Here is a 144,179-nt window from a genome sequence, read left to right on the forward strand (position 1 = left end):
AGAGGATGGTTTTGTTTAGCCCTAGGGTTTGGCCATTATTGAAAATACAAGTTAGTGATATGGAGCTGTGCTGCCCAATGGACCATTCTGCTTCTTTGTTTTGTTTTTGTGACACTGGAGATGGAACCCAGGCTTTCCACATGCTAGCTAAGCACTCTACCACTGAGCTGCATCCTAGCCCTAAATTAAATACCATTTGATGATGGAAATGCGCTGTGCTTGTGCTACCCAGTATGTAGCCCCTAGACATAGGTGGCTGTAGAGCAGTTGAAATGGGGCTGGTGCTGCTGAGAAATTGAACTTTTTGTTTAGTAGCATTTAATATAGTTTAGCCACAGTAGCTAGTGACTGCATTGGTCAGTACAGCTACACAACTGTGACCTAGAGCTACCTACCATGAACTAGGCTCACTGGATTATTCTGCTAAGCCTCAAAACAACACCTCAGTTATTATAATCACCTGACCTGTGAGAGAACCAAGGATCTTGTGTCCAAATTGGCAGCAATGCCTTGAGTGGAATGGGTTTACTGCCTAGGCTGACTACAATGGAACCCAGGTCCACCACATAGAGTGTCTCATCCCCATAAATCCAAACGGAAATTGCAACAAAACCTCAGAGATGGTCTGAGTATTAACATACTGAGATGACCCATTCCTGTTATCTCAACCTAACTGAGGAAGCTTTTTCTCATCTCCTTCTCTTCTAGCTTCAAGGACAAAGTCAGGAAAAGCTGTACAACAGGGCTAGGGAGGCTGAGGCAGGAGGATCACAAGTTGTAAGTCAGCCTCAGCAATTTAGCAAGGCCTAAGCAACTTAGTGAGACCCTGACTCTAAATAAAATATTAAAAAGGGCTGTGGTTGTGGCTCAGTGTTTAAGCGCCCCTGGGTTCAATCCTTAGTACAAAAAAAAAAAAGCTGCACCACAGGGAGGGGCTGCCCAGAGTCAGCCCAGCCAGTGTGGCAATTTCACTGTGACCTGTAGTGGAAATTTCCTAGAAGAGCTCACTTAACTACCCCACCCTGAAAAAAATGCAGACTGAATGAAGTTAACTGGGGAAAGAAAAGTCAATACCTACAGAGATAGAGATTGTAACAAAGTATTTTATTTGCATCAAAGCCAGGTAGGGGACACAGAAATGTGATTCAGCAATATTTTAGCCACTCTTAGCAAAAGGATCATGTCTCATTTGCTTTTTATTGAGCCAAGTACATGACTAGGATCAAAGACAACAAAATACTAAGTTTTAGTGTAATTCCTTTGAGAAGGAAATATCTTCCCCCTTTGAATTATGATTTTTTTCAATTTGTTATCTCATATGTTTTGAAACAGCAAGAGAAATCCTTTCTAGGAAATGCAGAGAAGCAAAAAGAAGAAAGTTAAAAACACTTGTAACTCTACCAGCATCAATGACCAAGGCTAATGTTTTCTAAATACTTAGAACCTATGTTTTCAGCCTTGTTTTTTCCTTTGTATGAATGTGTATAAACGCAGATTTTTTGGAATACTGAAGATTGATCCCAGGAGCACTTTACCACTGAGCTAAATCCTCAGCCCTTCATTTTTTTGAGTTAGGGTCTCCCTAAATAGCCAAGACTGACTTTGACGTTGTAATCCTCCTGCCTTAGTCTCCCTAGTTGCTGGGATTATAGGCATGCACCACAATGCTCAGCTATAGATACATTTCTTCTTCTTCTTTTTAAAATTATGCTTATATCTTTTTAAGTATCTTTATTTTATTTATTTTTATGTGGTGCTGAGGATCGAACCCAGGGCCTCGCATGTGCTAGGCAAGTGCTCTACCACTGAGCCACAACCCCAACCCCTAGATACATTTCTTCTTAAAAACAAAACTGAGATCATACTATTATACTGTTCTGTCCTCTTCTTTATTGAACTTAATGGTGTATTTTGGATGAATTTCCAGATCCTTAAATATTCTTCCATAATATAGTTTTAATGGTTGTCTAATACTGCATTCATTTACAGATCTTTCAATTTTGGGGGGTGGGGGTTACTGGGGACTGAACTCAGGGACACTAAGCCACTGAGCCACATCCCCAGGCCTATTTTGTATTTTATTTAGAGACAGGGTCTCACTGAGTTGCTCAGAGCCTCGCCATTCCTGAGGCTGGCTTTGAACTCACGATTCTCTTGTCTCAGCTTCCCAAACCGCTGGGATTACAGGCTTATGTCACAGCACCTGACAGATCTCTCAAATTTTTAAAATCTAATTTGTTATTTTGGGTTTTTTTTTCATTAAAATAAATAGTGCTATTGTAAATATTCTGCAGCCTAACCATTTTTTTCACATGTCTATTAATAAAATATATAAATTTTATAAATTTTAATTTGGAGGTCCAACAATATGCAAAAATGTAAGGTTTTATACATGTCTTTTTTTCAGAAGAGTTATGTCATTGTGCATAATTTTTGCACTATAGGAGTGTCCCTTTTCCAGTATGCTTCATTGGTCCTCAAAATTCATATTTTGGCAAAACAAATGGCACAGAAGTATAAATCCTGCTCAGATTTGCAATTCTGCGTTACATAGTAAAGCTGAACATTTTTACATGTTGAATGGCCATATGTATTTCCTTCTTTATAAATTGTATATTTTATCTTTTACTCTTTTTTTCTGCTGAAGTATTTATTGTTCTCAATTTTTTTTGCACAAATTTGTACGTGCACACTTTTTGCCGATGTTGAGTTCACTTTTCAATTTGATTTGTGATCATTCTCTTTCATTTTCCCAGAAAGCAGCCCTGCATTTCATGTCGTCTACACATACTTTTAAGTTTCTCCCCTACTACTTTCCAACAGTAATATCTAATACTTGTTTTCATTGTATTGTAGTGGAACTAATAGAACAGGGTGAGGTCTTCTATCCTAATGGGAATGTTTCTCCTCCACAGAATCTGGTGAGTCACTGTTAAATTATGATGTGTCTTACGATTAAAATATCCTTTTACCCCCGAGTTTACTAAAATTATTTTTATCAGTAGTTGAAATTTAACTGTCTTTTCAGCATCTGTTAGTATGACCAATGGGTTTTTAGCATTTGGTGCAATGTACTAATAAATTTCTTTACATTGTTGGAACCCTTAAATAAACCATTTTATTTGATTATTTTAAAATTTTTATTTGTATTGTTTTAAATATGCTAGTGGACTTATTTTGCTATTCCCCTTCCCCAGGATTTTTAGATCTGGTTTCATAAGAAGACTTGCATGTAGGTTTCTTTACATGTGGTCATTCTTAAACTTTTCTATTGTTATATACCACATAGAATATGGTACAGGTATATTTCCAGCATTTTGTCCTTAGAAATACTTTAAAAAGCATAAGAAATAAAAACCTTTAGGGGCTGGGGTTGTGGCTCAGTGGTAGAGTGTTCACCTAGCACGTGAGAGTGTGCAACTAGAACTAAAAAAATTAAATATTTTTTTAGAAAATGAAAACTTTTAGGTAAATCATCTGCAAAAAGCATATTTGGGGTGAGTTCTCTGAAAACTTTCCATTTCTTCTATTGTTATTTTATATTTCATACTTCTTTCTAAATCTATTTAGATTTTTTCAGTTTCTAATAATTTAATTCATTCAGATTTCCCAGTATTCTCATGATCATTTTAGAATATTTCCCATAAAATACCTATATTTGTTGCTATGTCCTCTCCATATTTACTGCTGAATATGTTAATTTCTTCATTTTCCACTAGACTTGCCAGAATTTTTGCTGCTTTTTGTAGTTATTTTTCTTGTTTTAAAATTGGCAAAATATAATTATCTTATTTAAAGTATAATTCAAATACAATATTTTTATAAATACAGATCTTAAATGGGAAGAATAAAATTATTTTTTAGACAAATAACATTTTGTGTTATTAGTTTTTCAAAGAACATGCTTTGGGATTAATTTTCATTTCTATTATCTCTTTTTTAAATTCATCCATTTTATTTGTATTTATTAAGTCCTTTTTCTAATTGTTGTACTTGTTTTGATGTTCTTTTTATAACTCTGTGTTGACTAATGAATTCATTTATTTTTTAAATTTTTTATTTGTTGTTTGAAGTTTTACATGACAGTAGAGTGTATTTTGACATATCATACATATATGGAATATAACTTCCCATTCTTGTGGTTGTACATGATGTGGAGTTAACACTGATTGTGTATTCATGTAAAAACATACGAAAGTTATGTCTGATTCATTCTACTGTCTTTCCTATTCCCATACACCCTCCGTCCCCCCCCAACCCCCCTCCAATCTGGTGAACTTCCACTTTCCCCCCTCCGTTGTATGTTAGCATCTACTTATCAGAGAAAACATTCAGCTTTTGTTTTGGGGAGATCGGCTTATTTCACTTAGCACGAGAGTCTCCAGTTCCATCCCCTTACTGGCAAATGCCATAATTTCATTCTTCTCTATGGCTGAGTGATATTCCATTGTGTATATGTACCACATTTTCTTTAGCCATTCATCTGTTGAAGGGCACCTAGGTTAGTTCCATAGCTTAGCTATTGTGTATTGACATGCTATAAACATTGATGTGGCTACATCACTATAGTATGTTGATTTTAAGACCTTTGCATATATGTGGGAATTAATTGGGTCAAATGGTTGTTCCATTCAGGTTTTCTGAGGAATCTCCACATTGCTTTCCTGAGTGATCGCAACAATTTTCATACCCATCAGCAATGTATGAGTGTACCTGTTCCCCCACATCCTCTACAACATTTATTTTTACTTGTATTATTGATAATTGCCATTCTAACTGGAGTGAGATGAAATCTCAGTTTGAGGGTTTTGGTTTGATTTGGTTTGGTTTGGTGATGCTAGAGATTGAACCCAGGGCCTTGTGTATATGAGGCAAGCACCTTACCGACTGAGCTGTATCCCCAGCCCTCTCAATGTAGTTTTAATTTGCATTTCTCTAATTGCTAGAGATGTTGAACATTTTTTCATGTTTGTTGACCATTCATATTTCTTCTTCTGTGAAGTGCCTGTTCAGTTCCTTTGCCCATTTATTGATTAGGTTTTTTTTTTTGTTTGTTTTTGTTTTTGTTTTTGTTTTTTTTTTTGGTGTTAACTTTTTCAGTTCTTTGTATATCCTGGAGATATACACAATGATTGAAACTGCTTTGTTTGTCATTGTTATCATAGTTACTAATAAGTTATGAAGCCCTTATATGTGAACTTGCTGAAATGAGTTTATGAAGCAAGATATACAGACATGAATACTCTGAAGTTTACTACTTTTTGTACATCAAAACAAACACTAAATTTGTACAAGGTTTTGAAAAGTGTGAGATAAGATAATTTGTTGAGAACTCCACTATCTAGTTCCGTTTTCCATCTATTTATTGAGACTCTGTGTGTGTGTGTGTGTGTGTGTGTGTGTGTGTGTGTGTGTGTATGTTGGGGATTGAACCCAAGGCTTCATGCATGCCAAGCATGTGCTCTATCAGTGAGCTACACCCCCAGTCTTCCATCAAGCTACTTAACAATGAATTTGTTTTTAGTACCTTCCATGTAACAACTTGTGTCATCTTCATATTTGAAATCAAGTTATTGGCAGCATCTCATTATTTGTCATTTGAACTTTTATTTTTCTATCCACTTAACAGGATCTATGAAATTTCTATTTTGAATTATGCCAGTTTGGGCCACTGATTTGACAATTTTTTTCCTTGTTGTTAAATCTAAATATATGAGCACATTGGCACATGGGTAGAAGTTTGCTTTATCCTGATATAAAACTTTTATTACTTTAAATTTCCATTTCATACCCATTGTATATATCTGCTTTAAAGTAATATGAAAATCATAGATAATATTTTTGTTGTAAAAATAAAAATTTACTCTAATAGTGCAGCATTCATTCATAATTTCTTTACAAAGAATATTGACAGATGCTTATTTGAAGTTATTTATAAAATATATTTGGAGATCAAAAGGTAAACTCTAAGACTTCCTCTTATAAATTCTAAGATTAAAATTCATTAAAATGCTTGATATTAATAAGAATAGTATTTAAAATATGATATATACATGTATTTATAGTTAAATCTGAAAAGTATTAAAGATTTAGAAAATAATTTTCTAAATAAATATTGGGTTATAGAAAAATAAAACTGTAATTATAGACCATCTTGAAAATTAATACTCATGAGATCATTATAGCTATACTTATGCCATGTAGTCAGAGCAGTACTCAGAGGAAAATTCATAGTCACAAATATTCTCTTTATTAACTTAGACTAAAAATAAATGAGTTTATCCAAGTGGATCAAGGACCTAGGCATTAGACCAGAGACCCTGCTCCTACTAGAAGAAAAAGTAGGCCCAACTCTCTATCATGTCAGCTTAGAAACTGACTTCCTCAACAAGACTCCTAAAGTGCAAAAAGTAAAATCAAGAATCAATGAATGGGATGGCATCAAACTAAAAAGCTTCTTCACAGCAAAGGAAACAATCAAGAATGTGAACAGAGAGCCTACAGAATGGGAGAAAATATTTGCCACCCGCACTGCAGATAGAGGTGCGGGTGGCAAACATTAGAACTAGATAGCAGAGTTCTCAACAAACTGTCTTAATTTTCTTACACTTTTCAAAACTTGCACAAATTTAGTGTTTGGTTTGATGTCCAAAAAGTAGTAAACTTCAGAGGATTTATGTCTGTATATCTTGCTTCATAAACTCATTTCAGGAAGTTCACATATAAGGGCTTCATAACTTATTAGTAACTATGATAATGATGACAAACAAAGCAGTTTCAATTATTGTGAATATGTTACTATTTGCTTCCAAACATTCAGAGTTTAGAGAGCATAAATAAAAAGTTTAGATTACTGTTGCCATGAGCAACCCAAAAGGTCACTCAGTCTCCTGAGACAGGAAAAAGAAATTGATTTCTCTCTTTTTTATACTCCACAGCACAAGGCAGTTTCTGGGTACATAACTATTGATCTACTGCTCTGGGGGTAAATAAAATATAAGATCACATGAAATAAAAACATGGGTGTTGTTCTTTTGATTCATGCAAGATGCATTTTAAAGTTTCTGAAAGTTGTAAAAGCACACAGGTATATGTAGGCTCCATTTACCAGCCATAAAGCAAGAGTCAGGGAGGACTGCTGTCCCTTTTAAATTTGACCCTATTTATACTGTTTCATTGTCACAAACAGAAATTTATTATACTTATAGCATCTAAAACTAGTAGAGAAAACTATTAAAACCATTTCAAGTGTGATATTACTCCATTAATTTTTATGGAGTTTTAGGAACTGTATCTGGCTGTTACACATTAAAAGAAATCAAATAAAACATTTAATCACTGAATATGAAAATCTTTTAAAGGATTGGAAATCTTATACTTTTAAAACTGGCATCTAAATTTTTTTTTCTTGTGGTACTAGGGATTGAACCCAGGGCCTTATGAATGCTGAGCAAGCACTCTACCATTGAGCTACATCCCAGTCAACATCTAAATTACTTAGTACCACTTGGCAGCTCTCTAGATTCGAAATTGTAGATTTTTTTTTTTTTAATCAAAAGTGATTTGTCAGGGCTGGGGTTGTAGCTCAGTGGTAGAGCACTTACCTAGCACATGTGAGGCACTGGGTTCGATCCTCAACACCACATAAAAATAAATAAATAAAGGTATTCTGTTCATCCATAACTAAAAAAAAAAAAATTTTTTAAAGTGATTTGTCACAGTTTAATTGAAATGATATTGATGTGTACAGAATAAACAACTTCAAAAGTTTTATAATAATTATCCCAATTATTATGAATAATAAAGAGGTAACAAAATGATTCTACAATCTTTAAGCTATCATCCATATGTTAACAATTATACATACAATATAGATACAATTTTTAATATGAAATTTGTACTTAGATTTTACCCCCTTTAACTATCCCCCCCTGCCAAGTTTCTGTTCATGACTAAAAGGCTCAGGGGTCACTCCAGGTAAACTGGGCTAACTGGGCTGTGCAAAATAACCACATAAGAGACACAAATACCTTTTTCTTCTGGGTTGCTGTGACGGCTCCTCTGACCTTAAGGGTCCAAGGGAAGAGAGAGAGCGAGAGCACACGCTGACCCCTTTTATTGAGGAGAAGCTATTCAAATGAGGCAAGGGGTCAGGTTTCAGGGGGCTGAGTCTATCTTCATGATGTCCACTGTCAGCAGGTTGACTGACACCTGGGTAGACCACACCCAAGGGCAAGTAAGAGGAGGGGACACACACAAGGCACTTCCATGGAAGATTCTATCTTAAACCTGGCAAGGGGTTATATTACAAAGGAACAGGTGAGCATAGCTCCACCCATGGGGCTGTAGCAAGACACACCCATACACAGACACCAGCCCTGAAACCCAAGAAGGGTAGGGAAAGCTCTGCCACATTTCTGTGACTGAGTGCCTCAGCACCCAGCCGGAGAGTGTGACTCAGTCATGTGCAAGGTTGGTCTCCCACACCCCCCCCCCTTTTTTTGAATACCAAGGATTGAACCCAGGGGCTTTACCACTGAGCCACATTTCCAGCTCTTTTTAAATTTTTTTATTTTGAGACAAGATCTTCCTAAGTTGCTCCAGGCCACACAATGTGAATGGCCACGCCCTGTCAAAATGTTCCTTTCCTTTTTTTTTTCTTTTTCTTTTGCGGGTGGGTACTAGGAATTTGAACTCAGGGGCACTCAACCACTGTGTCACATCCCCAGCCCTATAGTATTTTATTTAGAGATAGAGTCTCAGTGAGTATCTTAGGATGTCGCCATTGCTGAGGCTGGCTTTGAACTTGCGATCCTCCTGCCTTAGCCTCCCAAGCCGCTGGGATTACTGGTTGGCACAACAGGGCTAGCTGTCCCTTTTTAAGTAAACATTTCACTGCTAGATTTCCAATGCTCCTTTATAAGATGAGTCTATATGTTTGCAGTACTTTCCTCCTGGGAGCAATGGGTTGATTTCCACAAATATTTCTTGAGGAGGTAGTCACCTCTCCCTTCTTTTTGTCCTCAGGGAGGTCCTGCCAGCCCTCAGTTTCCATGACATCTTCCAGTTTATTACAATGGGACTGTTTGAAAACTCCTTTAACTAATGTACCTGGCCATTGCCATATCACCATGCATTCCATTCACTATTTTGCATTAACACCTAAATAGTTAATCCTTGCATGGAATAAGTGCTCAAAGATTGTTTATAATAATAATAGGAAATTACAGATTTTTGATGGTAAAATGGAGTTTGTGTGGCTTTCAATGTATCGTGCAGTTCCAAAAGATTTAGTTGGAAAATAAGAATAATTGACAATAGGATCAAGAAAATTCTTGCTTAGGAGATGGGGTCTTCATAATAACTTTATATTTTAAATAAGATTGGAACAATAGCAAATAGCAAATTAAAGACTAGGTGACATATATTCTAATTATGGGCATGAACTGGCTATGTAAGAACTGTCACAGCAACTTTAAGGATTAGTAGCATCTAGGAACAGGATTGCTCATCTTGGCTTCATCTGAGTGAGGTGAGAACTAGCTCTTGTTGCAAAATCTTGCTTAGTATTACTTTACCTGTAATATGGGTATTTTTATTTTGAGACAAGATCTTTCTAAGTTGCTAGATTTTGTGAGCATCAAGTAAGGTCTGTATGCTATGTACTTATATATTTCCTGGAACATGATAGGCACTCAATAAAAGCTAAGTATAACAATACTAGTAATAAACTATATAACATGTTCACAGTTTGAGGGGAAAAGATGAGAATAAAAGTTTGATTGGGTTGTTTCCTCTCTTTTTCCCAGCTGCTTCAATTTCAATCTCTTCAGTACATGTAGGAAGTTATTCATAATGCAAGAACTACTTTGATTTATGGGGGAAGGGAGCCCAGAGTTACAAAGTACAGTAAATACAGTCTTCTTATTTAAACTATCATGATGAAGCTTGACTTGCTCACTACATCCTTAAGCTTATATCATTTTAGGGTTCACTCTAAAACTAATAGTTTCACACTGAGCCTTTGTGATTAATTATCTGGTGTATTCTGTTACTAACTGGGCACTTTACACAAGTTAACTGAATTTGATCTTAGACAAATCTTCACTAAGCATCTGCTTCCTGGGTAGCACCATTTCAGTGAGCTGGGATGAGTATCTTTGAGGAGTATAATTATGAAAGTCCACAAATAAGTAAGGACAATACTAATTTTTATTTAAAAAATCTGCTGAGTGTCAAAGGAACACTGACTACATTGGATTTTGAAGCATTGTTGAGAATTTCTGGAGGAGGGGACAGTCAGACTAGGTCTTACAAGACAGGCCAACATGAGAGAAGAGGGGAAAGATGACTTGAAAAAGAACCCGTATCAACACATAAAGAACCTGTATCAACACATAAAGCACAACATTTGTATGTTGCTTGGGGATGGCCATAGAATGCGATTGGAATGGAGGGATTGGGAGAAGCTGGAGAATCAGGGTGGGACCAGATGACAAGGGCTTTTACAGGCTCTGCTAAGGAGTTTGGACTTCATCAGGAGACCAATGACAGGCTAGCTAAGGTTTTTTTGTGGGTTTATTTTTTGGCTTTTTTTTTTTTGGTACTGGGGACTGAACCCAGGGGCACTTAACCACTGAGCCACATCTCCAACCTTTTTTTGTATTTTATTTAGAGACAGTCTCACTAAATTGCTTAGGGCCTCACTAAGTTGCTGAGAATGGCTGTGAACTCGCGATCCTTCTGCCTTGACCTCCCAAGCTGCTGGGATTACAGGTGTGCACCACTGCATTGGGCCCAGCTAAGGTTTTAAGGAAAGAGATGCACACTGAGATTTGCTTATAGGAACCAGCGCAGTGCATGAGTATAAAAGGGCCTGGGGCTGAGGCTCCAGCCATAACCAGTGATGAGTCAGGGAGAGGACAGAGGTGCCTCAATAATGGCCACAGCAAATACAGAAGTGAGGACAAGCTTGAGGAAACCTTCAGGAAGTGAAGCCACAGAGGTTTCTAGCCATTGACTATAGGGTGTGAAGAAGAGAAAGCGGTATTGGACCATTGAGCTTTGAAGTCCAGGAAAACAGAATAGATGGAAGCAATTCTGCTCAGTTTATGGAACACAGAAGAAGCAGCAGAAGGGAAGGGAATGCCATGATGTCAGCAGATATAAAGGGTAGAAGACTCCAGAATAGGGAGGTGGGAGGGAGCAGCCCAGAGGCTCAACTCTGCTTTGTGGCCCTTGAGCCTGCTCATCTATTATTCCAACTCAAAATTTGTTCCAAAGATCCCTGTATTAAGATCTAATCTTCTGCCACTTCCACTGCCTCCTTTTCACCCCTATCATATCCTAAGAAAGTTTTCCTTCTTTGTGTGCTTTTCTGTCCCTGAGTCTTGAGGTTTTGTTTTTTTTCTCCCAATTCTGGCATCTGTTAGTTCAGGAACTTATTTTCAGATGACCTAGCACCCACCTCAAGCCCCTTGCATTCTTTTATCACATTTGTTCATAATTTGAAACACCACAGAGAGGTGTAGAATTAGCAATCTTGAGAGAAATTTCACATATCCTTTAGTCCAGGGCGTCTGTTTACAATGGAAATGACCAGGGTCCAGAAAGGGTGGCACAAAGTTTATACCAGCTGACTCTGATTTCTAAACTCCCCTTCTCTTGCTTTCCCCTTTCATTCACTCCTTTTGTAAATTATGTTTCCTTTCCCTTCCTGCTGCCATAGCCACAGTAACCCTCCCCTGGGTGTTTGAAGCAGTATGTCCCACCTGTCCAAGATCCCTTGATTAGAAGGGCTCACTGTCATTGAGTGCTCTCTAACTTCCATTGTCCTTCTCCTTGGCATTTATGCCAAAGCCATTCTCACATTGCTATCTTTCTCTTTTTTAAAAAATATTTTTTTAGTTGTTGATAGGCCTTTATTTTATTCATTTACTTATATGTGGTGCTGAGAATCAAATCCAGTGGCTCACACATGTGAAGCAAGTGCTCTACCACAGAGCCACAACCCCAGCTATCTTTCTTTTCCTTTTTTTAATATCTGTTTTTTAGTTTTAGGTAGACACAATATCTTTATTTTATTTCTATGTGGTGCTGAGGATCGAACCCAGTTTTTCATGCATGCCACACGAGCACTCTACCACTGAGCCACAATCCCAGCCCCTACATTGCTATCTTTCTTAGCACCCTAGAGCCAATGTCAGTGAATCCTGAAACTTTGTCCCCTAAATCTGGACCCAACTTGGCTTTTTTTTTTGGTACTGGGGATTGTACCTAGGGGCACTTAACCACTGAGTCACATATATCCCCAGCCCTTTTTATTTTTCAGGTTTCAGAGAGGGTATCACTAAGTTGCTAAAGGCCTTGCTAAATTGCTGAGGCTGGTTTATGAACTGATGATACTCCTCCTTAGCCTCTCAAGTCACTGGGATTACAGGCTTGTGCCACTTCTTCTGTTCCAACTTGGCTTTTCAGATGCATCTACACTAATGCTGCCTCCCCTATCCTCTTCTGAGCCATTGAATCTGCAAGTTGGTCCCATCCTACTTTTGTCCTTTGTATGTGTTTTCACAGGATTTCTTTAACTTACATCCTGCAAGCTTTTACTTTTTACCTTTAAACATCATGGCTGTTGTTTTAGATCTAACTTGACTATCACCTCCTTTCTTTTTCTTTTGTTCAACAATTTTATAATTGATTTGTGAACCCACTTTTTATTCTCTCCTCTTGTGTTCCCAGAGCATTTTGTTCACATTTGTACATGCATCTATTTCCAACATGATTTATTTTTATGCCCTGTAAAACTGTGAGTTCCCGGAGGGCAGAGACTATATTTGGTTCATTTTTGTTTTTCTCATAGTTGAAGAATATTTGTTGAATATAATTGAATCAACTAATCCTAACGACAAACTGGAGTTCTAAGAAGCCCAAAACTATTGGGAATGAAGTGTCTTGATCTATATTACACTTTTTTTTCTCATTCATGGCCAGGCAAAAAAGGAGAACCAACTTCCAGAATTTATTAAACAAAGAAATTTGGATTTTGGAATCTTTTTGTCTCCATTCTTATATTTTATTCCTATTTTGAGGTGAGACAATCTTATGAAATTAGCATATTCAAAAGGCTCATCAAAATTTTGTAGGTTAATTAATAGCATAGCTAATGTGAACTTTGATTTTTTTCCCCCTGCAGGCTAACATTATTTTTTAGTTCATGGAAAGTTAATCACTACTGCTTGGAAATAAAAATTAACTCAGACAAACTGAGTGTGTGTAGTTTTGCCACCTTTATATTCCTAATATGAGAACTGACAGGATAGTTTTCTAAACTTTGGCGCTTAAGTGCTTGTATGTGTCTCATTATGTGAATGAACACCAAAAAAGTGAGTTACATACAGTAAAAACAAGACTGGACTGAATCTTCTGATATATTTCTTCTTAGGTCTTCAATTGTTTTTTTTTTTTTTTCCTTTAGATTTTCAATTGTTTACATTGTTTTGTTTTGTTTTGTTTTGTTTTTTGTTGTTGTTGTTGGTGGTGGTGGTGGTGGTGGTGCTGGGGATTGAACCCAGGGCCTTGTGCATACGAGGCAAGCACTTTACCCACCAAGATATATCCCCAGCCCTGTTTACACTGCTTTTGTGTGTTATGTTAAAATTTTTCCATGGTCTTGGTGTATAATGCCTGTTTTTCTAGGCTAAAATTCTTACAGCCATGCATGGAAATAGGAGGTAGGAGTTCTGATCTTTAATCACTTATTTGGCCACCTGTTAGAATTTGCTCAATATTGTTTAGCCCTGTCCTTACATACTTTCTTTGCTAGCTTTTATAAAGAGGTGTAAGTGGCATTGGGCCATATGCCACTTTTGTTAGATGCTCTCATTTTCATAACAGAAGTTTCTTTCATGGAACATGGGAGCTTGCTTGAAATGCAGAACTCAGGTTGTATGTCAGAATCACTGAGTCAGATCTACTTTAAAATGTGATCTCTAGGTGGTCCCTATGCACAGTACAGATTGAGGGGTTCTGGATAAACCTTCAGATATAGTTGTCAGGAAAGATGTCTCTAAAGAAGTACAAGTTAGCTGAGAATAGAATGATGTAAACAATTGAAAATTTAAAGAAAAAAAAAACAATTGAATATCTAAGCCTTGTAAAGATCTGGACAAAGAGTGGTCCAAACAATGAGAGTAACTAAGGGAAATGTTCTGGGACCAGTGTGGGTGGCACAACTTGAGAAAGAGGTCTGAAGCCTTATACTGTCTGATATTTATCCCAGGGAGACATCATCTAATTGCTATCCTGAATTCAGCAGACCACTGAGGGCCTATGTATTCAAGTGAACAGAAAAGTTTTGATGGTTTGTAGAATCAATTTAATGCACTTTGCTTTGTCATTGTGCCAGCAGTTTCCATTGAGGGAATCTGGGTACAAGTCTTTATAACACTGAATTTCCAGTTAGCTTACTGCATCAATTTTAAGAGGAAACAGGATTTCCCTCAGGACTAAAATTCAAGAAAAACTGCGCATCTATAAAAATAAAACAAAAACAAATAACCCAGTTGATTTTTATCTTATGAACACCGGAAACCCTTAAAATGATTGCTGTCTCTTCTTTTCTGTGACTAAAAAGCTTAGGTTCAAATTTCTGTCCTGCCTTTGACAACCGTTCTGGATCTGATAGAATACAAGCTTAAATATTAATTTAAAAAATTTTTTTTAGTTGTAGTTGGACACAATACCTTTATTTTATTTATTTTTATGTGGTGCTGAGGATCAAACCTAGTGCCTCACACGTGCTAGCTGAGCACTCTATCGCTGAGCCACGACCCCACCCCCTTAAATATTAGTCTTATTAGCCACATTGTTCTCCTTCCACTAAACTCTCCTCTCCCTGGTTCTGTCAAATATTTCTTTCACCTAGTAATGTCTATATCTTAGTAATGTGCTTCAAGTAATTTATGGAAGAAGATGAGGTAGAATTATGTATATAAAAACCAACTCAGTAATGTATACAGGATTTATATGTACCAATTTTTTGTGAGTTCATTTTTCAGACAAAAAAAATGACTGACAGCTGAAACATTTTATAAATGAGGCAGAGTTCTTAAGGTCAGAGTGAGCTTAATAAAAGTGTTCTCTTGAAACTTGTTCTTTTCCTTGTGGCCCTTCTAGGGCAACACTTCAAATATTCTCATTGTCTTCAAGCCAGAAATGGAATGGAGGGTGAGAAGAGAAGAAAAACGAACTAGTATGTGACCACAAAATCTTTATTGTTGGCATATGAAGAAATGTAAGTAGCAAAGCTTACAAAGAGAAAATTCTGATTATGTAAAAAGTAAAGATATTCAATAAAAATTTTATTGTATAAAACAGTGTACTAAGTATTATAGAAATTGCTTCCTATGGCCAAGTGGAGCATGCCTGTAATCCCAGCGACTCTGGAAGCTGAGGCAGGAAAATTACAAGTTCAAAACGAGCCTCAGCAACTAAGCAAAGCCCTAGCAACTTAGTGAAGTCCTAAGCAACTTAGTGAGGCTCTAAAACTTAGTGAGACCTTGCTCCAAAATAAAAATTTAAAATGGGGGGGCTGGGGATGTGGTTCAGTGGTTAAGTGGCCCTATTCAATCCCCAGTGCTTCCCTCCCCCCAATTGCTTCTGTCAAAAATGTTCCTCACAATGGGATCAAGAAGACTTGTCATAACCAAGTCCTTTTTCACCTATCAACTCCTTGCTACAACTTCCCTCCCTTTCTCATCATTTCTTTCTTTCTTTTTTTTTTTTGGTCACATCCAAATTTAAGTTGGGGCAACTTCAGACTGAAAGGTCCTTGAAGCTTGTCTTGCTTGTCAGGAGAGCATATGCTTCATAAACATGGCTTGAGTGAATGAGTCAGAGATTTAAGAAAGCTGGTTATAACTTCTTCAATGTAAATGGAGGCAGCAAGAAGGTACTGAATGCCTAGGAAAAGTCATCAGAAGGAGACACCGGAAAATACAGCGTTTACTCTGTGCATTTTCCTAGCATTTAAGGTCGACAAAAGTCAAGGGGCTGGAAGGAACACGATTCCACAGTTCTGGTTTAGAGGATATGAAAATTAGTTGGAAGCAAAACGGATCCACAGTTCAAGTTTAGAGGATATTAAGAAACTCGAGTAAATTGGACATGAAATCTAAACGGAAAGTACACGTCCAGTGTTTGTTTCCCTATTGAGTCATCTATTCCCAGCACATTAAGTCACGGTGTTTGGAGATGGGAGAAACCTGAGGAATGTCAGTTTTTAGATGAGACTCACTCTACAAATGCCGCCAGCCGTAGGCAGAGGGAAAGAGGTGGGGTTGATCCTGTGGGAAAGGTAGAGGTGGGACGTCAGAGCGGAGCTCAGAGGCAAGGCTCCAGGCTCAGAGCGGAGGGGCTTTGGCGAGGTGGAAGGGGTGTGGCCAGGGCGGAGGGCAGGGGCTGGCACAGTCTGATGGGGCGTGGCCAGAGCGGTACGTAGGGAAGTAGCGGGACGCTAAAGTTTGAAGGAGGTGTGGCCTCGATGAAGGGGCGTGGCCCGAGCGTCTGGGGCGTGGCAAGCTACAAGTGGGCGAGGCTATGACACCCCAGTTTGTGGGTCCTGGGTCCTGAGAGGCGAGCGAGCTAAGAGCTTAGTGCTGTAAGGAACCGTTCAGGTAAGGATGGGCGGCCGAGTCGAGGAGGGGCCAGAGCGGGGACAGGCAGACGCAGAGAAGGCCGTGACGCTCCCCACGACCCTCCGCCCTGCTGCTAGATGTCTCCGGGCTGGGACAGCTGTTGGTCCTGCGAGTATTTTCTGCGTTACCCTGGGATGCGCGGGACCAGGAGGGCCTAACTGGGCAGTCTTCTCCACCCCAGCCCTCTTCCTTCACCATGGGTCACTAGACGGCCAAACCTCCCTTAGGGTTTTTTTGCACTTGACGAGTGAACACCTGTCCCAGAGCATTTGTTGGGGACGGAGGGCAATTCCTTAAGGAGGGCAAGTTGCCAGAATTGGTTGAATCTGAATAACTCAAGAAAGTACAGCCTATTATAAAATAGCCGGAGACGAGGATAAAGGCTACAAATCTGAGGTTGCAGTTCCAGAAACCGAGGCGCCGTAAGCTAGAACTCATTTGGCTCTTCATTGTATTTCTTCCCCACCCCCACCCCCACTCTGCCAAGAGCTGTGAACAGAATTGCAGCCGCCCCCAGAGCAGGAGATCAGCATCATAGCTGTGTCAATGGAGAAACCGGAGCCTTCTACACTCGCAATTCTTTCTTCTGGACTTGTGTGTGTGTGTGTATGAGTGTGTGTGTGCGCGCTCCCTACCCTAGACCTGGAGGAGAGGAACCTCCAAAATGCAAACCTTGTTGGTGGCTGAGATATTGTTTTTTAAACTGCATTTGTTGTTAAATGCTTCTGCACTGAGGCTGGTGGCAACTTGTTAATATTAATGCCAATGCCCTCCCCTCTTGTGAATTCTCTCTGGGAAAGTTTGAGAAATGTGGTGAGTTAGTGAATACACCTTAGTTTGGATAAAACTTATTCTTTCTCAGCAACTGAAAACCACATTGCTTTCTGCTTCTCTTCCTTTCTGATAATCTGGCCATCTCTACCCTGCTGTTTAAAAAGTTTGCTGGGAAATAGAGAGAAGCTGCCCTGTTTCTCCAGTGAGAGAAGAGGGGTCCAGCCCCCTGAGTTGTCCCGGAACATTCCTCAGAGTGGCCACTATTTGCGGATCTGTTGGAAATGGAAAAACCTTTCAGCTCTTTGTAGAACTTTCCTTCTGTACTCAGATAATTTTTAATAAGTACCTGGACTGGAAAGCACTGGAAGGCCAAAAGCAGCAAGGGTACAGTTCTCTGCACACTTCTGCCCTGTTCTCCCTGAAGCCAGGCAAGAGGCTGTGACCACTCACAGTTGGAACACAATAAAATTTGAGTGAATTGTGAGTAAATGAGTGAACATGAGGGTTTTGGAAATCTAATAGAAAAGGAAAACGTATTTCATCTCATTGGCCACAGTTAGTTGTAACATACAGAGCAATTATTAGACATGTATTTTGAAACCTTTGACTATCTCAGATTGGGATCATGCTCCAAGGAAAGAAGTGGGTGAGAGGAGGAAGCTAAGCTATCTCAGTCAAGACATGGCAAATTCATCTCAACTTTAGATTTCAGGGAATTGCAAAAGGCCTGCTTCCTTTTGATATTGGGAGGTGAGAAAACAAAGGGTCAATCTGATGAGGATCAAGTAATTTCTTTTAGTGTTATTGTGACCTTTAGGGAGAGTACATGTCTCTTTTTTTGCTGCCCATTTTGCATAGATATAAGTAGTTTAATCAGGAAGAGTTCAAAACACTTGTCATATAACAAACACACAATTTATGAATGATTCTTTAAGGACTTTCAGAATCTCTGATTTTTCCATATATTTCTAAGTCTGTAAAACATTGTAGAAGGAACACATTGATCAAATCCAAAGATAGAAATAAATAATCAGTGATAGCAAAGGGTACAGAAAGCTTGGCTTCTCTGAGCTCTATTGAGCCCATGTATAAACTTAAGCACAGATTTTTCATGAACTATGGTAATGTATGATAGCAGTTCGTTGTTATGTGCTATGTCTAGTAAACATTATTTATGATTCCACAAGCTTGAACATTATGACTTCAGTGAGTAAGTTTTGAATAATTGACTCTCAATAAATTCTTACTTTTAATTTAACAGAAGGGATTGGTCTTGGACCTGAACATTAATACACCTTGTGTATTGTCATAGGTGTTGGAACCTAGCATTAGCTAAATTGAGTTTCTGTTTATTTGGATTTTCCAAGAACCTTATTCACCCCTGACCTCCAATGCCCTGTTCCTTTCTTGGATATCTTTGTTCCTTCTTAGTCTATTGACATGCTTAATTGCTTCTTTTTGTCTGTCTCTCTCAGAACATCTCTAACTCTGGGAGGGAGGAGTTATTCCTTTTGTTTCTTTCTAGCCTTGTAATCATTCCTGGGTACCAGAGTTATGTTCATCAACTCCCAGACCTTTCGTCTTGCCTGGACCATTGGGCATCTCAAATCCAGTAGGATAAGTGGTGCAACTACTGTCTTTTCCTTTCCTCTTTCTCATGCTAGGTTCTGTCTCTTTCTTCAGGAATTCATCCTCATTCTATCAGCATTGCTCCAGTCATAAAATCACAAGATTTTCTTCCACTTCTTTGTTGGGTGCCAAGCCCTACTTTTTTTTTTTTAATCAAACTGGCTTTTTTCTCTTTTCCTTTTTTGGGCGGCGGGGGCGGGGGGCGGGGCATACCAGGGATTGAACTCAAGGGCACTCCACCACTGAGCCACATCCCCAGCCCTATTTTGTATTTTATTTAGAGACAGGGTCTCACTGAGTTGCTTAGCACTTCACTGTTGCTGGGGCTGGCTTTGAACTCGAGATCCTCCTGTCTCAGCCTCCCCAGCAGCTGGGATTACAGGCGTGCACCACTACTCAAACTGGCTTTCTCTTGAGCACAATGTATCTTGCCCATCTCTACCATAGCTGCCCACTTCAGTGCTTCATATTCTGTCACTTGAATTATTGGGATTTCACTTCAAACTCTGGATGACCAAACCTGGTCTCCTGGTTTCTCATTGAAAACCTGTTCCACTCACAGTCTTCCCTATCTCAGTTCATGGAAACTCTATCCTTCCAGTTGCTTAGGCCAAGAATCCCACCATAATCCTTAACTACTTTCTTTCATATCTTATAGGCTATATCTATAAGATATATCCAAAATCTAACTACTTCTTACCACCTCCACTTAGTTCAAGTTTCTGAGTTATCCTAAACACTCTTTCTGCTTTTTTCTTTCTGTCGCCACCCCACTACCCAAGGTGATGTTTTTGTTTTATTTTGTTTTGCATACTCAGGTCAAACCTAGGGTCCCCGAACATACTAGGCAAGTGCTCCACCCCAAGCGCCCCCAAGGCGATTTTTAATAGGTCATACTGAGTTGATCTTTTTAAAAATGTAAATCAGAGTGTTACTCTTCTGTTCAAAAATCTCTAAATTATCCCCATTTCACTTCAAGCAGTAGTTCTCAACCCAGGGCAACCTCTCTCACCAAATTCTCAGGAGACTTTTTTCTCTTCAGCAGTCCTTTTTATTTTTTACTTTGAGATAGGATCTTGCTAAATTGCCAAGGATGCCCTCGAATTTGCGATTCTCCTGCTTCAGCCTCCCTGGTAACTGAGATTACTGACATGTACCACTGCTTTTTTAATATTTATTTTTTTAGTTGTAGTTGGACACAATACCTTTATTCCATTCATTTATTTTTATGTGATGCTGAGGATCGAACCCAGGACCCCATGCATGCTAAGTGAGCGCTCTACGCCTGAGCCACAATCCCAGCCCCAAATTTTACTTTTTTGATGGGGCCAAATACAATGCCTCTCTCCCCAATGGTACTCCAGATTCTGCTACTTTTCTTTAAATATGTTCTAATTGTCTCTACAAGTGGCTTGTTTATTACATTTGTTGTTAATTGCTGTATCTCCTGACTAGAAGATAAGTTTCATAGTGTAGAGATTTTCTTTTTTTCCCAAGGAGCCTAGACCAGTGTCCAACATTTAGTAGATGTTCAATTAATATCTTGAAGAAAGAAAGAATAAAAGAGTGATAGCCGGGCTTGGTAGTACACAACTGGCAGCTCAAGAAGCTGAGTCAGGAGGATCTTGAGTTCAAAGCCAGCTTCAGCAACTTAGCAAAGCCTTACGCAACTTAGTGAAACCCTGTCTCTAGATAAAAAATAAAAAGGGCTGGAGATGTGGCTCACTGGTTGAATGCCCTTGTATATGTATAACAAAAAAAAAAGTGATGGATTGATGGAGGATGATTCAAAGAATCCCCTGCTTCTTGACTTGTAGCTCTACTCTTTCCCTCTCCTATCTGTTCAGCGCTCTGCTGTCAGTCATCAGAAATGATCAGTTCTTCCTCCTACACACATGGAATAATATTTGAAAGCCTTTCAGCCTCTTGGAAACTCGTATTCCCCAAATTTATCTCAAATCCTCACTTTCCAATGCATCCTTTGGGCATCTACTCAGCTAACGCATTGACAAATATTAACAGCAGACTTGGAATGGTGATAGCAGACAGGTTTGGGAATTTGTTTTTCTTTTGTTTGGTCAACAGGGTGTAAAAGCAAATCTGCAGAAGTAGGGTCCCCTGCAGTGAGGTCAGCGGACAGAGGTCCAGACTTCCAGACCATTACATGCAGGTCACCACTTGGTGATGGGCTTTGTAGAGAATGACTGAGCGAGGGAAAGTGATGTCAAGCACTCAGGAGCCTTTTCCTCCTATCCGTAAAGAGCCAATACACTTCTAGGCCACATGTCATCAGCCACCAGCCTTGGCATTGTTTGCAGACAGCATGAGTGCTGAATGGAGGTCAGTCCCCAAGGCATGAGCACAACCCCTGTGTTCATCCCAGCTTGTGGGGCCAGCTCAGCCTTCCCTCAATGCTTTCTTGATGACTGTCTGTCGGGCGGAGCCGAAGGTCATTTACTCACACTTCCTCTGAGAGTCAGGCTAACAGGCCTAAAACTTCCAAACAGCTTCTAGTGGAGCACCCTGTGCTCTGGCCACATGTGTGCCCACTCATCTGTTTGATCAGCTTTCATGGCCAGTTAGCATGCCCTTGGCCTTGCTTATCACAACCTTTCCTCTGAAGACTGAGCTGGTACCTCCCTTCTGTTGAGTGTACATTGTACCTGCCATTAGTTCCTGAAAATTACTAGATTATAAATAAAGAGTCTTTTTCACTTGTTTGCCCAGATCCCTCTGACTCTGGAATTGTTCCTTTAATAATCCTAAATTCTGCTTAGTTCAACCTCCATTGTCCTCTTCAGGCTTGATGTCTAATCACCCTACCATGTCCTCATCATTCCTGAAGTATCTCATCTATCCCTCTGCCTTTGCCCCTTGAAAGTGTCTCAGATGCCACCCCTACTTCAAGCCTCTACTCTTTTTAAAAATTGTTCTAATTAGTTATACATTAGAGTAGAATGCATTTTGACATGTCATACATAAACAAAGTGTAACTTCTCATTCTTCTGGTTGTACATGACATAGAGTAATACCAGTTGTAGAATCATATATGTATGTAGGGTAATAACATCTGATTCATTCTACTATCCTTCCTACCCACAAAGCCTCTACTCTTTATGTCCTCACTGCACTAAATTGAGACTGTCATCACATCCAGCTTTGATTAAGAAATATCTGTTTAATTTTGCTAACTAAAATAAGCCAGTCATAGACAAATATTATATCATTCCACTTATGTGAGAAACCTATAATCAGCAACACAAAGACATATAATAGAATAGAGGACCCAAGGAAGGAGAGGAGACATTATTATTTAATGAGGACAGAGTTTATGTTGGGGGTAATGAAAACATTCTAAGTATAGATGGTGGCGACATTAATTAAATACATTGTGAATGTATTTAAGACTGATGAACATGTCTAATTACAATTGATTAAAATGATAAGTATTATGTACATTTTACCACAGTTTTAAAGAAAGTAACAAAAAAGAGCAGTTATTTGCTTAAATAGTTTTTGCATGTAGATTACAAGCTTTGGAGAGAGGGGAAGGGCATGGCTTATTTCATATTTATTTACACCAGTACAGTGCTGTACATAAGATAATCATTGATTATTGCTTTGATTCAGTATTGAACATCAATGAAAGAGAAGCACAAAGCTGAGGCACCTCTTCCCCATATCTCTTGTCAGGTTTTGAATTTTCATTTTAGTGTCAAATCAACTAAATTCTGATTAGTGGCAGTTGTTTGAAGTTATTGGCTTAAAATGATATTCAAAGTCATTCAAAACTGCTTTCTATTTTCTTAGTTTTGGCATTTATATCATGGTGGCATTTTGGCATTGAGTAATAATAACTTGCATTTATCTAACCCTTCACTGCTTTTTCCAAGAACTTTCTGATAGCTTGCATTATTTGAAGTCACAGAGTCAACTTCTTACCATGTTACTAAATAAATATTTTTCTGTTCTTCTGGTTGTAGATTCTTGCATAAGTTCAAGGGTGTGTATTATGCTTTAATCTTAAACACTTCAGTTCATATGATCCTTTTATTCTGCCATACTGCAGTTATAAATTATGCACTTTCATCTAAACATAGACTTCCAAGTTAGAACCTAAAGTTCATCATTTGAACTCTTATCTGAGATGAAGATAGTAATCCCAAGAAAGAAGTGAAGACTTTAAGGGTCAGGTTGATGCCAAGAAATTCTATAGTGTTACTGGGCTTTGGCTATTTTTGAATTTTGAAAAAAAAATGAAAGTTTTCATATTCTGTAATAAATTACTACCAGAGGCTGTTTTATAAGATAATTTTTATGGAGAAGAAATTGTGCATTAGGGGGATATTTTCCTATGAGAAATATAATCATGGATAAGTTAATACAGATATGCTGAGACTTGCTTCAAAATAACCCAGGGAGGGAAAGCAAAGAGGAAGTACAAATAAAACATGATTGTCTATGAACAGGTAATTGTTGAAAAGGAATAATGGGTGCATGGATGGTTTTAGTATAGTATTCTCACTCTACTGTTGTCTCTCAATGTCCATGGAAGATTGATTCTAGAACCCCTTCAGATACCAAAATCCTCAGATGCTCAAGATATTCATATAAAATGGCATAGTCACAATGGAACCTCATAAATATGTCCAATTTTTATGTTTTTATGTATCAGTAAAAAATAAATTTAGATGGCCTCTAGATTACTTATAACACCTAATACAATATAAATGCTATGTCAACAGCTATTGTACTATATTTTTAGGGAGAAATAATAAGGAAAAAGGTATGTATGTGTTCAATATAAATACAAATTTTTTCAAATATTTTCAATCTGCAGTCGGCCAAATCCATAAGTATGGAAGGCCAATAGTATTTGTATTAGTTTGAAATTTTCCATAAGAGAAAATTAAGAGAAAGAAAGCAGAATCATATTCTGAATTGAGGTAATCAATAAACTATTGTTCTGTAAGGCTACTCAGTTAATTCAGTTAAGGGAGGTATTTGAAAACAAGGTGCCGTTATTTGTCTCAAGATACTATCAAGACATAGTGGCACATGCCTGTAATCCCAGCGACTCCGGAGGTGAGTCAGAAGGATCTTGAGTTCAAAGCCAGCCTCAGCAATTTAGTAAGGCCTTAAGCAACTTTGTGAGATCCCATCTCAAAATAAAAAATGGGTTAGGGATGCGACTCAATGGTTAAGCACCTGTGTGTTCAATTCCTGGTACCAAAAAGCAAGAAGAAAAATGATACTATCAAGATAATCTCATGAATGTTTATTATGAGATGTATTTGAAGTCCCAAGTCAAACTTTTGCATATCTTGAATATGGTACATTTTGACATACATACTTCCTCCCAAAGTGTATATCCACAAACACACAAATAAAACTATAGGCAAAACTGATCTTAATGGGTAGTGAAGTTCAAACACCTTTTAGGCAATGTACACACTTTAGATGTCACAGGTCTGCAGACTCCAGGCAGAGTTCGTCCTGGAGGAGAAGAACCTCCAAGAGATTCACAGATGTCCTTCCAATCTTCTTGTGAAGGCTGCAAATCTCCACCTCTGAGTCCAGCATGTTCATTGGCAAACTGATGCATACTCAAATGTGTAGGACCAGGCCAAAAGATTGGTCCAATTCTTGTTTGGGAAGATGGCTTGACAGTACCCAGTTTGAGTTCTGCCTGGAGCCCTCAATTGTTCCTTGTAGTCTAGTGATAGGAAGTAATTCTCCTTTCTGTTTTCATTGGATGTGGCTTATGGGGTAATTTTCTCTTCTTTCATTCAGGTGGAGTCTTTTCCTTTCTAGTTCAGAAGGAGCAGGGTCAAACAGCAATACAGAAAAGAGTCAGGTCACAGGCAATTAAAAATAGGGATGTGCATAAAGAGAGAGGAAGATGGAATCACACTGTTTGACTCCTTGCTCAGCATTGATGGGGATCGTGATGTGGGGTTTTGTTTTGTTTTTTAATTTTACACTCAGAAAGAAAAATTCAAGTCTGTATACCAACTGTGTCTTTAGTGTCCCCTGAGTTTCTCTTGTGCCTTGGCTCCCCATCCCCCAAGTTCAAGCCAAACTTCTGAGAGTCCTCCTTTTGACAGGAGAAGGCAGAATCTATGAACTCATTTACTGTGTTTTCCTTATTCATCTTCTTTAAAAATAAGGACATTATTGATGGAAATTTAATGTAAAATGAACCTCTCTTGCCGGGCGTGGTCGTACACAACAATAATCCTAGCGGCTCGGGAAGCTGAGGCAAGAGAATCACGAGTTAAAAGCCAGCTTCAGCAACTTTGTGAGGCCCTAAGCAACTCGGCAATACCCTGTCTCTAAATAAAATTTAAAAAGGGCTGAGGATGTGCTCAGTGGTTAAGTGCCCCTGGGTTCAATCCCTGGTACCAAAAAAAAAAAAAAAAAAGCCTCACTTAAGTGAAGAATTCAGTGGCATTTAGTAATTATAAGTGTTGTGCAACCACCTCTTCTATCTAGTTCCAAAACATTTTCATCACCCCAAAAATAAACCTGGAGCCCTCTCAGCAGTCACTGCCCGTTTCCCCTTTCACTCTCCCCCTAGCAACCTCCAGTCTGTCTTCTATCTGTGCAGATTTCCCCTAAGCATTTCATGTGCTTTTTTTTCCCCAAGACAATGCATTTAACTTTACAACACATGGAAAACTCCCTGATTGGTCTCAGTTGTGACGCACAGATGGTTTTAGATTGCCTTTTGGTGGACACCCATGCTGAGCAAGTTTTTTCAATCTTCAAAACACTCAAGACTCAACAGAGGTTCTGCATTTTGTGTTGGTTTATAGTTCCAAGTGTCTTCCATTTTGGCACAGATTCCCTTTGAGGTACAGGGACACAGACAAAGCCATCTCTTTTAAAAATGAGTTTGTTCGCTTTAATTTCTTTATGAGACAAAAGCAGATGATGATAGCATAGTCTTTAATTCTTATTTAGTCAGTAGCAGTAGTGGTGCCAGAAATTAATAACATCCCTTGTATGTGACTTCTTTTACTTTGGCATCATGTTTTTTAGATTCATCACATTATAGTGTGTCCTTTTTATGACTTTCGTCATTTTAGACTCATAGCATCCAACACAGTGCTAGAACAAATGAAATGATAATAAATGTTGAAGTGAAAATGTGCACTGAGAGAATTCCCATCCTTGAGAGACTAGGATAGGTTTATACACAGGTAGGTTCTTCTTTTAGATCAAACAGGACTTTGTGAGTCCTTCAGGTCCTATAAGTAGAAATATGAGACTCTCCTCTTAAAGAACAGTATTTAAAAGCATATAAAAAATCCAAGCCGGGCCAGGTGTGGTGGTGCAAACCTATAATCCCAGCGGCTCAGGAGGTTGAAACAGGAGATCTGGGTTCAAAGCCAGCCTCAGCAACGTCGAGGTGCTAAACAACTCAGTGAGACCCTGTCTCTAAATAAAATACAAAATAGGGCTGGGGATGTGGCTCAGTGATTGAGTGTCCCTGATTGTTCAATCCCAAGTAACTTCCTCAAAAAAAAAAAAAAAAATACAAGTGGTATGTGGTGGCACACACCTATGATCCCAGAGACTCTGCGGGAGGATCGCAAGTTTGAGGCCAGCTTCAGCAACTTAGTGAGACTCTGTCTCAAAATAAAAAAAATAAAATGTGTTGTGGGTGTCAGTCACTCAGTGGTAGAGTGTCCCTGGGTTCAGTCCCCAGAACCTAATAATAATAATGATAATGATTACAATAATGATGCAAGCAACTCATGTGGGCTGAGCGTATAACTCAGCGGTAGAGCATTTGCCATGTTAGAGGCCCTGGGATCCCCAGTATTGCAATAAAGTAAAATACAAGGTAAAGCAAAACAAAATAAAAACAACCCTACAAATGGGTAATGGTACCATTTGAAAAAAGGAAAGACCTTTAGTACTGTTCCCAAACATGCCGGTAGTCACTTCACCGTTCTGTATTTTTGAAATTAGAATCAACATCTTCCCCATCACCAAAGGAGCCTGCTCAGGCCCCTCATCTTGCACTCCCTGAACACCTTTTGTGTATCAGGAGCTGTGTCCCTAAGAAATGAAACTATGATGCTATGTCTCTAAGAGACACCACCCCTCTCACTATGGAGCTTAGGTGCTGGGGAGGATGGGTCGCAGTTTGCCTTCCCAATCAGGTACTTAATTGAACTGCAGTAAACACTCTGCTGAAGAAGAGTGCCCGTGCCGGGTTAACCTGGGGAGCACATGGTTGGGGAAAAGTTTAAAGCAAGTGGCTCTGGAGTCGGTCATCTGAAGGAATCAACCAGACACAGAGGTAGGGAGAGTGGCCCAGGGAAAGAAGAACATCTTCACCTGCTGCAGAGGGCCTAAGGAGCTGGAGAAACTGAAGTCCACCTGGCTGGTGGGCAAGCAGGAGAACAAATGGAATCAAAGGGGCTAGGAGCTCAATGGGGCCAGGTCTATGCAGCCGCATCAGTCATGGTCACTCAACATCAGTCATGTCCCCAAGAGCTGTCTGGAGGCATCCCAAGTAATCACACAAAACACTCGAAAAATCTATGGTGGAATGAATAGGGAACCAAGAGAAGTGTTTGTTTTCAATTTCAGAACTTGTTTATTCACTTGGGACAGGATTTTGCAGGAAAAGTGGATGAAGCAATAATGGAGCATGGGTACAGGGCTGGTAGGGGAAAAGTGTTCAAAGTTAATATTACCATAATTTCAGAACCCCATGTTGGATACCTTGCAAAGCATCATCTTCTGAGATTTTTACTGCGAGAGGTGCAGAGAGTGACAGTTCAAGAGTAACATTGTCTGTTTTTCCCATGTTCTGGAGCCATAACATTACAAGAATGGGCAAAGAGTCACAGATTGTATTTAAGCTTAGATTTCAAAACCATCCATGATTATTTTGGCAGGATATATTATTTTTAAATTTTTTTCTTTTCTTTCTTTCTTTCTTTCTTTCTTTTCTTTGTTGTTGTTGTTTTTAAGCAATCCAAAGCAGATGATTGTTTTTATTCAGCCTGGAGGGAATTTAATCATTGAATTCTTCCTATATGGAAATATCATGCTGGGTAATGAATTGGGATTTCAGGGAGTAATTTTTTGTTTGTTTGTTTAAGAAACCAGCCAGGAACAGTGGTGCATGCCTGTAATCCCTGCAGTTTGGGAGGCTGAAGCAGGAGGATCACAAGTTTGAGGCCAGCCTCAGTAACTTAGTGAGACCCTAAGAAACTTATTAAGACCCTATCTCAAAAAAATAAAATAAAAAGGGCTGGAGATGTTGCTCAGTGGTTAAGCACTCCTGGGTTTAATCCCCAGTACCAACAGTTTTTTTATTCATGTAGATAAGGAGAATGTTTTCTCTGTGCCTCAAGTATTTGCCAGCCTGAAAGGCAGGGCATATGAGTCAGTCATCTGGACACAGCCTAGTGAGGAACCAATGAGTTTGAAACACAAAAGTGAATAAAACTATTGACTGTCCCTCGCCCTCCCCCCCCCCCCACCTCAGGGTGTGAACTTAGATGTTTCCACATGATTTTCTTTCTCTATTGGTCATAGCTTTTCCTCTTCTGCCCTCCTCCTCTAGGTTTTGAGGTTCCTACAAACTATTTGGCAACTGACAGAGATTTCCAGCTAGAGATGGTGGTGATGAATAGCTTGAGGGTCATTCTTCAAGCTTCTCCATGCAAATCACCATGGAGAAGTTTCCAGGTTCTGTGGTCCACGCCAGTGAGGCCCTGCAGTCTTTACACCTGCACTTATAAAAGCCGGAACCGAGCCTGTGAGTACATTTTCCTAAAGAGAACAAAATCGCTTGTTTGGTTTTTATAACGATCATTTGTGTTAAGCATTTGTAGGTATGGCGTCATTGGCAGTCTGGTGTGATCATATGTTGGAAGTTTGAGACAGGGTCTTGCCAGGTTGCTTAGGGCCTTGCTAAATTGCTGAGGCTGGAGTTGAACTTGTGATTCTCCTGCCTCAGCCTTCCAAGTTGCTGGGATTACAGGTGTATACTACTATGCCAGCTTTTCTATTGATCCTTTAAAGTAAATGTGGAAAGTTCTTTCTTGGCCAGGTTTAGTATACAAAAATGGTGCAGAAACTGGACAAATAAGATGTCCAGTTTCAAATATCTTGGAATCTGATTATCTTGGGAGGCTGAGGCAAGAAGATCAGAAGTTCAAGGCCAGCCTCAGCAACTTAGTGAAACCCTAAGCAACTTTTTTTTTTTTTTTTTTTTTTTTTTTTAGAGAGAGAGGTATAGAGAGGTACAGAGAGAGAGCAACTTTTTTTTTTTTTTTTAATGGTACTGACAATTGAATTCAGGGGTGCTCTACCACTGAGCTACGTCCCTGACTCTTTATTTTTATTTCAAAACAGTTGAGGTACTTCTTGCTAAGTTACTGGGCTGGCCTCCAATTTGTGATCTTTCTGCCTCTGCCTCCCAAGTCACTGGGCTTAAAGCTGTGTTCCGCCAGGCCTGGCTCAGAACCTGCTGTTTTTATTGTTTCTTGTTAGTAATGATCTTTTTACTAAGGGCAATCCACAGAGTGCAAATTATTTCAGTAAATCTTAAGTTTCTGGAAGTTGCTTTAATTTTTGCAAGCAAGTCAGTGGCTTCACACTAAGGGATATTCTAACCGGAGTTACAAATCCTGGAGTTAATTCTAGCTGACTAACTTGATAGTATGTGTTCTGCTGTAAACACAGAAAATCAAGTGAGCCAGAAGGTGGTCTCTCAAACCTCTGATTCTTGCCCTAGGAATACAAATTAATGTCCACATCAGGATGTTGTAGGGATTCTCAACCATGACCTTGACATGGTAGCTGTGTCATTGTTATTGGGAACTCTCCTGAGAATGGCAGGGTGTTGAGCAGCATCCCTGGCCTCTACCCACTAGATGCCAGTAGGACTCCCACCCAGTTATAAGAACCACAAATTTCTGCAGGGAACTGAGGATGTAGCTCAGTGATAGAGCACTTGCCAAGCATGTTTGAGGCCCTGAGTTCAATCCCTGCCACCAGGAAAAAAAAAAAAAAGTCAGCAGACATTGTCAAACAAGCTCTTAGGGACAAAATTGCCCCCACCATTAAGAACAGTCAAGGTGCTGGGAGAGGATGTGGGTATTTGTGGAAAGATGAGTTTGAGTTTATGGAGAGATGAAGTGGCTAAGCATAGCATTCAAAAGAAATTTTTCATGTTTTCCATTATTAAAAGAAATTGACACAAAATTTTCAAATGTGGGCTTGCATCCAGGTTGGTCTGGATTTCTGTTTGTTGTTGTTGTTGTTGTTGATCCTCTTTGACCCCAAATATATACAATACAAAGAATGGGTAAAAATTGAATGCTTATAAATTAGTAATGCTAATCTAGCTAAATTCAAAGGCTTGAAACTGTTTCATAAATATAATTTTATTGTATGTTTATTTCTTTCCTTCCTCATTGACTGTATTCTCATTAAATTAAACTGGCCTGAGTCATAATAAATTTCTGGTTGTTAGGTGTGGCTTCCTACCAGCATGCCCACATCCTACTCAGACTGGCGCTCTATGGCCTAAGGCTTAAAATGGAAAAAATTAGTCATCTTTAGTGAGTTACCAAAGATTTCCTTTTTTTTTTTTTTTTTAACAGAAAGATGAAAGTTAAACATCTAAAGTTCTGCATGCTTCTTTCTTTAGGACAGTTGAGGTATTTCTTTTATTTCTGACAAAAAAAAAACTGCAGTGGTTTGGGGAGGTGGGGTTTCACTAGATTAATTTACCACATCATAGGACACATTCTTGTTTCCAAGTTGGTAGGACAAATGACATGGTCACCATTTATTTGGCTTTTGGTATACTGCACTGTCCTGACTTGCTTTCACTCAGGAGAACATTATAGTCTTTGCTTTCTCACTGACCATTTCCTCTTCAGTTATCCTGACCCCTCACCTGCTTACCTGTGTAGACAGCACTCATTGTTTTTGGAAGGCTGAGAGTACACTAGACCAAGAACCATCTAAGATTGTTAAGGGTTAGAAACTCAGTGCTAGGACTTGATTAGTATAGGTGAGGCCCTGATTTCAATTTCTAGCACCAAACAACAACAACAACCCCCCCCCCCCAAAAAAAAAACCCTTTAGTATTACTAAATTCTACTAGTACTACTATTGTGGTTACTAATTCGACTAGTACTGCAATTGTTATGATTAACTTTATTATCATTATCTTTATTTTCATCATAGGCTCAGTGCCTGCCTCAGGTGTTTAAATCTGACCATTTTAAGATGAAATGAAGCAGAGTAAGGATTAAATCCAGTGGGAGGTTGTGACAAATTCAGAAAACAACATTTTAGGTCAGCCTTAAGATCTGTGCCTTTACCTTAGCTCCCTGCCCTCCTACCAAGTAATCACTGGCTGTCAACTCAAATTGCTGTTTGCTGTTATCTCAAGAAGCAGGCAGCCCTGTTGGGGACTTACGGATTGTAAACCTGTTACCCATGATGAAAATCAAATCAATTTCACCTAGGGTATCATCTAATGACATTTAGCCTACTCATTATATTAAAAAATTCAGGCACAAGATCTTGGACCATAGAAAAATGAATTTGATAATTTAGTACATTTTAATTTAATTAGATATATCAAGAATACAGTCTAGGATGGAAATGGTATATATTCGTTATTATTACAATGATTTTTTTTTTTTTTTTTTTTTTTTTTTTTTTTTTGCTGAACCCAGGGCATTTACCACTGAGCTACATCCCTAGCTATATCCCCAGCCTTCCCCACCATTTTTTTTTTTTTTTTTTGGTCCCGGGGATTAAACTCAGGGGCACTCGACCACTGAGCCATATTCCCAGCCCGATTTTGCATTTTATTACAGACAGGATCTCACTGAGTTGCTTAGGGCCTCCCTGTTGCTGAGGCTGGCTTTGAACCCGAGATCCTCTGCCTCAGTCTCCCCCGCTGCTGGGATTCCAGGTGTGTGGCACTGCACCTGGCTAAGACAATTTTATTAAGTGAAAGTAAAGTAAGGCTAAAGCAGAGAGAAAGAGAGAGAGAGAGAGAGAGAGAGAGAGAGAGAGAGAGGCATCTTTGGCCAGAGAATAACAAAGCTGCTTCCAAATTTACTTCTGTTTGATGGTTGCCAGGGTTCATCTTCTGTACCCTCCACAATCAGGAGACTGACTCCTCCTTCACGTAAGGTGGGAGAGTTTTTAACCCTTCTTGGTCCTCTCCAGAACTGTCATGGCAACCATCCCATTCAGGGGGCTGTCGTCTACAAGTCAATCCTATATTAATTCAGGTGCTGGGGTCAATGACTGGACTGACTTCATCTTAGTTTGCCTGTGCTATTAATGAAATTTCCCTTCTGAAACACATTGAGAAACCTGTGGCCATAAATCCTAACTTTACAATGAGTCAATAAATGATCTTCCTTTCTTGACATATTTATTAATTGTTTTCCCTTGTTTCCACCTGCTTATTCTCAAGATTATCATACCTGTTGTTGTTCTACAAGTTACTTGATTGTTCACTAAGGCTATTCAGAGAAGCCCCATGACCCTCCTGTGTTATTGGTTTACATTTCATGGCTCATCACTAACTACTATCTAACATCCCTGCTTCAGATAATTCTGCCCCTTTAATCTGTAGCCAGTGTAGGTTTGATGTAAATAATTTATGCCTTCCTTTCTCAAATTTTCATTTTAAAGTACTGTGTATGTGTGTGTATTGTGTTGTGTTGTTTTGTTGGATCCAGTGACATTTTTCCAAGTGCTTTCTAGTCTTGGTTTTGGGAGCTTCAGAAACTTGTCCCAGGACTGCTACTTTATTTCTGACTAACACCTAACCTGCATTGGTGTGGTGGACCTTTTTGCTTCAGAGATCCTTTGGTCTCTTCCAGGTTTGGTTTAACAAGGGAATGGGTGTTGAGAAGTCAGAGCAGCTAAAGGGATGATTAAACTTAGGATAGAATTGGCAGGGAAGGGGAGAGAACTGACTTTGAGAACCTGCAAGTATTTTTTAATATTTTGAGAAACAGGTAGATCTAATCATGAGATCCCAGGAGCTATTTGGGTAAACCAGTTTGCCTGGTAGAAAGATGATGGGTGTGAGGTAAGAGTGGACAACCTGGCATTGACTCTAGTTTTTCTCTATCAGTAAAATAACCATTTAGGGGCTGGGGCTGTAACTCAGTGTTAGAGCACTTGCCTAGCATGTGTGAGGCACTGGGTTTGATCCTTAGTACTGCATATAAATAAATAAATATCCATTGACAACTTAAAATTTTTTTTTAAAAATATCATTTTAAAAAAGTTGTAAAATATGACTATTTAGTGCCTCCTCTGTGCCTAGTACCAGGTTTAGCCCTGGAAGCTACAGAAAAAGTGCAGAACATGGGCCCCATAGGCTCGGGGTTGACACAGGCCCTTTGAGCAGATAAAGCAAACACACATTACATGAGGGATTCTGGGTGCTAAATGGTGTGAATGAATGCACTGTGAGTTTAAAAAATCAAAGATGAGAGTGGCTGGAAAAAGTGTCATCCCAAGGAAAAGATGTGCAGTGGAAGATCTCCTAAGTGGTAAGGAGAATGAAGGTATCTAAGCACAGTCTGTGCAGGTGGCAGTTGTAATACAAGTGGCACAGTCAAGGGTGGTGGCATGATAAGAAAAGCAGCAGGGGAGACAAGAGCTTGGGAAGGAGGAGGAGGAGGAGGAATGGGATAAGTGAGAGAAGCTTGAATAGGAGCACCGGGGCCCTTGGACACAAGTTACAGGTTGATGTACAGTTGTTAGCATGAATGAAAGCTGATGATTTAGGGAAACTGCTGAGTGTCAGAACACAGGATCCAGGGGTGTGAGGGAGGAGAGAGATACCCCCAAGAGGCTTCATATGAAGTCTGGGGTTTAGGGGCCTCAACTTGGGTAGTGGTTATGGGCAAGGCAAGGAAGAAATGACCTGAAAGATTCTTCAAAAAGAAATAATATGGTGATCAGTGGGGTAAGAGGAAATAAAGCAAGAAGGAGAATCAAACTGCCTTAGTGTGTTCAAGCGCTATACAAAAATATCTTAGCCTGGGTGACTGATTGAAACGGTGGATTGAACCTGGGGTGCTTTCCCACTGAGCTACATCCTTAACCCTTTTTATTTTTTATTTTGAGATAGGGTCTTGCTAAGTTGCTGAAGCTGGCCTTCAACTTGTGATCCTCCTGATTCAATCTTCCAAATCACTGGAATTATAGGCATAGGCTACCATGCCATCTCAGCTATGAGATTTTTTTTTTTTTTGGTACTGAGAATTGAATCCAGGGGTGCTTAATCACTGAGTCACATCCCCAGACCTTTTTAATATTTTATTTAGAGACAGGGTCTCAGAGAGTTGCTTAATACCTCGCTGTTGCTAAGGCTGGCTTTGAACTTGTGATCCTCCCACATCCCTCGGCCTTCTAAACTGCTGGGATTATAGGCCTGCACCACTGTGCCTGGCTATGAGATTCTTAATGACAGTGTTATTTTGCTCACTTAAGCCATGGTTGATACAATCACTATCTTTGTTTATTTCATTTTTTTCTACATAAGAAAAACTTGAAAATAAAGCCTGTGTTGGACTACAAAACAGCTTCCTATTTTGAGGGAAAATATGAGCAACTACCAGGAAATTATTTCAATCTGCTTTTTGTTTAAATGGAGGAAGAGAAAGGGGAGGGAAGAACAAAAATGTGAGTTTATCTTTAGAAAAACAAACCCTTGGCAATGCTGGCTTCAATAAGGGGACAGTGACTAAGTCCCTCCACTTCCAATGGGGCTGGTCTAGGGTAATAAAAGAAGAGGTGGTCACAGGAAGGAAATTCCGCTGGGAGTTGAACTTGTAAACCAAAGGGCATAAATTGATGGCATTATGGTCATAAAAGGGCAGTGAAGGAATGAACCCAGTTTTCTTGTGTTAGTTAGTTTTCTGGGGTGTAAGAGTTGATGATTTCCATTTCCTGGATGAAGTGGCCAACAATTAAGGATGACCGAGGGCATCATTTTAGGGACCTGATCACTATTCCAGTTCTTCCGTAGTCTTCAGAGGAGACCCTCATGAACTGGCTTTAAAGAGTTTGAATTCTCTAATTCTCATAGTCTGAGCATCTTAGAGATGAAGATCTGTGGTCTGTTTGTTTCAGGAATCTTTGAAACTGAATCAGGGCTGTTAAGATTTTCCAGAAGATTAAAAAGGTAGGGCAGAGGGGTGAGAGGGGAAAGGAGGGAGTATGGGATTATTAATGATGGTGGAATGTGGAGGACATTATTCCAAAGTACATGTATAAAGACACGAATTGGTGTGAATATATTTTGTATACAACCAGAGATATGAAAAATTGTGTCCTATATGTGTAAAAGAGTTGTAATGCATTCTGCTGTCATATATAAATAAAAATATTAATAAAAAATTTATTTGCATGTAAAAAAACATGCAAAGTATTATTATATGTTTTGCATGCTGAAGCATGATCCTATGGTGATTACTCTTTTAAAAGAGAAGAAAATTTAGCCTAAAGGAATTAAATGATTAGTTCATCAGTAAAAGCCCTTTAGTGTTTTCATATCAAAGACATCAAATGGACCATAGATACATGGAGGGTTAATCAGGAAGGACTTGAGTCTGATGTCCTTAAGTGACAACAGACGTTTGCCTGTGTAAGAACTAGAGTAATAGCAATGACCATTGTCCTTTTAAAATTACACAAGCAGACAGGATTGCTTCATTTGAAAATAATAACACAGGACAAACATGTCCTCCTGCATAGTTAGAACAGAATAATACCAAATATTTCCAAAATAATTCAGAAGAGATGTATTAGTGTTATTGTAGCCATTTTTCCTTAAAAAGCTGAAGTTTAAAGTAAGTTCTAGAAGAAAAGATTATTGACAATGTTGTTTCAGACACTTAAAATAATAAACCACGGTAAAACAACTACCTTAGCTCCTGCCAAAACATTCTCACTTCTTTGTGGTCAAACTTATCTAACCTGACCGCTTCAACCAACAGTTTTAAAACATAATTATGAGTTAAATTAATATTTTTCAAACAATTGATATGAGAAATTTATCAAATTGAATATTTTTTTCTAATAGAACACATTGTATGATAAAAGAGCCAAACCAGAATCTCCTCCATTCTGTGTGGTATAGAGCCATTGCATGCCCATGTCCTTTGCAAAATTATCTTGGCAGTTAGTAATCATTTACTCTCCATGTGATTTAGCAGACAGCTTGTCAACTTTCATGAAAAATCCTGTTGAGAGTTTAACTACAGTTCCATTTAGTTCATAGTCAATTTTGGAGGAGAATTTCTGTCTATAATACTAAGTCTTATTTTATATAAAAATTACATTTTATTTTCATTTATTTATGAGTTCTTTAATGATCTTTAGTAATATTCAGTAATTTTCTAAGGAGTAAGTTTGTTGTAGTCCATATTTTATGCATTATTTAGAAAAGTATATGATTTTTATTTCAATTTCACTTTTAATCATGTTGTATGGAAATTTTCATTTTACATAATAATATTTTATGTAGTAACTTTAATGAACTTTTATTTCTAAAAAAAGACACAAGTTGGTGTGAATATACTTTGTGTATAAGAGATATGAAAAATTATGCTCTATATGCATAATAAGAATTGTAAAGCATTCTGCTGTCATATATAAATTAAAAATTAATAAAAAACACAAAAGAATAATTAAATAAAATACATAAAATTTTTTTAAAAATCAGCATGAGCCAGGAATGGTGGTGCACACCTGTAATCCCAGCTGCTCTGGAAGCTGAGGTAGGAGGATCACAAGTTCAGCCTCAGCAACTCAGTAAGGCCCTAAGCAAGTTAACAAGGTCTTGTCACTAAATAAAAAATAAAAAGGGCTAAAGGAGGCTGGGGTTGTGGCTCAGGGGTAAAGCACTTGTCTAGCATGTGTGAGGCACTGGGTTCGATTCTCAGCACCACATATACAAATGAATAAAATAAAGGTCCATTGACAACTAAAAAATATATTTAAAAAAATCAGTGTAATTTGAAGCAAATGTAGCTCCCCCCACCCAACAATAGCAGTTGGATAATTAATAACAAAATTAAAGGATATATATATTTAATTAGGCAGTATAGGGTGACAATGAAAAGAGTAAGGTTTCACTCCTGCCCCCAACATTGCAGTCTCATCAGATTAGAAGATGATGCATTGTATCAGTTCATATGCATTTTCTCTTTTACAGTTCTGAAACAGATCTTCTCTAAAGGAAATTCTTGTTCTTCACAAGTTCTTTTAGACTAAGGTGGAAAAAAATTCAAAGTTGGGTTTGGACCTCTCCAGAGATAAGAGTATTATATTTTATGGGGAAAAAAAAGGAAAGAAAAAAATACTGTGAATCCTTACTCAAATTCGAGTAATCCTTACCCGAATCGTTCCCCACCACTCCAATCCTTACTTATTCTTAGTGGTGGGGCAAGATGCAGGGGCCATTGGCAATGACTTCTGTCCATTCACATTTCCAGTTGGTTTTGATTCTACCTATCCACGATGCTTCTACAGGGCTGGGAACTGGACCACCCCAAACCACTAGATGAGGGTTCCATTCATCACATGTGGGTGTCTCAACAGGTCTCTGTTAGCAGGAAGTCCACTGATATTTATTGCTGCAAAGCCCTGGGGCTTGATTCTGTGGGAAAGAGTCAGCATCGGTCACAGAGTCAGTGGCTGTGGGGGACAAACCATGTGTACACACCATAATAGATGACGTCCACATTTGAGTGACAGGCCGGGAACTTGAGGGACCTGGGCAATGTTGATATTCGCCCTGGCTTTGCAGGGCGGCTGCCTGATGGCTGGCTCAGGGGTGAGCTCAGCGTGCACACTGCGCATGTCAGCAGTTTACCCTAGCCACCCAGCTGAAGACGCTGCACTCGGTGAAAGTTTGCTTTCCAAAATTCTTCCCCCATTCCCTTGGCTCAAAATGAAATCTGTCACTGGAAATTAAATTGACTTGACTTTGTGTTTAAAGCCAGTTGGGGGCTTGGGACATTAGCCGTGAAACAAAGAAATTCACTTGTGAAAACCCCATTTGCACCTGGCACTAATCATTTTGCTGTTGTGACAGGACTTGACAGCACTGAGTTCAGGGGACATCAGTAGGCAGACTGGGACACGTTGGCTTTTCAAGATGGCAGACATGAGCCCATGCAAGGTGCTCTCTGATTTGCCTTTATCCTCTGCTTTAGGCAGTTGAGGCTCTGAGTCGCTAATTCCGAATACTTCCAGTTGCCATTGGCCTGTGCTGGTTCTCCCCAAGTGGGACTGCCTCCTGCTCTTGCTAATGGTCCCACCCTGCTGTCTCCTAGTGCATCCACTCTGGGAGAGTGTGGACCTGCTTCCTGGGGGTGATCGACAGTCACCCATCAATATCCGGTGGAAGGACAGTGTTTATGATCCTGGCTTAAAACCCCTCACCATCTCTTATGACCCGGCCACCTGCCTCCACATCTGGAATAATGGGTACTCTTTCCTTGTGGAATTTGAAGATTCTTCAGACAAATCAGGTAAGAACAAGATCTGGTGGTTCTATTTGCAGATAAAACAACAGTGTGGTATCAACATCAGACACATCACACTTTTCTGTGACAGTGTTGACTTCTTTGTTAGCAAAGGAACTCATTGATATTATTTTTTATATGTATAAAAAACTTCCTTCTAGTTTTTGTTCAAATTTTCTTTGATTAGTATAAGTAACATTTTTATTACTAAATATATATGTAATTGCTATAGAAAAGAGGATGTGAAAATGAAACTCTATCAGAAGTTTATTTGGTTTGTGCATATTGAATATGTACTTTTTTTCCTGCTTGCTGACTTTACATGAACTATTACACGAAATAGTGATATTATTAATAATATTTAAATTGTCAGATTGTGGTGCTGGTGATCAAACCCAGGGCCTTGTGCATGCTAGACAAGAATTCTACCTCTGAGCTACATCCCTAGTCTGTCCTTAAAGACTTAGGTGTCTCCACATCCCCATTTTCTACTTTCTCTCCATGGTATGATATGGTACCAAAACTCTGAGTACCTTACTTACATATCTCAAACTAAGAAGAATTGCTCATTTTTTCCCCTAGATTCATGGGCTTCTTTCTTAATTTTTCCAAAACACTGGAGTGTGCCCCCATCTTAACTAGAAACCTATAATATTATCCTGTGTATAAGAATTCCAGAAATCCTCAAAACAGTAAGCTAAATTTCCATGTTCCAGATGACTATTCTATACTCTGGCAAGCATGACTTGTTTCCCTTGGAACTCTTAACATTACCCCTGCCAGACCTAAACTAATTGTGTTGTAGTTTGGATGTGAGGTATCCTCCAAAAGCCCATGTGTGAGGCAATGCAAGAAGGTTCAGAGGAGAAATGATTGGGTTGGGAGAGCCTTATCCCAATCAGTAAATTAATCCCCTGATGGGATTAACTGAGTGATAACGGAAGGAGGGTAGAGTGTGGCTGGAGGAGGTGGGTCATTGGGGGCATGGCTCTGTATATTTGTATCTGGAGAGTGGAGTCTCTCTCTCTCTCTCTGCATACTGATCATCATGTGAGCTGCTTCCTCTACCACACTCTTCAGCCATGATGTTTTGCCTCACTTTGAGCCCTGAGGAATGGAGCCAGCCTTTTATGGACTAAAAACTGTGGGCCCTCAAATAAACTTTTCCTCCTCTACAATTGTGCTGCTCAGGTCTTTTAGTCACAGCAGCAAAATAGCTGACTAAAACAAATGGATAGACCCAACTATGGAGCACCAACTCTCATACATTCATTCTGTATGCATAGTAGTTCCTTTAAGTCTCAGACCTGTCTAGGTCCGTGATAATCTTCTTTCTTTTCTTCTGAGGATCCTAGGTGTTCTTCAGCTTTTAAAGCCCTTGATAGTTTAGGGACCTTGTATTGCCAATATAACATTGCTACACCGAGTTAGAAATCTTAGGAAGTTGTTTAAATCTTAGGAAGAGCTTTCTAGGTAAACAGCTGTTTGTTTTATTTTTCAGTCTCTTTTTCTTTTGAATAATAGATTTAAGATTATTTTCTGTGTGTGTGGTATATGGATCAAACCCAGGGCTTCATGCATGCAAGACAAGCACTCTAGCACTGAACTACAGCACTTTTTATTTTATTTTGAGACAGGATCTCACTAAGTTTCTCAGGCTGGTCTTGAATTTGGGATCCTCCTGTCTCCGTCTTCTGAGTAGCTGGAGTTATAGGTATGCTGCACCCAATTGATTTAAGGATTCTTATCCATCCATTTGCATGAAAAATTTCTGATGAATAACAAATGTTTTCATCATAATAGATCTTTTAAAAACCTTAGTCTTCTCTTGATCCTACCTTCCCTACGTGAAATCAATTTCATTAAATTTTTTTTTTTTACAAAATGTGTAAGAAAAATTGTAGAGAGTTTGATAATTTTTCACTTGTTTGGTCTGAGTGAACTAAAACTGATAGCCCCATTTTATTATGCTTTAATAATTATTTTCTATAGAACACCAGTAAGTGCCTTTCTCCATCTCTTTTTTCCTTTCAGTGACTGCCTCTTATTTCCTGCTTTTTCTTCACTACTATTTTTCCATGCAGTTGCAAAACAATCAATATTGGGGGGGGGTGGGGAGAACAAGAAAAATACAAAAATTAAAAAAGAAAGCAAAGACATCCTAGAAATGAAGACAAGGAAGGAACAATTCTAGAAAAGGAAGAATCTAACAAATATCAATGTCTATGAGCTTCAAAAAACCAACAAAAACCAACAAACCAACCCTAAGAAATGTGCTACTACCATGTGCTTTATAAAGATCTGGAATAAAGTGAAGGAAAAGGAGTCAGGAAAGGTAACAGAAGCATTATAACAAACCTTATGGAATGCGGCTAAAGCAGTGCTTCGAGGGAATTTTATAGATGAAAATGCATGTAACAGAGAAGAAGAAATTTCTCAAATCAGTAACCTAGCTTTCCACCTTAAGAAACTATAAAGAGAAGAGAAAACTAAATCCAAAGCAATGAAGAAGGACATAATAATTAAGAACAGAGCAGAAATCGATAAAATTAAAAGTTGGTTCTTTGGAAAGATCTACAGAGTTGACAAACCTTTAGTTAGGTGGACCAAAGAAAAAACAGGAGAGAGAGAGAAAGAAAGAAGACTCGAATAACTAAAATCTGGAATGAAAGTGGGAACAACACAATCTCTCTTAGAGATATTAACAGATTTCTAAGAAGGTATGTGCATGTCTCATGTCACTCTCTTCTGATTATTGTTTTGTTATCTAGTTCCCCAGGATAGGACACAATTACTGATTTTAATAAGTGCATGTGAGAAATAAGAAAATATTATAGGGAAGGGCAATAAACTATCCCTGGGCTAACATGGTCAACCCTGTAAATTATCACTTTTCCTGAAATTCCTTTTATTGACAGTCAAAAGGCATTAAATACAAGGAAAGGAGAGGAGAGTCCCTTTGTTCTCCTCCCAAGGGTGTTTCCTGTTTCAACCTGCTTCACTCCATGCTTTTATAGGGGATCATAGGCAAGCAGTGAACGCAGTAAGAATGCTTTCATAAAAATTTTAAGTTCTCCTGCCCCATTTTTGGTTCTATATTTACTTAAAAATATAATTTTTTTGGTAAATTTACAGAGTTGAGCAAACATCACTACAATCCAATTTTAGAATGTTTTCATCACCCCTTAAGAGTTTTCATGCCCACTTTCTGCACTTACTCATTTTTGTTGTTGTTTGTTTGTCTTTTTTTTTTTTTTTTAGTACCAGGGATTGAACCCAAGGGCATTTAACCACTGAGTCACATCCACAGTCCTTTTTATTTTTTATTTTTTTATTTTGAGACAGAGTCTCACTAGATTGCTTATAGCCTCACTAATTTCTGAGGCTGACTTTGAACCTGCAATCCTCCTGCCTCAGCCTCTGGAGCTGTTAGGATTCCAAGGGTAAATGCCCAGCCTTTTGCTTTTATTTGTATGGGTTCTGTGTGTTCCCTTTCTCTTGATCATGTCTCTGCTAGCTCCTTGACTTGCATGTTGAAATGCAAAAGAAGGGAGTGAATATTACAGACATTGCTTGCTGGGAGCTAGACTCCATGTTATTTTTTTCCCCGTACTTTTTATTGATGTATTATAATTTTACATAATATGCTCCATGTTATATATTTTACTTTATTATTTTTTTAAATATCTATTTTTTAGTTGTAGTTGGACACAATACCTTTTTATTTTATTTATTTACATTTTTATGTAGTGCTGAGGATCGAACTTGGGTCCTAAGCGAGCACTCTACCGCTGAGCCACAACCCCAGACCCCAGATGTTTTATTTTTGTTACCTAAAATTCTTTATAAGTTTAATTGTTTCTCATCCTAGAGCACAGAAATAACAAAATATCAATGTCAAATACACATTTGCTACATTGTTTGACTGTTCTCCTCTTTTTTCTTTCTCTCTCTTTTTTTTTTTTTTTTTTTTTTTTTTGGTACTGGGGATTGAACCCAGGGGTGCTCTACCACATACCCAGCCTTTTCTTTTCTTTTTAATTTTGAGACAGGGCCCCGATAAGTTGCCTGGACTGGCCTCTAACTTGCAATCCTCCTGTCTCAGCCTCCTAGGTTGCTGGTATTACAGGTGTACACCACCACACCTGTCTTGTTTTCCTCTCTGATTTACTATCTTCTTTCTTCTCTGTCCTATTCCAGGTGACAATACTTTCCCTCCTCCACTCATCTGCTCTACCCAACCCCACCCTTTCCCTTCCCATTTGTTGATGTTACCAGTGATATCCCAGTTACCAGTGACAGCCACTTGACAGTCTATTTCTTTAGTTCCTGGTTTTATTGTGAATCTACTAAGTGCCAGACACTGTACTATACACTGACTGAATAGAAAGAGGAAGAGGTGATGGACCCTGCCTTTAAGGAGCTTATAAGTGTGATGAGGAGACAGACCCTAGGAGAGATGATGTCATTGCAAAGTGCTAAGTGCTATGGTGGAGGTGTACACACAAGTCTGGGGAGAAAGGTTCTTGATAGAGGTGACATCTGGGTGATCTACATGGAGGTAGAAGTGTCAGGTGATGTGATCCTTGTGTTAGGTGTTACTGTGATTTAATGTGTAAGAAGGAGGTGACTGAGAGCAAGGCCAGAGGCAGGCAAGAGCTGATTCATGGTGAATTTTGTAGACCATGCTCATAGAGTGGGAATCTGGGCACAATTTATCTGGGTGCTCTGGCTCTGAGTTTCTCATAGGACTGTGATTGAGTTATCAATTTTGGTTGGGGTCTCATCTCAAGACTTCTCCGGCAAAGGATCATCTTGCAAACTTACTTAGGTGTCTGTTGGCTTAATTTGGTTTCTTTCAGAATCTCCATTCCTGGGTGGCTGATGGCTGAAGGCCACCCTCATTTCCTTACTGTATAGGATTCTCCATAGACAAGCAAGCAAATTGGGAAGGTCAGAGAGGGCAAGCAGAACAGAAGCCAGTCTTTTTTGGAAGCTCATCCCCAAAGAGACAACCTCTTACTTTTGCCCATAGGAAGCAAGTCATGAGGTCCAGGTCACATCCAGGGGAGGGGATTATATAAGGTTGTGAATACCAGGGAATGGGGATCACTGGGCATTGAGTTAGAAGCTGCTGGCACATGTGGCAAATGACACATAGCCAATTCACTGAAATAGGGTTTTTTTCCTAAAAAGTATGTGCTCTTAACCACATTCCACAGAAGAATACCACACTGTCTCATCTTTCCCCTAGTAGAATTTATATAGGTATGGTACCCAGCACATGGTAGGGACTTAGTAACTTTTCCAGGTAGCAAGTGCCAGAGTCAGATGCTGAACCACTAACCTTTTATCTCCCAGGGATCACAAATGCAGTTGTACCTACAGTCCAGGGAGGGTATGAGAATGAGTGAGACTGGGAATGAGGGAAATGGCAGAGGTGACCATGGTGAACAACTGGTGGCCTACTTAAGGGGGTATCCATTTCCTCTGCCAACCATGTAGCCCCGGGGGATTGTGTTCCCACCATGGCCATGGCATTTAATTCTCATAAATGAAGTTGGAAACCTAGATTGGCCAGCATTAAATGTTGGCAACTAATTTTACAATTTGTTTAGTAGCTTGTGCACCACCAACACTATGTAGGTGAATCAAAACTCACCTGAAGACCAATTCTGTCCCTCAGTCGCCTGTTTGTGACAGCTTCTCTTTGCCTTGTTTATCATCTTTGGAGGAGACACACAGTAAGGATCTAGAAGATGTTGCCAGGATTGTTCTAGGGACAGGAGAGGAGAGCTGGCCCTTAACCTGAGACCAGAACTTCAATTTTGTTCAACAGATTGGATTCAGTATTTGCCAAAATCATTCTCACTATTTGGAGTTTGTGTAGAAAAGTAAGATTTTTTTGAAAGATATTTTATTTTGACTTCATTTCATTTTAGCACTAATCTTCTATTACCTAGTGAATCATGTGGTATTATTCTCTGCATCTTTCCTGCCCCCTAAAAAGAAGAAGTCATTGGTGTCTTCACTCGCCTCTTACAAAACTGATTTTTAGAGGAAATTATGTAAGAATTTTCCAAAGTCAGTAAGATACATAGCAGACCATTTCATTTCAGTGTTATTTAGGCTTTGGGATTTCTGTACTTGATCATTTGTGTACATAAAATTCAACTGAGGATCATTAAGATGAATAGGATGGATGATTTTAATGATGCTATATTGGTTTGACTGTGTACAGATATTGCCAGGGTCTGGTCAGATAGAGGAAATGAGGAACTAATATGCATTAGCAAATTCAGGGGGGAAAAATCAGCACGACTCAAAGTCTAAGGTGACTTTATCAGCTTACTTTTTCTGAATATTTATTTTCTCTATACTGTATTGATTTTACCAGTTCCAGAAAAGTAGTCTTGTTTGACATATTAATTATTCAACCCCATAAAGGCCGCAGTAAAGTGTATAAATGGTTCACATTGTTCACTCTCTTCAAAGGAAGATGAATGATAATTTTTGTGTTTTTTAATTGACAATAGTTATGTGTATTTATGAGGTACAGTGTGATGCTATTTGTGTGTGTGTGTGTTGCTGGGGATTGAACCCAGAGCCTTGCACATGACATGCTAAGCAAGCTCTCTACCACTGAGCTACATTCCCAGCCTTTTATTATTTTAAGATAGGGTATAGCTAACTTGCCCAGGCTGGTCTCCAACTTGTGATCCTCCTACCTCAGCCTCCCATGTACCCAGGATTATAGGCATGTACCACTATAGGCCACATGTGATGTTTTGATATATGTATACATTTTGTGATGTTATATCAAGCTAATTAACATATCCATCACTTCACATACTTACTCCTTTTTTTTTTTTTCTAGTTGTAGATGGACATAGTACCTTTATTTTATTTATTTATTTTTTTAATGTGGTACTGAGGATTGAACCCTGTACTTCACATGTACTGGGCAAGTGCTCTACCCCCAGCTCCACTTACTCTTTTTTTTTTTTTTTTTTTTGTAGTGAGAACATTTTAAAATTTATTTTTAGAAATTTTGAAATACACAATACATTATTATTAACTCTGGTAACCATGCTGTGAAATAGATCTTGAGAACTTGTTCCTCCTGTTTCACTGAAACTATGTACTCTTTGGCCAACATCTCCTAGGCAATCACTTTTTTAAAATATTTTTTAGTTGTAGATGGACACAATACCTTTATTTATTTTTATGGGGTGCTGAGGATTGAACCCAGTGCCTCACACATGCTAGGCAAGCACTCTACCACTGAGCCATAGCCCTGGCCGGCCCCCTAGGCAATCATTTTTGACTTGTAAATTTCCTATTTCATTTCTGTGAAAGGAAAAGAAATATTAATATCTCCAAAAGTTAAAAAGCAAATTGTTATTGCATAAAAAAGAGAGTATCTTTTATCACTGTATTTGTTTTATCAGATTGGCTAAGAGAAACTTGCATTTTATTGTGCATCACAGAAACTATAGTATATAGAAGTAAGTCAAAAATTGGCCTTAACAGTTGCATGTAGCGTTGCTGGTTAAATCTTAATGCCATTTGATCTTGCCCTTATACATGTATTGACTGCATGGAAATCAAGTTATAAATACTTGTATATAATATGGTGTACTCCATTTCAGACAGTTCACAAAGATGGTCCACCTGCAGGTTCAGCCTTTTTCCCACAGTGTAAATAACTATCCCCTGAATTGTTGGATGTTCCATTTCAGTGATTGAAGGAGGACCCCTGGAACACATCTACAGACTGAAGCAGTTCCATTTTCACTGGGGGGCAATTGATGCCTGGGGCTCTGAGCATACTGTGGACAGCAAATGCTACCCAGCAGAGGTATGTTGGGAAGGTCAGGAACTGAGACAACTGTGGAGAAGTGGGGATAGTTCTAACGTTTCTAGTTCTAAGAAGTTAGCGGAAAGAATGAGGTTGTTCCTATACATGCAACACAACTCAATCAGGGGCATATTTGATTATTTCTAGCCTAGACATGTAAAAATTACATACATCTGAAATAAAATGGTTGAAATGAACCTTAATATTCTGAAACTGTCTGACATGGGTATCACACACCTGTAATCCCAGCTACTTGGTAGGCTGAGGCAGGAGGATTGTGAGTTCAAGGCCAGCCTGGGCAATTTAGCAATACCCTAAGCAATTAATTGAGATCCTATTTAAAAATAAACAATAAAAAGATGAGCCGGGCACACTGGTGCATGCCTGTTATTCCAGTGAGTTGGGAGTCTGAGGCAGGGGAATCACAAGTATGAGGTCAGCCTCAGCAATTTAGTGAGACCGTGTCTCAAAATAAAAAATAAAAAGGGTTGGGAATGTAGCTCAGTGGTAAAGAGGCACTGGGTTCAATCTCCAGCACCAAAATAAATAAATAGGACTGAGGATTAGCTCAGTGGTAGAGTGCCTCTGGGTTCAATTTCCTGTACCACAAACCAAAATAAACAAACAAATCCTGAAACTGAATTCTTCCAGAATTCTAAACTAGGCTCAAACTATTGCATAAAGTACTAATCCAGGAAACAATGCACAGCCACAGGTTGAATTAATCCAAATGAGAAATGTGGGGCCTAAATGAAGTCTATCACAATAGAAATAGAAAGAAAAAAAGTTATCGAACATTTCTGAAATAAAAGCACTAGGACCTGGATGTTTATGGGATCCTCTTCAGGAGAAAAGATGACAAAGTTAAATGTGACCTTGAGGTGTCTCATTTGGAGGCTGGGAGATAATGCAGTCATATTCATGAATGATAGATGAGGAATGATTTATAAGAAAATATAAAGAGAGCATAAGGAAATTGAATTTCTTCTTACAACTTTCCCCCTAATTCTGTTTGAAATGTTATGCTAAAAATGAAAACATGGGCTGGGGATATAGCTCAGTTGGTAGAGTGCTTGCCTCGCATGCACAAGGCCCTGGGGGTTCAATCCTCAGTATCGCCCCCCACACCCCCACCCCAAAGAAAAAAGAAAACACATTGCAAATGGTTATCCTGCCAAGAAGAAATCTGTCTTCAACTCCTGTCTAATTTCCATAGGGAGGATCTCTTTCTGTTAGTATATAAACATCTTCTCTCCCTTAGATGCAAATAGATTTTAGATATTAGTATTTCATGCAAATCAAGATGGGAATGAACACATGTTGATTCCTTACTAAAATGTTACTTTGCTATGTGAATCTATTTTTCTCCATTAATAAATCTTTCTCTTCCAAAGTGATATTAATTGTTCTTGCCTAAATTTTCCCTGTTTTCAATATCTCATTTTATACACAATTGTCATATGCTTTTCTCAGTAGCTTTATTTGGGATGAAGAAACATGATTAAATGTGTATGTTGAAAGAGGCTCTCAGTTTATTTGGGAATGATCCTGTAGGGTTATATGTTAAACTCACTTTTAACGATGTTCCAGCTGCACTTAGTACATTGGAATGCAGTCAAGTTTGAAACCTTCGAGGATGCTGCGCTGGAAGAAAATGGTTTGGCTGTGATAGGAGTATTTTTAAAGGTAATAAAAAAAAAAAACCTTATTAACTTTAAATGATGTCTTGTACTCAAGAAATGCAAAGATAGCTGGGCACTGTAGTGCATGCCTATAATCCCAATAGCTCTGGAGGCTGAGGAAAGAGGATAACAATTTCAAAGCCAGCCTCAGCAACTTAGCAAGGCCTTAAGCAATTTAGGAATACCCTGTTTCTAAATAAAAAATATTAAAAAAGGGCTGGCAATGTGGCTCAGTGGTTAAGTGGCCAGTACTAAAATAATAATAATAATAAGAATAAGAATAATAAAATTTAAAAATAACTGGGCACTGTGGTGCATGCCTATAATCCCAAGAACTCTGGAGGCTGAGGCAAGAGGATCACAAGTTTAAAGACAGCCTCAGCAAAAAATTGAGGTGCTAAGCAACTCACCGAGACCCTGTCTCTAAATAAAATACAAAATAAGGCTGCGGATGTGGCTCAGTGGTCGAGTGCCCCTGAGCTCAATCCCTAGTACCCCCCACCAAAAAATAAAATAATATAAAAGGGCTTTGGTGCGGCTCAGTGGTTAAGCACTTCTGGGTTCAATCCCAGTAACCAAAAATAAAAAAGAGGGCTGGGGTTGTGCTCAGCGGTAGAGCTCTTGCCTAGTATGTGTGAGGCACTGGGTTTGAGACTCAGTAACACATAAAAATAAATAAATAACATCTACAACTCAAAATATTTTAAAAATTAAAAAAAATTAAAAAGTTAGAACATTATGATATAGGTTATTTATTTTAAGAGTATTAGGGTCAATAGTCTGGTAAAATAAACAATGCTTAAAACACAAGGTTATTATGAATATATTTCAAATGATATAAAAGTGCACAGTACTATAATCACAAGCCATCTGTGTCAATTGAACCCTTGAAATGTAGTTAGTGCAAGTGCAGAATAATTTCTAATTTTAATTAATTTAAATTTCATTGTAAGATCTGATACTTAATAGGGCCTGGAGGCACCTTTCCCTGCAGGCACCTGGCCTTTCAGCAAACAGCCTACTCATTTGTTTTGTATCTAATTGAATTCAGTGATGTTTATAACATTCTCAATTATCAGCTTAAGTCTAGTTTCAGTCCTGTGGTTTATTTATATGTAATCATCAGGTGGTTAATTTTAATTCCCATTCTATTACAGTTTCTACAGCGAAATGTCTGTTGTTATTAATATTTTTGTCTTTGTTCTTTAGCTAGGCAAACATCATAAAGAGCTACAGAAGTTGGTGGATACTTTGCCATCAATTAAGCATAAGGTAATATTTTTTTCTGGCTCACTTGAAATATACTTTATTTTCCAATCTTAGAGTGGAGACATTAATAGGCCCTTTGTACCAGAAAGTGTAATTAGGTGTCCTGTGTTCAGGTTCTCCTTCAACACTGCCGAGGTGGGGAACTTGGCATTTATGATGCTTGTGTTAAGAGAGCCCCCAGCCCTGGGTCCCACTGCAGGGCACAGACGTGACTGCATTGATGGACACTGAGCTCTCTAGTTTTGCTGCCATGCCACTTGGGACTCCAGACTCAGGAACATACTACTTTCCCCTCCTTTGTTCCTGACACCAGCTCCTTGCAAGTCCTTGTAAAAACACCCAGAGCAGTCTTCTTTTCTATAGTCACCTCCACAGGGAAGGAGCAAGAAAAATCCTTTAGGGACTTGATTTGTCTTGCTGTAAAGAACAATTATCCTTGTCCTTTGTCCAGTCCCCAAGATGAAGTCCTCCACATTCAGCACCCCAAAGATCTGTTCCCTGGAAGTCTGTTTATCATTTCTCTCTTCTCCTCTTTCCCTCCCTCATTTTCCATCTCTTCCCCTTTCCATCCCTCTCTCTCTTTCCCTCTCTCCTCAGTCCAGGATTCTGGCTCCTCCTGATTTAAACTGCATTAGTCTGTCTTGATTAGGAGAAGTCTCCTTGTTTATACAGCAGTCACTACCTAAGATCTCCCAATAACAGAGGGGACCACCTGCTATAGGCTCATCAAAATTGAGGGAGACAATGGTTTTGACTGTTTTCCCACTAAGAAATATCAGAAATACACAGTTGATTGTGGAAACAAAGCCTGGACATGATTCTGTGTTAAGCAGTGATGATTCTTCAGAAAGCTGCCCAGGGTGCCTGGAGCTCCCTTGGACCACTGCTGGTCCCCAGACCTCCTGAGAATCATTGCCTCAGTGGTTTTCTAATTCCTGAGTGGTTTTTACTACTGAATAATAGCTGGGTAACTTCTTCTCATGGCCAGGACACCCTTGTGGAATTTGGGTCATTTGACCCTTCCTGCATGATGCCTGCCTGCCCGGATTACTGGACCTACTCCGGGTCTCTGACTACCCCACCCCTCTCTGAGTCTGTCACCTGGATCATTAAGAAGCAGCCAGTAGAGGTTGATCATGAACAGGTATGTTGTTTTCACATTTTCCATCTGTGGAGACCCTAGTCTGCCTGTCTAAAAAAAAAGGTTGGGTTCAAACTTTGACAGTTTTAATACCGTATCTTAATTTGGATATGATTTAGGAAATGTTTCAGATTAATTTGAAAGAAGAGTTCAAACAAGAAAGAACATAAGCTGCTTGCTTCTGTATTTAACAATTACCTATGTTTTATACATTGTGCATTTTATATAGAGCATGAATCTCTATATAAATTCAAGACCCATTTAAAAGGAAGAATGGAGGCTGGCAATGAGATATATTCAAAGATCTTTAAAATTCTTAAGGGAATTTTGCAATAGAATCGCAAGATAAAAAGAATCTAACAATGACTGTCCAGGAATTTTAATGTAAGTTACTTGTTTTAAACCTGGGATTAATTTTTTCCCTAGAAAATAAGTTTGAGTGGTAGCTACTATGTCAATAAACAGAATCCTGTTTAATTCATAATATAACTAAAGTAAAATAGTATTTGCTCATAATTGCTTTATGGGATTTAAAAATTTGACTATAAACCATTTTTACAAAAAATGAAGCCTTCTAAACTCTTTTTTTATGAAGTCAGGATTACCAATACTAACATCCATTGAAAATTGGACTCTTCCTCAAGAGTAAACTCTGAATTGGTATCTCTGAAGAACATACAAACTAAAAAACAACAAACAAACAAAAAAGCCCTAAAATATTAGAAATAGAATACAAAATATAAATCTATCAATACATTAGAAGAACTATATACTTTGTCCAAGTCGTGTATATTGTAGTAATGTAGGAAGAATGATTCATTATGAATGATATTAATATAATTCATTATATCAGTGAATCTAATGTTTAAAAGTCATGTTATTTCCATAGATTCTTTTTTTATTTTTTTGTACTGGGGATTGAACCCAGAGGTACTTTACCACTGAGCTGTATCCCCAGCCCTTTTTATTTTTTTATTTAGAAACAGGGTCTCTCTAAGTTGCTTAGGGCCTCAGTTGCTGAGACTAGCCTTGAATTTGCGGTCCTCCTGTCTTAGCCTCTCCAGTTGCTGGGACTACAGGCATGCTCCACTACACCTGGGTTCTATAGATTCTTAATAGACATTTGTAAATTTTTCTATTCAGTATTTATTTATTCTGCATTACTGCAGATTGAACCCAGGGATACTCTACCACTGAGCTATATCCTTGGCCTTTTATACTTATTTTGAAACAGGGTCTGACTAAGTTGCCCAGGCTGGCCTTGAACGTGCAATCCTCCTGCCTGAGCTTCCCAAATAACTGGGATTACAGGCATATGCCACTGTACCTGGCAGTTGTTTTTTTTTTTTAAATATCTTTTTAGGTGTTGATGGACCTTTATTTTATTTATTTGTATGCAGTGCTGAGAATCGAACCCAGTGCCTCACACGTGCTAGGCAAGTGTTCTACCACTGAGCCACAACCCTAGCCCACTCCACCTGACAGTTTTAAATAATTTTTAATAAAATATAAATTAATAGAGACTTATTTAATATGATAAAAGAGATTGATCTCAGTTTAAAAGTAAATTTGAAAAGAGCTAGGGATGTGGTTCAGTGGTAGAACATTTACCTAACATGAGTGAGGCCCTGGGTTTCATCTCCAGCACTGAAGGAAAAAAAAGAAAACAAAAGAAAGAAAAGTAAATACAGTTGTCACTTGGTATCTGCAGAGGATTAAGACTCCCCTCGGATACCAAAATCTGCAGATGCTCAAGCCCTTACATGGAATGGCATAATATTTGCATGTGACCTACATACATTGTCCTGTATACTTTAATCATCTCTAGATTACTCATACTACAATGTATATCCTATGTACATGGTTGTTATAATGTATTGTTTAGGGAATAATGACAAGAAAAAAGTTTGTACATGATCAGGACAGGTGCAATTTTTTTCCCCCAATACTTTTGATCCACAGTTGGAAGAATCCACAAATGTGGAACCCATAAATTCAGGGGACCAACTATAGTATGTTTAATATAGAGAGGATTATTCCAATATTAAATTTTATATTAAATTATATTCTGGAATTAGCAGGGTTTAGTGGTGTGTGTCTGTTGACCCACCTAAGGCTTAGGCAGGGGAATCTCTTGAGCCCAGGAATTTTGGGCCAGCTATGGGAAACAAAGCAAGACACTGTCTCTTAAAAAAAAATGTTCTAGAAGTAGCTAATACAATTAAATGAGAAAATTTTTAAAAATAGGAGAAACAATAAAATATACTACAAAAAAATAAGTTGATTTGGTGATTACTAGAGTACAATATTAACTTATTTACATTTTTTAAGTTATAGATGGACACAATACCTTTATTTTATTTTATTTTATTTTATTTTATTTTTTATGATTAGTTGTTCAAAACATTACAAAGCTCTTGACATATCATATTTCATACATTTGATTCAAGCAGATTATGAACTCCCATTTTTACCCTGTGTGGTACTGAGTATTGAACCCAGTGCCTTATGCATAGTAGGTGAATGCTCTACCACTGAGCCACAATCCCAGCCCCTACCATATTAATTTATATAAATAAAAAATATATTTGAAATATGTAAATCACAATCAGTTAAAAGATATAATGGAAGAAAGAACCCTATTTATAATAGAAACATTATAAAATAATGTTTAAATTATTTTAAAATATAAAATACTTTGCAATAAGTTTAAGAAGAGGATTCAATAAGAAAATTTAAAATATTCCTGCAGGACACAAAGAAGATGAGTTAGTAAAATTCACTCTATATTATTGGACAGGAAGATATCATAAAAACACCTTTGCTATCTATTCTCCTGAAGTTGTTATTCTTCATGAATTGTTTATTCTCCATAAACTTAACATAGTCTCAATAAATATACCAATAAGAATTTTAGTTGTAGATGGACACAATATCTTTGTATTACTTATTTATTTTTATGTGGTGCTGAAGATCAAACCCAGTGCCTCACATGTGCTAGGCAAGTGCTCTACCACTGAGCCACAACCCCAGTCCCTATACCAATAAAATTTTAAATAGGTATGTTACTTCTAAATTCAAGTAAAAACAGATAAGTATAAATAACCAGGGAAAATTCTAAAAGAGAAAATGAGGAATGATTGTATTCACAAAATTATAAAGACTCAAAAAATAAATACTATAGTACTGATGCATGAATAAAAAGAACAATTAAGTGAAGTGTGCTAGGGATCTGCAGAGAAACATAACCAATGGTGGGGAGGATGAATTAGTATTGGAGTCCTCTAGAAGAACAGAATAGAATATATAAGAGGAGATTTATTAGATTGGCTTACATGATCAGAAGCTGGATGCAGGCTGGAAAACTGAGGAAATCAGTAACTACTCAGTCTAAGAAATTGGAAGTCTCAGAACCAGAAGGAACAATGATGCAGCCTCAATCTGAGGCTGAAGGCCTGGGAGCTCCCTGGAAAGTCATTGGTATAAGTCCATGTTCAAAACCTGAAAAATCTGGAGCCATATCTACAGCAATGGCAGCATCAAAAACTACATCCACTGTAGGAGAATGGAGCTTGCACAAATGTGAGCTTATGAGCATCCCCTTTTACTGCTTTTTGTTCTGTCCGGGGCCCCCAGTCTATTGAATGGTTCACCCACATTCAAGGTAGGTCTTCCCCCCTCAGTTCTCTGACCCACACGCCAATCATTTCTGAAAACACCCTCATAGATTCACCCACAGTGTGCTTTTAACAATTTCAAGGTATCTCTCAATCCATCAAGTTAACAACCAAGATTAACCATCAGAGAGATGGAGATAGAGATTTATTTATAAGATATTTTCTCATGTGATTATAAAGGCTGAGAGTCCCAGGAAAGCTGGTAGGGTAGCCCAAAGACCTGAGACCTGATAAGCCAATGGTGTAGATTCCAGTCCTGGTCTGGAGTCCGAGAATCAGGAGCTCCAAAAGGCATAAGATTGATGTCTCAGTTAAAAAAAATAGTCACAGAGCAAATTCAGCCTTATGCCTTTTTGTTCTATTCAGGCCCTCAATGGATTAACTGATGTCCATCCACATTGGAAAGGCCATCTGCTTCACTCAGTCCACCAATTCAAATCTTAATTTCTTTAGAAAACACTCTCACAGACATATCCAGAAATAGTGTTTAACTAGCTATCTGGGCATCCCTGGCCCAATCAAGTTTGCACATAAAATTAGACATCACAGGAAGAAAACAGTAAGTTCAAAATTATATCCAAATACATATGAGAATTTATTTTAGGATAAAGGTAGCATCTCAGCTCAGCGAGGGGAAATGATACAGCATTCAGTAAGTGATACTAAGGAACAACTGAGGAATTAAATGAGTGGGGAAAAAAAGTTGGATCCAGCATTCAAACTATTAAATGCAAAAAATACCATCATAAAAATCCTAGAATAAGCATAGGAAAATCCTTTCATACCTTCAAATGGAAGAAGCTTTATCTAATTATAACACAAAACAAGAAGTCCAAAAGATAACAGCTAGTAACTGAGACTGCGTATTTTTAAAAAATTCTGTAAGATAAAAACCACCATAAATAAATGACAAATAACAGATTTTGGTTGCCCATAAGCCTAGGCTTTGTGGTTTACACATTTTCTGCTACTAATCTTCATATTTATAATTTTCATAACACTAAAAAAGTTAAAAAATAAATAAATCAGAAGGTCAGTAGCCCATGTAAGGAATTTTCAAATAAAATCTCAACACAGGAAATTCAGTTAGAAAACCATTTCCTGTCAACTAATCCTAGTAACCTGGAATCCTACCATTCAGTGTTATTCATTGTTTGGGGGAAATCCTGCTGGTCTTTTATCTATACAAATATATGTAATTTTTGTAACAGAATCATTCTGTGCATATCATTTTACTTGTCTTTTTGCTCAGTGATGTGCAGAACATTTTTAGATAATAACCATTATCTTCTATATAATTTTTAATGGATATATACTAGCCCATTTTACTGATCTCATGTCACTTTTTATTACCTACTTTATGGTACTTGGGTTGTTTCTAATCTTTTTCAATTAGCTGAATAAAAAATTAACATTAACTACTTGTATAGTTTCCCAATTTCCTAAGGCATATGTGTAATTTGCAAGTACAACCACTCTGTTGGTACTTGCCTCTGATCCTGTCCTACTTCTTCGGTTTTATTTGGTCTGAAGTCTTTACTTCAACAAACTAAATTCTCCTCTTTCTTTTTCTCTTTTGTTGGATCTTGTGCATGCTGGGCAAGTGCTCTACCACTGAGCTACACCCCCAGCCCTCCAAACAAATTTTCACATGCTTGCTTACTGTGTCCCAGGTTATTCTATGTAGCCACAGTGGGCCAGATTGACTGAACAGATTTTCTGGCTAGCTTGAAGTAGTATGCTATAACATGGTTGCTAAGAAAGACAAGGGGCTATTGCCACATCAAAGAACAACATATTGCTTTCATATTTTGGGTTGCTGCTTCTGTATTGAGCTATACTATCCAACACAATAGCCACTAGCCACATATGGCCACTTATATTTAAGTATGAATCAACTTAAATAAAAAATTCAGTTTCTCACACTGGTCACCTGGTCACATTTCAAGTGCTCAGTAGCCATATGTGTCTTGTGGTTACCAGGATGGACCATGCAGAGGATATTTCTACCATTAGAAAAAGTTCTATTGGACAGAACCAGTATGAAGCATCTCTATGTGTTATTTCTTTGCTCACAATGCAAAGTGCAGTGAGCAATCAATTACACAATTTTATGTATGATTTGGTAAATTTTTTAAAAACATACTTTTTATGCTGTTACTGTATATATCAGGCCTTTCCTTTATTATTTGGCTGACTGTTTTGCTCAATTAAATATTAGGTTCTTGAGAATCAAAGAGATAAAGTAACTTATCTTTGATAAATGGTTAATATGGGGGACAGGGCCTTTGTCCTCAGTCTTCTGATTCAAAGTTCATGGCTGGTTTCATCACCTTCTCACGTAAGGATGGCAAAACATAGTATTTTATTACTTGTGGAGGGTGACGGTATCTTACTTAGAAATAACTTCTGCTTCTGAATCCAGTTTGAAACAAAATGTTTTAGAATTAGAAAAATGAAAGTTATGTATTCATGAGACAAAGCTGGATTTCTACTAAATTTATTTGTCCTTTTTCAAAATTTTTTTTCAGCTTGAGCAATTTCGGACCTTGCTTTTCACTTCTGAGGGAGAGAAAGAGAAAAGAATGGTGGACAACTTTCGCCCCCTTCAGCCCTTGATGAATCGTACTGTCCGCTCATCCTTCCGCCATGATTACGTGCTGAATATACAAAAGAACCCCAAGACAATTGCCAGCCAAATGACTCCCTAAGATGTTCATATCTAGGCAATATTTCCCTTTAATACATATTAGCTTTAAAAAATTGTTAACTAGACTATTTTAAGTACCTTCATTTAATAATATCTTTAAATATATATTTCTTTCTTTTTTTAGCATTTCAAAGTCACTATCCTAGCAAGGCAGAGACAGGGAGACAGAAAAATAACTGATTAGTTAATACAGGGTTACTTTAAGTTACAATTTTTTGTGTGAAAGAATTAAGGCAGAGGGAACTTCATTACTATACCAATTGAAACTGGCCTGTTTGAGAAATTTGGCTATTATTTTTCTAGTCCTGGTTTCTCAGAAAGGGAGATAAAGAGTTTTGTTTCTGCTTGGTCAAGTGGAACTTTAGTATGAGTGATTCCATTTTGATTTTTCGCCTGGTCCATTGGGGCCTAGCACAGGAACTTAGTCCAAAACAATGGACTCCTATAATTTTTGTTGAACAATTTCCACCTTTTAGTCAGACTTTTACCACCTTTGGGCATTAGTGCTCCTCTTAGTTACCATCATCTTGGGCTTCTGGTCTCAACATGTCATTCACAGGTTAGATGTGTGTTTATAGGTATGAGAGTACTTAACCAATTTTTGAGAAATATTATTTGGTAAACAAATTATTTATTTGATTGATAACAGTGTTTATCACTGAAGTACCAGCAAGAGATACAAGTTTTTCTTAGGCAATCTGTTGGTAATTATAATTTTTTTTTTTTTTTTTTTTTTTGGTACTGGGGATTGAACCCAGGGACACTTAAACACTGAGACACATCCCAAACCACAGCCCTCTTTGTTTTTTATTTTGAAACAGGGTATCACCAAGTTACTTAGGTCCTCACTAAGTTGCTGCAGCTGGCCTTGAATTGTGATCCTCCTGTCTCAGCCTCCCAAGCTGCTGGGATTACAGGTGTGCATCACCATGCTTGGCTGTATCTGATGTTTTTGAGCTATCTTTTTATACTTATCAATTAGTGGTTCTATAGAGTTATAAGTAGGAATTATAATCAAAGTGATTAATAACTAGTAAAGGCATAGATACTGACATCACAGAACACAGGCTTTTCAGAAACAGCCACAGGGCCCAAACTGGTCCTTACTGCTTGAACAATGCCGTGGTTTTAGGTCTACTTTATTTTAAAATGAGAATATTCTTTTATTATGGTTTCTCAATGAGTGTGTTTGCCTTTATCTTTATTTGTTATTAGTAGTACATGATATACTTACTTATTATCATTGTATTATACAGAAAATTTGTTTTGTAATTATAAGAAAACAATATTTAGAATCCTTTACATTTCTGAAGACTAGATGTTTTACTTAATTGTTTGATCTCATAGAAAGCACTGCAGAACATTGTAAAGAAAAATGCTTAAAGTGCATATAACTTAGAATTCTTTCATGATACACTTACAGAAATAATCTTCAAATGCAAATAGTATTATTTTGCAATATTTATACACCATTACATAGATTATGATATTTTCCCAATGACAGAGCTATCTTCTTTTAAAGCTTCCCTTAAACGTATTCAAACTTAGGGTTGGCAATATAGCTCAGTTAGTAGAGTACTTGCCTTGCATGCATTAAGGCCCTGGGTTCAATCCCCACCACTGCAAAAAAAGTATCTGAACTTAGTCTAGGGATGTAGTTCAGTAGTGGGGTGCCTACCTTGCATTTGTGAGTCCTTTATATTTTATCTTTAGCATTACAAAAATCAAATAAAAAAACCTTATGAACTTTATTTACTTATTAGTTAAGGTTTTTGCAAGACATGTGATCAACTTAAATGTCCCAATTTATACAGTTGTTTGGAAGACTTTTGGAAGAGGGCTAAAATATAAAATCTGGATAATTCTCCATAGTCTGAGGAATCCATGCCACTGTTGCTCTTGCTTATAAATATCTTAGAATGTTTCCAGTTGCCACTAAGGTTGTTTTCAGATGCAATGCTGTATCAAAAACTAGAAGTGTTTCATTAGTATGCTCGTCGTCTAGTTTGTAAGACAAGGTTGGATGAATATACACTACCATTATTCAACTGTACACTCAAAGATGGTTAAGATGGAACTGGGATTATACCAAAATTAAAAATGTCTGCTTGTCAAAGAAAGCATTCAACAATGTGAAAAGGTAACCGATGGAATTACCATGAGATCCAGCAACCCCACCCCTACGTATATATATCCCAAAGAATTCAAACCATGATCCCAGAGAAAAATCTGCACTCCCATATTCACAGCACCAAGAGGTGGAAGCAACCTAAATGTCCATGGACAAATGAATCAATAAAGAAAATGAGGTAAATACATAAAATGGGATATTACCTTTAAAAGAAGAAAATCCTGTCACATATGTAATGTGGCTGAACCCTGAATACATTATGCCAAGTGAAATAAGCTAGTCACAGAAAGATACTGCATGATTCCACTCATATGAAGTATCTAAACTCATCAAAATCATAGAAACAGAAAGTAAAAAAGGTGGTTGCCAAGAGCTGGGGTTGTGGCTCGGTGGTAGAGTGCTCACCTAGCATGTGTGAGGTACTGGGTTTGATCCTCAGCACCACATAAAAATAAGTAAATAAAGATATTGTGTCCATCTACAACTAAAAAAGTATTTTAAAAAAGTTAAAAAAAAGAGCTATGGGGAGAGAGGTAAGGAATTTGTGCTTAGTGGATATAGAGTTTCAGTGTTACAAGATAAAAGAGTTTTTAGAGATGTTGAATGTGAATATAAGTAATACTACTGTACTGGACACTTAAAAATGCTCAAGATGATAAACTTTTAAAATGGTTATGATGGTAAATTTTATGTGTATTTAACCAGTTAGAAGTAAAAAATAAATTCAGTAGGAAAAAATGGATAGATTTGGAATTATATATTCAAGTTGGAAGGGTATCTCATCTCTAAGCAAAGAGGGGTGGTGAAGGCTTTTGCATGTTGTCTTAGAAAAATGCATAAAATTCTTAAAAAGATAAACATGGAAGGCTGGGGATGTGTCTCAGTGATAGAATGCTTGCCTAGCACATGCCCTGGGTTCAATCCCCAGCACTGCAAGAAGAAGAAAAATAAAGATGAACGTGGTATAAAAAAAAGTTAGTTAGTTTTATGTAGTTCATCTATTTCAAACTATAGTAGTTACCTTTTGTTATGGTTTGGATCTGAAATGCCCCCCACACACACATTGAAGGCTTGGTTCAGCAGTGTTCAGAGGTGGGGCCTTTGAGAGGTGAAGGCTGTGACCTCATCAATGGATGGATTGAAAGCTTCATGAGCTTGAGGGGAGGAGCTTTGTTATAAGTGAGCTCTCTCTTTGCTCTCTGGCTGCCATGAAGCTAGCAGCTTTGCTCTCCTATGTGTTCCCTGCCATCATGGTCTGCCAGGCCACAGGCCTAAACTCCATGGACCCAGTTGGCCATGGACTAAAACTTCTGAAACTGGGAGCCAGAGTATATCTTTTCTCCTTGAAGTTGATTTTTTTCAGGTATTTTGTCAAAGTGAAGGAAAACTGCCTTAGACACCTTTCAAAAGGTAAACATAAGCTATGCATCTTCCAGGGTACACAGACTTTCCTCCTAACCTCTTACAAACACTTAGTGCAAAACTCTATTGTGTTAAATCTGCCATTTTGGAGCAGGAATCAAGGTACAGAATGACTGTCTTGCCCTTATGTCTCACAGATAAAAAGGATGCATTTATAAGATGACTGTGTATTCTGGTTTCCAACTCCTGATTTACTTATACCTGGTGTTCTGGTGTAATTATAATGGCACCCCCTTTCCCTCTCAACCATACTCTGGTTTACATGATAATTCTCAGTCACTTTCTGTACAGAAGTTATGGAAATTGCTTTGAGGTTATGGTCTCTTCCATCTTGTCTTTGTCATATGATTCTCTAAGGGCCATTACAGATCCCCTGGCAAGAAACTTTATGTCTTTTATGACTTCAAAAGTGAGATGGGAAGTGGGCCTAAGACCTGTCAAAGGTCTTGAGAAAGAGTTTTTTATTAAAATTGCTCCTCATCTTCATTAAATAATCTTTTTACAACATTAATGCTTGTTTAATGACTTTTCTTTCATATGTTTTGGCATATAAGATGTTTGTAAAATTAGCAAGACACTCTTTAATGTGTAGATCAGCTAGCAACTGGGAAATTCATAAGGGATTTACTAGAGGAGCAGTAATGTGAAGAACCAGCTAATTTTGCACAGTTCACCTCTTTTCTGTGCACAGTCCAGTGCACACTTTGCTGACATCACCACACAGGGCAAGCTGCCAGCCCCTTTCTTCTTTCCCGGGTACATGGTGTGGAGCAGGTTCAATGTGTGCTGGGCACCCATTTGTCAGGGTTCAGTGAAACAGAACACAGTGGAAGGCAGCAAGTTATATGAAGCAGATGCATTACTTATAGATACGCATCAAGGGACAAAAGAAGCCTAGGATCATTTATGAGCTGGTCCCCCATGACTTGAGGCTTGAAAAAGCCACCACAGTGTAGATGGAGGCTTGACTACATGGCCCCACTTGCATCACAATGTGAGGGACCCCCAAAAGCAGTCCACCCCAGGTATATAAACCAGGGGTCACTGTGGGAGGCCAACCTTATGGGTGACTGAGTTACACTCCCCAGCTGGGTGCTGAGGCGCTCAGTCACAGAAATGGGTGTGTCTTGCTACAGCCCCATGGGTGGAGCTATGCTCACCTGTTCCTTTGTAATATAACCCCTTGCCAGGTTTAAGATAGAATCTTCCATGGAAGTGCCTTGTGTGTGTCCCCTTCTCTTACTTGCCCTTGGGTGTGGCTTACCTAGATGTCAGTCAACCTGCTGACAGTGGACATCATGAAGATAGACTCAGCCCCCTGAAACCTGACCCCTTGCCTCATTTGAATAGCTTCTCCTCAATAAAAGGGGTCAGCGTGTGCTCTCGCTCTCTCTCTTCCCTTGAACCCTTAAGGTCAGAGGAGCCGTCACAGCAACCCAGAAGAAAAAGGTATTTGTGTCTCTTATGTAGTTATTTCGTGCAGCTCAGTTAGCCCAGTTTAACTAGAATGACCCCTGAGCCTTTTAGTAGCGAGAACAGAAACCCGGCAGGCCACAGGACCCACAGGGCCCACTGGGCAAAGTTTCAAAAGACATTCCATTTCCAGAGGAGAGTGGAACAAAATCTGGCATTCTAAGACTAGTTCCTCCCTACCTCAAGCTGGTATATTCCCAAAGAAGGGCATGAACAAGGTCTGGGTTGTTTCTCCATATCTCAGGATATTCATTGTGTTCCCAGAATATTCAACACTTATTCTGGAGAGTTACAAGTGAGAAAGTGGGAACTGGGTTAGTTTGAAGTCACCTGGACAACTGTCTTGCATGTGGGTTATGGTAAAGTTGGTTCTTCTAAAACCAGGCATCTGTTCCTCAAAAGTAAAGGAAGATGTCTTTACTTATTGAATTCAAATGATGGTAATTATAGTTTGGAAATAGAATTGGCTTTTAGAGTTCCTTCTGTAATGAAATTAACTTGAGCAATTCAAGCTTGTTCATGAAAATGAATACAGTGGTTAACTGTTGAAAATAAATGTCAAACTCCTATAAAAGGAAATTTACATTCACTTATAAATCATAATAAAACAGAACCTACATCTGTATCTTTTTTAATTAGGAATAGCTTCCCAGAGGATATTCTTACTTATTGTTCTAAAGTAAAAGCCTGATCTGATTCAATGTTACAGCAACCCAAACACTGATGCTTCCAGAATGGCAGAAACTCTCAGCCTAAGTCCTATAGGGACCAGCAAATTGATGACTTATATAATTACAATATTCTATGCATCTCAGGGTATTCTCTAGCTTGGGGATATAATGGCCAACCACAGCTTCAAAATGTTTGAGATTTAGTGCAAGAAATATAAAAGAAGGCACAAAGTCCAGTACACTGTGTTAGGTATTATAAAAGTGAAATATTTATGCTGGGAATGTACTCACAGCAAGTACCTAATCCATTCGTGGGGGGCGGGGGTCAGGAAGCTTTCATACTGATGATGGTGATGATAGTGGTGGTGATAATGATATAACAGCTAAAGTTTTGGGGATACTGTTGCCAGGCACTGCTCATAAATAGTATATGTTATCCAATCATCACAATAAAAGCTGTATAAGATGGGAAATAACATTATTATCTTGATTTCTACAGATGAAAAAGTTGAGGAGTAGACATTAAGGAATTTACTTGAGACCAAAGATGGTCAAAGCTTAAGTTTCCTGGCCCATTCAACTCTAAAGCCAATGTCTCCATGGAGCTTGGTGTTGCATACCTACAATCCCAGTGATTTGGGAGGCTGAGGCAGAAGGAACACATGTTCTAGGCCAGCTTTGGCCACTTAGTGAGACCCTCAGCAACTTAGCTAGACCCTGTCTCAAAAAAATAAAAATAAAAATAATAAATAAAATGAAAGGACTGGGCATTATAGTTCAGTGGTAAAATGCCTCTGGGTTCAATCTCCTTTACCAAAACAAAAACAAAAAAACAAAACCCCACAAAGCCTACATCTCTAATTATTGAGGCACTGAGTTGGAAAGGTCAACCTGGAGGTGAAGGGGGCATTGAGTTACTCAGATTGTAAAGGGTGAAGTTTATGCAGGGCTTGGTTTTCAGCTGAAAGATTCTAAGAAGAGATTGGGGGAAGTGAGGGCAGTTTAGTAAGTGGGTATGTCTGTAATTTTGGGTGGGGAGAGGGGTACTGGGGACTGAACCCATAGGTACTTACCATTGAGTTATGACCCCAAGTCCTTTTTATTTTTTAAAAGACAGTCTCACTCAGTTGCTGAGGTTGGTCTCAAACTTGTGATCTTTCTGCCTCAGCCTCCCCAGATGCTGGGATTACAGATATGCTCCACCAACTGGGGAAGGTATATCAATAATTTAATTTGGAGAGGAGAAAAACAAAGCTAAGCCAGGAAAGTTACTGAATCACTCAAGACTGAGGTCGTTAATGTATACTAGGAAGAAAAGTTTTTTCCTTGTCCTTGTTCCTGGCCTTGTATGTGTACATCACAGTCTTATTGCTAACAGGGCTGTTTTACTCTCTCAGTCTTTAATCTCATCGATCCAGTTTAGTTTCATCACCCCTCTCCTAGATTATGTGGTACTGTATTTCAATTTTATGTTCAGATGTTTGAGAGTGGGTGGGGGTCTCCCTACTTTGTGACCCAGGTTGGTATTGAACCCTGGGCTCCAGCGATCCTCCTGCCTCAGCCTCCCAAGTAGCTGGAACTACAGGCTTGTTCCACCCTGACTGGCTGCAGTTGTATCTTTTAATCCTTTATATTGCAAACCACAGTAATTTGCCTAAAACACAAATACCACTACAACAGTCCTCTGCTTAAAAGAGATAGTTCCCTGTTGTTTACAGAATATTAAAGTGTTTTAGCCCTCATCCATAAGCTAGGCCCAGCTCACCTCCACGGCTGCATTCCTTGACACTATTAATTTGCGGCTGAAATTCCATAAACGAATTTCTCGCCGTTCCCAGAACATTCGTTTCACCTCTTCATACCTTTGCTTATAATCATCTGCCTGCAACCCTGTTCTTGCCCTTCTCCACCTGGATAAAAGCCATGTTCCTTGGAAAAATTAGCGAGGTCCTAGCAATTTAGTGAGACCCTGTCTTAAAAAACAAACAAAGGAAAAAAACAAAATAGGCTGGTTCAATCAGTGGTAAAGCACTCCTAGGTTGAATATCACCGAGTACAACAAAACAAAAACAATAACAAAACAAAACAAAAAACAGTATCAACACAAGCATCACTAAACTCCCTGAATTCCCAGGTGGACTATTTTAATTAAACTTCATCTTTGCCGGCAACATATTAACTTTTCTATGTAACGATCCTTCTCCGCACCTCAAATTGTAAACTCCTTGGGTACACAGGTTACAATTTTGCAACCCCTGAGTTAGCTCGGATTACAGGAGCCCAGCGGAGTGAATGGAAGGGGGTGGAGTCTAAAGCCTTGCCTGAGGCGCTGATAGGTGGATCCGCGGAAGGAGGCGGAGCCTGGAGAAATTCTAAGGGAAGCCGGGCTAGCAGTTCTGGGGAGAATGAGTATTCGTGAGTGAATGAGAAAACGGGGTTGGGGGGAGGTACGGCTTTAACCTCCTGGCCTCCACACTCCCACTAAGATGTATCGAAGCGCTGAGAAGAAAATGATTACTTCCTGGGCGGAATGAGTGCTCCAGAGGTTTCGGGAAGGAGACATTTATTTAGGCAGGGTTTTGGCAAACCAGTCACAAAAAGAAACCTCCCGTCTTTGGTCTTTGGTCCCGCCCGGGCTGATGCCGCGCGGCACCGACGCCTGCGCTCGCCTTCTCCATTCTTAATCCCTCCTCTTCCGGTCAAATCTTGGGGGTGGGGCGCGCCGGTAAAATGGCAGCGTCCGAGACGATGGTTCCTGAGAAACCTAGGTAAGCTCCGTTTGAGGAGATGGGCTGGAGAGAAAAAGGGACGGAGCTGGCCAAAACTGTCATAGAGGTTGAGCAGGCTGGAAGGAAAAGGGAGCTGGGCCCAAAGAGGGAGCCACCGCGCTCGTTTGGACCCTAACCCTTTCCCTGGCTGTCAACCGTCGTCCATGGGCTTAGGGAAGCGAGGAGGGGAACAAGTAGCAAATTGGAGAAAAACTGCTATTTGGGTGTGGAGGGATGAGGTAATAGTAGTTACATGTTCTGGAATTAAAACACTGGAAGTGCGATTTCTCTCCCAAGCATCCGAGCGGTCTCCTGTCAGTGGGCGCCGGGAAGAGAAGATCCCGGGCAGCGCTGCGGGTGCGGCTGCTAACATTGATGTGTTTATTTTTCGATCTTCCAGTCACAAAAAGTACAGGGCCGCCCTGAAGAAGGAGAAAAGGAAGAAGCGTCGACAGGAACTCGCTCGATTGAGAGACTCAGGTATCAATAGGCTCCCTATCCGGTTTTTTGGGTATGAAATTGCTCGCTTTATTCCCGCCCAAGTTAGGGCCCCAGTGTCGGAAGTCAAGTACTGCATCTGATGAAGAATTGCTGTGACTGCTGTCTTCCAAGTAAAGCTATGTTAGACCCATTTCACAAACAATGTTAATGCCCGAGAGGGGGAGAGTCATGGTTAATCCTCATCAACCGATTTTGTATTTATTAAGTACCTAACAGTACAGGTACAGGCATTATGAATTGCAGCAGCTTGCAAAGCTCTTGTAAATAGTTTTTGGTGGCGAATATTTTTCTTTGTAAGCCCAGCATGAGTTGAAAGTTTTAATTAGACACTTTGCAAGTTTTCCCCAAACTTCAGTAATATAAGAGACCCTTTGTTTATTCAAATTATTATTATTATTATTATTATTATTATTATTATTATTGTGGTGATGGTGGTGCTGGAGATTGAATGAACCCGGGGGTGCTTTACCGCTGAACTACAACCCCAGACCTTTTTATTTTTTATTTTGAGACAGGGTCTTGCTAAGTTGCTAAGGGTCTCACTAAATTGCTGAGGCTGGCCTGGGACTTGGGATCCTCCTGCATCAGCCGTTTGAGCAACTGCTATTATAGGCACGGGCCACAGTGTCCGGTTTGTAGCATAATTTTAGGTGTACAGTTACATATATAATACAATTAGATATATTGTGTTTATATGTATCCTCATATATTTTGATTGTACATGTACTGAAAATGCTACACTCAGAACTGTTAATGAACACCTCTGTGGAGTGAGTGAGCTTGTTTGGCAAGCAGGGGATGGGGAGTTGAGTAAGCCATTAAACGGATACTTGTATCAACTAAATGCAGGCTCTGCCTACTTTGTGGGCATACCTCGATGCAAGTCAGTCATATCTCTGGTCCTTTACATGCATCAGATCTTAATTTAATTGTCTTAATAATTATGTTAGAACTTAGCCTAAATTTTTTCCTATTTTAATTACAAGTGCTGAAATAAAGTTTACTTAAGAATAATAAATTATTGTAGTGATCTTGGACTGGGTGAGTCTTTGGTTAGACCTATACTCAATATATGACAGACAAAATCTTTTTCATTTAAGTTTGTGTTTTTCTGTTACATTTCCTCAAGATAACTTTATCCCCCCACCCCAATTTCACTGTTTTTTTTCCTCTCAAAATTAAATTTTGAATAGAAGATGTATTTAAAATTATTTTACCATGTCTTTATTTTAAAATGGTTCCAATGCACAGAAAGTTGAAGAAACAGTACAGTAAATACCTATGAACCCTTCTGCTAGTTTTGTCAATTGTTAACATTTGGCCTTATTTTCTCTCTCTTTATATATAAAGATACATACAACATTTTTTCTGAACCCATTACATAGCACTTCACCCCTAAATCCTTAAGCCCGCCTGTTCTAAGAATAAGGATGTTTTCCTGCAGAACCACAATACCAAACTTGTACCTATGTAAATGAAGAGTAATTCAATAGTATGCATGGGTCTTATTGAAACTTTCTCAAACGGGGATTGAATGTTTTAAAAATTTCAAGCCAGTTTTCTTGTGGAATGCTTTGCATTCTGAATTAGTTCATTTTCTTGTTATTAGCATCAGGTAATAAAATTTTTCTCATTATTAGCATCTTTATGCCAAAATGCTACAGAATGCATATTATAAACTTCATATTGCATACATCATAAGAGCTATAATGACAGGTTGTTCCACTCTGAGTGAACCGATTGTGCTACTGTAAGTGCACATTTCCCCCTTTACAATTAATCCTCATCTGTGAGATGACATTTTTGAGATGATGTAAATATCCTCATTCCAAGAAACTTTCATCCAATGTTTTTAACATCTTTTTCTGAGTTAAGTAGGAGTTGTAAAAGTGATGATTTTTCTGCTTCAGTCTTTCTACATTTTTTAGTTGCCATTCTTATGTAAAGATGGATGTTCCTTCTAACATCCCACCACCTTTTTGAGTATCACTAGGGAACCATTGATTAATTTTAAAATTTTGATGTGTTTTCCATTACCATTATTATTATTATTTTGATGGTCACTTTGTACCAAATTTAGGCAATTAAAGCCCTTATTATTAGAAAAGCTTAAAAAATTTTTACCAAAAGATTATATGTATGTTTTCCCTGAATTATTGACCAAGGATTTGCAATACTCAAAAGTTTAATAAACATTTGAATTTTCTCAGGAGTCTCACAGAAGGAGGAGGAGGAGGAAGAGGAGGAAGCTTTCATTGAAGAACAACAACTAGAAGAAGAGAAGCTGTTGGAAAAAGAGAGGTCAGCACTAAGTGAAATAAAGTGAACTCTGTTATTTTATAGGAATATTATAAGTCTTTAGTAGCTAGTATGGGTTTGTTTTCTGTATAAAATCTTGTATAAAATGGGTCTTATAAAATACTCTGTATAAACTATTTAAAACTAGCTGATGGGCTAAAATTACATAATATCTTTTTTAAAAATGGAAATATTTTGTACTGTGTTTGCTAATTGATCAATGTTAAAAAATATATAATTAACAAGCATAGGAAGTGAAAGGTCTTTAATAAACAGCACACCCAAAGACAGCCACTACCAAGAAAGAAAATATAAATATCCTGTACAATTCTCAAATGGCATGATATTTATGCATATTTTTCTATAAATTACCTTCTTGTTAGACACATAATACATATATTTCATGTTGATACAGGGATCTAATTCAACCATTTTGATGTCAACACAGTATCCATTGTATGGATGTAGCATAATTTATTCTTTATTCATAATATATAGTTCTCTATTGGTGGACTTTCAGGTTATAATGGATTTTACTATTATATAAAAAGTTGCAATAAGCATTGATGCTTATGTATCCTTGGAAATTGTCCTATTATTTCTTTAGGGAAATACCATGAAATGAAATTGTGATCAAAAGGATAAGTTCATGTAAAATGAAATTGTGATCAAAGGATAAGCAGAGTTGAAAGGGTATACTGGTTTGCAATTTGTATCACTTTCAGCAGTGAATCAAGGTGACTATGTCCCTATATTTTCAGTCACACTACCAGTTTTTTTAAATGCTGTAGTAAAAAGTTATATTTCATTGTTTCAAAGGTACATTTCCGAATTAGTAAAATTGAATATATTTATGGGTGTTTTTTTTTTTTTTAATTTTTTTTTTTGATCAGCACTGGGGATTGAACACAGGACCTTGTGCATACTAGGCAAGCACTCTACCACTGAGCTCCATCCTCAGGCCTTTTTATTTTATTTTTGAGACAAGTTGTTACCAAGTTGACCAGGCTGTCCTTGAACTTGAGATCTTCCTGCCTCAGCCTCCCAAGTAGCTGGAATTACAGACATGTGCCATTGTGCCTGGCCTTTGCATACATCTTAGATTGCTTAAGTCTCACAGCTTTCTCTTTGGGGATACTTTTTTAAAAGTGTATTTTATAAATAATGTTATTACTTGATTAAAGATACTAATTCTTTAACTGTCTTGTGTGATATACATTTTTCTCCATCATTGTCAGTCCTAACTTACCTTGTAATTACTTGCTATGATTCGATTTTCATGTTGTCAAATTTCATTATAATATCTGCCCTTGTTGCCTGACTTTAAAAGGTCTCCTCTGTCATGTGATGATGAAAACTTCTATTTTTCTTTTAGTATTTTTTTTCAGTGAATAGTTTGTGGCACACACCAATATGAATGTATTTAATGCTATTCAACTGTTCACTTAAAAATGGTTAAAATGGTATATTTTATGGTATGTACTTTTTACCACAATAAAAAGCAAGCATGATTTTTTTTAAAAAAGAGAATAAACTTTATAGGCATTCTTTAGCTATTTAGCATGATCAGTGGAAGTGTTGCTTGTTTTCTTGTAATTGATTCCTGTTATCTACCAAGGTACAGAAGTAGATGGAATTATCAAAATGTCAAAATATGTATGGAATGAAATAGGGAAGTAATTTTGTTTTCCTACTTGAAATCCATCTTTTAAATTATATACATGTGTCTTTGTTGTCCTTGGATCTTTTGTTTATTCCTATATGATGTTGAAAAACAGGGAAATTAATGATAGGAAAGTACCATATGGATTTATGTCCTATTTTAAAGCAGATGAATAGTATATTCAAGTTATTAAATACTAAAATTTTTAACATATTAATAATGTGGTCCTAAATTTATATACCATTTGGTTCAGTTATATACAATTAATATGTTTCTCAAAAGATTCGTAAGTCAGAGTTCTGCACACTGAAACATCTATATGGTTCCCTAAAGCACACATAGGAACATTAAAATATGTAATTCACAGCCTCTACTATAGCTAAAAGATGTGTTCCTGGAATCTGCAGTTAGAAATGGAACATATTTTCTTAGAATATTTGAAACTGTGGTTAGGTACCCAGGCTAGACATAAAACCATATATAGCTCCTAAAGTTGCTGTAGTAATAATAGAACAATTTCTCATGTTCCATTTCTATTCTACAAAAATCAGTGGGAAAATGAAATTTAAGTTCTAAACACCTGATTAGCAAATAAACTTTGTAAATATAACCCCCTTTTAAGTTAGAAACTTGTGATATCATATATCTGAGACTCTTGCCACTTTAAGATAACATCACTTCTTATAATTAGTCATTTAAAAAAAATCAACTAGACACCATTTTTTTAAACTTCTTTTCATCTTAAAACCAATAGCTTTAAAGACATGCTCATAGTGTAATTTTTTTTTCTTTTTTTCAGCAGTTTAGATGTTTCAAGGCAAACCACAAGAATCTCTTAACTATGTGGAGTAGTAGTCCAAGGTTCATGGTAAACCAGGCTTTCATAGTGCTACAGTCATAGAGTTGCCATATTTTTAAATGCTTAGAATGGGAAGTATAGTGCTTTCATAATGTGAAAAGCTAAATGTTGCTTCAAAACTTATTACCCAACTTGTTTGCACCTAAACATTAGTGTGATTAGCCTAAAGGGGAAGTCAAAGTCTTTTTTTTTTTTTACATAAAAGATGTCATAGTCACACACACTTATGAAACAGAATGAGTGATTGTAGCTTATTACTGTCTAGGAAGATACTTGCTGATAATTAGTCCTTTTTTTTCTTTTTTCTTTTCTTTTTCTTTTTTGTAATTGTAAATGGACAGAATGCTTTTATTTGTTAATTTTTATGTGGTGCTGAGGATCGAACCCAGTGCCTCACACATGCTAGGCAAATGCTCTACCACTGAGCCACAGCCCCAACTCCTGATACTTAGTTCTTGTCCAAATTTTTTAAGATATCTTTTTGTTCTCTTACCCCATTTAACTGCTTTATAGAAAATACATTTCATGATATTTTAATCATTCTCCAAACATGTCTTTTTTGTTTCTTTTTGCTATCTTGTGTGTGTGTAGATTAATTCCCATTTATTTGATCACATCATTAATTAATAGGCAAAAATTACATGAGGAATGGTTGCTAAGGGAGCAGAAGGCACAAGAAGAATTCAGAATGAAGAAGGAAAAGGAAGAGGCAGCCAGAAAACGGCAGGAAGAACAAGAGGTACAGTATTAATCAAATAACCAATTAAATAAATAGTTAACCAAAATATCTCTCACTAAGAGTTGCATATCTGGGCTGGGGTTGTAGCTCAGTGGTAGAGTGCTTGCCTAGCATCTGTGAGGCACTGGGTTCAATTCTCAGCACCATATATAAATATAATAAAAGTCTATCAAAAACTAAAAAAAATATATTTAAAAAAAAAAAAAAAGAGTTGCTTATCTTTCCGGCTATGGTGGTGCATACCTATAATCCCAGCAACTTAGCAGGCTGGGGCAGGAGAATTGCAAGTTCGAGGCCAGCCTCTGTAATCTAGTGAGATCCTGTCTCAAAATAAAAAATTTTAAAAAGGCTGGGGATATAGCTTGGTGATAAAGTATCCCTGGATTCAATCCCTAGTACCAAATATATATATATATATTCCTTTTTACCAATATTTTTAGTTTTTCTTTTCATTTATTTGCTCTCTATGTTAAATGTTTTTTAAAAGTAAGTCTGAAAAGAAATGACCTTTCCTTCTCTCTTTCTTTTTTCCTTTAAAGAGAAAGTTAAAGGAAGAATGGGAAGAACAGCAGAGAAAAGAGAGAGAAGAGGAGGAGCAGAAGCTACAGGAGAAGAGAGAAAGAGAGGTGATTCCTGTCACAGGAGGATAGGCGCTGCGTATCTTCTTAGTGTGCACATGTGCTGGGTGATGGGTTTGAAGAAAAAGCTGTGGGCATGTCAGGGTTTGGATTTTTTTTTCTTGTTTCTTGTTTCATTTGTTTGGAAAGAGACTTTTCGTCTAGAAACACACTAATTTCTTTGTGATGTTCTTCTTTGGGTCATTCAGTGACAGATTCCTTAAATTAAGGTTTTCTTTAGCTTTTACCCAGTTTGCCCTTTATACCAGCAATTAGCAAATTTTTTCCTTAAAGGACCAGATACTAATATTTTAGGCTTTGTGGTCTATATGGAACCAGCTCTGCCAGTGTACTCTGAAAACAGCCATAGGTAATATGTAAACAAATGGTTAAGGTATTCTAGTAAAACATTTCTACAAAACAGTCAGCTGGCTCATGCTTTGTTCTGTGTACCAATCTATAGCAAGTCATGTTTTTTGAGGTTTTGTTGTATATGTGTTGACTTCTTTAGAGAATATTTATATTGTTTCCACATTTATTTAGTTCTTAAGAAATTGAACAGCTTATGACACATCAACAAGAATTAGTTGACTTAAAGAAATCAGGAGCTCAAATAATGAGGCATTATTTAAACTTTTTTTTTTAACTGTTATTAAATCATGACTTTCTAACTTGGGCTATAAAGATAATTGTAGCTAACACACAGTTTTTATTTAAAAAAATGATAATATGTATGTATGTATGTATTATCTATATTTTCCAGGATTCTTTTTTAAAGATTGACTTGGTTTGTTATGCTGTTATTCCTTAACAGTGTATTTATTTCAAAGATAACACAGCTCATCTTTCCTTGACTGATTCATCAGGATGTATCTTTTTTGGAATATTGCTAAATTTGAATAGAGTCAAATTGGGTAATCAACTTATAATGGGGAAAATACATTTGTTTACATCCTAATCATGTTGGGATAGAAGCAGCTTCCAATGCCTATATTTTTTGAGTCTCAGGCATTAGTTTCAGTGCAAATTTTTGATACCCTTATTTGAACACTGCTTTTGAGATGAAGCAACATAACATGGTAGGTTTTTAGGGAGCTTATCATATTTTATAGAGATAAATCAATTTCTTTCTTAATGGTAGAATATTCTTTTAGGGATCAAATAAAAACTAATGCTTCTTTTATGCTTTTGTTTCAAAGGAAGTCTGGTTAAATATTAAAGAGAAGTGGGTCAAACAAAATAAATTCTGAGCATATATGAAGGAATATGGGCTGTGGATATAGCTTAAAAATGGAGCTCAGCAGTAGAGTAGTGTTTACCCACTATGTGTGGGCTTCTGGGCATGATCCCTAGCATGAGGGGAGAACATGCAATGTATGTTTCTGTTGTATACATTTCTGTTGTGTATATGACACTTCTCTAGTGGACAGAAATAGAGCAGTGAAAAAGCACACAGTCTGTTCTCATTGAGGTACTTTTCTAGATGGGGAGTCAGATGATAAGTAAACAAAACACATAACTTAAAATACAATAAGATAATGTTAAATGCTGTAAAGGAAGAAAGTAGAGAGTCATGTGATAGAGTGATGGGGACAGGGGAATACTTATTTAGATTGCCAGGTTAAGGAAGTCTCTGAAGAGGTAATGTTTGAATTGACACCTGAGTGCAGAGATCTTGGGGAGAAGAGGCTTGGAAGTGGAAAGAAGGGCAGGGTGCTCAAAACATAGAGACTAAAGAAAAGTGAGTCAGGGTATCCTAAGAAGTCAGGAGGGTACGAAGTCTGATTATGCAAGGCCTTTTGGATTTGAAGGAATTTGGATTTTATGTTAAGTGTAATCAATGGAAAGACATTAAAAGGATTTTTTTTTAAGCCAGAAATGACTTCATCCCATTTGTAATATTATCTTCAATAGATCATTCTAACTTTTCATACAAAGAATGGGGGATGGTGAACAGTGACCAAGGAAGCGAGAAGGAAACAGTGTAACCAGTTTCAAGGCTGCCATTCCAGATGGGAGACAACAGTGGTTTGGATGAGGGTAGTGCTTTAAAAAGATAAGTTCACAGATTTGGAGTGCTGCGAGGCAGAGTTAACAGAACTCTAGCTGGCAGATTGACTGGGAGAGAAAGAGAAGGAAAGTGAGGGGAATTCACGTCCTATTTTTAGTTTTTGTTTTGTTTAGTTTTCAAGTCCTAGTTTTAGTTTTTTTGTTTGAACAGATGGGCAAATGGCAGCACCAGTTAGTGAGAGGGATATTTAGGTAGGTGGGTGGGGGAGGACAACCAGTTCTGTTTGGGGTCTAGCATGTAGCATATGGCTCTGGGTTCAATCCCTAGCAGGAGGGGTGGGTAGACCTCTGTTGTGAGCCTTTTAAGTTACCAAGGACTCTTCCATGACCAGGTAGGTATCAAGTAAGCAGCTAGATACATAAGTCTTATGTATTGCTTTAAGGAGCTAGTAAAGAAAAGTCTGTAGAACATAATTTAAAACTTCTTCAAATACCAATTAGGTAGAAATTTACTAGCATATCGCAAGACTCCCTTTGCCTTATTGAAAAGTTTGAAATTTCTCATAAATCCTAATTACTACTGGTCATAGTTTAGCTTCTGTTAAATATTTATAATGTTTTACCTAGTATTGTATTTTATAATATTCATTAATAAATTATCTTAAAAACTAGAAGGTGATATAGATACTCAAATATACTAAATAATACTGTTACTGAAACTATTATATTTTAAACCTTTTTCAATCTGATCTAGTCAGTTTTCTATTTGAATAAAAATTCTAAGCTATATGTCCTTTGAAAGCTTTTCAGAAGATTTGTGGTTAGAAAATCAAAACCTAAAACCACGTGTATGTAGGTAGGTGTGTGTGTATGTGTATGTGTGTGTGTGTGTGTTTTAATTATTACACATTAGATTCTTAACCAGAGAAACCAGATGTGACTTACCTGACTTCCAGGTTTTCATTAGTCCTATGTTTGCACCATTTATAGGAAGCTGTGCAGAAGATGCTGGATCAGGCTGAAAATGAGGTATTTTCATAACCTTTCATTAAGAATTTGAGATTAGTTTATATTTCATTAGAAACAATAATTTCAGTAATGTTAGTTTGGTGGTAGGCTATTTAGATCACACCTGGATATCTGGAATCACTTTTGTGGCATTTTAGTGTATATGACAATAAGTTTATTAATGAACAAAAACAAGTGGTATTGAATCACCCTATGAACTGTACTTATTTTGAGTCCTTAAGTGTGTATAAGCAACATCACATACTGTTAGCCTCAAATGGTCAGTTTACCTCGATTGAGAGTAACTTTTACTTTTCTCATGTTGGCTCTGTAAATCTTTGGGTCCTCTTCAGAATAGATGAACAGAAAGGAAACCTGGTAGCAGTAGTGATACCTGATCAAGCAAAGTGACTGGGCAGCAGAGAAATTTATAACTTAAATATGAATGATTTTAACTGAAAACATTTTAATTTTTGATGGAGGCATTTGAATATTTTTGGAAACATTGAGTCTTTCATGGGTTTTTATACCACAAGTAAAGTTATGGTTATTTTCAACAGCTGGAAAATGGTACCACCTGGCAGAACCCAGAACCACCAGCAGATTTAAGAATAATGGAGAAAGATCGTGCCAATTGTCCATTCTACAGTAAAACGGGAGCTTGCAGATTTGGAGATAGGTAACATATTTTGCTTTATCATGTCAGAATGAAGTGATTCAAAATGGGAGGTTTTTGAGTACTCCTTTAGGGAGAGGCTCAATTTGAAATCATCAGGCCTCTGCTGCTTTTTTGCTGCCTCTGTCTCCCAAGCTGGTCATCCTCTGTACCCACCTTCTTCCCTAGGTGGGCTGAGCAGGGTGTGTCCTTTGTATTCTCTCTTTAACCTTTTGTTCGTTGGTTTCTTCCTGTGCTCATGTGAGTCCACAGTGAACAACTTGGACAGGGAAATGATTGGAGCAGCTGGCCTTTATCTTTCAAATGGTAAACACTGTGCCCAAAATAGGCTTTTAAAACTTGACATGAGTAAAGGGACTCAGAAACAGACTCCTGGGTTCAAAAACTGGCTTCAGTAGCTTTCTCTTCAGAAACATTATTTAAACTATCTGTGATTTAATTCCCCTCATGTGTGAAATGGGGTAGAAACACAGTATCATCCTTCTGAGTGGGCTGTGAGGCCGGAAGGAGTGAAGGAGTGAAGGAATGAATGCCTGACAAGCGCAAGGAACCACAGTGAGCACTGGGTGTTCTCTGGTGTTTTCATTATTGCTACGGTTGCCATCATTCTCTGATACATTCTTGCTCCTTGCCTCTTTTGGGATAATGATTTTGAAACAAGACATTCATTCATGTGGAAACCTAATGTTGATCTTTTCAGTCATTTAGCAAACATTTGAACACCTAGCTTATGCCAGGTAATGGTGATTTTTGTAATTTGGCTTATTTATGAATGAACAACTCCAAATTTCTAAGGGTAAATGAGTCCATCTGAAGCAAAATCTAATTATTTCTATATATTCATCCTGTGGAAGAGAATATCTAATGTCTTATTAATCCCAAAAAAGGGATATGAGTAGGGAAATTCATATGTATTTAATGAAAATCTATATGTTGTCTCAGGTTTTTTTTTTTTTGACTCATAAAATTGTCCATGGCCTGAGCCCCCTACCCCCCTGCTTCTTTGAAAATATGAGCTTTCTCTAGCTTTTTCTTTCTTTTTTTAAAATTTAAGCCTTCACACCATTTTTCATTTTTTAAGATTAATGGTTCTCAACCCTGGATGCATATTAGAATCATCTAGGAAGCTTTCAAAATGTATGTCCCCCACCTCAAATTGAATAATTCAGAATCTTAGAGACTCAAATGGCCTTAGTTTTGAAATGTCCTCATGTGTTTCTAATGTGCCCCGGGATTGATGTCCAATATGTAACTCCTTTTATATTTTATGGCTGGGATTGTAGATGCCCAGAATACCTATAAAAGGACTTACAGGATCTGATATCTGGTAGAAAACCTCCTCTTGAGGAACTAGGGACTAAGGAGACTTTGTTCCCTTTGGTATCTTTAGAAGCATTTCCCATATGTACATTTAATCTTATCAAGAAACAGTAATAGGGCTGGGGATGTGGCCAGTGGTAGAGCGCTTGCCTAGCACATGTGAGGCACTGGGTTCAATCCTTAGCACCACATAAAAATAAGTAAAATAAAGGTATTGTGTCCATCTACAATTAAAAATTAAAAAAAAGAAACAGTAATAATTAATATACAACAATTCCTACCAAAGAAAAACATACAGCAAATTATCTTTGTTGAGACAACTGAGTCAATTTGAATTCACATTTATGTGGGTAGTTGAACCAAGTGGTCTTTTCCAGCCCCAGGATCCCTTGTTATATATATATTTTTAAAAATATATGTATATTTTTAGTTGTAGTTGGACACAATACTTTTATTTATTTATTTATTTTTACTTTATTTGTTTATTTCTATGTGGTGCTGAGGATTGAACCCAGGGCCTTACACATGCCAGGCTACCACTGAGCCACTACTCCAGCCCCTTATTTATTTATTTTTATGTGGTGCTGAGGATCGAACCCAGCTCCTTGCACATGCTAGTCCAGTGCTCTACCACTGAGCCACAATCCCAGCCCTTGTTATATATCTTTAACACTTCTTTGAAATTTGAGACTTAAGGAAGCCTGAATCTGGATTCTTCTTCTGTTGGACCTAAGTGAGAGAAGGGGCAATGTCTTAAATGGTTGACACTCACTTCTTTGAGGAAAGAGGAGTGGCCTATTAGACTCTGATCCCATCTGAGAGTCATTTCAAGGAAATATGGACTGTAGTCACATTAGTTTGTGACCAATTTTCTTTTTCCTTTCTTGTGGTAGTAAAGATTGAACCTAGGGTATTTTACCACTGAGCTACATCCCTGGCCCTTTAAAAAAAATTTTTTTAATGGTGATATTTAAAAAAAAATCTTCTATTTATTTATTTTTATGTGGTGCTGAGGATCGAACCCAGCGCCTCATGCATGCGAGACAAGCACTCCACCACTGAGCTACAACCCCAGCCCAGCCCTTTTAATATTTAATTTTGGTATTTATTTTAATATTTTATGTTGAATTGCTGAGGCTGGCCTCAAACTTTAAATCCTCCTGCCTCCAGAGTTACTTGAATTACAGGTGTGCACCACTGCACCCGGCAGTTTGTGACCACTTCTTACTGTTTTCATAGGCTATGAAATTTCACTACTATAATTATCAAAATATGAGAGTGATTCAGGTATTTGCATTGTTTAAATGATGAGTTGTGACATAAAATTCTGTAAAATTAGCAGTTAGGAAACCTAGCCCCATTGCTTCAGACAAGTACATTGTCCCCTTTTACAGAGAGCCTTGGTGATTTGCTTCAGTTGATATAGCTGTTCTTTTCTTTAAGATTTGTCAGATTGTCACAGAAACACTTCCTTAACCTAAACATTTCTTTGGTTGTTTTTGTAATTAGTACGGAATCCAAATAGAACATTTCTAGAACTGATGTTTTTTTTCAAATGACAACTCCTTTGAAAGGAATTTTATTGTTGTTTTCTTCTTAAAACAACATAATCACTGAGGAATTATTTACACCCCACCTACTTCCAGAAGTGATTTAAAGAAGGCTCATGATCAACTACATTAAGTTAAATTAAATAAAGGAAATTGAAAGCAAGGGAAGGAGGGGAAAGTGAGTTATTGTGAATGTATGATGCTTCTGACTCTGGATTTTAATGCATCCCATGCAGATACTAAGCTGTATGTTTCTTACTAAAAAAGAAGAATGAATGGTATCTCTGGAAAGACAAAATTTTCTTGGCACCCGATTCTTTTTTTTTTTTTTTTTAATTTTTAGTTGTATATTGACATGATACCTTTATTTTATTTATTGATGTGGTGCTCAGGATCGAACCCCGTGCCCCACATATGCAAGGTAAGTGCTCTATCACAGAGCCACAACCCCAACCCTTGGCACCTGATTCTAAATGTGTTTCCCATGGAATCTTGGATAAAGGCATTAGATAGGAAGATGGACAGTAACTTTGATAGATTTTTTTTTTAACACAATGCCTTTATTTATTTATTTTTTTATGTGGTGCTGAGGATTGAACCCCAGTCCCGCCCATGCTAGGCGAGCGCTCTACCGCTGAGCCACAATCCCAGCCCCCAATTTTTTATTTTTATTTTATTTATTTATTTATTTATTTGGTGGTGCTGGGGCCTTGTGCATGTGAGGTAAGTACTCTACCAACTGAGCTATATCCCCAGCCCTGATAGAAGTTTTATAACAGTTGATGTGTAGTTTTCATGAGAATGTTTCTTATAGTGACCTTTGCTAAATGATTACAGCCCACCTTTCACATGCAGCATAGTGATTCTATGAAAGACAAAGGTTGTGAGCACCAGAAATACTCCCTTGAGATAAGGAAAAAGAAGAATAGTCAGTCAGTTAGTTGTTCCTGAGGGGTTCATTAGATACCCACACAATTTACTGGCATCCTTGGGCTAAATAATGTTCAACTCTGTGTTTTTGTGGCAGTTTGACTTGATTCAGGTATCAGTATCATGGGTAAATAGCATGCCAAATCTGGCTAATCATCAGGACCTGGTGAGGTGGTATTTCGAAAATATGGGTTCTCTACCCCTTGAGCTCTGGGGCAGACTGGAGAAATCTCTCTTCCAAGTAATTCTGAGAACCACACAGCCTTGGTACCACAGCATTAAACTCCTTCCTACATATTAGCTTTTTTAGCTGACCTTTCTGTGGGGGGTCTAGGCTGCCTTTTGAATACCCTCAGATTATAATGACTGTCTCTAGGCCAAGCGGGGATTTTCCCTAGACAGGGACTTTGGCTCCTCTGTTCTAAAACTGATGAATGTTCATTTGACACCCTTGGAACTAAGGCCAGTTTTATTCAGATCTAACAACCCCGTCAGCAGAATTTTAACTTCGTTAAGTTGTTTCCTTGTCTAATTCCCTCTATATGTGCTTCATACTTATAAAATTTAATTCACCACAAACATTGCTGGCCAGGTTGAATCCTTGCTCTTAGTGCTGTCAGTAGCAGTACTTGGGAATATGGATCTAATTACAAGGTCTCTAATTGAATAATCAAGAAGGTCATTTGGAATATAGAAAATTTCACATTAATGAGCATTGGTGGAACATTTCTGAGTTGGGCATGGTGTGTGTTGTGCATTCTCACAGGTGTATAGATAGATATTACAGCTGTGGAAAGCGAGCATGAGTAACAGTCACTTCAGGGTCAAGGACTTTCCTCAATACTTCCCTTATTCTTTAACTTTTTGTCTTACTGATTTAAAAAAAAAATAGTTGTAGATGAACCCAATACCTTTATTTATTTTTAAAAAAATATTTTTATTTTTCAATTGTAGTTGGATACAATACTTTTTATTTATTTATTTATGTGGTGCTGAGGATCAAACCCAGGGCCTCGCACATGCTAGGTGAGCGCTCTACTGCTGAGCCCCAGCCCCAGCCCCAGCCCCACAATACCTTTATTTTATTTATGTATTTTTATGTGGTGCTGAGGATTGAACCCAGTACCCGCATGTGCTAGGCGAGTGCTCTACCACCGAGGCACAACCCCACTCCTGTCTTATTGATTTTTAACTAGAAGTCTAACAAAGAAATTTTGTTTATTTAGAACTTTGAATTATATATTTCTTTCCCACTTTAGAAAAAGGAAGCCAATAAAAAATTAAATTCATATAAAGGATTTTAAGAAGAATTGTTCACATGGAGTCTCATCAGCTTTTCCTTGTTCTAGTTTAAACTGTGAAAAGAAAATTCTTCATAGTGATTAGCCTTCATTAAATAAAAATTATATTTATTGTACTCTATAATGAACAGGCACCAGATTGTAGGTTAACTCAGATCTCCCAGATCTGTCTCTTCCAACCATATGACCTGGGCAGATGGGCTTCTTTAGGTTTCAGTTTCTTTCTTTCTAAAGTGGGGATAGTACTAGTACCAATTGTCCTGAAGGTTTTAAGAATCAGAGGGAAAAATGTAAAAATGGCATGAAAACTATAAAGTGCTATACATAGATGAGATTAAAATTCTCTACTCATTGAAAATTCTTAGATTGCCCTATTCTCTATGCATGTAAATTAACTGAAGATCATGTAATACCAAGATTCTATTGTTAATTTTTACTATCTTCCCAAAAGTCCCACGTGTGGCATCTCATGCCTGTCACCATACCCTGTCATACCAGTGGGGCTTTCTTTTTCCCTATGGTTCAACATATAAAAAGCTTTCTAGTTACTTCTTTTGGTGTTGGTGGTGGGGTACTGAGCATCAAACCCAGGGCTTCATGCATGCTAGGCAAACATTCTACCAATGAGACACATCCCCAGCATTAAAAAAAAAAAAAAAAAAAATTACTGAATTTCATAGCATATGAAGTTGAAAATCATTTACAGTCTGATTCTGTGTGTGTGTGTGTGTGTGTGTGTGTGTGTGACTTGGAATTGATGCAGGGGTGCTGTACCACTGACCTACGCCCCCATCCCTTTTTTATTCTTATTTTGAGACAGGGTCTCGCTAAGTTTCCGAGGCTGGCCTCGAACTTGCGATCCTCCTGCCTCAGCCTTCCAAGTTGCTGGGATTACAGGTGTGTGGATTACAGGTGTACACCACTGCACCCGGCCCAATCTGACATTTTAATGAGAAGCCAATATATTGGTCAATCTTATAACAGTTTTCTCACATGCTGAAACTTGACATCTGAGTAGGATTTATCTTCCAGGCAAGTCAAAACAGCTAAGTTACTTGAGTCTTTATCTCTTAAGTTTTTTACAAATGATTTTTAACTATTGGACTAGTGAATTGGGTTTTTTTTCTTCATATGCAGGTGCTCACGTAAGCATAACTTTCCTGCATCAAGTCCCACCCTTCTTATTAAAAGTATGTTTACTACATTTGGAATGGAGCAGTGCAGGAGAGATGACTATGACCCTGATGCAAGCCTGGAGTATAGCGAAGAGGAAACCTACCAACAGTTCCTAGACTTCTATGATGATGTGCTGCCTGAGTTCAAGAATGTGGGGAAAGTGATTCAGTTCAAGGTGAGTGTGTGTGGAGAGGACTGTTGTGCCTCCCTCTGAAGTACTCAGTGCATGAGAGAGCTGGGGCCCAGGCAGTTTACCTGGGTGGAGCCGTGTGCCAAAACATGCCTGGCCCAGGATCAGGCCCTCAGTAAATGTCACTTACTTCATCACTTCTCCTTTTCCACCTCCACTCTGGTGCCATATGGATGCCATAAAAAAAGGAATCATGCCACATGAAATCATAAGTGTGTATTAGTGTGAAATTTCTGGACTAGTGGGGTCTGGGTTGGTGAGGATTTTTCGTTTATTCAGTACCTTTGTGCTGTTTGAATTCTTTTCCTTTTGGCACTCTCTGTATCAGGTCCTTGCACATAGCTGCCCAAGCTTTCACTTAAACACTGCCTTTGATGGACAGTGTATCCCTTCCTTCCTCTGTAGGCACTTCACCTAGAGCTGTGGTGATGCAGCAGGACTCAGCTTCACTCCCTGAGCATGTTGGTGCACTGTGTTGATGGTGCCTGCTTGCATCTTCTTCCCAAGATGCTCGTTCTTGGTTCTGGAACTACACAAGAAACATAGATCTTTTGATTTTTTTTCTTTTCTTTTTTAACATTATTTTTATTCATTGGCTACTTTCAGTACTGAACATAGCATCACCAAAACCATGGTTTGTGATGACGTATACTAGATGAGAAAAAGGCATTCAGATGACACATAATTATTTTAAAACCTTGAAGGTCAGATGTGATCCCTGCTGCTCCTGGGACCCATTAGTTGAATCCTAACAATGAAGCCTCCTAACCTGTTTATTTGATCAGATTTGAACCTGAATGACTTTGTTTTGTTAGGGCAAGGAAAATGTCCCTTAGCTTGGGAAAAAAAAAAAAAAACAAATAAATCTGATATTTGTCTGCAACTGGAAATGACAGTAAAGAGTTGGAACAGCTGAGAAACAGATATATTCATGAAATTCAAGGCCATGCTTCTATTAACTGATGTGAAGATCTTTCAAAATTCTTTTAAGATTTCTTTCCCACTTAACCTTTTGTTTCTGTGGAGTATGCCTTCCTGTCTTTGTGCTGCTCAGCACAAGCAATAACCAGTAAGTGGAAGTGCATGGTCACACCTACAAGATACCACCTTGAAGCAAGCACCAGCTGTGGAAGCAGTGTGGTTTGACCAAGCCTGTGCTCTCAGACTTGTCACTTTATCTTTAAGTGCTTTTTCACTTACATCAGTGGTGTCCCTCATGATATTCTTGGATCATACTATTCCTGTGATATGGTAGTGGTAGAGCTGCTTTTAAAACTTCAGACTGGTTAATGGAAATCATACCATTACCTGTGATAGGCTGCATGCACTGACCATGACATTAGGATGACCAAGCTCATGCTAATCACATTGGCAGTTACAAAAGGAAAGCTATTTAGTAAATTTTTACAGGGAGAAATTTTAGAATATCAAATTTGTTACAGAAAATTAATAGCAGGTCCTTGGGAACCATTGGATTAAATAATCTTAAAGGTCTCTGGCACAGCTGACACTCCTCAGGACTTTCATTCTTCCTTTTAAGGATGGTGTTGCAAACTGTCATTGAGTATGGATCCTGCCCATTTTGGGATGCTCTAATAAAAATGCTCTGGAACAAATTTGTAAAATTATAGATTAATTTGGAAGAGAAAAACTAAACACCAGTCAGTATATTTGAGGACCTTCTTATATACCATATTAAAAAATAAACTTGTCAATTTTGAAGACAAATGATCAAGTATTCAGCCTAAATGATCAAGTATTCCTAGTAATTCCTAGTAATAAGAAGAATGCATATAAAAGTCAGATATTATTCACACCTATTGGCCAAAAGATTATAAATTCTATTGATCCCAAGAGTAGGTAAGGATGTATATATTAGTTAAACTTCTTCAGAGAGCAGTTTGTCAATAGTTTGTGAAGTGGAAGGCACAGCTAAACTACACATTGGCATGTTCCTTCTGATTGTGCACACTAGAGAGGTCCTTACACCCACAGAAGTGTGTTGAAGAATGCTGACCACAGTGCTATTTGTGGATGGAAAATTGGAAGCACCTCAGTAGCCATCATTAGAGGAGCAGATATATAAATTTGCTAATTTGACGTATCAGATGAGTCATTAAATTTACACTATTATATCTTGAAAAAAGAATGTAGAACAAATACCATTTTTAGAAAGTTTTAAAACATACAAAACAAAGATATACATTGTTTATTAATACATATGCATATTTCCTTGCATATATATGCAGAAATATGTGTATTACAATTTTGAATAATAACCATTTGTATACATGTTACGTATTTTCTGGCACACATACAATATATGTGTGAATGTGTGTGTGTGTGTATGTATGTACGTTGTGTCTGTGTAAATCTATATATGTATACATGCATTAGTGTTTCTGTTTAGTAAAACAGGCTACCCCCAGCCTCCAGGTAGTGCCCACCTATGTGATGGAGAAGGGAAAAGATCAGGATGGCAGGACTTCAACTGGGCCTTCAATGTTTTACTATTTAAACATTCTTGGTCAAGAATGAAAAATGTTAGTGTTAAACCTGGGTAATGTTGTCTATGGATTGATTTACATTCTCTGTATTTTTTGCATGTGTGAAACATACTTATGGGTAAAAGCAGAACTGATCAACAAGAGATTAGATAATTGAGGCCTGCAGTGCTTCTCTGTGCTTAAGAATGCCTTAAATAGACACAAGAGTGGGCTAGTGTCTCTGTTTTGGAATCTTTGATTAGTAATTACTTTGGGGAATGTTAGCCTGGCAAAGCATTTGATGACTGAATGGTTTCTTTAAATTTTTTATGATAGCATTTTTCATTGTTCCTTAGGTTAGCTGCAACTTAGAACCTCATCTGAGGGGCAATGTGTATGTTCAGTACCAGTCGTAAGTATTGTGACCATACCATGTTTTGTCATGGTATGATCTTTGGTTTTTGTTGACATCTAGGACTTTTAAATTGGATATATATATACCCTTCATATGCATGGTATTTTTCAAAATGTTAATATTAAGAGCTGACATAGAAACATAGAAGACATGTGAAAATAATACATTTGTATTTCATTCTTTAAATATTAGCATAGTTTTGAATCTTTTACAATATGGTTATATTATTACTTATATAACTTTAATTAAAAGTTCAAACTGAAAAGGGATAACTAGAATAGAGAATATAAAATATAAATGTAAAAAGCCAGAGATCGAAGTCCCAAATGATCTCAGTGTGCATTTGACCAGCTAGGAGAATAGTTACTCTATCATTTCTGCTTGTCTTGCTGTTTCCCTAGGCCACACCATGCCTAATGGGTTCAATTAGCCATTGTAATAAGGAGCACAGCAGTCCTAGCTAAGAAAGCACAGGCTCTAACAATGGAAAGCACTTCTGCAGTTTTAATGGCCCAGTCTTTTGGATTAAGAAGCTTTGACTCAAGCCAATTTCCATGCATCACAACCTCTCAGAGGGTTAGTAAAAAAGGCACCTGAATAAATTGCAAGCTGCAGGAGCCCGAATGTTCTAATGAAGACTCCCTAGGTAGTACAGAAACAGCAAACTTGGTGGTCCTACGATACCTGAGTAAAAGGGTTAATTAATAATAGGGTTAATGTGCCTATTAGAGTTATTATAAAGCACATCCTTTGATTTTTTTATTCAAAGGGAAGAAGAATGCCAAGCAGCCCTTGCTCTGTTCAATGGACGTTGGTATGCAGGACGGCAGCTTCAGTGTGAATTTTGCCCAGTGACCCGATGGAAAATGGCAATTTGTGGTAAGAAACAACATAATGATCCCCCCACCCCATTATCCCACTATATAAAAGGATATTCTTAGGGGGAAAAAGTTCTTTTAAAAGGATGAGACATTGCTTTTGCTTCATGCAGATGAACAGGGACATCATGTAAAGGACACTGCAGTTTTGATCTGTAATAGACCTTGTGGGTCACTTGGTGGAGGAGGTGACTGAGGTCACAATGAGGTGGCAGAAGTGGGGTAGAATTTCAGTCTTCCGGATCTTCAGCCCTAGACTCTTTTCTGACAAATCAGGAAGCCTAAGAAGTGTCTGCAGGTAGCCATGTTGTCCTTGTGGCAGTTTCAGAGGTGTTTTCTATTCATTGGTTCTCTTCACTTGAGCTGTTTGTTTCCATCTTTTTTCTCTAAAACATCTTTCTCCTTTACCATAAACATTACCTATAGATAATGTTTCCCATCTTTGGAAATCATGCTCTTGTGCATTAGAAACCAAATGGGAGGTATAGGATTAGTTAAGTGTGCGTTTGATGAGTTCAGTTACACTGACTCATGGGGCAGTGGCAACCGAACCAGGAAGTGATTCAGCACTGTGTAGGACAGAGCCTGCAGTATTGAAGTCCTAGTTATTTTCCGATTTCTAAAAATGGGCTTGGCTGAATCCGTGTGCAAATTTCCCAGGTGAGAACGGATGATGTTCTGATGCCTCAGGAGTGCACTTCTCCTTCCCTTTACTTGTGTTTCTTGGCTCAATGTTTTCACCTGCTTAAAATCTCAGTAAAAAATATATATAATTTATAAAGTCTGAATCTTTAGCAATCTTATCTTAATGGATACTGTCATTTTAAAACCACTTATGAAGCAGGGGAGAGATTTTAGAATTCCTTGCTTAGGGAAACCAGAAGAACCATTAAATATCAAGTTTAAAGGCTCTGGGAATGAAAGTGATGGAATTGTTTTCTCCATGATTGTTTCTTTTGCCAGTTTGTGTGAATCCAGTGTGATTTCATGAGGTGCTTCTGAGTATGGCTTTAACTCTGCCAAAGCAAGAGACTATATTATTATTTTTCTGGCATTGCAGATTGAACTCAGGGCCTTGTGCGTTAGGCAAATATTCCACCACTGAGCTATCCCCTCAAAACCCCCATCCCATTTTTTTATATTTATTTATTTGTTTGTTTATTTTTTTAGTTGTAGACAGGCACAATATCTTTATTTATTTATTTTTATGTGGTGCTGAGGATCAAACCCAGTGCCTCACATATGCGAGGCAAGCACTGTACCACTGAGCTATAACCCAGCCTCCTCCCCCTCCCATTTTAAAAATAACAGCTTTGTTGTTTTTCTTAGTGGCTAATGACCGTGAACATCTTTTTGTGTCTTTATTATTGGCCATTTCTATATCTTCTTTGGAGAAGTATCTATTTAGATCCTTGATCCATTTTTAATCAGGTTGTTTCTTCTTTTATTACTGAGTTCTTGATGTATTCTATATGCAAGTACCTGATCATAAATATGATCTGCAGGGATGGGGTTGTGGCTCAGTGGTAGAGTGCTCGCCTAGCATGTGTGAGGCCCTGGGTTTGATTCTCAGCACCACATATAAATAAATAAAATAAAGGTATTATGTCCACCTACAACTAAAAAAATATATATTAAAAAAATATGATCTGCAAATATTTTCCCCTATTCTGTGGGTTGTCTTTTTACTTTTGTGTTCTTTGAAGCACAAAAGATTTTTATTTTTATTTTATTTTTTTCAGTATTGGAGATTGAACACAGGGGCACTGTACCTGACTATCTCTCTATCCCTTTTCATTTTTTATTTTGAGGCAGGCTTTTGCTAAGTTGCATTGACTGGCTTCAAACTTGCAATCCTCCTGTGTCAACCTCCTGAGTAGCTAGGATTATTGGTGTGTGCCACCATGCCTGGCATTATTTTAATAAAGTCCAACTTTCTTTCTTTTGGGGGGACTAGTATTTCTGGTATCATGTCTAGGATTGCATTGCTTAGCCCAGGGTCTCAAATGTTGTGTTTTCTTCAGAGTTATAGTTTTGTCTCTTACATTTAAGTCTCTGATTCAGATTGAGTTCATTTTTGTATATAGTACATGGTATAGGAGTATTTCATTTCTAGCTGTTTTATCTATTTGGGGAATAGGAATTTAATGGGTTGTTTTGGTGTGTGTGTGTGTGTGTGTGTGTGTGTGTGTGTGTGAGAGTTACTGGGGATTGAACCCAAGGGTGCTTTCCCATTGTCTCACTGGACTACAACCTCAGCATCCCCCACATACTTTTTTGAGGTATAGTTTTGCTAAGTTGCCCAGGCTGTCCTTGAACTTGCAATTCTCCTGCCTCAGTCTTCCAAGCTGCGGGAGGTGTTTGTCACCATGCCTGGCTATAATCTTACTTTTAAAGCATTAAGAAAATATAGGCTCATCTACCTATGATAGGCCTTTTCTTTTGACCAGTGGTTCTGTCCTGCCATCGCCATGTGCTTTTGAGGTCATCACCACAGGGACCCCAAGGCCTGGCTCTTCCGTGTTATTAGGGATCTAATTACTGTAGAAAAGGTAATGTGGTCACCACTTGTTCAGTTGCACTCTGATGATACATAGGTGTACAGAATATTCTGGTTAATTAAAACTTCTGATTTGATACCTTTCAGAGTTCCAGTTGTTAGAACATTTGAATGTTTTTGAAATTTTGAGAATCAATATATGTAAGCCTCTTAGCTAGCAAATAATAGGAAATAATTCAAACATATCCGAACATCAGAAATGTACCTTTGGAACGAAGTGCCATCTTCAGAATACACAGTAGTAATTGCTGTTTTTCTCACTGTACCATTGCAGGTTTGTTTGAAATACAACAATGTCCAAGAGGAAAACACTGCAACTTTCTTCATGTATTCAGAAATCCCAACAATGAATTTTGGGAAGCTAATAGAGACATCTACCTGTCTCCGGATCGGACTGGCTCCTCCTTTGGTAAGAACTCAGAGAGGAGGGAGAGAATGGGCCACCACGAAGAATACTATGGCAGGAGGAGGAGAAGAAGCCCTAGTGCTGACCACAACTACAAGAGAAATGGGGAGTCTGAGAGGAAGAGGAGAAGTGCACACAGGGCAAAGAAATCTCACAAACACATGACAAAGAGTCGTGAGAGGCATAATTCACGAAGCAGAGGAAGAAAAAGAGACCGAAGCAGGGGCCGGGGCAGCCAGAGCCGGAGCCATAGAAGCCGAAGGAGCCATAGGAGCCAGAGCCGGAGTCGGAGCCGCAGGAGCCGGAGCCGGAGCCGGAGCCGAAGTCGGAGCAGGAGCAGAAGGAGCAGGAGCAGAAAAAGCAGGAGCAGGAGCAGAAAAAGCAGGAGCAGGAGCCTGAGCCAGAGCCAGAGCCAGAGCCAGAGCAGGAGCGGGAGTAAGAGCCGGAGCCGGAGCCGAAGTAAGAGCCAGAGCCAGAGCCAGAGCCAGAGCCAGAGTCAGAGCTCGTCTAGATCCAGGAGTTGTGGCGGGAGGAGGTCAGGTAGTAGAGACAGAACGATTCAGAGTCCCAAATCCAAATAAACCTATTTTATTCTTTAATGGTTGCATATCTTACTTATTATGGCTACTACATTCTTGGATAGAGGACTGTGTGCTCAGATAGGTTCTGACAAAAGCCTATATAACCTGGAATCCTATTGTAAAATATTTTAACTCTTTGATAATCAGAAACTGTGTTTAGTATAGAAAATTACTTATAACTCTTACCTTGAGAGATTGTTAACACAGGAGCATTGCTTTTTCTTTTTTCCTCCTCTTATGAGCATCTACACATTTTATTTTATATACATATATATAGAATTATTTATATGTGTGTGTGTGTGTGTGTGTCTACACCACACACAGCATACTCACATATAATTATTTTTTTTTGGGGGGGGGGTACTGGGGATTGAATCCAGGGGCATTTAACCACTAAGCCACATCCCCAGCCCTTTTCTTATGAGAAGGCATCTTGCTAAGTTGCTTAGGGACTCACTAAATTGCTAAGGCTGGCTTTGTACTCAGATCCTCCTGTCTCAGCCTCCTGAGCCACTGGGTACACATATTTTTTTTATTCAAAGATTATATATGGCTCTAGTTGAATGTTTTCCATAAAAAACATCTCATTTCATCAAGCCCACTTCTCATTTTTATACTCTGCACAGTGGGCATCTACCAGTTTATGTACCCATATCCCTGTTGGTGGATTTTTAATTTTGTACCATTCAAGAATCCTGTGCTTGAAAACAATCCTGTGATGGATTTCTTTAATTAATCCCACATATTTCTAATCATATTCTTAGGATAAATTACATCAAAGAAGACAAGTATTATATTTTCAAATTGCCTTCCAGAAAGACTTCAAAACATTTACTCTAGCAATAATAGGCTCTGCTGCTCTCACAACACTGTTATTTTAATCTTTGTCAATTTGGTAAATTTTAAATATTTGTTTCTGTACATATTGATTAAAGCAAACATTTTTTCTTCTGTATTTAATGGCCATTTTGTTTGCCTTTTAAAAATATTCTATTGGATTTTTCTGTATGCAAAAGCTGAATGGCTTTTTTTGCTTTAAGATTCATTTTGTCAGTTTTAAAGGATAAAGTACATTTCCCCCCTCCTACCACATATCTGTAGTACCTCTTCAGTTGGAAATTTTCTATTAAGGTGTATATCTTTTTTTTTTTTTAAGTTCTTTAGGTATAATGCTTATCTTTGTCATTTTCGGGAAAATCAGTCATTGCTACAGAATACCTAGTGTCAAAACAATTCTAGAATAGAAATCATAGAAGAGTGGTCAGGGAAGAAAACCTAATGTATAAAAAGCTTCAGGCACATTATCCCTAGATTTCAGATCATAAGTAAGAAAAGATGCTCTCATGCCTTTCTATAAATTTTTTAGAACTATTTTTCAATTGACATACTTTGGATCTTGAATTTCAGGGTATGTAGCACTTAGAAATTTAAGATTTGGGGATAAGAACTTAAAGATACACCAAATCCTGAAAAGCTAAAACAAAAAACTGAAACAGCCAAACTTTTTAAAGAATCAGATTTTTGCATGGTATTCTTTGACTTCTGTAATCTGGTAGTTAATAAAAGTAGTATGTGGTTGAGAATAATTTCACTTTAAAGAATCTGACTTGTTCCACTATAAATGCCTGCTTTAATCTAAAAATGATTGAAATTTTCTTTATTTTTTAATAGTTTTCTAACTACAGACATGCTTACACAGTTGGGGGTGGGGGTGGGTTTTGCTGGGGATTGAGCCCTGGTAGGGCCTCAAGCATGCTAGGCGAATACCATTTAAGTTATATCCCTTCTTGAGTTCAAGATGACTTGAGATGAAAAAAACCATTTTTTCTCTTTCCATTCTGAGGATTGAACCTAGGGATGCTTTGCCACTGAGCTACATCCCCAGCCCTTTAAAAAAAAAACTTGAGACACATTCTAAGTTGCCAGAGCCTGGCCTTGAACTTGCAATCCTCTTGCCCCAACTGCCCAAATCCCTGTGTTTACAGGTGTGTGCTGCCACCACATTCAGCTTCCCTTGAATGTTAACAAGCAGTAAGGGAGAGAAAGGAAGTTTATATCTTCTGACTGGTTCATTACCCTGATAAAAATCCATCTGGAGATTAATATATTATTAAGGTATTATACGCATAACCTGATTACTATCTGTGACTTAAAAGCTGCAACTCTACATTGTTGGCAGAAGCCCATAGGCTTTTTACTGAATAGCTGCATTGACTGAGGTGCTTCGGACCTATGTCTTTTTAGTAGACTAGCCACTTAATTTGATGGAATCATTTCCTTGTTCTTAAAAATCCCAGCTTTAGAATGTAATATTTCCTGGGGCTGGAGTGGTGGCTCAGTGGTAAAGTGCTTGCCTAGCATGCATGAGGCACTGGGTTTGATTCTCAGCACCGCATATAAATAAATAAAGGTCCACTAACTAAAAAAAAAAAAAAAAAAAATTTAAAAGAATGTAACATTTCCTATCTACAGTAATAGAAAGTCCATAGCTCCCTCCCCACCCCGCAACCTGGGGATTGAGTCCAGGGCTTCATGCATGATAGGCAGGTGCTCTACATCTCCAGCCCAGGAGGCCCTTTTACTATTATGATAACCAAAGTGGATTTGTTGCTTACATTAGGTAGCACAGTCTGCAAATATCAGTCCAATTTTGTTGCATGTGCCAGTATATGGAAGATCAGAGTTTTCAGATAATTTGGAATACCTTTCGATGACCTGGAATAATTTCGAGTTGTTCATTCAGAGTAGAAAAGTCAACTGCGCCAAGGTTTTAAAAGCGGCATTTATTGATTGAAAATAAATGTGTTGGTAAGCTCTTGGTAGCATGGAATCCATGTTACTTTTCAATGAACTTGAAGTACATGAAGACTCCGTAAATCATCACCATTTTTTCTTGTGTGTGCTTATAAACCCACCACCACATTCAAATGGGGGGGGGCAGTCAAACGAAGGGAAATTTTCAACATTTTACTGGGAAAAAAAAAAATCTTCCTTCAGCAGCTTGCCAGTTTGACACACTTTTGGAAAAAGATAAAAACACACTACGGTGTTTGTATGTCGAACATTTATTACAGCTAATTGGCAATGTGATAAGACAGTGCTCACATGGCCTGATGTTGGTCACAATTACAAGAAAGCTTAATCCAGCCCAGCATATACAAGTGAAAGTGTAAACCACAGACATGTTTAGATATGTGTATGTATAAAAGTGATGCTGAACAATTATATAAGCTTTAAAAAATATAGGGCCACCTAATGCCATTTTACTTCAACTCTCACTGTTAAATGAAAGGTGTCTTTTTAAGATTTTTATACTTCTGATAACTAGGTAGTGCCATGGAAGGAAAGGAAGCTTCTGTAAAGTTTGTAATACTTCTAATTGGAAGGAAGCAAAGGGAACCAAAATAAACTCAGCTTGAACAAGAACCCCAGAAGGAACATTCATGCTTTAAACAATACTTTACACAACACTGTGAAGAGGGCAATGTTTCTGTAAGATACTGTTATGAAGAACTGATAAACTAACATTTCTACTTCATTTGGGGGGCATCAAAAACAATCTGAGTAACTAAATGATTATGACCACCAAAAAAAAAAAAAAAATCATCTCAGGGTTCAAATGTGCCTTGGCCTTAAAAATTATGTGCTATTATAAAGCAATCTTTGTTCCTTGTCCCATTCATTCAGAATGCTTAGTTATTAATTTTAAATGACATCTTCCAATTTAGTCATCTAAAATAATCTGTATTCCCTTTATTTTAAGGTATGTAGTGTCCAATAGGGTTCTTTGGTATAAATTTGTTTTTGTTTAAGTTTCAACAATTAAATTTTCATTCATTCAATATGTGACATGATGATTCCCTTATTTTTACCATATATACGGAAATGCTGCACTCATCTTTGGTTTCGTAAAACCAGGTTTCACATTATAATTTAACCTTCCTTTGTCAAGTACAGTAATTAACAAATGTACACTGCCGAATTGTTTGTTAGATATTGCTTGTACAGAGATGTGTCATTTTCATATATGCACATAATCAGTTATGAGAAATAGACCTATAAATTTGAAAAATCCAAGAAAAGTACTTTATGCATATTTCTAATCCAAATTTAAGTCCCTTTTCATTCAATTGATCAAAGTTCCCTTTTTAAAAAAAATGTAGGCCTGAATGAAGCAGCTTAGCAAAACAGTAATACTGACAAGACATCATCTTACACCATTAGCTAACATGGACATGAAGGCAGTGACCATCTACAGTGTGTGAAATGCCACAAGAAGTCATCAACAAGGGAGGAGAGTTATGTCAGTCCAATTTCTTCAAGAACACTACGTGGGGTCTCAGCTTCCTGTGGAGGGAAAACGTGAGACTCTGGTAAGCAGATCCAGGGAGGGAGTCTTAAAAATGTGAAAAACTGACATAAAGGGCATGCCCATTTTACAGAAGAAATTCAGTGTTACAGGAGCATTCTACTAGTGACAGCCAGTGGTTATCTAGGGATTTATGCCCATATCATTGGCGACCTTAGGATGTTCTCGGCATTCATTAAATACCAACTGATTATATACTAATGTGCTCGGTACTGTTGCCATAACACAAAAAGCAGTCAAGCTCAATGGAAACTCACTAGCAATGTATGAAATTGCTGCTACTCAATCATATACAGGAAAGATTAACTTACTTTTATAATTCAAATAAAAAGCAGGACCCGCCCCCACCAAGTCCTGAGTTCCCACAATGCTTCACCTAGTGTTTTCCATGCTTTTTTGTCACATACTGAAAAAACACTCTGGAACTAAAGGCTCTTTGTCTTATGTAACAACCAATACTTGTTTTTAAATGTTAAAGGTAGACAAAGCAGCCATATGTAGAAAAAGTACTTCAAAATTTTCCAAAGGGGCCTAAAAAAGGACCAAGTAGGTCAACTTTCAGGTATTATTATCAATTTTGTAATTAAAAGGTCACACAATATTTTAAGAGGATAACAATGTAAATTTTTAGTATCTAATAAATGAATAAACTTACTTTTGCATCCTATTCGTGGTACAGCACAAAACAAGGAAAAAAAACATTATATCATAAATCTTTAGAACATTAGATTTAATTGTATGTAAGGCACTTCATGGTATAATCATACATAAGATTCTACAGTCTGTTTCCATAGTTGGAAAACAAGAAGAATGGTACTTACCTTCATGTTGAGAGTAAATGAGTTTAAGGCTCAGTGCCTGGTGTATAGAAAGTGCTCAAAAAAATGTTAGCTGATAATGTCATTACGTAACTAAAATCTAAATAAAGATATTTAGCATTCGGTGCTATATTGAAGTACTATAAACCAATTATATAAAGTTCATATGATGACTTGTCAGCATGTTTGTGTAGTACTAGAAATGAGTAAAAATTAACTCGAGTGAAAAAAGGCCTTTTTAAAAAGGCAGTCTAATCTATGGAGTATGCTTGCCCTCTTAAGACTGAACTTCAATCTAATCAGGTTACAGATCTAAATAAAAATACAGATGAAGGATAAGAGAACAAGTAAAACATTGACACAAGAATAAAATGAGCCAAATACAGAATGGAAGAAATTTTATGGCATAAATACCCTGGTTCAAAAAAAAAGATGGCAGGGGGATAAAAAGTAGGCTTGTGAAGAATTAAAACAGACTTAAGATGCATCAACCAGATACAATGTGGGCCTTGACTGGAATCTAGTCTTAAATCAGTTATAAAAAGACATTTCTCAGATAAGCAGAAAAAACAGGCAGGCAAAAGATATTAGGATCACTTACTGTTGATTTTGTTGGGAATAGTACTTATCTGTTGGAGATACCTTCTAAACTATTCAAGATGAAATGACAGGATGGAGAGGGCTTGCTCTCAAATACTGAGGCAAAAATAGGGGGAGCTGTGCTAGAGCAAACAATATTAAATCGATGGTTGCTGAAGCTGAGGGATGTGTGTACAGAAAAGTTCTTCATAGTATTCTCTTGAAGTTTGCATGTTAAGTTTTTGAAGAAAGTCTGATGGAAGTGATGGACCTTCAATGTTATTAAAGGATGCCTACACTCAATTCTATATAGTTTACATTCCCAGCTTGTCCATGTAAAAATGGCCCAAAACTATTCCCTGAAGCCAGTCACACACACCCATACCACACCTGCTCATTGCTTATAGTCTCATATAGCATTTCCTGAAGAGAGTCAGATTGCTTTTTGAATATGAATTACTTAGTGTATTTGTTCTAAGAGGCCTAGTTTCATTTACATATTTTAATCCTTTCAAGTTGTACAAGTAGAATATTTTACAAATTATGTTTAAAATATAAAATGTACTTTTCACGTGTTCACACTAAAATCATAGCTCAACATTACCTAGAAAAACTATTATCTAAAGTCAAATTCATAGAAACAAAGTACAATGGTTTCGTGGAGAGGGATGTAGGGAGTGGTGGATTGATGGGTCTAGAGTTTCAGTTTTGCAAGATGAAGAAGTTCTGGAGATTTGTTGCACAACAATGTGAATGAATATAATTGACACTATTGAACTGTAACCTTTAAAATAAACTACATTATGTGTTTTTACCACAATTTAAAAAATTACCTGGAAAATGAAAATATAAAACATTATCTTATCAAAAGGGGTGGAGAAGAAAAAAGTCATCCACATGAGACAAAGTACATGCAATACTTTTATTTTAGACATGCAAGAAAAGCTATTTCAGAATCTACTGATTTCAAGCAAGCAGCTGTATACAGATAACAAAAGCAACATCTTGTTACAGCTCAGCACACAGCATCCAAAGCAAACAGGCATGAGACAATGCATATTTATGCAGCATTAAAACCAGATGAATACCATGTTGCAGGGCAGCAGGAGGGATGAAGGGGAAAAAAATGGAAATGAAAGATCAATGTTTCCCAGTGCTTCAAATGTAGTGTATTACAGCAAGAATGGTAAGAATGGAAATAACTAATTCGTTACCTGCCTAATACAAAGTTTCCTGGTAGGTTTTCTTTCAGTGATAAACTAGTTTGAGTATCATCTGAAGTTATTGTGTAATGAAAACTTACTTAACTCAGTCTTTAAATTCTCTAGACTAAAATAATGAATGATTTGGTACTTTTCCTTTTATGATAAAATATGCTACATGTTTTATTAAAAGCATGTACAATAGTGATCAATGTTAAAAATTTTAGTATTCAGAAATATAAAGCCATAATTAACAAAGCACTACGTATTTAAATGAAGACTTAATATATTAGAAAACTATTAATAGTAAAATATAAACTTTAAGTATTGAACAGTATTGGAATTTTTGAACTATATAAATTAGCTCAGTATTAATACTTGGAAAAGGCTTTCCACTGAGCAATAGTGCAGAAGAGACTTTTCTGACACAGCTTTCTGATAGTTCAATATCATTATATCACACAAATGTGATTCAATAAATGTGGCACTACAAAATTTCTTAACTGAATGTTTTAACTTTAAATATTATATACTAGTACAGATTAATTTTATTTTATTGTATTATTTCCACATACCCTTTTATGTGATACATTAGAACATTTTAACTCAGTCTGCAAGACAATCACACTATAGTTTTGGTTTTTTTCCCCCCTTCAACAATTGAAGACTGAACAACTAAATATTATGGCACTGCTTATTTTGACAGAGTAATTCAGCCATAGTCTCTTTGGTAAACAATAATGATTGCCATGTTTTCCTCTTATAAGATTAATCACAAATGGTTCATTAATAGTAACATGCATGTGTTGAAGATGAAATATTACTCAAAACATTCACAGATCATACTTTGTCAGAAGAATTTTAAATCAGTTGTGAACAGGGATAAATTATATCAAGATCATATATAGAATGAAATAAAACAGGAAAGAGGAATGCAAACAGGAAAAAAATACAATTGTAATGGTACTGGTTCTGAAATGTTCTATTATTTTTACAAGATAGTCAGCAAGCTGAGGATATTTTCTTTCATAAGTATATCAGCTCTCTATTTCCTCTGTGAAATTCTGCATACACGATGAGTAGTCATTTAGTACACAGGGACATTAAAATATTCATGACGTGGCTACAAGAGAAATGCATATATTCTTATACACAGTACATAAACTGATACAGACACAATCAGATTTCTAGAACATTTAGTTCACAGTAAAGCTGCCTAAAACTTGAGTTTTTGTTTGCTTTTGTTCTTTGGTTTATGGCTGAACATTTAACTTCTTAAACAATGCCCAGGCATTCAGATTCATCTTTTAACTTTGTATGATGAACAAAATGATGACTGACATCCTACAAAATCCTACAGTACTGTATTTACTAATAACTCTGAAAAGATTTCCAGTGTAAGACATTTGGTCAGTTCTTAGTTAACTGAAAATTCAATTAGAATACTTCCTTTCACAGTGTCTTGAGTTCATCAGGATTTTATTATATCAAGCAGAGATCCCAGAGGAAAATCTTCCCCAAGCAAAGGGAAAAGTAGTCAACCATATGGTATTTTAAGTAGCAATAAAGGCTTTTAAATATTCACTCAGCTACAAAGACAAAAAATCCAAAGAATGCAACTTTGAGACTAAGGATATTAATTTTTTAAAAATCTTCAAAATAGATTTTTAAAGAACCCTTCAAACAGATTTATTACATATCTATGCCTAAAAACTTATATAACAAGATGTTTCTCACATCAACAAGGGGAAAAGGTAACCTGAGGTGGGGTCTTAAACTGACCCTAGAGTGTCCCAGAGAGATGTCCTGGGCCTCCAAAAATTCCCTGAAATTAGAGGCAAAATTCTGTGTCAATTTTCCTAGGAAGAGACCTCTTTACCCTTTAGACTCTTAAAGTGATTCTACCCCCCACCAGAAGTTTATGACTCTAAAAAGTTTAAAACTTCTTATGTGAGTGTTTTGAAAGTCTCCTCCTTTTAGTATTTATTCAAGTTGGAACTCTGAATTATTAGGCTACAAATGCGTGGAAAGTATTAAAAAAGTAACAGATTCCTAAACTTATACAACTGTAAATAAAAAGTATCTAAGAAGAAAAGCCAGTTATATTTTAATTCTCAGATAATTTCTAAACATTGTTGAAGAGACAGCTGTCCCTTTTTTCCCCACTCAGAATATATAGTAAAATGAAATAGCAAGCAATTAAAATAATAGTGTTAATAATAAATTACATCCCAAATACTTCCTTACTGAAGCTTTCGTTTTCATAGGGAAATTCTACTTGTGTACCAGTGGCATTGGAAATTCACAGTATTTAATGAATACCTAATTTTTTCAATGAAAAATAAATCGTAAGCCCCAATGATAGATCATTATCAGAGCAAAATTCCCTATGAAAACATTTGTTTAAAAATTGGGACCATCCTTTAGGATTTATATAATTGAGACTTTCCAAGTAATGCTAAAATGTAAATAACACACTTGACAAAATTATAATTACAAACTGAATTCACATATCCTACTACATTTTGATGCATGTCAGAACTCCAGCACGTATTCTAGTACGCTTTCTTACACCCAATGAAACTCTTGCTGTGATACATAGTCTCTGTTTTCTGGAGAGAGAACAAGAAAAGTTTAAGTCTGTCAAATAACCTTCACCTAAATACCAGTTCTTTGCCTTTATATTATATAGTTTTTAATGTTTTGGTTTTCTCTCTTAATTTTATATCACATCATCTAAAAACCAACTATGAAGAGTTTTATGCCCCTTAAAAGAAAAAGGTAGCTTCCCAAATAGGGCTGAGTATGGAGTCATTTCTCCCCCACAGAAGACTTCCTGAATGAGAACAAAAGTTCCATATGAACAATTCTGAAATGTGACTGCCCCAGGCATTTCCATCACTCATTATCTGATAGATCTTTTACTACCTTTAGAAAAGGAAAGGGGTGATGATAAGCCAAACTATTCTTCATAGCCAATGATCCAATTACCGTACTCTAAACAAGAAATTACCATTCATCAATTGTGAAGAATACTCTCCATAGGGAGAAACCCATCTTCATTGGAAAAACATTCTTCAAAAAGAAAGAAATCCTTGCCTAGTATGTGCAGAGCCCTGGTTCAATCCCCAGAAGGGGATAAGGCATGGGCCAGGGGAGAAAAATGGAAAAGAAACTCTAAAATAATAGCACAAAAAGAAATGTTGGTATAACAAATAGCATTCTTTTATCACTTTTAAGTTGGGATAATGTGTTTTAAATAATTTCCCAGTTCTGAATGCCAGGGTCTGACAAAGTTCTGCTATAAGTAAATACCTTAATGACCAGTTAACACGAAGTTGATTTCAGCTAAATGCTACAGACATGCCAATAATTAACCAAGAATATTTTTTCCTCTTGCATACGAATAAAATATAGTGGGTTCAATATAAACTGCAGTATTCTGTGCCTTCATACTATATCTTTTGAGTCACAGAAAAATCAATTAAGATTAGGGAGGTTGACAATAAAGTATGTCACAGCACACAGGTGACCCTATGCAGGACTAGGCCTACTGTCTTGCTGTTCCCATGGGTGCCTTTGGAAATAGTCATGTATACTACTCAGTAAACTATGAGCTTTTCAATACACTAAATTAAGTAGGAATAAAGAACAGAATGGTAGTGACGAAACAATTTTTGAATAAAGATCACAAATGTATTATTTTCAACCTGAAATGGGCCTTCAATCCTGGGCAATCCTTTGCCCATCACTAATTTGCACCCTAAGTCTACTGCCAACCCTCCACTCTGACTTCATCTAGCCTTCTCCTTCTCCCCAGTCACAACCATTCTCCTCTAGATGATGTCAGTGTCATCTCTCATGGCAAGAAAACAACTTTCTCAATTTTGTTTATGCAACTCATAAAGGGGGGAAAAAAAAACCCTACACCTTTACCCCATTATTTCCTCATAAGGACTCTTCTTGTCCAAGAAAAATGCTTTTGATTCCATTCCCATTCTCCCTCCCCAAACAGTCCATTTTCCCCTTTATCCCTATTTGCCACCATTCTTTCCATCAGCTCCTTCTCCTTTATATACATGCATCTTTTCTTTCCTCTGCACTAAGAATAATTTTATTCTCAATCTTGTACAAAAAGGACCAGATGTAGTAGGAAGTGTAGGCTGACAAACAACAGAGAGGAATCAAATTGCACCTGTTCTCCAAAAAATGCCTACCTTCCTAAGAAAAGCCCGACCCCATTTACCATTCAATTTCCTAGATATCCACCATACTAGGCTATGACTCACATGGAAAGCCAACTGGGAAGCGATAATGAATACAGGTAAACTAGCAATTATCTGCAGGCTTAAGTCTTGCTGAGATGAGAAGCGCTGAAGTAAACTAATGGTACTTAACACCCAAGGTGAATGACTAGTCTCCTAATTCTAGTATATAAGGTGGTAAAAGAGAAATAATTTACATATAATGAAAAGCAAATATAAATAAGTATATTTTCAAGTTATTGATCTACTGCAGATTTTTGGTATAGGGGCTTCTTCACTTATTATTTATACGATACTATTGTATCCTTCGTCCGTCATGTTCAAGAACACAATGGCCCTTTTAATCCCCCTAATTGAACTATGTAGCAAAGCATGCAAAGTCGTTATGTTCAACTCTGGAACCCTATTATATGGGTTAAAGCCCCAAAGGGCCAGAGAGTATCTAATGCCACTAAGATCTATTTTGAGCAATGAATTTAAAAAGAGAAGAACTGGGAACACTTTATAAGGCACCTTTTAAATGATAGGGCTCATGATGTCAGTCTTATTTCATGAGCATTTGTGAATTACTGAGAAAGTCTAGTGATTTTTTTTTTTTTTAACACTGTTAGGCAATGAGAGGCAAGATCTATGTGGTTGCTCCAGATGGTTACTGTCTAAAATGGCCAAGAGCAGACAAGTACTTTACTCTGTATGCTAAAGCTTTATTTTAGTAAATTCTGCTCTAGTTGTACTATCTGAAGCAACACAATGTGTACTCTTTCATTCACACAGGAGAATTATTTTTTTTAATATTTATTTTTTAGTTGTAGTTGGACACAATACCTTTATTTTATTCATTTATTTTTATGTGGTGCTGAAGATCAAACCCAGGGCCTTGCACATGCTAGGCAAGCACTCTACTGTTGAGCCACAACCCCAGCCCCAGGAGCATTATATTTATTTTTAAAAAAGTTCTAACTTTTTAAAAACATTTTCAGAGGTAACATTTAAGTTAGTCATTATCCTCTAATAGATTTTGTTTTTCCTCACTTGATATACCTTGAGTATCTTTCCATATTACACAGAAAATTTGGTCTTGAAGTTGTTTTTTGTGGGGGGATACCTGGGGATGGAACTCAGGTGTGCTCTACCACTGAGTTACATCCCCAGCCCTTTTTATTTTCAGACAGGGTCTTGCTAAATTGCTGAGGCTGGCCTGGAACTTGCAATCCTCCTGCCTCAGCCTCCTGAGTTGCTGGAATTACAAGTGTGCACCACAATACTCAGCTCATTTCTGTTACAGCTATGATAGCAGCTGCATGTATGACTGTGTTGTGATTTTCTTAACTTATTTCCCACTGATGAACATTTGGGTACATTACCATGATCTAATATCTGAGCCACGTCTTGATGCATTTGTATATTTCCACTGAATAAAATTCTTGGAAGTGTAAGTAATGGGTCAAATGGCATAGTGTGCGTTTAGTCATTAATATATATCTCCAAAGTAATCCTCCAAAACAAAATACAAGTTAAGTGCTCACAAGGAGGCACCAGAGTGTCTATCTTGCAAATCCAAGAAGAAACAAAGGTCTCCTTGATATTTTAATTTGCATTTCCTTTTCTTTTATTTGTGAATTACTTATTCATGTCCTTGCTATCTTTTTCTGTTGTGCTGTTCATCTATTTCTATTACATCTGTCTTGAAAATAATGATGAGAGTAACTTTACTATAGCTTATAGACGCTGGTTTAAAACCTGTTAGCTATAAAATACTAAGGACAAATTACTTTCTCTGGCAGTTAACTGTACTTTTTAAATAAAAAAGGTACAAAAATTAGCTTATCAAATATAATTTTAGACTATAAAGAAATATTTTAAGCTTATTCTAGTTTACCTGTATTGTATTTGCCTTGAAATGACCTAAATTCAATCAGGGCTTTCTAAACAAAAAATTTTCTCGGGAATCACAAACTCTAAAATACCTATACTAAGTAAACTGTTTAAGGCTAAGATGATGTAAAAGAACAATAACAAAAAGTCTAACTACACAACAAAAGAAAAGTCTATATGTATAAATTCTGGTCATTTAATCTATTCTTCTTTAAGAAATAATCAAATCCCTAAGGTAGATGGGGAAATGGGCAGAAAATTCAAAAGTGTTCTGCCTGCCCGCAGGGTAGACTCAATTTTGTTTCCACATAAAAATTCAATTACCTTAATAGAAGTGAACAGATTTGGTTGTTGTTGAGGAAATTAGATTATATAGTAACATCCTACAAGCCTTGCTGTGGGACAGGTTCTAAAGTCAACCACAGATTATCTTCCCAGTCACTGGTTATCAAGTAAAGATAATTTGGGTGAATAACTTTTATAGGCATTTATGTGTTTTTTAGCACATATATTTTTCTTTCATAATTTTTAGGATTTTTTCTCTTCTCTGCCTTTTCCATTTTTGATTAATGTCTTAGCCAGTTATTTATACTATGGACTATGTATAATACTGAAACAATGTAGCAGTCTATAAATGTAAATGGGATTTTTCTTCCATGGTGTCAAATTAAACCAGGTTTTCTCAACCTGGACAGAACTGACACTGGGATTGGATAATTTTTGGTTCTGGTTCTGGGGGGCTAGAGGGTCTGTCCTGTGCACTGCAAAATAGTGAGCAGTGTCCATAGTCTTTACTTACTAGAAATCAGTAATAATGTACTACCAGTTGTGACAAGTATGTCCACATAGTTCAACGGACCCTGGGAGAGCACAAATGCCCAACCTCCACCAGAGAAGAGCCACTGAATTAATCTGGTTGGTGGGATAAGATTATATATTCTACTGTGTTTGCCTATATTTGCTCATTTTTCTATAAGAAAAATTAACTTTTTAAAAAAGGCAACAGAGAAAACAAAAGAAATTATAATGTCAGCCAGAGAAAAAATTCAAATCTAAATTTTTCAGAAAGTACTATTCAATTAAAAAAAAAAAAAAAAATCACCACTGACCCTTTTGGAATGTGTTTTTTCCAGGTCCCAACCCTACGGCTCATGAAATCAATTTAGTAAGTCAGGATAAACATTCAAACACAGAAAAATAGAATATAATAGAAAATGAGAGATTACAAAAGAAAAAAACAGAGTATTATTCAATAATTTTTTTATAGTTATGTACTATTGTGATAAAAAATGTATTACTGTGGGTTCTAGTCAAAAATGTTTGAAGATCAAATTTACTTGATCAAAGTTATTCCAATTTTACATCATTACAAATAGCCCAAAGTAATAAGAAGTGATTCACAATAAGCTAGAAAAGAAACAGCAGGGAGGATAATTCTTAAAATTCTGAAAATCAGACAAAGGAAAAGGGCTAAAAATCACATACTACAAAATGATTACAACATGGAAACAAGTAATCAAGGACACTAGCCAAAGTGTTTCTTACTAAAAGTAAAGTAAACCAGGTGTGGAGACAAACATGGAATATTCCAATGACTTAGGAGGTTGAGGCAAGAGGATCACAAGTCTGAGGCCAGCCTCAGCAACTTAGCAAGACCCTGTCTCAAAATAAAAAAGGCCGGGGATGTAGCTCAATGCTAAAGTTCCCTGGGTTCAATCCCCATTACAAAAAAAGAAAAGTAAAAGGCAAGATTCATTCTGCCTTCTGTATATTCCCCCTTCTGGATTGTCCATCTCAAGAATCAATGTAACCAATTGGTTCTGGTAGACCCCAATTAAGATTACATATGAAAAATTAAAATATGATGGCATAAAAGACTATAGCTTTGTTAATTTTTTGCCCAATTTTAAAGAAAGAGGTTTAACCTTAAAACTTTTAACATAAATAGCAATAATTACAAAGGAATTTCAGGAGTTTGTCTTATTAAAGCAAATCTGCCACAGTCTGGCTGTCACGAGCCACTCAAGCAGGAACAAACTTTATTTCCAAACTCCCCTGAAGGCCACCCACATGGCCTTCTCTGGGACACACCACACACCAACCGGAACTCCCTCTCCTGGAACTTCCCCCACCAACTTGAACTCCCCAGGCAATCTTCCGGAGAACTCCAAAGTAGTGGGCGCCCTGAGGTGGACAGTAAAGGTCTAATATACAATTGAATCAATCCAGCATCATCTTAATGGCTCCCTCTCAACCATTACTTCTGGCAAAATGCCAGGGGCCATTCTGACTTGGCTGTGGCTCTCAACATCTCCCCCTTCTGTTTAATTAAACACCAAGCATGTGGCTTAGGGACCCTGCTTGTCTTAGGTTGTCCAATACTACACAAATCCTAGGAGGATTTGTATCAAAATACTTTTTGCTGTTAAATGGCATTATTATATATATTTGAAAGCATCTACCTCTTTTAAAACAACTAAGATATTCTTGAGTTTGACTAACATGCCCCAATATTCTTAATTAGCAAGGTGTAATTTTTAAGATAACTCATATCTTCATTTAAAAGGTATAATGTTATCCTTCAAAAAGTCCTTATTTACTCAAAAGCCTCATTTTTTAAAAGAAATCATTTTTTCTCCTAAGATTCTTACCTTTCCATTTTATGCAGTCCCACAGATTTATTAATTATTGCTTTCACAGATACAGCATAGTACTAAGACATATCATGCAGCCCCCAGCACTAAAACAAATCAATTTTAGCAGCAGTAATTCTCCATAGAGTACCACTTTCTAAATGAGGCAGATAAACATCTGCAAATCCAGTAAATCTATTCATAAAGTGGATCATCTTGAAGTAGAAGCAAATTCATGAGTATAATAATGCTTGCTTTTGGTACCTCACTTATTTTCCATTGCAGATTACTTCAGTGAGAAACAATACCAACAGCAAACAAAGCTCAAAAGAAAAACCACCACAAATTTCAAAACGATGCTGTTAGTATAAAAAAGAAAGTTCAACACATCTCAAAGCGCTGATCAACACCATCATGCATCTAATGCTGAGGGTTAAAGCCCAATGCCCAGTATTTAACTATTTGATCTTCACAGATCAAGCAAGGACTTTAAATCATCTCACGTGCAACAGTGTTTGCATAGCACCCCATTTTATCCATGCCACAAAATGGTAAATTTAGTAGTTACCAATAAATAAGTTGGGGGTCAAAAGGACTAAAGCCTTAGACTGCTCTTTATCATAAGATATCCTCAGACAAACCTCCCCATTCTTCATTCTGGCTCTATAAAATTAAGGAGCAGAGAAAAACTGGTAAGTGGCTGATTTTTTACAGAAAAAAATGCCATGCTAATATTTCCTTTGTCATTATACATGTATGTGTTTATAAAATAAATCCAACTGCATCATCATACTCCACTTCACCCCCCAAAAATCTGGCTTAAATATATATGTGTATGGGGGGGGGGTTACTCCAAACATTGTAAAGAATATCTATCAATAGGGCTGGGATTGTAGCTCAGTGATAGAGTGCTTGCCTAGCATGTGTGAGGCACTGGGTTCAATTCTCAGCACCACATAAAAAATAAATAAATAAAATAAAGGTCTGTTGACAACTAAAACTATATATATATAAATTACCAATTTAGCAACCACAACAAGTTATACTTTAATAATTTAAGAGTCAACTTTAGTACCAGTAGCATGTTAAGATGAAATGTTTAAAATCCCAACAAACATTAAAAATTGGAAAATGGGCCAATTTCCAGGCTTCCCCCCAAAATCTAATCGTGTATTCACACAACCAAATACCAAAAGAACAAGCACAGAGTTCAGTCTACAAATGCCAAAAATGATCCCTTGTTTACTAAGTAATTAACCACAATGAAAAAGGTAACATTATTCTTTGATTACTTATGCTGATATTTTAGCAATTATTATTTAAATATGCATTTGTTTTATTCTTATTAATGTTTATGCTGACAACCTACTTGAGCCAATGACAATCTGTCCTGTTTGCCTGTAAGATGAAAGACTATCTAAATTATGTAACATTCATATAAATTGGGTAAATCTAATCCTTAAGGATAGAAACATTTTACAAGCTAAAAAAGAACTAAAAACCAAAATCATTCTGTGATTTCATTTATCTTTAAGCCCAACAGATATAAGTTCATTTTAAGTTGAAAGTTTTTAGAGCTTAGAAATAACCCAAATAAAAGACCTGACACTAAACAGAAAAATCACAATGCATAAAAAATTAGATTAAGAGCTGGGGTTGTGGCTCAGAGGTAGAGGGAGTGCCTGGCATAAGTGAGGCACTGGGTTCGATCCTCAGCACCACATAAAGTAAAACAAAGACATTGTATCCACCTAATACTAAAAAAATAAATACTTTTAAAAATTAGGTTAAAATAATCAGAACTTCTGCTACAAACTTAAGGCTGAATTTAATAAAGTATTGTACAGCCATATTTACAATTTTGGAAGTAAAATCACTTCATGACACTGACTAATTGAATACTACACCCCAAACAGCAAAACCAAAATAGGTAACATAAATTTAAGCATTTTGATAAATCCAACAAGAAATAATTTGAAAAATATTATTTATATTTATATAGTCAATAAAAATTTCTAACCACTGATAGTATGAACAACAAAAATCCCCAGACTAAGAGGCTAAAGATGGCATTTATATTAGGAATCATACTCCTACAGTAATGCTTTTATCCCCTAGTACAGTAAGTACTATAAGCTAAACAGAGCATCATTGTCATATATTATAAAGTAGATAGTAATTTCCCAGTATCATTTAAAAAATAATCCAGGACTGGGACTGTGGCTTAGTGGTAGAGCACTCGGCTAGCACATGCAAAGCCCGGGGCTCAATCCTCAGCACCACATAAAAATAAATAAGTAAAATAAAGGTATTGTGTCCATCTACAACTAAAAAATAAATATTAAAAAAATAATAATCCAGGCACAAGGAGGTATCAGTGCCTTAAACATCTAAGGAAAACATTAAAAGTAAGAAGCTGAACTTCAACAACTTTCAAAATGTTTTAAATGTTTAAAGCAAATGTAATTAATCAGAAAATGATTAAAAACTTGGAAGAAATACCAGGTTCTGATAGAACAGAATATAGGTCCATAATAATGAAATACAAAAGTGACCAAGGAAAAAGACAAATATGAAAATTCCCAATTCCTCATCCTGGATTCTACCTAATATTTAAAAGTTTGTTTAGTGAGCAGCAAAATAAGAAAGTACTAACTTTAAAACCAATTTTACAACCATATAATATATGCTTATAGTCAGCACACCTGATGCTAAAAATAAAAATCTCCAAATATAATCACTGTGGCAAACTGTACACAGAAGGAAAAGGGTCTGTTCTCATTCTACCACTGAACAGCAGATGGTATGAGGACTGCCAACAAATTCTTCACTTTTGCAGGTACCCTAACTATTCTTTTGATAACTATAAGATAATTAAGTGCACAAGGCACTGTTGTCACCTCAGCTTTCAGCAACCCCTACCACTAAGTGTTGCAGTAGGTTTCCCTAGTAGTTCCCTCCTTTCCAGAGACCAATAGTAAAGAAATTATAATGGAGAAAGAGAGTAAATCTTCTCTCATTTCATTACCTTAAAGCTTGCCATTTCTGTAAAAATAGAAATGCTAAAAAACTGAATTTAAAGTCTCCTTTAGTAACTGAAAAAAAGCAAGAACTGACAAATACATGTGTAATGCACAATGAGAGGCTAATATAAGCTAGAAATACAAAACCATACTTTCAATGCTTCTGTAAAATACACCTGTGAATCAAAAAATTCAACTTTTTATATATACATACATATACACACACTTAACAACTGCCTTAATGAAAACACACTACATTGTTTTTTTCTATTTACTGACCCTTTCTTATGTTATAAACTTTCTATATGATAAAAACCACAACTGGCTCTAAGGCATAATTCCATTTAGTACCTGAATTAAGCTATCATTAAATTTTTTTAAAAAGGTAGACTTATATCAATATGAAATTTTAAATTTCAGAAACAGAAAGTAAATAAGTATTAAATACATGCATGGTTACCCCAGGATGACTGAAGTAATTAAAAAGGGAAGGGGGTTATTATGGTTCTGGAATATGGAGGTAAGATGAGAAAACAGTAGTTTTATAGAACATGGTTTGCTATTTAAGAAAAGCAAAGTATGAATACTTTTTAGCTTTATTAATATAAAACTAGAGGGTTCTACAAAAAGTCTAATTGGAAATCCCTACCACTTGCTTGGCTACATTTGTACTTAATGGATATGAAGTGAAAATATGAACCAATTTGGAATGAAAATGCTGTAATCTCACAGTCAACTCCCAATTAAAAAGGAGGTTGGTTGTCTTAAGTAATTCAAAACAATGGATGGAGAGTTCTCAACTTGCTGTAAGGTTTAGCCAATATTTTCTCTTTTTATAACAGTCTGTCCTAGTAGGGTCCAAAACTGGGCCATCAAAAATAAGCTTGACCAACAGACCATCCATCCATAGATAACTGAGTTGATGTGACTGACACATATTTCAATCAATAAACTGCACATGGATAATACATGCCAAGCATGCTCTGGGTAACTACTGAAACTCTAAGAAGGATGACTGAGACTTCCCTAGCAAGAGCAAAACATGCTAGTGCCTAGTCAGGAAAACAAGTGACTTACCTCCTGTAGTAGATCAGCCTGCTCAATTGCTTTAAGGACATTTTTCTTGGATGTTTCCTGAACTTCCCCTCCCAAAAGAAACTCATCCAAAATAAAATAAGCCTTCTCGAAATTAAAGATGATATCAAGTTCACACACCTGAAAAACAAAAACAATACAAACAAAATCCCTCAAACTGTTAAAACTTAAGCAAAACAAAGAAATCTGACCAAAGTGAATCAATTTTAAAATAGCAATCACATTGACTAAGCATCATTAATTTAAGTAAGCATAATTTTCAAATTTTAAAGTACTTGAAAAAACAATGCATACAAGATAAATAAGACATGTCTCTGCATACTCTCAATGTGAGCAACTTAATAATTTTCTGCTCCTAAAACTGATCTTTAAATACTTATTTCCTGGGTTATGTGATTAAACTGCTAACCAAATCTGAATTCTGCACTAAGCACTACCATGATATTAATGTTTTCAGTCAAGAGTCCTTTCTATTGTACTATTTTAAAACTCATTGTAACCATCATAATTAAATGAGTAGGTCTGATGGCCAATGACCCTGTAAGTTAACTGAGTAGACAAACTGAGAAAAAGTTATTATTGCTTTCTCCCTGTAATCCCCAATATATGAAAATAATAAACTTGTTAGGAAAAAGATTATTTTTTTAAAAAAAAAAAAGGAGAGAGATGGTATTCAATTTCCTAAAATAAATACTCACACTGCCAAAATACTTGTCAAGTAATTCCACATAACGATGAATTATTTCCAGGGTAATTAGTTCATTGTCCTGATCCTCAATAGCGCAGCAAAAATACAGACTAGCATATCTATAACAGAAAACAAATGTGGAAAAAAAGTTACCCCTATAATCATGTTTTCTAAATATATTTTCATATTCTATTGTGGAAGGTCTCATGCTATAAGCATGTTTATTTCTTTTCTTACAACAGTACAGAATTTTTTTCTCCTAGACTACAAAAGTAATAAATGCATGAGATATTTTGAAAAACACAGGCAGGCAAAAAGAAAAAAAAAAAACACTACATCATACCATCTAGAAAGAGTAACTGATTTTGCTCTTTATCCTTTTAGGATCCTTTTTATGAACATTTGAAAACAGTTGACCCAGGTTTTTCTGATTACAAAATCCACTAAATTAGAGCAAAATACTCCGGGATTAATTCAAACAAGTAAACAGCAAGTAATATAGATCTTTCAACTGAAGGACTTATTGAAAATATTGTCAGATGAAGTCATTGCCTTGGACATTTTACTGAAACATAATATATACACAGAGAAGATCTCAAGTCATAAAAGCTCAAAGTGAGTTTTCAAAGTGAACCCATTTATGTACCAGCACCCAGAACAGAATAGTAAAGAACCTGAAGACCCTCTTCTTATCACAACCTCTCATCACTATAGGCAATTGTAACCACTATGTTATCCTCTAACAGCACAGAATAGCCTTATTAAAGGAGGTTTCTAGGATTGTGGAATAATGTCCACCCCACAAAAAAAGAATGTCAGCTCCAAGTTATTATAGAAGTTTGAGAAATAGAACAGAAAGTTCTTATTACTTAAGGGAAACTTGAGACTCATTCTCAATTTTTCCCACTTCCACACTGTTGAATTAAAGAGGAGATTCTTTACCGGAGAAGACAGAATAAGGCTGGGACACTTACTCTCCTCCGAATCAGGATTCTGGCACATGGAACTGGGTTATGCCTGATCCCAAAAAAACACACTTACCTTGAGGCATAACAAGTCCTTTAGGGAGGATTAAATGAACATTTCAAAATGGTTTAAGTGTACTTAAAGCTTTTGAAAGGAAAGAAAATAAAAACCTAAGATATTCTAAACAAGTCTCAGTTTAGATTGTACTTTTCAATGAGAAGCACTTATTATTTTTTAGAAAATATGACAGGCAATTACTGCTTATAGTATACTGTGAAATAATATAGAGAAAACATACACAACTTCAGTTTTAAGATTCAATGAGTCCCTGCTCAGTATAAAAACAACTTATTATTTACACAACACTACTAATTTCAATAGTATCAAAACCATTTTATCTTATTGGATCTTTTTTTTTTTAATATTTACTTTTTAGTTGTAGTTGGACACAATATCTTTATTTTATCTATTTTTATGTGGTGCTGAGGATCAAACCCAGGCCCTCACACATGCTAGGTGAGCGCTCTACCGCTGAGCCACAATCCCAGCCGCTTATTGGATCTTTTCAACAGCAAGTACTATCATCTTTGATCACACACACAAAAAACAAAAATCAATGAAGCCCAGAAAACTACTGTGACAAGAAACTGGTCTCCCTCCTTAACTCCAAGTCCTTAACCCTTTCACTAGACTCCTTTGTCATACGTATCATGTCTTTATTTTTTCCAATTTATTTATTTATTTTTTAAATTTGTTTTAATGAGTTATTCATGACAGAACTAATTTTGACACATTGTACACAAATGGAGCACAACTTCTTATTCCTCTAACCATACATGGTATAGTCACACCACTAGTGTAATCACACATGTATATAGGGTAATCACGTCTGTCTCACATCATGTCTTTTTGCATGTCCTAATTCTACCTAACTTCCATTTTCTGAAAGCTATTTAAAATGGTGGGTCTCTCGTAGTCACATAAAGTAGGCATCTGAATGTATTTGTTTATCACCCTGAAGAGAATCAATCATGAAGACATAATAAGGCATGGCTTCCAACTTTAACAAATTATTTCTCTCTTTCCCATCATTACCCTGTTTTTGATCATCTGTTCAAAAAGCAAAGGAATATTCCAACTCTAAGTTCTTCCTAATCCATGCTCTTTAGTAGAATTTTGAATTTGGAGAAATTCACAGAAATGATAAATAACATTCCCTGAATTAAGAAAACTAAAGGGGCTGGGGTTGTGGCTCAGAGGTAGAGCACTCGCCTACCATGCATGAGGCACTGGGTTCAATCCTCAGCACCATATAAAAATAAAGCTTAAAAAAAAAAAAAAAGAAAGAAAGAAAGAAAGAAAAAGAAAAAACTAAAGATTAAAAGGACTCACATAAAAATGGTACATTAAAAACAAGCTATGCTAGCTGACGTGAACAGAATACCAAATAATTCTATTACACAGCATTTACTAATAATTTCGAGTAAAATTCCTTACTTTCAAGATTTCCTCAATGCTGGTGTTATATAATCTAATGGCTGCACCATCGTTACTCCTTATCTACAGTACTGCCTCTTACAAATACTTAAGATACTTATTTACTTAAATATGACTCAAAGATCTGAAATTATAGAAATCATTCAGAAGCATGAATTTAAACACCAACCAATAATGTTTTTTGGTAATAGGGATAGAACCCAGAGGCTCTTTACCCCTGAGCTACATTCCCATCTCTTTTTTTTTTTTTTGGACAGAGGGTCTCAAATAAAGTCTGGCCCCAAACTTTCCATCCTTCTACCTTCAATATCTGGAGCCTCTAGGGTTACAGACATGTGTCATCACACCCAGCTATTGAATATTTTTAAAAAGAGAAACAAGTCCCACCAACACTATCTAAAAAATTTTTGTTTGGGTACTGGGGATCGAACCCAGGGCCTTGTGCATGCAAGGCAAGCGTTCTATCACTGAAATATATCCCTGGCCCTCTAAATGTTTACTTTCATTAAGAATGCAAAAGAGGGCTGGGATTGTGGCTCAGTGGTAGAGTGCTCACCTAGTACGCGTGAGGCACTGGGTTCGATCCTCAGCACCACATTAAAAATAAAATAAAGATATTATGTCCATTTACAACTAAAAAATAAATATTTTTTTTAAAAAAGAATGTAAAAGAAGCTGTCAAATTAATAAATTCTTGGGCTGGGGATGTAGCTCAGTTGATAGAGTGCTTACTTTGCATGCACAACGCCACAGGTTCCATCCCCAGCAAGTGCGCGCGTGCACACACACACACAAAAAAAATTTAATGAATTCTTTTTTTCAGATGAACAGAAAGCTACCAGGATCATAAGCCTTTTCAGAAAGTTTAAAGAAGGAAGAAATAGAAGTCTGGCTCCAAACTTGAGTCCTCACTCTAAATGAGGCACTAAATGTTAGCTAAGGCTTCCGCATATTTTACCATTTTAATCTTCACTACCTTACCAGAGATACTATTATTGCTTGAGTTTATAGGAGATGCAGCCTTGAGTAACGTACCCAGAACAGCAATTTGACCCCACAGCCGAATTTTACATTAAAAATCATAGCCAGCAATCGTATTAAAATAAACCTGCACCTGGTAAAAATTAAACTATGCTCAAAGCAGTATTTTAAGAGCTTCAAAGGAGAGAACTAAAAAATGTCATACTGATTTTAGTAAAAGATTACCAAGAAAACCTGAAGTGTTTTCCCTATTTTTAAAATCCAATTGGTTTAAAAAAAAAACAACATTTTTTTAAAATTCAATAATGAGCTCATTTTGTTCTCTTAGTACATATTTGTAAGTCTAAATCTGAAGTGAAATTAATAATAGACTAGTAAGAAGAAAGGTATGTTTGGTTATTTTTAGCACGGTGGATTAAGGCTTACTCTAATTACTGGCACTCAGAGAACATCTGAAAATGCCTATTCTTATATTCAAACACATGACTTCTCTGCAGTCAGCTAAATTATCAGCTGACTATGGGTGAATGTAGCTAAACTATTCTCAATACCCACTAGTATGTCATTAAGAATTCTTTTGTTAGTAAAGAAAATCAATAAGTACCCTTTAACAAATTCTCAAGCTAGTAATGCATGAACATATTTTTAAATTAATTTAAGAAGACTAATCCAATGTCTATTTTATAAAGTGCTGCATAAAATAGGAATCAGAAACATACAATATTCTGTCTTCAAGAGATCTTTAAGAGTATCTATTTTAGGGATGAGGAAACAAGAGGCAAAGTGACTTGCTTAAAGTCACAAAACTAGCTAATAGCAAAAATGGACAATTCAGGTCCTCAGATTTTCAGTCTGTCTTTTCAGCTATATTTTCCTTATCTCCCCTACAGCTCCCCTCCCCAAAGGGAAATCTATATGCCAAACACTTGGAATGAAGAATGTGTATGGCCCAATTTAACAAAAAGGACATAAAAAACCCCTGCTGATATGAACAGCAAAAGAGCTGTTTGAACAGCAATTGAACAACAATGCATGGTGGCGCATACCTGTAAATCTAGCTACTCTGGAGGCTGGAGCAGGAGGATTGCAAGTGCCAGGCCAGCCTGAGCAACTTAAAGAGACCCTGTCTCAAGGTAAAAAAAAAATTAAAAAAAAAAAAAAAAAAAAAAGGTTGGTGGTGTGCAGACATGGCTCAGTGGCAGAGTGCTAGTGCAAAGCGAGGGGTTAAATCACTAATACAGGGAAAAAAAAAAAAAAGTGCCTGTTCAAAATTTCTCAGGAGCTAAGCAGTAATTCTCTGGTTTAAAAGGCTTTTTCATCCAGGTAGAGCAGTGAAATCAAATCACCTGATAATATCAACAAAAATATATGAGGTGATAAGAAGATGAAATGGGGGAGTATATAGAAAAACATTATAAATTCCATGTTTTTGGGCTGGGGATGTGGCTGAAGTGGTAGCGCGCTTGTCTGGCATGCATGCGGCCCGGGTTCGATCCTCAGCACCACATACAAACAAAGATGCTGTGTCGGCCGAAAACTAAAAAATAAATAAATAAATATTAAAATTCTCTTTCTCAATCTCTCTCTCTCTTTAAAAAAAAAAAAAAAATCCATGTTTTGTACATGATTATTTCAATAAAGCTACGTGTTTTTTTTTGTTAAGCTCACCTTTTACTTAAGGGAGTGTTGATCTAAATATTAAAGTCAGGTTAAATATTCTTTATAACTTTAAGAAAAAGAAGTGGCCCAATAGGGACAGGCTGAGCGGAACGCATAGGAACACCAACCAGTTCTTTCCTTTATTCCTTTTAACTGCCCATTCATAGGCTTGAGTCCCTTGCTGGTATTTTCCTCCTCCACACGGGGGACTCCTTCCCCTATCTAAAAATAAGCTTAAGCCTCTCGCACCTTTTTTCAATCCTGTCCCCAACTCCTATGTCTAGGGGTGGTTACCACCTCTCTCACAGCAAAGCTCCCCAAAACAGTCTCCATGTGCTATTTAAATTACTCTACCTCTTCACTCTTTTCCGATTACATCGAGTGTTCTGTCTCTACTACTCCACTCAAAATGTTCTGGCAAAGGGCAATTTTATAAAGTGCTTACTACAAAATCTACCAGATTCTTTCTTCACCTTCATTGAATTTTATGTGACATCTGGCATTAGTTGATCTTACTCTCGAAATTCACTCCGCTTCCCTGACTTTACTGACCTAATACTTACCCTATGCCTGCCACTTGAAGGATGGATATGTAACACTTTTCGTCTAAGTTTCCCCAGAATTCCATGCCTATGCTCAACACAACCCACCAGAAAGTGAGACATTCCAAAACCAACTTGTCTAAAAATTAGCTGGGTTCTCTAATTTACCATTTACCCCATCAGCCAAATTAGAAATGTGAAGATCACCCCACTTCTCCCATTCCTTGGCAGTCCTCCCCACTTCTAGGTGTGACCAAGTCTGATAAAACTTCCCTAGGTAACAGCTCTCCTTTACAAGCCTCTGGGTTCAGGACTTTATTATTATGCAGTCTCCTACAGATCCTGCAGGTGCCAGTTTCAGTCCCTGTCCTCCCCCCACCCTTTGTCATTCTTCAATCTCTTAAAAAAAGCTCACCTAATCTTTTTTCACTCCTATTTAAAAGCTTTGCCTCCATACTTGAAATTTAAATTGCACCCCCCACCCCCAGCAGCATATAACCTCCAACAAGTCACTTTCCCCAAATGTATTGTTTTAATACAATAGAAATTTGATCAATATCATTATTTTTCAAATTCAGAACGGTTTCCTGTGCAAAGAGTAGAGGCCAAGTGAGCAGGGTGATGGGATACCTGTGATTTCACAAGAGCAGTTCCATTTCTGCTTGTTTTATTTAAGACTCTATCCCTGGGTCAAAAAGCTTAAAAAATAAAAAAGTACTTGACTAGATTATTCTAAAATATCTCCCAGATCTCAAGTGCTATGGTTTTTCTAAAATCTTTCTCAACAACTATAAACCCAACACTATACAAAAATCACCCAAACATGATTAAATGATTAAATTCATTGTGAAATAAAAAGAAGTCTACGGTATTTAAGAAACTCGCTTTGTCTTACAATGGCCACTTCCTTCCCTGCCACCCATCCCTCCACACACAAAATGAAACAAACAAACAAAAAACCATCCACACTTGGAGTATAAAAGAGAAAAAACAGACTTCTCTTCTACCCTCATGGCATTCCATATTGTTACTTCACTGTATACGCCCCATACAAGAGAATTTTTTATATGCAGAAATGTTTTAATCTTAAATTCAGTAAATTATTCAAAAGGGAACAGAAATGGGGAAGAAGCAAATAATGTCCCTTTAAAATATACTCTGTAAAAAAATAAATTATATTTCATTAAACCTGTTTAGAACAATCCTAAAAATTTAAGATACTCAAAAGAGTTTCTTCAGATACCAGTAAAATAAAGATATAAAGCATTTTTTAAAATATCAGTGTAAAAAAATTACCAAATTTTAAGAAACCTATCTGGCAAAATTATCCTAAGAACACCTTCACCACAGCAACAAGTGTAATTCAAATTAATAAATACTATTAACAACAGATCCTATACATACATAAAATTTTTAGACATCTGTATAATTGCAAAAGTCTATATGTAGCCAAGATGTTTATAAGATTCTAACAGTCGGATACAAGGCATGTTAAATATTAGTCATTATTTTATAAAGATTCATGGGAATTAGACTCTCATCTATGCTTGCCTAAATTCAGAGAATTACTCATGTAATTTAAAATACTGATCCTTTTTGCCCCTGAATTCACTGAATTTTCCTGAAAAGATGGTTGAGTATGACTAATCATTTATGTCTTTAATTATATAATTAGTTTAAAGATGATTTCCCTACGTATCATTTTGGCCTGGGTAACTCATCAAAACAGTAGTTATCTTAAAATAAAAAGCTTTCCTTTAAACCTATTTCATTTAAATATTTGATCATTATTTATAAATGTTATTGCTCAAAAGTCTGCAACTTCCCTATTACAAATGACCAATGCCAGGTGCAGTGATGCACACCTGTAATCCCAATGAGACTGCCAGGAGGACCACAAGTTTGAGGTGAGCCTTAGTGACTTGATGAGACCCTGTTTCAAAATAAAATATAAAAAGGATTGGGGATGTAGCTCAATGGTAAAGCACCCTTGGGTTCAATTCCCTGTACCCCCCAAAAAAAAAAAAAAAAAAGACCTATCATTTCATTCTGCTATCCCACCTTTCTGATAATTAAAAATTATACCTTTTATAAACAATCTTCAGATCTCGCCACTCAAGGAAGCTGCACATTTTAGGTTTCCGTGCTAAAACGGTTTGAACAAGTTCTCTTGTGATCTTTTTCTTCTCTTTGTCTGACAGTGGGACATACCATTTCTGCAGTCGAAGCTTTCCCTGACGACTAAAAAGCAACATAAACTGCATCTGTTAAGATAAATAAGAAAATCAATATTAAATGCAATACTTTGAGTCAATAGTTATAAGATTACATGTTTCCCAGAGAACCTTTGAGGGATAGGTGTTTAACTGACAAATGATTAGCAGTCATCAATATGTTTATGCCAGTTAAAATAGCAGAAAATTATTTTAGAAAGATCTTACTACTTAGATGCAAATCTTCCCTTCCCAATCCACCCTGACCCACATACATGTGATCACATACGATATTCACCACACCATCTTTGGAGGGAAACGTGTGTATAAAAAGAAAAACAAGTAATAAGATGGAGTGAAATTTTTAAGAAAAAGGTAGCTCTGGTAATTTAAGAAACGATTTTCTACCCATACTATACATTCCACACTGCCTACACCATGCATCAAAAGAGAATTATAGACATCAATTGGTTTAGGTACATTCGGAAGAAACAGGAGATCTACTGTTTTTCACCCCGAGGCCGTTCTAGTTCCAGACTGAATTACTTGCAGACAAACTGCTTATCATTTAGAATGCTCTCTTCAATTTATGCTAGCATATTTTAAGCAAAACAATGATCTAAAATATTAACTAAAAAAAGGATCGCATAAATATATTTTTTCCTAATAAAAGCCTGATTTCAAGTGTATGTTTTCTTCTCATTAAAAAAAAACCACAAACACGTACACAATTAAGAACTGAGTTATTAATATTATGGAAGAGAATGCAAACCTTAAAAAGGCTAAAAATAAAGAGTTATACATAATCGGACAATACATGAAATACATTTAAAACAAAAAATAGCGTTTACAGATGGAGTAGATGCCAAATTCTAGTATATTTTATACTTAAACTAATTTGTATGGATTTATTTGAAACTTGCAAGTCTGTTGATCAGTGTACATTTTCTTTTAAAGCCAACATTTTTAAAATTCAACTGGTTATCTTAACTACAAACGGTAAGTATTGTTTCTACAAAGTTTATTTAAAGGTAGGATTCAGATAGGTATTCATTTTTGTTTTTAACCTTTATAAGTGCCTTTAACAGTGCCACTGAGAGTAAGATTCAAGCCTTGACTCTTAATATTCACCACACCATCTTGAATTTGAACCTGGGGAGGGGGAATTTACACAACCAACAGAATAAAATGGGATCTAAATTCCAATAAGAAATTATTGCTGCTTTTTTGCGATAATGCAAAAAGGCATCAAGATACCTGGAAATTTATGACTTGGCAATTTAACTTTATTAAAGTTAAAATTAGCTTATTACTCTACTTAAAAAGCTTCCGTAGCACAAGACACACAGATATTTATTCAGTGGTATCAAAGTGCCTCCCATATAAGTCCTGAAGATAGCGGCATTCGAAGGGACAGCAAGTGAAGCATCAACTGCACAGTTATGCAAACCCGTTACCAAAACTTGGACAAGAATGGACCCTGTGTTCACAGATCCTGGTAGCCAGGAGGGGTGGGCGTTTGCTTTCGAAAAATACAGTATGGGTTCCCGGCTGTCTGTAGCAGGGTCCTGTAACCGCCCCATCACTTTGTCGGACGAAGAAACAATGTATCCCCCTTAAAATAAATCATGCGCTAACATGGGACGAAACCTGGTAGCAATGCACAAGTATTTCTTTTCCTCTCTTTAAAAACCAATGCTCTGATTTTTGCCACAAATCACAGGGCACTTCAATTCCTCGAGACTGGTGTCAAAAACAATGGGCTCAACCCTGGAGTGGGCTTGGGTCCAGCGTTCCTTGGGTCCCGCCGTCTCCGATGCCACCCCCACTCCCGGGGCCACACTCCATCACTGACCAAGCACGGGCGAGGTGACAGGCAAGGAGCGGTGCAGACAATGGCATCCGCCGCCGCGCAGGGGGCGCCAAGAGTCCTCGGCCGCCGCCGCCCCCGGCCCCTCCCAAAAACGCCCCGCAAAACTTGAGTCCATTCTCGAACCACAGGTGCCGCGGGGCCCCCGCGGAGCCTAGGACTGGCCCCCGCATCGAAACGCAGCGCAGAGTAGTGTGCGGGGCGCGGACGTGGAGAGAAGTGAGTTACGGGGCGCGGCGCCCCAGTGGCGGGCCAGGCGGGCGCGGGGTGGGGTCGTCGGGGCGTGCGCGGGGCGGCGGGGGGGCGCGCCCAGCCATCCCTCCCTCTTCCCATCCCCAGCACCTCCAATTGTCCCTCGGGACTTACGGCGGCCGCTGGCCGCGGACGCGGCGGAGCTCGGCCGGCGGGGGCTGCGGCGGCTGAGGGGAAGCCCCTGTCGCCTTGCTGAGGAAAAGAAGCCGTGGTGCTGTGGGGAGGGGACCCGCTTGGAGGAGGGCAGGCTTAAGCAGCGAGGGAAGGGCGAGCCAACAGACCCCGCCCCGGGGGCTGGACGAGGGAGGAGCCGAAGCTGCGGCGAGAGGAGGGGCAGGTTGGGCGACGCGCGGGAAGGCGCTCAGCCGTAGCCAACGGCTCTGTAGGCAGCGCAGATACCGCGTAGTCTGAGGTAGCCGATTGGCCATCTCTCCGCTCGGGGGCGTGGTTATAACCGGAAGCTGGGCCACGTGACCCGGAAGCGGCTTCTGCCGCGGCTGGCACGCCTGCGTACTTGTGCTTGTGCCTCCGGGACGCGCGCGGGCGGTTGTCCCGGCTCTTTAGTGACGGGAAGATGGGGTTCTGCGGCGCCCTTAGTTGACCCGGTGGTGCAGGGTAGGGAAGGTCCAGACAGTAAAGAGTCAAGTTCGAGCTCCGAAGACTCCCGGTGCCCCGAGATGGTGGCACGGGAGGTGTAACGGTCGGTGATGAAGGTGAGAGGAGAGAGTGCTGCAACTCGGGGGAAAACAAGTCAGCTCTTTCGTGGAGCTGGTGCACGTGGCCCCTCCTTCACATCGTATTGCTACAGCCTTAGCCCAGACACTTTCCCTCCAAGCATCGCAAGAGTTTCTTCTATGGGCATGCCTCGCCCATTCCTCGCTGTGGACTGGATAAGTTACTGTCCGTTCTCGGCTGAAAAGTCTAGACGGAATCCTCGAGATCCCGCTTCCTTTACACAGGGTCGCCCCCACCAGCCGCCTGGGTTCCAGTTTAGCCTTGCCGACGACTTGCTCTGCCTGGCATGTCCTTCCTGTCAAATGTCACATCTATGAAGCCTCACCCTAAAACCCTGTAAGCACAAGCCCCTCTTTCACCTACATGCCCATTAGCCTATATTTGCACATCTTGGATTTTATTCATTTTGCTTCCTAACCTGGTTAACTGCCTAGTATGTAACAACATAAATGTGAGTTAATAAGATTATTAAAGGGTAGATTTGTTAAGAGCCAAAATGCTGAGCTAGTTCTGGGCACATAATGGATAATGCTTTTTTTTTTTTTTTTTTTTTTTGGATGATAGAATGGATGAATCATCTAGTTAAACTCATCTTTTATAGATAAGGAAAGGAGGGGGGATCCACAGGATTAGGTGACCTTGCTTGAACAGCCACGGGTTTCCCATGTCGAATACTATTCATTACCCCAGTCACCTAGGTTCTTACAAAGGGAACTGGAAAAATGCTTTTGTTGGGTTATTCCCTCTTTGTGGAGGTTATAAACATGGTCGCCAGAATTTTTTTAATGGCCTAAAGTATAAAAGAAATACTAATTTTTTCATGAAAGTGAATTTGATCAATTTAAAGATATCCTATATTAGAGATTATGTTCATTTTGTGTTACAATGTCTATAAAACCAAGATGATGTAAAATAGGGATTTGAAGGCATTTGGGGTATTTTGAATGCACTGGTTTGACAAAATAAAAAATGTATAATACCTTCCCTTCTTAGTCCTACTATGCTGCTTGGAAAGTTTCCTAAAACATGTATGATTAATTTATACTGAAAGCTATTTTTAAAAAATGATAGACTGAAAGCACAGGGCTGTATCTTTATAGTTCTTTAGGCCCCCTGCCTAAATTTTTACCTGCTCTCTCCCCAAACGTTCCCTAAAGGTGCTTACTAATGTCCTTTTTCTCCCTTACTACATGAAATAGATACCATTAACCAGTTCAAAGATAGCTCTAATACTATGCAATGAAAATTCACCCTCTGATTTCAAATGCTCTTTCTTTTTCTGTACAAAACACATGTCCTCAAGGTTCCAGAGATAGACACCTCCGAGTTTAAACTCATTGGTTATGCTCCTAATGTTGGTCTGTGACTCTGAAAATGAGGACGCGAGATATGCTGATGACATATTGGCAGCCTCATCTCTGTGTTCCTAGCCAAAAAAAAGTGGGGGTGGGGTAGAAAGGGGAAGGAATTATGGGAAAAATAATTAGCAGCTGAAAGCAGCTATTACATAATCTTGGCTGCTTATTAATTTAGCAGAAGGAATGGCTTATTAAATTCTAATAGCAACAGCACAACTGCAAACAACCTAGCAATTAACAGTGCAGGACCCATTATTTTGTTAATATGTTCTCTTCTTTTGGCAAGTATATGAGAACAAAATTTATAGAAGCAGATGGTCTTTTTCAGTAGATTATAGATGGTTTATTCCCCAGTCTTAGCATTAAGTGCTAATTGTGCATTCACTGTGAAAGACAAAAAAGAAACATGGTTGCCATCTTTGTTAGTAATTAACTGTTTGACTCAACTTCCAAATTGTAGGCTTCATTACATACATGTTACTTTTCACCTAGTATCTTTTTTTAATGTGTCATGGCAATAGGTTATCTTTTCTAATCTTCTGTTTTTGCTTTCTTGATGATCCTGATTTTTCAGTGTTGATAATGAAAGAAATTATAAGACTATATTTCAGAAAAATTAAAAAACAGATTTTATACTTTTTTCTTAAATTAAAAAAAAAAATGCCTTGCTGTCACTTATGCTAAATGTAAGAGGTGAGAATGAAATAGGATTCTACCTTCTAAAGTAAAATTTTGAGATTCTTTATGTAATCATTTACAGTTTTTAGAAATAATTTTAGTTTCCTGTTATTTCTGTCAAATGTGTTATGGCCATTTGTTTTCATCCCTTCTCACTCGCCAAAGACCATTAAATGGAAAAAAGAAAAATAAAAGTTTAAAATATATACCCACAGGTATAGTAAGAGAGGAGACATTAGCATGAAGGTGTCAATAAGGATGTCAGCAGACACTATCAACTTATCATTTAATCACTGATGATTTAAACAAAAATTGTAATATATTGAGAATATGGAGGAGCAGAAGTGAGGATAAGTTAAAATAATTTTAAAATAGATAATATCTGAAATAAATTCAGAAATAGAATTATTAGCATATTCCTTAGATACCGGGAAGTAAATTCCAGAAGCAGTGATGAATTTTTTTCCAGGGACAGAACCTTGAAGTAGGATGTAATAAAGACAATTATTACACTTCATTTAGATTTTTACTTAAATAATTCTTTAAAATATTGTAATGAAACAACCATTCCGTTAGTTGCTAACTCCATATTTCGGCTTCTATAGAGTTCTTTTAGCCAGTCTATAAATTATTTAGAAACTATTAAATAAAAATGCCTAGTAATGGAATTCAGAGCTGAAACAGTATACAAGACATGTATAAAAAAGATGTTTAGAGTTTGTGAATTTGCATCTCCAAAGATAAAGTTGTTCCTGGGAGAAAACTGGCCTAAAATAATGAGGTTTGTGAACTAGTTAATTTCAAAATAGATAGAGCTGTCACTGCCAAGGGCCTCACCAATGAGTTAAAGAGAGATGTAGAACAACATATGCTCCTTCTTGAAGCTTGTTTCCATAGCTCTGAATGAAATGCAGAAATTTACCATATTAATATTAGGTTAGAGAAATGATTCTCAACCTGAGCAATTTTCTTCCCTAGGGGACACTTGTCAGTATCTGGAGACATTTTGTTTGTTATAACTGGAAGTGGGTGATGTTACTGGCATCTCGTGGGTAGAGGCCATGAATGCTGCTCAACATCCTACAGTGCGCAGGACAGCTCCACAATAAAGAATAACCTAGCCCCAAATGTCAATAGTGTCAAAATAGCCAGATGTGGGTCGTGCATGCCTGGAATCCCAGCAGCTCAGGAGGCTGAGGCAGGAGGATAGCAAGTTCAAAGCCAGTCTCAGCAACTTAGCAAAGTTCCTAAGTAATTCAGCAAGACCCTGTCTGTAAATAAAATATTTTTTTAACGGGTTCAGTGATTAAGCACCCCTGGTACAAAAAAAAAAAAAAAAATAGTGTCAAGGATGAAAAAATCCTGGGTTGGTCACTGGAAGAGTTAATACATAGTAAAATCTTTTATAAACATTTCAAGAAATGAAGCAAGCACTATAGTCATTTAAGCCACCCACCCCCCCCCCCGCCTTCTCACACAGAAGAGTTGGAGGCATTATTCTTAATATTTATTAGATAAAACCTAAACTTCTGAAGAGGTTGGCTGGTCACATACATAAGGCAGTCAGTATTAAAAGTATATATGTGGGGCTGGGATTGTGGCTCAGCGGTAGAGCACTCGCCTAGCATGGGCCGGTCCCGGGTTCCATTCTCAGCACCACAGAAAAATAAAGGCATTGTGTTGTGTCCATCTACAAAAGAGATTCTCTCTCTCTCTCTTTAAAAAAAAAAAAAAAGTATATATGAATATATGATCCAAATGTGATCTTTTAAAAAGTAAGCTTGGAACATTACTCAAAGTCACAGTTACTTAGGAACTTGAATACATGAGATGGCTATTCCATCCTTTCATTGATTTATCATGAATGCATGAATGCTTATTGTGTATCTGTGCTAGGAGATAACAGAGATACAACGATGAATAAGATACTGACTCAGTCCTTAAACTCCTGATACAGGATTCCAACTCTTTTGCAGACAGATCCTAGCTGGTTAAATTAGCAGTCATCAGTCACATATATGAATATATTTTCTTTTAGGAAATCCCTAGAGATACTTAATAGAACTTCAGATTTCCATGTATGAAGCATTTGAAAACTATTTGCCCTCACGACCTCCCAGGGCTCTTTTTTTTTTTTTTTAATTGTAGATGGACACAATACCTTTGTTTTATTTATTTATTTTTTAATGTGCTGAGGATCGAACCCAGTGCCTCACGTGTGCTAGGCAAGCACTCTTCCACTGAGCTACAGCCCCAGTCCCCTCCCAGGGCTCTTAGCAGCAATCTTTTTCATTCTGTGAATTTTTTATCTCACTCTTAATTCATAGCAATATAAAAAAGATTCTATATGTTTTAAGCAAAGTGCTTCCAAAGTTCTCTAACTCGAAATAGTTAGACCAGTGGTTCTAGAATATTCTCTTAGAGGACTTAGAAAGCACTGATTGCTGGGCCTCATTCCCAGAGTCTGATTTAACAGGTCTGAGGCAAGGCCTGAAAATTGTATTTCTAATAAGTTACTAGGTGATCCTGATGCTGCTGATCTAGGGGCCACACTTGGAGAATTGAGATCCAATTTTTTTCTTTTTATCACTGACTTCATTAAGCCTGATCACATTAGGAGAGTCACATTCCCAATTCTTTGAATCTGAAGCTAAATCTATATGTACAACCCAGGGTGACATATGGTCATTATACACCCTGTACTCTACAAGAAGATTCTAAGGCAGAGGAAATCAGAGTGCTTAGAGAAACCTGAAGGTTGTACCATAAAAATCAGAAGTTTACCGGATGAATATCACTACTCTAAAAGTTTTTTCCAATTGTTTATGGCAAATGGGAATCACCCCTGAACTATTTTATAAGCAACTCAGACATGGGCTGGAAAGGAGGAAGATGAGAGGGAACAGCTAGACAGAATCAATATCTTTGGGTAAGGCAGAGACCATTATGTAGTTAGTAATCAAACTTGCTCTTCTCTTCCTTAGTAGAACCCTGTTTCTCAACCTCCTCTACAGTTAAGTGTGACCATGGAGCTGAGATCTGATTAATGAAACTGAGTCTCTGTCAGCCTGGGTTCCTGAATGACTGCATGGAGCATACATACACAGACCACTACGACCAATCATTCCTACCATCAATTGTGCTTTAAGTGAATAAGACTGATTTTTCTGGGTTCATCTGTTACAGCTGCTAGCACTACTATCCATTCTTGCAAGCTGTTGCATGCGCAGTTACAAAGAGAAAGAACCATAGTAGTGGGAATAAAAGGTGAATTTTCAAGTGGACAGCACTTTTTCTTAATTCTAATCCTGCTTTATATCCTCCTTCCTTTGATATTTGAAGATAATTGTCACATAGTCTGAGTCCAGAATTTAAAACTACTCATCTATCAAAAAGGCAAAAAAGACTTAAGATTTTTCTTTACATTTCTCTGATAAAGCCTGGCATTCATACCAGATAATTGATAAAACAAAGTAAAAACAAAATCAGAAGGCTGAAAGGGCTGAAAAATTAGAAAGGGTGGGGGTGGGAGGGACACATTTGGGTAAACTGTCCATAATCAAGAAACCAAACTTCATCTAAATACTATAGGAACAGTTAAAACATTTATACTAAGGTCCTATTAGCACTATTTAGATTATATGGACATTTGAATTAGATGATTGAAAACTTTTAGAAATACTGCACATATTTTAAGTATGGCAAATATATAAAACAATAGAATTAAAGGTAATTTTATTCAAAAACTTCATTTTACAAATGATGAAATTAAACCACAGAGAAGTTAAGCAAATTATTCAAGATCATACTACAATTAGTGGCAGGGGAAGAACCAAAACTCCTCCAGGCAATGTTCTTCGAATCACAGTACATTGTCTTTTGCCGCCAATCACTAGCTCATTGTCTTTAGGCAAAAACAAACAAATTAATTAAAAACCAAGAAACCACACTCACCCTCAAAACATAAACTCTTCAATTCTGCCTTCTTTTTTCTCCCTGCCTGGTATTAAGGTATCTGTACTTCTTCTACTCAACTATTTCTACTAGCTACTCTACTAAGTTCTACCAGCTTACTATCTCTAGGTTTGGGATAACTTAAAAATTGATGTCTCATAACCTAATATAATGCTTTGCATAAAGTACTCAATGTGTTAATTAAATTGACTTGAAATGCCAAAAGAAAATTTAATAATGCCTTGTCTTATTACTTCTTGAATATTATCAGTTTTTATGATATATTCTCCTGCTTTCCCTCACCACTAATATTTTACTATGTCAAACCAACAAACTGGACATTCTATCTCAGCCCCTTCCCTCCACCTGATCCCATTAACTATTCCTTCTTCACATAGACCTATGATTGTTTTTCTAAAACAGATCCTATAGAGAGTAGACCCTCTGTTGAAAATTCTTGAATTTCTTTATTATTTCATTCAGTTTATAAACTCAAGCCTAAACTGATCTTTGTTCGTTAAAGATGAAAAAATTTAAAAAAGTATTCACTCACTGAATATTGGGGGCAAAATAGACAGCAACTTAGACAAGGAACCTTCTTCCAAGTTCATATGGTATAATGGCGTGAGGCACAGCCTATAATTGTCATCCCAACTTGGTGGAGTGTTTCAAAGCAGGGAGACCAGGATGCTGTGGTAGCATATAGGAGAGTTTCTAACCCAGAGTTTTTGTGGTGATGATGGGTGGTGGGGTCAGAGAAGGTTTCTTGGAGGACACAGCCTTTAGGCCAAGATTGAAAGAAAAATGGGAGTTGGCCAAGAGAAGACAGGGAGAGTTCCACACAGGGAGAATAGCAGGTACCAAAACAAAGAGATGGGTGCCTGACTGTCTTAGGCACCTGAAATGAAAGGTGATTGTGGCCAGAGGGTGCATGGGTAAAGATGACTGTACAGAAATTAGGAAGACTAGATTGTGTAGGACCTTTCAAAAAAGATTAAAATGTTTGGACTTGATATGAGGATATTGGGGCCAGTGAAAAAGACTGAGCAAGGACAATGCCATTATAGGATTGGGGTTTTAGAGTTTCAGAAATACCACTCTGGGTGAGATGTGGTTAATTGTCTGTAGTGAATTTAGTTGCAGATGAAATATGCCATTCTAACTGGTACAAACAGAAGCAGTCTAAAAATGATTAGCATTGCTAGAGGAGCAAAATCTAGACTGAGCTTCCAGGAAAACCTTCCAGAATAACACTGCAGAATTTGACTGCCAAAGAGCTGTTGCCTCTGCTGTGCAGTGAGCTGGAATATTAAGATGCTGTTTCCATATAACTGCTGGCTCCAGGACTACCCTTACTCTGCTGTCATCTGGAGATTGGGAAGCTGCTGCCAGCAGAGTGGATGCTCCTTTCACTCATATAGCTAGGGACTGGACACTGGACTTCCTCTACAACTGCTATTAAAAGCCGAATGCCTTCATAATTCTGCTGGCCAACAGAACTAGCAGAAGCAAGCCCCCACCCTTTCATAATATATCACTTTCATCTTCCAAATCTGGCATGGTGCACCTGGTTATTGGAATCTACATTGCAACCAGAAGCCTAAGAAATGTAGTTTTTAGTTTCCTGAAAGAGTAGTGTAAGGGTTTGGAATGAAGATCCATGTGTCCACTGCAGAGGTCAGGACTAGTGGTCAAGAGACCAATTGTGTTGAAAATTTTACAGGAGAGGTGATGGTAGTATGAATAGGGAATAAAGAGGGATATAGACTGGAGAGGTTTTGGGAGATACGATTGATTGGTGTAGATTGCTTTGATGCAGCAGGGTGGATGGGCATAAAGTCAGGGATGATGCTGGGGGATGATTCCCTGAGAGAAGAAACCCAGGAAGAAGGCAGACTGGTGATGAACCTCAAATCAGTTATGTGTGGGGCCTCCAGGTGGACAGTTGGGATTGTGGATACAGTTCTAAAGGTTCCAGAATGAGATTGGAGCTAGAGCTAGAGATTTGTGAGTCATCAGCATAGAGCTGGTAAATAAAGCTGAGTAGGAGGGTGAGATCACTCCAGGAGAATTTATACCACAATAATATAATTTTTAAAAGTACTGTGGAAGGACTAGGGATATAGCTCAGTTGGTAGAGTGTTTGCCTCACATGCACAAGGCCTTGGGTTTAATCCTCAGCAAGATAAAAAAAAAAAATGTTCTGTGGAAGGAAGAATTATAAGCTGGTTCCCACGATGCTCCCTACCTGATGTTACTGCTGTCATTATGTTAGATTACATGGAAAAGGGAATTTGCAGATATAATTAAGGTAACTAATCTATTGACCATAAGACAGTTTATCCAAGTAGACCTAACTTAATCATACAGAGCTCTCTAAAGAAAAGAATTTTCTCTGGTTGGTAGAAGAAGTCAGAGAGATTTGAAGCACGAGTGGATTCAACACAAAAGGATATATATTTTTTTAATATTATTTTTTAGTTGTAGTTGGACACAATATCTTTTATTTTATTTATTTATTTTCATGTGGTGCTGAGGATTGAACCCAGGGCCTTGCACATTACTAGGCAAGTGCTCTACTGCTGAGCCACAACCCCAGCCCCAAAAGGATATTTTATTAAGATGGAAAGGGCTATGTGGAAGGATTGGATAGTTACCTGCAAGAAGTGAGAATGAACCCAGCTGGTAGCCAACAAAATGAAAACAGGTGCCTCAGTCCTATAACCACAAGGAAGTGAATTCTACCAACAATATGAATAAGCTTGGGAGGGGACTCTCATTTCCAGAGGAGAACGCAGCCCCAGCTAACACATTGATTGTAGCTTTATGAGACCTGAGCAGAGGACCCAGTTACCCCATGCCCAGACTCCCAACCCACAGAAACTGAGAGATCAGTTGACGTTGTTTTAAATGACTAATGTGTTTCTGTTATTTTGTTATACATTCATAGATCACTCATACAGATACCCAGGATACAAATAAAGAGTACTAAGTTAGGCAGAGAAGCACCTCAAAAGAAGAGGTCCAGAAGTATGTAGAGTCTTAAAGATAAAGGAAGAGATTTTTGGCTGGGGGTTGGGGGTGGGGGTGACTGTACTGGGGATTGAATCCAGAGGCAAGTGCCCAGCCCTCTTAATTTTTTTTTTTTTTTTTTTTTTTTTGAGGCAGGGCCTTGCTAAGTTGCTTAGACTGGCCTCCAACTTGTTAGCCTCAGCCTCCCAAGTAACTGAGATTATAGGTGTGCACCACTGTACCTGACAAGGAAGAGATCTTGGTAAGCAGGAGAAAATTGTCAAATGTGCCAAATATTGCTAAGAATTCAAGTAGAAAAAGAAAAGGCTCACTGGATTTTTAAAAAGCCATTTGAAATGATGTATGGAAATACCGACTGCAGCATAAGAAGGAAAAAGTGGAAATGGAGAAGTGGAGACAGCTCTTCTAGATTTAAAGACAAGGACACAAATGGGAACTGGATAGGGGAGTGTGGCATGAAGTTAGAGGTGCTGTCACAGCCTCAGGAGGGAGAGACATACTGGTGTCAGTAGAGAGGGCGGTTGAAGACATGGGGGAAAAGGAGCAACAACTCAGTACTACAAAAACACTGGGAAGTAAGGAGATGATGCAACCCAAAACACAGGTAGAGCAACGTTAAATAGAGGAAGGGCATAAACACATAATGTTTTCAAAGTTCATCTATGTTGCAGTATGTATCAGCATTTCATTGCAGAGCAGGATTTTAATGAATGACAGAGCCTCAAAGGAGGCTTGGACACCAACTCAGCTAAATTATTATAAGTACCCCCTTCTCTTGGGGGTGTCTAAAATAAGTCCATATTAAATGCTAATGCTTGCTTCTTCCCTACCTACCCCCAGAAGTAAATATTACTGAAAACCTTGCTTGATCATAAAAATCAAGTCCATCATTATTGCTTCATGTTAACTACTTGCCTAAGAAACACATTCATCTTCTAGAGGAGATAATGAGCAAAACTAGCAATGCCCTAATAAGCTCTAAATTAAGCATGCATAACGTTGAACAAAATATAAGAATCAGCAAAAAAAAAATTTTCTACTTATTGATCATTAGTGATAATGAGAACAGCAGCAAGTAGCTTTGTTCCCATTCACTTAGAAAGTATAAAAACAAGGTAAGCAAGCAATTAGAAAGGTTAATGCGAGGATTCAGTTTTCATCCTGATAAATGGAATCATTTATTTCCTAGCCTACTGACCTTGGAAGCCCTCAATGGCTTCATATCTTCTCTGGTCTTTGGCTAATTTTCAACTACATTAGTAACTGAAGCCATAGAAGGGGATCAGAACCCACAGAAAGCGATGAAACTGAATGAATACACCTATGTCCAGGAAATGTCTATTATAAACAAGCATAAGGACTGTTGTCTGTATGAAGGGACTAGAGCCCCTTTTCAATGATAGTGGAATATCTTGGTCAGTTTGGGCAGCTGTCACAGAATAACACAGATTGTTTGGCTTAAACAAGAACTACTAGGCTGGGAGTGCGGTTCAGTGGTATATAGTATGTTCAACCCCCAGCACCAAAACAAAAAAAAAAAAAAAAAAGCAGTGAAAGTAACAAATATTTATTTCTCACAGTTCTGGAGTCCGGGAAGTTCAAGATCAAGGTGCTAGTAGATCCATTGTCTGGTGAGGGCTCTCTTCTTGGTTTGTGGACAGCCATTTTCTCATGTGTCCTCACAGAGTAGAGAGATACAGAAAGGGAGGGCAAGCTCTCTGGAGTCTCTTCTTATAAGGACATTAATCGCATCATGAGGGCTCCATCAGCAGAGCCTAATTACATCCCAGAAGCCCCATCTCCAAATATCACACTGGGAATTAAAGTTTCAACATATGAATTTTGAAGGGACACAAACATTAAGTCTATAGCATTGAGAAAGTTACACAAGAGACCAAATTTGCTGGTGAGAGGGGCTGAGGCTCTCTGAGAAACTCAGATTATAAAAGACACATAAAAGCCTGGGAAGAGGAAGATAACAATCAGAGATTCCAACCACAAGTACAGCACAGACCTGTGAGTGTACTGCAAGAAAGACTAGCCAAAAAGAACTGACTTGATGAGGGGTATTTGAATTTGCAGGTTCACTGCTGGGGTGGAATCTATTTTGTTTGCCCAGTATTCCTTACTCCTTTGGAAAACAGTACCCCCATTCTTTGGGGAAACTGCTCTCCTCCTACCATCATTACTGCCATTCCAACCATGAAAACTACAACAATGGACTGGGGGTGTAGCTCAGTGGTAGAGCGCTTGTCTAGCATACTCAGAGCCCTAGGTTCTATCCCCAGCACTGCAAAACAAAAACAAAACTAAAAGAATGTAAGTCTTAAGGTGTGGACAAATCATAGCTAAGAATCTGAAAACAGTTTTCCAAAGAGATTCATAAAATATAATCTGCAGTCTATAGGAAAGTAAATGTTTTGATATTCAAAAATGGGGAGAAGATAGATGATGCAAATGTTAGCAAGTGATTTCAATTTTAATTCTCTATTAAGAATATCTGGGGATGTGGCTCAAGCAGTAGCGCGCTCGCCTGGCGTGCGCGGGGCGCTGGGTTCGATCCTCAGCACCACATAAAAATAAAATAAAAGATGTTGTGTCCACCGAAAACTAAAAAATAAATATTAAAAAATTCCCTCTCTCTCTCTCTCTCTCTCTCTCTCTCTCTCTCTCTTAAAAAAAAAAAAAAGAATATCAAGGGCTTGGTTGTAGCTCAATGAGCACTTGCCTAGCATGTGTGAGACACTGGGTTAGATCCTCAGCACCACATAAAAATAATTACAAAATAAAGGCATTAAAAAAGGCTTACAATCTTAAAAAGAATGTCAAGTCCTGGTGACACATTCTTGTAATCCCAGGGGCTTGGGAGGCCAAAGCAGGAGGATTGTGAGTTCAAAGCCAGCTTCAGTAACTTAGTGAGGTCCTAAGCAACTTAGCGAGACCCTGTCTCAAATAAAACATAAAAAATGGGCTGGGGATGTGGCTCAGCACCCCTGGGTTCAATCCCCAGTACCAAAAGAAAAAAAAAATGGTTGGTTTATAAACTTCCAGAGAAAGAAGAGGAGATCCTTTAAAAAGCAACATGAATTTACTAAGAAAAGAACATGATAAATTGGTCTTTTTTTCTATTGTGATATGTTCCTTATATTGGCACCCCAAAGGGATCCCACAGACATAGAGTTTCTGTATTCTCTTAAGGAATTTTTAAAAGTGTTTCATGTCATCCTTGTAGAAAAGGTAGAGAAACTGGATGGATGATAAAATCAAATGCTGATTAATGGGTCTTTCTTGTCAAAGCGGGCAAATTTTGTCAACAATCTGGAACAGGGCTATTCTCCTAGCATGGTATTTTTCAATGCCTTTTTAAGTAACCTAGGTGTGGACTGTGTGAACCTGGTTAATAATATATGAAGAACAAGAGCCTAGGAGGGAGTGTGAATGAATTAGATCACTAGACAAGATCCAAACTGGCATTGGCCCAGGGATGATGTATCAGCCACCTCGTGTTGTTTGGAATAACATAGGATAAAAATGCATAAATCACATGTCTATTAAAATAAAATTTAAACAGGACAAGTTTTAGTGCTCTATTCTTGGGACCAAAGTTAAGGATGCAGGGAGAACTTGCTAAATAGCAGCATGTGGGGAAAAAAGACTTGAGGACATTAGTGGTCTGAATTCACTAACAACAAAGAACACGATGAGGCTGCAAAACCAAAGGGAGGGGGACCCAAACCAAAGGATTCCTAGGCTATTTAAATATAAATACAATATTCTGACTGCTTCATACTTTGATAATGAATATCACCATTTTGATTTATTATCTTCAATTCTGGGAAACATATTTCATGAGGACACAGATCAACTTCAAGTTCTTCCTAAGAGTCATATCATAGAGTATTATAAATCATGGCATCTGAGCAATAGCCAAGATCAGTGAGGATGGTTTGCTTAGGAAATACAATACTTGGGGGCAAAAGGCTGGGGTATTTTACAGCATTTAAAGAGATAGGATAGCCGGGCATGGTGGCGCATGCCTGTAATCCCAGAGGCTCTGGAGGCTGAGGCAGGAGGATTACGAGTTCAAAACCAGCCTCAGCAAAAGCAAGGTGCTAAGCAACTCAGTGAGACCCTGTCTCTAAATAAAATACAAAATAGGGCTGGGGATGTGACTCAGTCGTCGAGTGCCCCTGAGTTCAATTCCTGGTAACCCCCCCCCATCAAAACAAAAAGATAGAATAAAAGATAGGATTCTGTTCAATTCCAAGAAGTATACAAGGATCAATGAATGAACATTACAGGGTGGTACATTTCAGATAAAATATAAATAAGCACTATGTAATCATTAGTAGTCTGGAAGAGGAGTAGATGAGTTCCCAGTTGTTGAAGATGTTCAAGGTAGGGCTGGCCAGTCAAAACCTTAAGAAGACTTTCAGTTCGGGGATCCCTAAAGCCCACTTCAAATCCGCACTATTGTTTTGGGATATTGGGTGTGAGTGTATGTGTGTGTGTGTGTGCACATGAGCGTGTGCACACATATGTGTTTCTCTAAACAGAAGTGAAGTGTTTCATGAATTATATGTCAAAAGTTGAGAAATAGGCACAATGGGCTTGAAGGCCAATAGGATAATGTCAAGAATTTTCCTAAGATAGTTCTCAAAGAAGGGATTTTTTATTTTATTTTATTTTTTTAGGTCTCTCCATGTTTCTCAGGAAGATACCTTCTTACTTTATATTTTATTTATATTCCTGGTTTAACTTCAAATTGAAATGGTATTCTTCCTCTTAAAAGTCTTTCCTTCAGTGGCTTTCTTAGCACTGTGGATATCTCCTCTTTAAGAGCCAAGAATCATGCCTTTTCACAATCACTAAGGAAGCTTAACTCCTCATGGTGATTCCCGTCATTGCAAATTTGAAGCAAGTACAAATACTTTCCTCATTTGTTTTTTCTCTGACAGGACTTTTGCAGTGCTGGGGATGGAGCCCAGGACCTGGTGCATGCTAGTCAAGAGCTCTACTCCTGAGCTATACCCTCAGCCCACAGTCTTTGCTCTGGAAGGTACTTGGTGTTTTCCACTAAACCTGAATGAGCTTTTTGGGACACCATACAAAACAGTGTACCCTCCAAGCCAGGCCGACTCAGGCTTTAAATGTTGACTTTTTCATATACCTTAGCATGCTTCAGGTCTCAGGACCTCCATTTTCTCATCTGTTAAATAAGGTTAATAATATATATTTCAGAAAGTTATTTTGAAGATGAAATAAAGGATATCAAGGACCTATCATATGCTTAATATGTGGTGAATACCATTATTAACTCTGTACACAGTAACTTCCCAACAATTCTCAGCTCTCCTTGAAGTATTAGATCAAGTTTAATTTCTTAACATTGATATTTATATTTTAAATGTTTGGTGCGAATCATTAATTTATTTCTCTAACCTAAGTTCAGCTAAAATGCCTTAACTTCTAATTATTTATAGATTTGTTTAAAAAAATTGGCATATGGTAGCCAAGTCTAAGGCATGTATTTTTCAGTAGCCTAGGCAGCTTTTACTACCTGTCCTCTATCTAGTCTGAAGCTATAGTTTTCAAAAAAATACTGTTCCCAAAGAAAAGCAATTGCAGGGTTCCTCCTCTGTAGCCTGCCCAAACCAAGCCAAAGGCACTGACTGTTTCCTTCCTACACTTTGCAGAAATTGGTCTCCTCTGTTTGATTTGAAGTCATGAGTCTGGATCGCAGTGAGCGGTACACTCTGCTTAATGAATCATTAGTAGAACAGAGAAAAGAACAGACTCAATTACATGCTGGGTTGGTTAACCAGCCTTTCCCTGAACATTGCCCTGCTCCAACCTACGCTGAAACAGGGAGGCTTTTGTATAGCAACTACTCCCTCGCCAGTAGTTCTGTCTGTTGAACCTAAGACCCAGATTCTACATTCTTGATTGATTTTAATCTGAGTTGGCAGCCTTCTTAAGTACGGTAGCCATCTGTAACCAGGAATAATGAGATCTTTGTTCAACTAGTATAGCTGCTGGGCTCCCTGCTTCGTTTTTTCCCATTTCCATCCCTTTGATCACATGTTCCACCGCCAGTAGGTGTCAAACTCCAAGTGGTGGCCCTTCAGGGTCAAGTTCTTGGGGCTTGCTGGTTAGATGATAAGTCCAAGAGGTAAGGAGAAAGAGAGTGAGGGACAAACAGATAAGCAGATGGACAAGTAATCAGGAGATCAGTGCTACTTCCCCTCCTGTGAATATAGGAGCTCTCTGAGCTATGTTCTCTCATGCCTCAGTGAATTTGAAGACCTGTGGTAACCTTTTGTTGCCTTCAGAACATCATAGGACTTTCAACTCTTCAGTGAGACCTCCTTGATATTCCCTACATCATGGCCCCTCTAGTGACAAAGAGTCATCTGTCTGTTCCTGCTAGTCCAGAGGATCTTTACAAGTAGGGACCATGTCTTTTCATTTCCTTCATCTCAGAGACCTAACACAGTGCCTAGAATATAAAGTTTGCTCAATAAGTCTTAGTTGGTTGACTGGATGAAGCCCAACCTTGATTTATGACAAAAATAACTACTGAGCACCTGTAACATGCCAGAGGAGCCAGGCAATCAAAAATAAACACATAAATATGTGAGAAGTGTCAAGGCGTGAGAGGAGGGGAATAACATTGGGAAACACATGATAAGCAAATCAATAGGTCAGAAGGTGATAAACAGAGCAATGGCAGACAGGGACCACAGGGGTTTCTAGTTTGGATAGAGTGGCCAGGGAAAGCCTGTGATATTTGAGCAAAGTGACATTTGAGCACAGACATGAAAAAGTAAGGGCTAAAGTGTGGGCCATAAGCTTTCCACATAGAGGGAACAGAGGGTACTCAGTCCTGAGAGCTTAGTGGGAGGAAGCCTGGCAGTTTTGAAATAAGGAATTGGAAGGAAACTACTGGGGCTGGCGAAGAGCAAAGAGGAGAGTGGTGGGAGGTGAGATCAGAAAAAAAAGAAGGCACAGATGAGAGATGCAGCACCTAGTGGCTGTGAGGATGGCTTTGGGCCCAAGAGACTATGATAAGCAATCAGAGAAAAATTACAAAGGAGCCCCCGAATGCATATAGTTGGAAAATAGGAGAAAAGTGGAGGAAGGGAGGAGGGAATTCTGATTCAGAAAAAGAAGGTGATACCAAAAATAACAGTCGAATATACTTGATGTTATTCCAGGTAAGGGATTGCAATATTCAAAGAATGATTTACAAGCACCCACACAGGAAATTAGTGAGTTGTAGGAGCTGGGACAGTGGGATCACAAAGAACAGCACATGGTGCCATTAGATTTCCTTTTATCTGTACCTTTAGTAATGGTGTTAGGCTGATTGATCAAAGTAAGATGGTACAAATAGTGTTACAGAGATTTCTGCAAAGCATTTGGCAAGGTCTTGGTATTCTTGTGGACAGGATGGACAAACACACTGTGCATAAAGATGACTTTGTTCTTTTTCTTCATTCTTTTTATTGTGGTAAAATACCCATAACACATAATATGAAATTTGTCATTGTAATGATTTTAAAGAGTACAATTCAAGGACTAGGGATGTAGGGGATGTAGTTTAGTAGTAAAGCACTTGCCTCACTTGCTTGAGGTCTTAAATTCAATCCTCAGTGCCATAGAAATAAATAAACAAATAAGAAAATGTACAATTCAGTGGTAGTTAAGTACATTCACAATATTGTAAAACTGTCACCACCATCTAGTTCCAGAACCTTTTCATCACCCCATTAGCAGTCACTCTCCATTCTCCACTTCCCTCTGGTCCCTGCTAATCTGCTTTCTGTTTCTATGGGTTTGCCTATTCTAGACATTTTCATATAGATGGAATTATATTATACGTGACCTTTGTTTATCTGGCTTCTTTCACTTAGTGGAATGTTTTTAAAATTCATAGTGTATATCAGTACTTCACTCTTCTTTGTGGCTGAATAATATTCCATTGTATGGATACTCCACAATGTGTTCATTCATCCATTCATTTGTTGAGGGACATTTAGGTTGTTTTCACCTTTTGGCTGTTGTAAATAATACCACTATTAATATTTGTGTTTAAGGTTTTGTTTGACTGTTTAATTTTTTATTTTTAATTTTTTTGGTACAATGGATTGAACCCAGGGGTGCTTTATCACTGAACCACATCCCCAGCCCTTTTTTTACTTTGAGAGAGGGCCTCATTAAGTTACTGAAGGCCTCACTAAATTGTTGAGGCTGGCCTCCAATTTGTAATTCTCCTGTCTCAAATCTCCTGAGCCTCTGGGATTACAGGTGTGTACCACAGCACCTGGCTAATTGTCTGTTTTTAATTATTTGGGGTAGATACCTAGGAGTGGAATTGCTGGGTCATATGGTAATTCTATGTTTATCCTTTTGAGGAACTAACAAACTCTTTTTCTACAGTAGCTATGCCACTTTACATGGACTAGAAGTGCCCTGTCTGTCCTATAACTATGGGAAATCAGGCTGGTCAGAGGAAGAGCCTCCTGTTGGAAGCCCACCAGGGGAGTTGACTTCCTAGGACTCATTCAGCCTGAAGACCTTACAGATCTTCTTCCAGGAGCCCATTAACTACAAGTTTTCTTTCGGGGACAGAAATTAGTTGGATTTTAATAGGGTTAAATGAGAGATGGGAGAAGACACTGTGTTAACAGGCAGCCTCCAAACAGTGATACAGACCCAATCATGCAGCTCTTCAGAGCACTCTTCATACACACGTAGGTGAGGAAGCCTGAGGCAAAAATCCCAGGAGGTGATTAGGAACCACTGGGCTGTTTTTCCAGGTTTTGTAGGGACTGCTTGATTTGCCTGGGGTGATGACCAGACTTGCACACACTCCTCCCTCAGCTATGTGGATTTCCAACACTCTCTTGGCACTTCTGCCTCCTTCTTACATTTTCTTTTCTCCTCCTCTTCCCCCTCCTCCTCCTTCTCCTCTTCAGTACTGGCTTGGAACCCAGGGGTGCTCTACCACTGAGCGACATCTCCAACCCTTTTTATTTTATTTTTAAAATTTTTTATGTTGAGATAGGCTCTTGCTAAGTTGCTGAGGCTAACCTTGAATTTGCTGCCCTCCTGCCTCAGCCTCCTAAATCCCTGGAATTACAGGCATGTACCACCATGCCTGACTCCTTTTGCTATTTTGTTTGTTTATTCATTTATTATTTATTTATTTGATACCAGGCATTGACCATAGGGGTGCTTAGCCACTGAGCCACATCCCCAGCCTTTTTATTTTTTGTTTTGAGACAGGGTCTCTCTAAGTTGCTGAGGGTGACTTTGAACTCTGATCCTCCTGCCTCAGCCTCCCGAGCTACTGGGATTACAGGCATGTGCCACTGTGCCTGGCACCTTTTTCTATTTTAAAGAACACTTGTGGCTATATCAGGCTCACCCAATAATCCAGGATAGTTTCTCTATTTTAAAATCAGTTGATTAGCATCTTTAACACAAGTCCTTCTAGTTTATTTGTTTATTTTCTTTTTTTGGTACTGGGGATTGTTCCCAGGGCTGCTTAACTATTGAGCCACATTCTCAACTCATTTTAGTCATTTACAGATAGGGTCTCCCTGAGTTGTTTAGGGCTTCTCTAGGTTGCTGAGACTAGCCTTGAACTTGTGATCCTCCTGCCTCAGCCTCCTGAGCTATTGGGATTACAGGGGTGCACCACCATGCCCAGCCAAGTTCTTCTAATTTCTTATGACACACTTCTGATTTGGGTGTCCCTTGCTCCCTCCCAACTTCTCTATAAGTCCAGGCAAGCAGATTCCTTCCTTCTTCTGGAGCCAACCTCCTTTGTACTTCTAATAGACATGCCCTGCTCCTAAACACTTATCTATGGAAAGAAAAGAATTGAGGTGGGGACAAATACAATGCAAGTATGATATTATCTGCCATACATTCCATTGACCCTCTACATCTAAGTTTACTCAACAAACATGATTTCAACCTGATTATGTATTGTTTATAGTATTTGTCCCTGTCCAAAGATTTAATAACTGGTTCTGAACATGGGGCAAATATAACAACCTAATATTATTGTCTTTTGCAAAGACAGAGTTCACCTGGAGGGAGACTACATCTTCATTGTGATTGTTGGCAAGTCAACTGGCTGAGTTGGAATGACCAGTGAGTGGGTGGTCATAAGGCTTTTGCCCAAACATTGCAGAAGTCCTGAATCAGGCTCTCTGCAATGAAAGAAAAACATGAGAAAATAAAGCTGCCCATAATTCCACCCCCTGGATCTTTCTCAGCAATTTAGAGATTCTTTCAAGCCTGAAAGATGATAAAGGTGGTGTGGGAGGCAGAATAATGTGCCTGTCCGAAGTTATCTATGTTCTAATGCCAAGAACATCTGAATATGTTACTTTATGTGGCATAGAAGAATTCATGGTCAGTGGAAGGCCTTGGTGAGGTGAGGATCACCCTAATCTTGGATGGGAACTGCCTGGTGTCTCCATACAGCATTCATCCTTCTTGGCTATAAATCTTGAAGTCATTCCTATGAGACAGCCTGTTGCCTGGCTCCCTGAGGGGAGGCACAGGGTGGTCCAGCAGACCATCTGTTTTTCTTGAGGTGGCAAACTGATCCAGTTTTCACATGACACCAGAGTAGGGTATACCAGATTCAGAATCAGCATTTTTAAAGATTGCAGCAAGCCAGAAAGATGAGTAAAATCTAGCTGGATGACATTGTGATGTCTTTCTCTCTTCCTTTCTTCTCTTCTTTTGTGAATATGTCTAAATACTCCAATAGCATAAATTTAGAGTGGATGAGATTGGTCACCTGTCAAAAAAAAAATTCAAAGGTTTTCTAGTCCAGTTGGTATATTAATATAGGTATTAGGGATGAATTTTAAGGACTTCGTTTTTCCTTCCAAGAGTGATAAAAAGCTAGAAAGAATCAATTCCTATTTAGGAAAAATCAACATGAAAATAGCTACTGGTGCCTTTTTTTTTCTCTTCAGTGCTGAAGATCAAAACTAGGGCCTTGTGCATGCTAGGCAAGTACCCTGTCACTGAGCTATAACTCCAGCCCTTGTTACTGGTGCTATTAACAAGAGCCCAGGGTCTACCCAAGTAGTAATAAACCTATGAATGCATTAAAGGGATTTGGATTTATTTCCAACCTCCCATAGCAGAAGAATGCTAAAATTTTAGCAATATATCTTCTTATATATCAGCAAATTCAAAAGCCACTGGTTATCAAACATTTAGCTTGATGTACTACCTTGATCTCTTTTACTCTTTGGAGCAGCCTTCACTAAGAACTCTCCCTTTTAAATGCCATATGTCATTCAATTAATGAATGGAGTGTGCGAGTAGGGGTGGGAATAGAAAAAGTTCCAAATCAGAAACCATATTAATCCAGGGTTAACTTCCCCACCACAAATTTTTTAAAACTTCAAAATCCATTAACATGCTTATATAATATTTTTCATCTTCAATATCATGAGAGCACCAGAGAACAAGCCACTTACTTTCTAAAAAATTTATGAAAAAGTAAATCATGGAATTACATTCAATTTTTAACTATGTATGATATTTATGAGTCTACAAATTGCAAATGAAAAAGGTAATAAAAGTGATTTGTTTCCAACTTGGAATCTGCTTTTGCAAAGTCTTATACACCGCATTTTTTTCCTTGGGCCCTGGATAGTTAGCATCATACTTATAGATTTTCAGATACAGAATGCCTCCTAAGGCTTAAGTTTTCACAATTGACTTTAATTTTGACAGTTTTAACTGATATCCAACCATCTAAACTGCTAGCCTGGCTCAGAAAAAAAAAAAATCTGTTTAAAGTGACCTTTGAATATTTGTACCACCTTTCTAATTCTGACATCCACCATTTATACCATTTGCATGATTTCAACTTAAATCTTTTGGCTTAGAGTTTTTCTTCAACATGCAAATAGTAGTAGAAAAAATGGAGCTGGTAAAACACCCAAGAATATTATAAATTCCAAGTCTTGAAAGATAACTCATCTAAACATTATAGCAGGCAAGAATTTAAAATAATATTTGCTGCTTGAAAACATGAACAAGTATTCTGTGTAACATAGTAGTGTTTGAACTTAACTGGTTATTTAAAACTTTTTAAAAACACAAATTCTTATATCAACAACATATTTCTATCCCAACAAGAAGGAAAGCAGGAATCTTTTAGAAACTCAGGGAAAAGTTTAGATGATATATCTAGAGAAGATAACACACACAATGTTCAAGTCAGTATGGGGCTTTTGGGTGATTCTAAAAGAAATAGAGTCTCAAAGAGTCCTCAGTTAGGAAATACCAAAATTGCCCTCTGTTATGGTTTGGATATGAAGTCCACCACCCCCCCCCCCAAGAAGCTCCTGTGTTAATGCAGGAATGTTCAGAGGTGAAATAACTGGATTGTGAGAGCTGTAACCCAATCAGTCCATTCTAGTTTGAATGGACTGACTGGGTAGTAACTGTAGGTAAGTGGAGCCAGGCTGGTGGAGGTGGGTCACTGGGGACATGCCCAGGAAAGATTCATCTTCCCAGTGGCCCCTTCCCCTTGTCCTCTCTGCTTCCTGGCACCATGAATGGAGCAGCACTCTTCTACCATGCCTTTCCATCATGATGTTCTTCCTCACTGGGGCCCAGAACAATGGAGTTGTCTAACCATGGACTAAATCTCTGAAACTGTGAGCTCAAAATAAACTTTCCTCCTCTAAGTTGTTATTCTCAGGTACTTTGGTCACACAATGAAAAGCTGACAAACATATCCACTCTGTGAATCTCAGTAGCACAATTGCAAACCTGTTTTTTTGTTTTGTTTTGTTTTGTTTTTCTCTTGAAGTTGCTTACCAACCACAATGTTGGTATTTGCTAAATTATAAAAAGAAGAACAAATGAGGGCAATATTCCTAATAAACACTTTTGGAGTGCTGAATAACAATCACCATTTTTAGTTAAAAATCTTCCTTAAAGATGTGAGCACATTTTAACTTTTTCTCAAAAGACTGATTTCCATCCACAACCCAAAGACCAATGGCAAAGATGAACAGTCTCAAAGAAAAATATTGAAAAGATCATTACATCTTCCCACTTCACCCAGAAAATGTCACATTAATTAGCACCAGGAAATAGATGAATGTGTGTGTGTGTGTACCTATCCTTAGGCCTGCAGTAATTAGAGTCATGATCTAGAACACTGCCACAGTTTTAATTACTATGTGAACATCTCCATATCATCATTATTATTATCATCAGGAATGAAAATGTTAGGCTACAGACCAAGCCCAACCCTCTGATCTCCCCATCTGTACACAGAATGTTCCAGTACAAGTGGACTAATGGCTAAATCAAAAATTGTTTATTTTAGAAACAATGGCTGCACTGAGGAGGTCTGCGATGCAGTCACTAGCAAATCCAGCGTCTCTCTGGGTGTGCCACTAATTCTTTTTTTCAGCACACCTGCTCCCTACTCTTCCAATTTCTGGGGGGGTTTTTGGGGTTTTTTTGGCACCAGGGATTGAACACAAGGGCACTTAACCACTGAGCCACATCCTCAGTCCTTTTTATTTTATTTATTTATTTTGAGACAGGTTCTCACTAGCTAGGTTGGTTACAACCTCACTAAGTTGCTGAGGCTGGCTTCCAACCTGCTGTCTCAGCCCCCCCGCCCCCACTCCTCAACCCCCGTTGGGGTTACAGGTTTTCGCCACCATGACTGGCTCCAATTCTTTAATGTGCCTAAATGCCTACCAGTTTTGGCTTGTATACCATTCTGTTAAATGAACCTGGAAGGAATGGCCACAAGGAGTGTTCCAGATGTGGCTTCTTTGTCTGGCCTGCCTTCTCCCTCAGTCAGAAATCAGGATGGGCACTTTTCCCTTTGTTGATTTTGTTTTCCCCTCAAGAGCAGTTTCCCCCTTTTCGCTGCCATATTCTATCAGGAAACACCCAGCTTTGCATCCACTTTGTCATTACTGGTGTGAGCCAATCCTGACCCCAAGAAATGACTGAAATGTGGGTTTTAAAAAAAGATAGAGACCAATGGAATAAGAGGGAAAAAAATATCTAGAAGATCAAGACTTCCTTTGTGGATGCTATTGTTCAGACATTTTAAGGATTCATCCAAATTTTCTTTCAACAAATGTAACACTAAAAGTAAATATTAAACTAAAAGAACCTTAACTACATGGTTAATATGGTACTCTCTAATATAAACAATCTTGTTTTTAAGGAAATG

The 144,179-nt window shown here is 37.7% G+C and overlaps 3 protein-coding genes across 6 annotated transcripts; 2 read left to right on the plus strand and 1 right to left on the minus strand.

Moving 5' to 3' along the window:
• Positions 1-16,598: 16,598 nt before the first annotated feature.
• Ca5b (carbonic anhydrase 5B) lies at positions 16,599-58,236 on the plus strand. The gene is made up of 8 exons (XM_077107916.1): positions 16,599-16,676; positions 28,693-28,887; positions 38,474-38,671; positions 46,408-46,526; positions 48,117-48,212; positions 49,418-49,480; positions 50,466-50,621; positions 56,827-58,236. Exons 2-8 carry the CDS (start codon positions 28,746-28,748, stop codon positions 57,004-57,006), a joined length of 954 nt encoding a protein of 317 aa, XP_076964031.1. The 5' UTR covers positions 16,599-16,676; positions 28,693-28,745; the 3' UTR covers positions 57,007-58,236.
• A 7,187-nt stretch (positions 58,237-65,423) lies between these two features.
• Positions 65,424-90,849, plus strand: Zrsr2 (zinc finger CCCH-type, RNA binding motif and serine/arginine rich 2). Its single transcript, XM_077107915.1, has 11 exons — positions 65,424-65,470; positions 65,871-65,950; positions 68,182-68,272; positions 71,422-71,530; positions 72,070-72,156; positions 75,148-75,186; positions 75,726-75,844; positions 82,080-82,293; positions 85,151-85,206; positions 85,979-86,088; positions 88,922-90,849. The coding sequence occupies exons 1-11, from the start codon at positions 65,433-65,435 to the stop codon at positions 89,632-89,634; spliced, it is 1,656 nt and encodes a 551-aa protein (XP_076964030.1). The 5' UTR covers positions 65,424-65,432; the 3' UTR covers positions 89,635-90,849.
• A 1,569-nt stretch (positions 90,850-92,418) lies between these two features.
• Positions 92,419-120,398, minus strand: Ap1s2 (adaptor related protein complex 1 subunit sigma 2). 4 transcript variants are annotated; one of them, XR_013154811.1, is made up of 6 exons: positions 120,276-120,398; positions 117,912-118,090; positions 110,192-110,300; positions 109,476-109,613; positions 105,944-106,038; positions 93,910-93,981 (listed from the first exon to the last, which is right to left on the minus strand). XR_013154811.1 is itself a non-coding variant. In XM_077107918.1 (5 exons), the coding sequence occupies exons 2-5, from the start codon at positions 118,088-118,090 to the stop codon at positions 93,934-93,936; spliced, it is 474 nt and encodes a 157-aa protein (XP_076964033.1). In that variant the 5' UTR covers positions 120,276-120,398; the 3' UTR covers positions 92,419-93,933. The 4 variants fall into 4 exon arrangements, 3 of the variants coding, with proteins under 3 accessions (XP_076964033.1, XP_076964034.1, XP_076964032.1); XM_077107918.1 differs by lacking the exon at positions 105,944-106,038 and having other exon boundaries at positions 92,419-93,981; XM_077107919.1 differs by lacking the exons at positions 93,910-93,981; positions 105,944-106,038 and adding an exon at positions 97,570-97,725.
• Positions 120,399-144,179: the final 23,781 nt, after the last annotated feature.

This window comes from Callospermophilus lateralis, assembly GCF_048772815.1.
Source record: "Callospermophilus lateralis isolate mCalLat2 chromosome X unlocalized genomic scaffold, mCalLat2.hap1 SUPER_X_unloc_1, whole genome shotgun sequence".
Lineage (NCBI taxonomy): Eukaryota > Metazoa > Chordata > Mammalia > Rodentia > Sciuridae > Callospermophilus > Callospermophilus lateralis.

Coding starts and splice junctions, on each gene's coding strand:
- Ap1s2 (XM_077107917.1), bottom strand. CDS start 118,090: ATGCAGTTTATGTTGCTTTTTAGTCGTCAGGGAAAGCTTCGACTGCAG. Junction 110,301..117,911: donor CTGAAGATTGTTTATAAAAG/GTATAATTTTTA, acceptor TTTCTGTTATAG/ATATGCTAGTCTGTATTTTT. Junction 99,215..109,475: donor AGGCTGATCTACTACAGGAG/GTAAGTCACTTG, acceptor TTCTCTCTCCAG/AAAACAGAGACTATGTATCA.
- Zrsr2 (XM_077107915.1), top strand. CDS start 65,433: ATGGCAGCGTCCGAGACGATGGTTCCTGAGAAACCTAG. Junction 65,471..65,870: donor ATGGTTCCTGAGAAACCTAG/GTAAGCTCCGTT, acceptor TCGATCTTCCAG/TCACAAAAAGTACAGGGCCG. Junction 68,273..71,421: donor AAGCTGTTGGAAAAAGAGAG/GTCAGCACTAAG, acceptor ATTAATTAATAG/GCAAAAATTACATGAGGAAT.
- Ca5b (XM_077107916.1), top strand. CDS start 28,746: ATGGTGGTGATGAATAGCTTGAGGGTCATTCTTCAAGCTTCTCCATGC. Junction 38,672..46,407: donor AGATTCTTCAGACAAATCAG/GTAAGAACAAGA, acceptor GTTCCATTTCAG/TGATTGAAGGAGGACCCCTG. Junction 48,213..49,417: donor TGATAGGAGTATTTTTAAAG/GTAATAAAAAAA, acceptor TTTGTTCTTTAG/CTAGGCAAACATCATAAAGA.